General features: G+C 41.7%; 8 protein-coding genes, 1 long non-coding RNA gene and 1 other non-coding gene across 19 annotated transcripts; 6 read left to right on the forward strand and 4 right to left on the reverse strand.

Annotated features, from left to right (window-relative positions):
• Positions 1 to 2,843: 2,843 nt before the first annotated feature.
• Positions 2,844 to 3,504, reverse strand: LOC116336196 (histone H2AX). Its single transcript, XM_031759998.2, has one exon. The coding sequence runs from the start codon at positions 3,415 to 3,417 to the stop codon at positions 2,989 to 2,991; it is 429 nt and encodes a 142-aa protein (XP_031615858.1). The 5' UTR covers positions 3,418 to 3,504; the 3' UTR covers positions 2,844 to 2,988.
• A 1,669-nt stretch (positions 3,505 to 5,173) lies between these two features.
• Positions 5,174 to 5,246, forward strand: trnar-ccu. The gene has a single exon. It is a non-coding gene; the product is annotated as a tRNA-Arg (tRNA).
• Positions 5,247 to 5,998: 752 nt separating this feature from the next.
• On the reverse strand, positions 5,999 to 26,882 carry c2cd2l (c2cd2 like). Of its 2 annotated transcripts, none has more exons than XM_031760073.2 (15): positions 26,607 to 26,882; positions 25,895 to 26,333; positions 13,840 to 13,935; positions 13,624 to 13,743; positions 13,195 to 13,305; positions 12,478 to 12,585; positions 12,251 to 12,350; positions 12,030 to 12,162; positions 11,263 to 11,327; positions 10,893 to 11,014; positions 10,165 to 10,336; positions 9,956 to 10,054; positions 9,474 to 9,568; positions 8,789 to 9,002; positions 5,999 to 7,916 (listed from the first exon to the last, which is right to left on the reverse strand). In XM_031760073.2, exons 2-15 carry the CDS (start codon positions 26,246 to 26,248, stop codon positions 7,672 to 7,674), a joined length of 2,034 nt encoding a protein of 677 aa, XP_031615933.1. In that variant the 5' UTR covers positions 26,249 to 26,333; positions 26,607 to 26,882; the 3' UTR covers positions 5,999 to 7,671. The 2 variants fall into 2 exon arrangements, with proteins under 2 accessions (XP_031615933.1, XP_031615932.1); XM_031760072.2 differs by having other exon boundaries at positions 6,000 to 7,916; positions 9,474 to 9,607.
• A 4,410-nt stretch (positions 26,883 to 31,292) lies between these two features.
• dpagt1 (dolichyl-phosphate (UDP-N-acetylglucosamine) N-acetylglucosaminephosphotransferase 1 (GlcNAc-1-P transferase)) lies at positions 31,293 to 35,827 on the forward strand. Its single transcript, XM_031759997.2, has 9 exons — positions 31,293 to 31,775; positions 31,885 to 32,005; positions 32,090 to 32,303; positions 32,404 to 32,550; positions 32,644 to 32,728; positions 32,845 to 33,033; positions 33,134 to 33,221; positions 34,592 to 34,747; positions 34,839 to 35,827. Exons 1-9 carry the CDS (start codon positions 31,621 to 31,623, stop codon positions 34,902 to 34,904), a joined length of 1,221 nt encoding a protein of 406 aa, XP_031615857.1. The 5' UTR covers positions 31,293 to 31,620; the 3' UTR covers positions 34,905 to 35,827.
• A 782-nt stretch (positions 35,828 to 36,609) lies between these two features.
• Positions 36,610 to 41,497, forward strand: LOC116336243 (histone H4 transcription factor). The gene is made up of 9 exons (XM_031760077.2): positions 36,610 to 37,039; positions 37,421 to 37,647; positions 38,734 to 38,845; positions 38,977 to 39,129; positions 39,212 to 39,289; positions 39,964 to 40,084; positions 40,190 to 40,328; positions 40,417 to 40,541; positions 40,613 to 41,497. The coding sequence occupies exons 1-9, from the start codon at positions 36,883 to 36,885 to the stop codon at positions 40,977 to 40,979; spliced, it is 1,479 nt and encodes a 492-aa protein (XP_031615937.1). The 5' UTR covers positions 36,610 to 36,882; the 3' UTR covers positions 40,980 to 41,497.
• Positions 41,498 to 44,989: 3,492 nt separating this feature from the next.
• On the reverse strand, positions 44,990 to 46,219 carry tcnba (transcobalamin beta a). The gene is made up of 4 exons (XM_039618714.1): positions 46,066 to 46,219; positions 45,847 to 45,982; positions 45,551 to 45,684; positions 44,990 to 45,211 (listed from the first exon to the last, which is right to left on the reverse strand). The coding sequence occupies exons 1-4, from the start codon at positions 46,145 to 46,147 to the stop codon at positions 45,138 to 45,140; spliced, it is 426 nt and encodes a 141-aa protein (XP_039474648.1). The 5' UTR covers positions 46,148 to 46,219; the 3' UTR covers positions 44,990 to 45,137.
• Positions 46,220 to 47,892: 1,673 nt separating this feature from the next.
• abcg4a (ATP-binding cassette, sub-family G (WHITE), member 4a) lies at positions 47,893 to 66,003 on the forward strand. Its single transcript, XM_031760080.2, has 15 exons — positions 47,893 to 48,198; positions 50,453 to 50,690; positions 56,256 to 56,373; positions 56,517 to 56,649; positions 56,733 to 56,783; positions 57,934 to 58,079; positions 58,170 to 58,293; positions 58,513 to 58,627; positions 58,712 to 58,851; positions 60,172 to 60,270; positions 60,392 to 60,560; positions 60,645 to 60,745; positions 60,832 to 60,990; positions 65,258 to 65,376; positions 65,506 to 66,003. Exons 2-15 carry the CDS (start codon positions 50,462 to 50,464, stop codon positions 65,729 to 65,731), a joined length of 1,929 nt encoding a protein of 642 aa, XP_031615940.1. The 5' UTR covers positions 47,893 to 48,198; positions 50,453 to 50,461; the 3' UTR covers positions 65,732 to 66,003.
• A 3,306-nt stretch (positions 66,004 to 69,309) lies between these two features.
• On the reverse strand, positions 69,310 to 71,409 carry LOC120442292. The gene is made up of 3 exons (XR_005614645.1): positions 71,278 to 71,409; positions 69,915 to 70,048; positions 69,310 to 69,669 (listed from the first exon to the last, which is right to left on the reverse strand). It is a non-coding gene; the product is annotated as an uncharacterized LOC120442292 (long non-coding RNA).
• Positions 71,410 to 71,411: 2 nt separating this feature from the next.
• On the forward strand, positions 71,412 to 80,590 carry LOC116336187 (histone acetyltransferase KAT5). 4 transcript variants are annotated; one of them, XM_039618554.1, is made up of 15 exons: positions 71,412 to 71,485; positions 71,566 to 71,632; positions 72,342 to 72,410; positions 72,735 to 72,919; positions 73,474 to 73,548; positions 74,077 to 74,235; positions 74,326 to 74,403; positions 76,306 to 76,368; positions 76,611 to 76,859; positions 76,982 to 77,071; positions 77,168 to 77,308; positions 77,429 to 77,522; positions 77,611 to 77,770; positions 77,861 to 77,942; positions 79,082 to 80,590. In XM_039618554.1, exons 1-15 carry the CDS (start codon positions 71,456 to 71,458, stop codon positions 79,214 to 79,216), a joined length of 1,677 nt encoding a protein of 558 aa, XP_039474488.1. In that variant the 5' UTR covers positions 71,412 to 71,455; the 3' UTR covers positions 79,217 to 80,590. The 4 variants fall into 4 exon arrangements, with proteins under 4 accessions (XP_039474488.1, XP_039474489.1, XP_039474490.1 ...); XM_039618555.1 differs by having other exon boundaries at positions 74,329 to 74,403; XM_039618556.1 differs by having other exon boundaries at positions 73,474 to 73,542.
• Positions 80,591 to 81,567: 977 nt separating this feature from the next.
• On the forward strand, positions 81,568 to 121,134 carry zmp:0000001168 (signal-induced proliferation-associated 1-like protein 2). Of its 6 annotated transcripts, XM_039618316.1 has the most exons (18): positions 81,568 to 81,686; positions 81,823 to 81,932; positions 82,807 to 83,071; positions 100,985 to 102,594; positions 103,293 to 103,417; positions 103,495 to 103,683; positions 105,175 to 105,349; positions 105,672 to 105,775; positions 106,714 to 106,871; positions 107,175 to 107,781; positions 107,867 to 108,141; positions 108,600 to 108,989; positions 112,494 to 112,620; positions 112,708 to 112,840; positions 113,793 to 113,891; positions 115,739 to 115,811; positions 117,013 to 117,091; positions 118,829 to 121,134. In XM_039618316.1, exons 4-18 carry the CDS (start codon positions 101,487 to 101,489, stop codon positions 118,970 to 118,972), a joined length of 3,786 nt encoding a protein of 1,261 aa, XP_039474250.1. In that variant the 5' UTR covers positions 81,568 to 81,686; positions 81,823 to 81,932; positions 82,807 to 83,071; positions 100,985 to 101,486; the 3' UTR covers positions 118,973 to 121,134. The 6 variants fall into 6 exon arrangements, with proteins under 6 accessions (XP_039474250.1, XP_031615794.1, XP_039474252.1 ...); XM_031759934.2 differs by lacking the exons at positions 81,568 to 81,686; positions 81,823 to 81,932; positions 82,807 to 83,071 and adding an exon at positions 83,837 to 84,115; XM_039618318.1 differs by lacking the exons at positions 81,568 to 81,686; positions 81,823 to 81,932; positions 82,807 to 83,071 and adding an exon at positions 91,724 to 91,821.
• Positions 121,135 to 121,582: the final 448 nt, after the last annotated feature.

Here is a 121,582-nt window from a genome sequence, read left to right on the forward strand (position 1 = left end):
ACATCTGTCAGCGCAGACAGTCATCTGTCTTTAATAGTTATTAAATAAAAACACATATGGGCAACAATCACAGTTTATGCCACAAATCGTTTTGTGAACATTTTCAAACATCACATGGTGACCCCTGGTGGCAATATTTGTGAATTACACTCCTGTTGTCACGTTCCCATTAACTCCTTTAAAGTTTAGTGTAATTTCTGCCACATGCTTTTTTTCTTGATGGGAAATTAAAGGTATTTTGAGCATTTTGAAAAGCAGAATGAACAACTGTCTGTTAGCAGGTGTCTTGTTGTGATGGACTATTTCAGACGTCTTCAAATCGTACTTCATGTCTGCATATGCATACCTGCCTTTTCAGGTGAATGTCAGTTTCAGTCAACATATCAGTGACATGTATGTGAATAGATTTAATCAGTCCACTGATGTTTAATGGTTTTCCCTGATCTGGTGGGTCCAGTTTCCAGTTTCTGGGTGTGCACATAGACACAGACCTCCAATGGAGCTCTAACACCTCTGCGGTCTTAAAGAAGGCCCAACAGCGTCTCCACTTTCTGAGAATCCTCAGAAAAATGGACCTGAAGAAGGAGCTGCTGACCGTCTTCTACCGCTGCTCCATTGAAAGTGTGCTGACATATTGCATCGGTGTATGGTTCTCCAGCTGCACCACAGCACACAGAAAGGCACTCCAGAGGGTCATCAATATGGCCCAAAAAATCATTGGACATCCTCTTCCCTCCCTGAAGGACCTGTACAGCACTCGCTGTCTCAAGAGGGCACGCAGCATCCTACGAGACTGTACACACCCAGGACACCGGGTGTTTAAGCTGCTGCCGTCTGGCAGGAGGTTCAGGCTGCTGAGGTCCCGAACAAACAGACTCAAGGACAGCTTTTACAACAGGGCAATAGCCCTAATCAATGCAAATAGCTGACCTGATTGGCTACCTGCCTGGACTTTTTTTTAGGGGGAGGTAACAATGTTTAAAACAATAACAATAATAATATTTATATTTATAACAAGGTGCAATAATAATTAATGTGCAATAATAACAGTGTGCAATACACATAACACTTATTCTTCTTTTTTATTTCTAAGTTAATATACTGTGTTGTGTTGTTTGTGTTGCATTGTGATGTGTCATATCGTGTCGTGTTGTGTTATATGTAGTGCCGACGTAGGACAGTTTTTCCAATTTCATTGTACTACTGTACTATGTATGACTGTGCAATGACAATAAAGAATTATCTTATCTTATCTTATCTTACATCGCCCGATGGTAAATGCTAATGTAAAATCGATATTATATGCAACCAAAATAAGTGCTGGAAATTCAATCCAATACTCATAAAGGCTGATGATCCATGTCAAAGATGTCAAACTCATTTTCAAGCCCACTTTTGTTCCAATGAAGTTTTTGAGTTTAACTACACATTTAATCCCTAAGATATCTTTATATGAGGGGAAAACTGGCTGATTTCAATAGTATGACTCAGTTTTTCTACATGATAAAGAAATGCTGCTGTAGCAAGTTAATGAATTCTCCTACTTAAATTGTTAGAAATGTTAGAAAAGAAAATGTGTAAAACTGCAGGAAAAGTCCCCGACTGTCCTGTAAATACAAAACAAAAGTGTGGTTAATTCACAGAAAATGTCTCGTTTTTGTTTTTTTAACTGTGGATTGTAAAGCAGAAATTTCTATAGTAGATAGTGTAAAACGTATGAAAACACAGTTAAAAGTACTACATTTTCGCCCTTCTTCACATGTTCCAAAGCTGTCCAGAGTCGGACTGGAGTCTGCTGGGTCAATTCTGGCCCCGGGCCTTATGTCTGACACCCCTGATCTATGTGGAGATAATTGACTGCCTAACATCTAATTATTCTGTGCTTCGAAATAATTAAATAGATATCTCAAATTATTTCTCGATGGTACGGCTGCTGCACAGGAGCTGTGCATACTGGGTCAGACGTCACTGTGCCGGTAAACCGCAGCTGCCTGTTTCTTCACATGTAACAAGGAAACACCTGGAGCTTTAAGGAGAATGAGCCGTTGGCATGTTTTTCAGGCTTTAACCACACTTTGAACAAACAAACATATTATTCAGGTCGCTCATACGCGAAGATAAAGGTGGCAGTAAATACAAAACAAATGGTAAAACAACCCACCTTAACTCTAGAAATGGGTTAATAGATCTCCAGTTTATCAGGCGTATACCCAAGGAACACTAATGCAGGATAAAAAGAGCATGTATGGATGCAAATAATCCTCCCCTCCTGATGGGTGCGTTTCACTTCATAGTGACATTACTTATTACTCCAAAAATATGGTGATTGCGGTGTAGGAAACCCTTCAAAATGGATAGAAATTTAAAACTGCTCCGTGCATATGAACACTTTGAGAGCCGAAACTCAGATTAGGTTGAGTTATTTGTAGCATATTATGCTTTAGATGGCAATGTGCAATAGGCCTACATAGACCATTATTTCAGCCACAGATGCACACTAAAGAGCCATTTCTGCCAAACCAAAAGTAATTTGTAATCAGCTACCACAAAAGCTGCACAGTCATGCTACTAATAAGGTGAAATGCAACCGGTGTTGCAGGCTCTGGCCCATGTACCTGCGTTAAATGTTGATAAGTGGAGGCCATTTTTGTTTTTGTTTTTTAACCCCGATCATGAAACATTAAAGCCCTGGTAAATGACTAGTGTTGTACTACGACTCTCGGGCTCACGGTATAATCGGTTAGAGTACACCAGTCTGATAACTTCAGCTCAACCGGTCAGGCTAGCAAGTCTCAAAACTAGCAAGTAGCATCAATTAGCCTTAAATCAGCAGAATACAACAGTTCTTACAAAACAGGCTTTTTATTAAATAAAAATCATGCGAAAAGGGGATGTAAGACAGCAATAATCAGGAAAAGTTGCTCTTTCAATTAGGAGTGAGTGGCCCTTAAAAGGACCGTTGGGTGTTAAGAGTTATTAGCTAGCAAGCTAATACTCCTGTGACTGAGAGGAGGCCTTCTTTCCCGCTTTGCCGGAGCTCGGTGCAGACTGGCCGGTCTTCTTGGGCAGCAGGACGGCCTGGATGTTGGGCAGGACGCCTCCCTGTGCGATGGTCACGCCACCGAGGAGTTTGTTCAGCTCCTCGTCGTTGCGTACAGCCAGCTGGAGGTGGCGAGGGATGATACGAGTCTTCTTGTTGTCTCTGGCGGCATTGCCGGCCAACTCCAGGATCTCAGCGGTGAGGTACTCCAGGACGGCGGCCAGGTAAACTGGGGCCCCGGCGCCAACTCTCTCTGCGTAGTTTCCCTTGCGGAGAAGACGGTGGACACGGCCGACGGGGAACTGCAGACCGGCGCGAGAGCTGCGGGTCTTAGCCTTGGCACGGGCCTTTGCTCCAGTTTTACCTCTTCCAGACATTGTTGGTTACTCAAATAGCTCTTCTGAATCGAACCACTGCAGTCGCTGGTTTGCTAGTGATGAAGAAGAAATCGCTTCACAGCCTACATATAAACCTCACGCTTTGTCCCGCCCTAACTTGCCATTGGGTTTTGGAATAAAAGTACTATTGTCTGATTGGCCCTGAGAGGAACGTCGTAAGAGGAAATTAATGACTATTGGTGGATCTCTCCTGGTTTGTGAACAATCACGATGGAGGCTAAAAGGAAGAAGCACGATCGATTGGCTGTTACTGTTACTACTTTCTGTCAGTGGGTCAAAAGTAAAAAAGGAGGAGCCAGAAAGCCAATCGACTAGCTTCCCTCCAACTTTAAATTTTTTGGCGCGCAGACCAACTGCGGTAAAAGTTAAATGGAACATTTAACCCCCCTTATGTGTGTGTATTGGAAGCCAAGCTTCGTACACGCTGACCAGTGCAAAAACCTGGACGAAGTGTTGACAGCGTGGCAAATAACATCGAGGATCTGTGTGCCAAAATGATTAAACTTTACACTAAAATATAAAGCTGTTTATAACTAATAATTTAACTGAAGTTAAAAAAAAAGGAAAGAAATCCAACATTATTGTGTACAAACAGGAAATGTTTTTAGATTTACTCATTGGTCAAATGTGCCCACCCGTCCATAGATGTAATGGGCATACATACACATTTATTTCGACTAGTGTGTCTACATAAGTGAGTTTCATGTAGACCTTTTTGTATTCCAATTGTAATACCTTTTCAGAATTCCTTAAATATTTCTCCTAACAAGTATCTTATTAATAAATAAATACATCTAATACTAAACAAAAGCCAAATATTTTTAACAATAAAAACTAAAGTGAAAACCAAACTGCTTCAAAAAGAAGCTACCCTTGAAAGAAAAAAAATGCTGTAAAGGTGCTCTCATCTCATGACCATCAGTATGGAGAGGCCTGCAAGACTGTGGAAAACTACAGGACACCATCCCCCACTGCATCCAAACAAAGACCTATTGACCTGAATGCCTTCTACTGCAGGTCTGAAAGGAATTCCTTTGTGCTCTTCTCAAACTTAACAACAGCAGTCCCCATCTTTATCATCCTCAGATATTTAAACTAAGAACAAGTTTAATGGCCATACAGTATGTGAGTGCCTTACTCTGTACTATGTGTCCCGTGTATAATTTGGTTTATATGCCATGAATGTATCTGGTCTGTCCTTTTTTAGCTAATCACAGCCGGAACCACATTTCTTTTGTGCACATTTTCAAGTAAATTTGATTTTGATGAAAACATATAACTGAGAGCCAGCAAGCAGCATTAGCAGACTAAGCAATTACTTAGTGCCCCCAAGCTAGCAGACAACCCCCACCAAGACCGCATGAAATACCACACAAGACAGGTTAATCAATGTATTTTTGTGTGTGAAATATCAATAGTAATTGTACAAGTGAAAGTTATATATTGTTACTAATATATTAGCAGACTGGTGCCTTAATGCCACTGGTTTAATCATTTTCACTGTTGGAGCTGGGATCATGTTCAAAACACTGTGTTTCAAAGTAGGTCAAGGTGCCACAAAACATACTAGGTATTTATCATTAACATTCACTTACAATGACATCTTTCAGTTCACTGAAAGTGTAGCGTAGCTGTGCAGACACCACAGGCATTATTTTTGGTAACCTGCTGTTAGAAACTGACTAGGAAGATAAGTGTCATGAGGGTTATGTTCAATTCTTTCTGGTTTTGTGTAGCCCCAGTGGCCTAATGGATAAGGCACTGGCCTCCTAAGCCAGGGATTGTGGGTTTGAGTCCCATCTGGGGTGTGTATGAACAGAGTGGAGCTGTAGATTGAAACCATCCTCTGCTATGTTTTTTAGATAACTGGATCCTTTGAAATGTCATCCAAGAACAGGCTACTCCCCAAAGACGCAGAGAAGCAACCCTCTTGCCCGCCACAAAATACCCCAATGGATACAAGGACAAGCACCCCTGCTGACTGGTTCAATCCCTGGCTGCTCCAGTCTTCTTGTCAAATATCCTTGGGTAAGATACTAACTCCTAAGTTGTTCTCCGATGTATTCATATGTGTCTAAATGTTAGATAGAAAGCACTTAAGCATAGGAAAAAAAAGTAAATGGGTGAATGATGCAGGTTTAATTAAGAGCTTTGGTTGCAAAAACAGTTTTGTTTTTCTAAAAATCCACTGATTGCTGGTTTATTTGAGTTCTTTCCAGCAATCTAGTTAGCCATGACAGTGGTTTTGGTAGATGTATAATTTAAAAGCATTAGTTCAAGCACAGACAATATTTAGTTAACATTGGCGGTGCTGAGATGAGATATTGGTGATGGGTTTAGTTGGAGGTTATGGCCTCAAAATCAAATTCTGCTCAAGTTGTCCTAAAATCTTGGGCCCATTCTGGTGTTGCTAGTCAGCAAAGACAATGAAATGCAGGGAAGAGCCACAAAGAAGCAAACTTATTAGCACATGTAAGTTAACTGCAGGTACAGGAAGTTACGTTCTTTTAATGTTACACTGTAGCCCATGCGCCTTTACAGACATGCAAGTGCATCATAAAAAGGAACCTCTTATGGGTTATTGAAAATACAATGAACGGACTCAGGTACAAAGATGATGCTTAAAAAATAATTTATTTGCAATAAATTAAATATTTAAAATATAACAGAAGTCATCGATTTTGCAGCCACTTTTCGTTTCACAATACAGCCACAAATCTTTATTCATAACGTTTGCTTTATGTGCCTTTAGATGAATTGTTTTGTAAAGCCCATGCCCCTCGACAACAGAGCCTCCACCTCCACCCCTTTCAAAATCCTTTTATTAAAAAAAGAATTATAATTAAAAAAAACAACCATTTATTAAGTTTGTTTTTTCTGAAGTCTCATAGTTAATGCAGATTATTTTCATGTTTTCAGACAAGGCTCAATTGGCCCTAAAACATATGTACAACTTCACATACTGGATCTATTTGCCTTCAAAGTATGCAAACGCTTTCTTAAAACCTGTGGCTGCTAGTAGATTTCATTAAAACCCTGAGTACCGTATTTCAACTCTACCCCACACCGAGTCCTCTTGCTTTGCCTGAGCACAGCATTAGTGAACACTGAGACACACCAATCTCCTTTTTTTAAATATAAACTGCAGAAATAGTTTAGTGTGGCTTACATATATCTAAAAAATATTACATTATAATAACAATCCCAAATGTTCACACAGGAAATGCTTTACTATATTAGTTCATTATTAGGAACTAATCACATGTCAGCATTCTCTGCAAACGATTTCACCCGCAACCCTTTTGAGGCATTTAACACAACATGTCCTGCACAGTAATGATCGCTATTACAACAATGAAGTCTGTAGAAGCACGAGAAGAGGAGAGCACGCCTGATCGCGTTGCTGTTTTCCCCCCGACAGAAGACTGCGAGGCTTTCAAAAGTTTAAAAATCACCTTCTGGCTTGATAAATAAGGTGGCTGGTTAGATTTTCAAAAGCAAAGTGAAGATATGATACTCCAGAGAAAGCACCTTTGTAAAAATAAAAGTACAATATGATCTTTTCGGGTTTTTATATAAGATACAACATTTAACATTATTCTAAAGCCAATGTTGAAGCAATCATGAATGGACATTATAGCTAGATCAAGACAACTTACTTAAACTATGTGTTGAAAATTACATTTGTATAGAAAACACACCTTAATGTCTCTATATTATAGTGTAACGCAGCTATGATGACTAGTTGTAGGGGTTCAAATAAATAGCACTTGTTTAATGAGTCCAACATATTAATAAATTACACTTTAACAACCAGCACATTTTTTACATGTGCTGTTAAAAAAAATAAAAAGTCAAAAGTGCAACCAAGGGCATAGTGGCATTTTACATCATTAAAATGTTTTGGAGCGTTTTCACCACCAGTGCCAGTCCAACAATCCCAGAAGCATGGAACATTTCTTTGTAGCTATTCCCCTCTCCTCCACCGAGCAGCAGATTTCTCCTCAAATTTAACAACAATTCAGAGTCAGCGATGTGATTAAATGAGACTTCTGTCCTGAAAGTGCAATCATTTCTATCCAGAGGGGAGCCCTCCCAGAGGTATCCTCCTTTAAAGCTGTGCAGTTGACAACCCACCTGGGGCGCTCAGCCTGTCAAAGACCGTGCTGAAGTGTAGTGATAACAGAGAACGCTCTCAGGATGACTCGTGTCCATGTCTGCTGGCCTCAAGAATTAGTTATCCAGTGCGCTTGCTCCTCCGTTGGCAGCCTTGCCTTTTGATTTGCCAGAAGAGCGGAAGGAGAAGCGTTTGATGAGGCGCCGGGAGAAGCTGCCAGACTTTTTACGGCTGATGTTTGGTGCGGCGGTGAAGTTATTGCCCAAGTTGGAGATGTCTTCGTGGGACTGGCTGAGGCAGGACTCTTTCTCTCGATGTCTTCTGCGGAAAAGCAGCTTCGTCCCGCTCTGCAAAAAGCCCACTGCAGGAAACATCGCAAATGAATTCAATTATTTCACAACATACATTACAAACAATCCATGCATTTTTGCGACAGGCTGCTGATAACAAAGTGCCTGAAGACATCATCTAAAACTGGCTCTCTAAGTTCTCTGTCATGTGTAGACACAACACTGACTCATCCCTTGAGTTTGGAGCCTTTTTTTGGGTGAGCAATTCATAGGTCAGTGTAACGTAGCTTACCAAATTCTAAGAACTGGACTGAAAATGAGCGAAGAAGCAGAAAATGTCCAAAGGAAACTTTGAAAGACCTTCAGAAAGGTCGAATAACTATTGTTAAAAAGCACTTTGAAAATACAGCAAAGTCTGGCTCCTTGGAAGCAAAATATAAAGAAATTAGGGGTGGCTTACTATACTTATTACTGCTTCTCCCACTCCTCTGCATCACCATTCAAATTTAATTATACTGTATGAAAAAAATAAATTAAATTACAAACAAACACACATTAGTTTGGTTTTGTAGATGCTGCAGTATGGCCTCTAGAGGGCAGCAGCAGTAGAGGAAATGACTGTGTTAAATCTGTGAATTGAACCTGAAGTTCTGATGTTACGTAAGGCTATGAAATATTTGTTTGCATATAAAATACACTGTGCCGTTTTTGATATAAAAAAAACCAGTGAGACATGAAAATGAAATTTAAAAGCAAAACGTCTTTGAGATTGAAAAAAATGTAAAACTGCTTTTGAAATGTTTTAATGACAAAAAAGAAACATATTTGAATAATTTACAGAATATTTCAATAGCTGAATAATGTTTTTACAATTACGCTTTTCTGCGAGACGTTACTGAGAACTGGACCTCTGATTCTTTACAGCACAGACTGCCTGCGTTACCTTTATGGTCCTTGAGACTGCGGGTTTCCAAGGCACCAGTGGAGCCAGTATCTGATTCCACATCGTCCACAGAGGGACGCTCTGATACGTCAGAGGGCGTGGTTTCATCTGGGTCATGGTGACGCCCTGACCCGTAATGGTTGCCGTGCATGGCTGCGTCCATGGCTGCAGCGTAGCCACTTGATAATGCACAGTTATCTTCAGAGAGTGGAACCTGAAGCAGAGAAATGTCACTACTGAAATTACACGCTATTACCCCGTATATGATGATTAAATTCAAATATACCACAGTGTGTGTATATGTGAGTACTCTCAGAGTATCACGATTATCAGCACACTTTCATTTAGCGAGGTTGTCGAGTGCTCCTGACACGTTTTCACAGATTCTCGGGCTAAAATCAGGTCAGAAGATTCTCATTCTTCTATAAAGTGGTCCATGGGGGGGGGGCTGTGGACTAAATTTAGATCACACTCATTCTGCCTGGCTCCTCGTTGTATTTTACAGTAGATTCCCAGCAGCAGTAGCAGCAGTTATTAAGGCTTACAGCTCATTTAATATAAAGACTGAAGGTTGGACTATTTCCTGTCAATCATTATACAGGTAACTGATGACCATAAAATAGCTGAAGTTTTCAAATCAAACTCAAAGCACGTGTCTATTAAGACGCCGTTTTCACTCTCTGACCTTTGACACGCCCGAGATGATTAGCGTGCTCCTTTTCGTCGGTGTCTTCCGTGCTGCCCTGGACGCAGACTCTGTCAGCTGCCGTATGGCGGTTTCTGCAACAGGATCCAGGCCATTAGAGAGGCGGCTGCTCTCTGAGCAACAAAAAACACAAATATGTAAATCAGCACTATACTAGCAGACCACCATGTACTATTTTTTTTTATATATTGCTGAATTAACTGGTGTTGCACTACATATCAGTTTGTGCTTATCTTTTATCTGTTCTGTGTCAGCGATTAGCTTCCCGGTTCACCAAAAACAGCACGTAACTCCAACCCGTGTGCGAGTTATGTGATGCTTTTGAAAAGGATTACCTGCATGGAGCACACGATGCGTACTCAGAGTGCATTCCTCTCGACTCGTGTTACTCTGCTGCGTGTTGCTTATCCTACTTTGCATCTGTTATGTAAAACAAATCTGGTTTTCAGGGTAGAACTCACTGCTTGGGTTGGGGCTGCTGCTCCTTCTGCTATCAGGCAGGACGGTGGGTTTCTTCTCATTCACCTCCACTTTAGACGGCGAACGCAACGGGGAGTCACCTGGAAGGGAACGCTGCTATTTCATTTCTTATTATTAACACTGCTAAAAAAAACTCATCAGGCACCTGCCCTGCCTGGTTTGGTGACATGCTTTGCCTTGTCAAACGCACCTGGACTGCGATCGAGTTTAGGTCGGGATTGGACCGTCGTGACGGTGGTGACGATGGTTCCGTCTGGCATGATGGTTCGGTCCACGTCAACTTTCTTGGTGGGGGTGAGAGAGGAGCGAAGTAGCAGAGCTCTGTGGGCACTGCTAGGCTCCTCTGTTTCTTGGTACAACAGCTGGAAGAGGAAAAAAAAACAAAAACTGTATGAGCTTGGTTCTGCTGGAGGTTTCTTCCTGTTAAAAGGGAGTTTTTCCTTCCCACTGTCACCAAGTGCTTGCTCAAAGACGACTGCCTGATTGTTGGTCTTATATAAAGCACCTTAAGCCGACTGTTGCTGTGCTTTGGCTCTATATATAAATTGAAAATTAAGTTATTAAGTTATTAAGAAATGACAGCATTTGTCAAATGAAATGTTACCCCAAAGAGACAAAGCATGTTTATGCTAATTTTCTCTCTCTTTAAAGACAATGTGGACTACAAGAAAGGCAAAAAAAAAGCAACAAGTTGGCTGCTGGAAAATCTACAAGAGATCTGACACAGCGATCATAAGAATGACAATGGATTTTGTATGAGCTGTTACACAACACTGCCTCTTTTGTTGGGAATCTTTGATAAAGTCCAGATCTAGATAATAAACCGTAATGCAACTTTCGTTCTGCGTCAAAGCACAAGTAAGAATTTCAAACACTTCCCTACACTCTTACAAAAATCGAACTCGTCTGGTCACTCACCTCAGCGGTGATGACAGCGTTTGGCGTTGAGTCTTGGCCAGACCTCATGGACAATACGTGCTGCCCAGTGGGAACTTTGCCCTGGATGTCCAAGGCAATAGAGGCGTGACCCGGCAGGAATTCTAATCACATTTAAACACAAAAAGAATATAAACAATTGTACAAAAAGCAAAAAGGTCTTTCCTTTTACTGTAGTTCTGAGGCCAAAAAAAACGATCCTCCCCAGACATCACAAAATGCTAACAAAGACAGTGAGTCTGCCAGTACTGCATTTTCAGCACTGATGACTTTGCTTAAGCTGTAATATGTTCCTGCTGATCAGGTTTCTGAGAAGCAGCCAGTAGTAAATTGCTATTGAACTATGCCTTACGTTCCCGTTTGCCGCTCCGCTCCAGAAGTCTCACTCTCAGCTCTTTGGTTTCTGGGCCCAGCTCCCTTCAAACACACAGGAAACAAATGAGTTAGCATTACAGTGAAACTCCATTATCCAAGTATTATTATTTCGATTAAATAAGTTTCTTTCTATAGCCATTACTTCTCTGGAAAATTAATACTAATAAAAATATTTTAACTACTTGATTGTGACTGTGAGATTATGAGCTGAAGAAATTAATGTTGTTAAATCTTAATTGGAGCATTAAAATAAAAGATCCCCAAAACTGTTGCAACTTTAGAAGGAGTTTAGAAGAAAATATTGTGGTCTTGTAGGACTCACTCACAGCTAGAAGCTTTAATGTTGACCTATTATGCTTTCCCTTGTTTTCTGTACTATATATGCTGTCACAGAGGTGGAGGCTCATGCTAACTTGACCAAAAGTTTCATAATGAGGTCTAGTCTTCAGATCAGGCTTTAACACCCAGTTTCAGACATTTCTTTCTACTCTTGGATTTGTGAGGGAGAGCTCTGGCTGCGAGCACAGCAGCTCCACCACCTGCTGTTCAGACCTTCTGGTTGTAAGGGGCAGCCAATCAGAAGAAACGAGGATTATTTTAAACTGTGAATCATGCAAAGCTCCTCTAGCAAAGTGCAGGAATAAAATGGGGGCTGCAAATGAGGCCAATAGGTCGCCTGCAAATGCATCACAATCATTATACCCTGAATCTAACATGAATCTGGTTTCTAACATGGCAGCTTACAGAGTAATATCTTCACTCCATTCGAGTGCAGCATTGGCACTGCTGGGCACAGGCAGGAAGCGGGTTGTTCTCTCTGTAGACGGTTGGTCCAGGCTCAGGACACAACACAGCTCCCCTGATTTAGACCACTGACCTGCAAAACACACGATGACGCAATGAGACTTCGGTAATCAGCAGGAAGCTGTGCAGAAATGATCTGACGCTGGGGGAAAATATCTGACCTTTACTTAAGGTCGCCCTGAGCTGCCGGAGGAGTAGTCGTCTCACCAAGACACTCTGGGATACAGAGTTTAATCCCACTGAGAGACTGTCCATGGGGGCCTGGGAGTGTGCAGGAAGGGGGGTGGAGAGCTCAACAGTGAAACAGCTTTAAGCACATCATCTTTTTTATTATATAATATATACACCTTTTAGTTATTTGTCTCATTAAAGGCAGTAAATTTCTCACCAAAGGACTGGACGTCCTGAGATTGAGGACCATGGCTGGCTGAGTGCTGAACAGAGTATCTTCTATCAGACCCTTAATTGTGTCTATGTCTGCTTCACCTTCAGTGCCCTGTGAAGAAAAAAATACACTTATTACTCAGTAATGGTTAACCAACACCCGCTGAACCAAACTAACTACAGCCACAAATTGAGGGTTTATTTATTTCATCTCAATTCTAACAGGATCCCAAAGGAAAAAAATACTGTAGCTTTAATCTGAAAGCATTTTCACCTCTGTGGGGCTGAACCAGCCTTGATACTTCACTCACACTGGGCTTGCTACATTGTATAAAACATAGGCTTTTTATATTCCTGTACGGTGGACGTCATTAGTCAACACAATGTCTTATGCTAAGTATTTGTTTCCTTTTTATTTTATTAACGTTGTTACTTCCTCAGACAAATGGCATTTAATGGCATGCCCATTTATATAACAATATTAAACAACGGCACTTCCTTCGTGACTCATCATGGGTTTAATGGGATGGAAAGTCACTTGCATGCAAAACAGCGCATGCTGATTTACGAAGACAAATTAGCTACGGGAAATTTTTTAATGTGCGTTTCCTTTTTTTTTTTTCTTTTGTTAATAACACATGCATGCTTTTAATTTGAAAAATGTGACAGTCACTGACAGCAGTGACATCAAATTAGTGCCATTAGTGGTAAGCGTTCCCACCCGTCTCTGCAGCTTGCATGGAGAGACGGTCAGAGAAAACGACGGCTGCTTGGAAAGACTCCAGGATATCAGCAGCCCCTCATCCTCCACCTCCTCCAAGCACGCCACAACCTGATGGAGGTAGACGGAGCAGGGGGGCAGGGACGGATAGAAAATAGTAACAGGCAGTTATAACATAACACATAATCTCTGTGCAGCGAATTATCATTAATAAATAATAGTCTTACTTTACAATGCATCAGGTAACAGGTAGCAGAAAAACATTTCACATTTAATGACCACTGCAATGAGGGCACAGATGACATGCGACTGTCTGTGTAAATTTTCACATTTGAATAACAATGCAAATCATGCTCTAACATTTGTTTTTTTAGAGGTCTGGTCTCCCGTGTACAAATAGCTAAAATCCAGGTGCAGTGCTTCAGGTACCTTTGCCACCACAGGTGCTATAGTGATCTGATAGGTGTCCATGGAAATGGCAGCTGGCGACTGCTGGGTGACCGTCACGGGTAACATGACCCTGTCTACTGAACAATTACAGTGCAAAATCTGCAAAATAAAAAGAGAGGAGGACAAATACTCATGCACACATACACTCAAAATGCACTGCTCCAGATGTCACAGGTATAAGCAAAGATTACTAACCATTCGGTTTGCTGACTGGTCAGTGCAGCTCACGCTTTCTATTGCAGAGGCAGCACTTATCTGGAGGCTGCTGTCAAAAGTGATCTGAATGGAGCTCTGGCAGAGACAGAGGAAAAGAAAAATGTCCCAAACATTACACACGAGAAAGAGAAAAGAGACTTGGAGATGACAAAAGATGTAACAGTGCAGGGATACAGCCTTTAATGCAGCTGACTAGCAGCTGGGTATGTGGAACTTGCTTTATGGATCTTTGATCATATCATAAAGTAAAATGCTAATTAATCCTGATATTTAATGCATTTAAACAGTACCTGCTCACATAGCTCTTCCTAGATAGACACTCACATAAGACAGTGACTGTGTCGTTCACATGTTGCTCATATAATGCAGTCTTTAAAAAGTAAGAACTACTGTTTGTTCCTGTTTGTACACTTCCCTGTTAAAGCAACCACACTGTCTTTGCAGAAGCCAAAATGTTCCTTATAGCTGTAGTAACCACAACACACAAGTTACTTAAGTTACAAGGTGCAAGTGAAAAGACTGATAGTAGAATTCACATATATCTATAGTCACTCTTGTAAGTGCTATACGGCTATAAAAAGGCCGTGCTGAACAAATGCATGCAAATGCATTATTGAATTTACACTTCATGGCTGACCACAATTGTGATTTAAGCCCAGGCAGCTGCATGGATTAGTGGGCTCAAATGAAAAATGTCCGAAAATACTAGCAAAAAACCCAAGACATGTAGTGGTAATTGTGTTAATAATAAATTATTATAAGGTTTTATATAATCCTTTTTTTGTAATCCTTCAGAAGTTGGGAGATTTAATGCTCCTGGCTGCTGAGAAAACCCCATGTCTCCGACCTCGTAGCAGCATCTATTTATCAAGTCGGTGCTTACTCGAGCTTACAGCCGGGCACGTTTTCCTGTGTGGAGGACAGCCCTAACAAGAGGAAGAAGCAACTCGGTTTTAAGAAAAGATTCAGCACAATCGCACGGGCACAGCGGTGACCTACTATCACTATGTGTGCGTGTGTGCCAGAAGATCTGTTTTACTGGACAGCTTTAACTGAGACATGCGAGAAAACAAAATCCCCTATTGTCATAGCATATGTTCCACTAGGTCCAAGTCCAATCTGTATCAAACACAACAGCGGAGGCGGGGCAGAGGTGGGAGGATGATATAACAAAGTTTGTGGTGTGCGTGCGAGTGTGTGTCTGTGTGTGTGTCACTTATTGCAGCCAGAAGGGCAGGAAGCCAAGTGCAATGCCGCAAGCTTACGTAGGTTCCCCTGGACTAACACTGCAGTCACATGACCGCAGCGTACAACCGGCTGTGTTTACTTCGGTTGGCTGGAGCCTCTAAAACTGCTCAGTCACCCAACTGTTCATTTGGTTTAAAGTGCAGAGCAAATATGATATATCAGATTGAGAAATACAGCTTAAACCCTGTCTGTGTCGCTGCAGGCAGACACATTAGCATCTTTGCCATGGAACTAAATGGAGTCATCCAGCAGAAATTATTACGAGGAAGGCACAGCAAAGTCCATTTTTTTAAACTGCTTTTACAACATTTTGCCTGTATTAGATGGCTTCTAGTGTAATTATAGAGTAAATATGAGAAGACAGGCAACAAAGCCGCCTGGAGTGAAATGAGGACATCACACTTTGATCGCCACCAGAAAACAAAAAAACACCCTCGAATCCAGAGTCAGATTTCTGGCGAGTCAAACTGCACTTACAGCACAGATTCGTGTTTGTGTGCATCAAACTTGCTAATTTGTGTTGAAAGGAAACTGACAAATTTCCTTTTTTTTCTTTTGCAAATGACTTCAGTAAACATGGCAGCAAAATATTGCCAGCATGTGTCAATCACTCATCATTCATAGGGAAAAGAAGGCTGGCTCGCTCCAGCTTTGTTCATGATTTCGGTTAAAAATCATTTTCTATTCTTATCTTTTTTCCAGCACTATCCGTTTTTGGGTTTGTTGTAAGATGTGCCTGAAAAATTATTATGGGAAAATATTCAGCCATTATCGTTTACTGTATTTTAGCAAGTTAATAGAATATCTAATTAGTGGTAGGTTTATGGTTTCTCTTCCTTCCAGGGAGTTTACACTCATTGGCTTTATAGGGAGCCATCTGCTGCACTGTGGTGTTTTGTATCCTCCTTGGCAAAGGCTACAGACCTCATTTTGTCATGGAGAGGGCAGTGCTAGTAGCATGGCCACTGATTTGTCCTTGTGATCCACCGCTGCTCAACAGAGTGTATGTGAGGGGTATTTCTGGGTAGAGACAGTTCCTGAGGACATCCATAGTGTCACTTCAGGTTTGTCAGCATCCCCCCCTTTGGGTCTAACTGGCTGAACGCCTCTGAAAAGCATGTGGGTCAACCAGAAATACACTCCCCCACGGCTTCTGATGACCCTCATTTTCCTTCCCTATATTTTACATTATCTGAGCTTCCTGCTACAACAATGTTCGTGCACAGGAATTAGTTAAAAGAAAAAACATACATGAAAATTATTATTGATGTAATTACTCGAAATGGCAAAATAACAGACAGCGTCTGTGTGAGGGCAATGTCAACAAACTGAATGCGTGCATGCTGCCATACTAAAAACAGCCAGAGGGGTACACCTTGGACAGCTCTCCGTGCAGCCCTATGATGGACCATGATGGACACGGAGAAACAGACAAGTGTTAGCTCTACAAATGGAACTATATATACTGTCTCCACTTTTTCTATCAATAATGCAACAAAAATTTGCATTTTTTGTATAGACTGTATAAAAGATGGATGGAGCCACTGTGACTTTACCCACTGCTTGCTATGAAGCCTCGATCTGGGTAGTTTTTACTATCACCATCTGAAATTGGATGTGACAGGTTAGGGGTGTATCTGACTGAGAAACAAAGGAAACTGTAAGCCCATTAGCTAATTAGTTGAAGCTGATCCTAGATAATTGTCTTTCTAAATGTTAGAATTGAACAGAATTTACAAAATGGACTTCATGTTCTATTTAACATACCTGACACTAGCCACTAAGCTGAGATTTTTACTGACATCATAGAGCAAGCAGGCACACCTAGAAGTCTTTTTGCAACCAGAGGAGTCGCTCCCTGTTGCCCATTAAAAAGACCATCATTTTTTTATATTGTCTACTATTTTTTTCTACAGCTTTATTGCTTCATTATCTCACAAGCTATAAATCTGGAAGTGAGAGTACAAAGAGAGGGAGTTCGTGAGGTTTCTCCTAAAACCAAATGGCTAACATGTGAGATCAACATGCTGTTGTCAGTACTTTTTTTTACTCTTTTATGAAAGCCATAGTTTTTTAGTCTGTTTTACAGTATACTGTTGTGCCAAAAGAATTTGCTACACTAGCTGCTCTACTTACAATAAAATGTCCAAATATATCAAACCTGTCCTTTTTACTAACCATTACCTATTCAATTACATGTTTTTTAAAAATATTTTTTAACTAATTCACTAGTTCGACATATACCAAATATCCATCCATCCATTTTCTTACACTCGCTTTTACGCTTAGCCCTCGCTTCACCACGACAGACCAGTACAGTGTTAACATCACTGCAGCCGCAGCACCAATTTGTCTGTCGACCTGCCGCTCCCCTCTCCCCTCACTCGTGAACGAGACCCAGAGATACTTAAATTCCTCCACTTGGGGCAGTAACACATCCCTGAGCAGGAGGGGATACTCCACCCTTTTCCGGCTGAGGACCATGGTCTCGGACCATGGTGCTGATTCTCATTCCTGCCTCTTCACAGTAGGCCAGTGTGAGCTAGATGCCACCACCTGATGAAGCCATTATTACTACTAAAAGACTGATAGTACAATTCACATATATCTTTACTTACTCTTGTAAGTGCTATATGGCTATAAAGAGGCAGTGCTGAACAAATGCATGCAAATGCATTATTGAATTTACAGTTCATGGCTAACCACAATTGTGATTTAAGCCCAGGCAGCTCTGTGGATTAGTGCAGCGGTCCCCAACCCCCGAGCCATATAAAAATTATGAACAGAATCAGTCACAAAGGGCAGCCCTGGTGGAGTGTCCGAAAATACTGGCAAAAAAGCCCAACACCCACCATGTGAAAGCTTTCACAGGTTTCACAGTAGTCCTGTGAAAAACTTAAGAGGAATTAAGAAAGGAACTAGCAGCCAGGTGCTGCTGATCAAATGCACTTTGCTAATCAAATACACTTTGCTGGTATGTCCACTCCTGTGGACATACCAGCATTTTCACCCCAAGGTCAGAGCATGCAATGCTCAGACTAGGGCTGGGCGATATGGCCTAAAATTCATATCGCGATATAATTTGAAGCATGTGTGATAACGATATATATCACGATATAATCTTTTCTTCTGTATAACGTATTTTCCACACTATAAAGCACACTTAAAATCCTTTAATTTTCTCAAAAATCGAGAGTGTGCCTTATGTATGAATTCTGGTTGTGCTCACTGACCTTGAACCGATTTTGGCGTGTAGAAATCTGTTAAAAAATGTTTTAGTACAACTTTGGTAAGCCTGCTGATGGACTGCTTGATGGATTGTCAGAGCATTACGGCTGCCGTAGTGAGGAGTAATCTGGGTCCAAAACTCTGTCCCCTTCAGGTCCCAAAGTCAAACGAACACTGAGAGTTAAAAACAGTCTAAATTCTTTCATCTTTAATTAAATCATCAGCGTTGCTGCTTTATCGGGTGTAACAATTAAGTTTAACATCCATGCATCCATGAAAACAGAATTTATTAAATTTAACGGAGTTAGAAGTTAACAGGAAGTTAGCTCGCTAGTTTACACCTAAACATTTCATACCATGTTCTGACAGAGATTTTTGAAACTAATTAAAACATACAGCTCTGCTACCACTTCCAACATAAGTGAAGACAGAAACACTAAACAGCAGTGGCGTTTGCAGGGTTACCGAAGTTGGACTACCTGGTATATAATGTTGTGCTACGTGATTGCTAGCGACACAGCTATGTTAGCATAACACTAGCACAGTGAAGCTGGAGGATGAACGTCAACTTTTTTTCCACTCGATAAAAGTTAATGTGAGGGATTCTGGTGGTCAGGGACAAATGCAATTGCATAGCAGGATGCTATACACGGGCCAAACTTCAGTTAGAAGAACATAATTTACTGATGATAATGGTTGTAGCCGCTGTGATACTTTCTACCAAAACAGGCGCAGCTTGATGACATCATCAACATGCGCTATCGCGATATAGTCAAAATCTCTATCGTTGGCCAAATCTATATCGTTTCTATCGTATATCGTTTATATCGCCCACCCCTAGCTCAGACTATGCAAACCCAAGAACTACATCTCAGACTCTACAGGCATCAGGTAGCATGTTAAATGTTAAAAGTTCATGACAGTACAGCTAGAAAAAGACTGAACCAGTGTAGCTTGTTTGGAAGGGTTGCCAGGAGAAAGTCTCTCCTATTTAAAAAGAACATGGCAGCTTAGCTTTGCAAAGCTGCATCTGAACAAACCACAAGATTTCAGAAACAGTGCCCTTTGGACAGATGAGACGTTTGCTCAAAATGCACCGCCACATTTGGAAAACACCTAACACAGCATATCAGCACAAACTCCTCATACCAACTGCCGAGCACGGTGACGGAGGGGTAATGATATGGGCTTCCTGTGTTTTGCACCCCCAACGTATGGGTACCCCGTAGTCTTTCAGTTCATAGTGAACTCCTCTGTATACCAAAGTATTCAAAACTTGGCTGAAATGTATCATGCAACAGATTTCAATCATAGCAGAATATCAACAAGAAAATTGGCTGAAAAAAAGAAAATTACCAAGGTTTTCCAACAGCCCAGTCGAAGTCCAGACCTCAAATCAATTCAATCTGAAGAAAGCTGTGCATAAACAAATGCCTGGAAACCTTGATGGACTGAAGCAGTTGTACAAAGTCAGCCTAAATTCCTCAAGAGTGATGTGAGAGAGTGATAATGATAAAAAAAAACGAGTGCTGCAAGTTATTACTTCTATAGACTCTTTTAGAAACTACTGAATCAGGGAGTGTTCTTAGCTTTTGATGGGACTGCACCGAGTCCCATTAAAACTTTTTTTCTACAATATACCTAAGGATTGTAAAAAGTTGCAGTGAATCTGGAAAGACAGTAGTACTTTGAGTATCCAGTAATCCATCTTCACTTCAGAATTTGTTCAGGTACTATTAAATTTACATGTTGGATATTAGCTGTGCCTATTTAAATGCTGAGTCATAGCAGCCTCAGAAAGAAGTTGGCATAATAGTAGATTTTGGCTGTTCAAATAAAACTGGCTGGTGAAGATGGAGCTCATCATTAGCTCTGACTAAAGGATAAAAAGGTTGGTTTCCTGCACTATGGTATCAAATCAGTGCTGAGTGTTTAATGTCCCCTGTTGTTAAGAAGGAACCTACTTGAGAATAATCATAGGGCATTAATCATCTACCAGCAGCTCTCAGAGGGAGAAGAAGCGAACTGTGTCCTCAAGCTATTCACCAGACTCTTTATAATTGCAGATTGTGAATATACAGGGAGCTTCCTTCCCTGCAGATGTACGCTCGTTTTGTCCTCCCCTACCACTCAGTAATGATGGCTTGACAGCATGTGTCAGCTGCACACACAGGCTGCTGATGCCTTATGATCTGCACGTCTGGGGCGGCCAACCAGTCCAGTCCTTCAAGACTCCTCTACAAACTAATCCGGCCAGAGACATCTGAGTAGCTCCATGTCAAGTCATTTCTTCTGAGGCAAGATTATATCCAGAGGCTCACGCTGTAAATACCTCAACAGACAGGACATTTTTGCTGGGTAAACAACTGAGAACTGCATCATGGGATTACGCCCCAAAGCTACAGGAAGAGACCAAAAACACAGACATGCTGCTGCCGATGTTTAAATTAAACCATGCTACGCAGTTCATGTCAGATCAGACGTAGTTATAGTCGGTGTTAGACGCAAGCGTTCGAGATTAATGTGCAGAATGTAAAAATCACTAGAATCTGACGCAGGAAGACATCAGAGATGACATCCTTTTGTTAACATCGCAGCAATGAGCTGTAATGAAGCCTTGGGGCCCTCGCTGGACTACAAGGACAGACGAAGCGTGAGAAGGGGGTGGGGTGGAGCTGGTGGTAACAAGTATTAGTTACTGAGACAAGAGGTAGACTCGGTGTGTCTTTTAAAACTGTGAAGAAGAATGAAGCACGGCTGGTGCTCCACCTGTTTATCCTGGGTTTGCAATCGTCTTCTCTAATCTATATCAGATACTGCGTGTCGGACACAGAAAATCAAACCTGATGGCTTTAAGTATCTGCAAAGAAAAAGCCAGACGGAGCAGGATACTAGCTTCTTTCTCTCCTCACACAACAGTCTATTTGGGTAGTATAAGCATTCTGAGCTGTGCCGTTCTGCAGCACAAATGTACTTTCAAATCATATTACATTTAAATAAGTTGCCCTCATTAGCTGCCTCAACATCCTGCAATCTCACTACAAAAGGATGAGGCATTAGTATGAGGCATTTGTTGCCGTTTATGTAACAAGCCCAAACCCCGGTGTCAGTACTCAGCCTTCTGAATCTTTTTTTCTGTGTGTGTGTCTCATCTTGTTGTTTCAAATGCTGGACATCAGGGTCAGGGTTGGGTCTGCCCTCTGGAATGTTTTGCTACAAGGACAGAGCACTGTGACAACACTGAAAATGAGCAAAACAGCAAGAGGATTCCTGGCCTTACATCACTCCCCGCTGCAGTCAACAAAATATCGACAAGCACGCCCGAGTCAGCCTTCCGGGATGAGGGATGTTCAAAACTGCACAGTCACGTCACTGACACGTAGGAAGATATCAGGAAAAAAAAAGACCCGAAGGCACTTTTTGTTTCGCTGATCTCTTTTCAATGTGGCAACAAGTGCCAAAATTTAAGAGTGCGTCAAACCAAAAACCTGCATTTTAAAATGTCAACTTTCACAATCAAGAGCAGCAAAGTCTTAAAAACTTTATGTGGTAAGGTCACAATAGCAGGCTAGATCACACTGCCTGTCATTTCAACTATTTTACTTCATAATCTGAGTATAAAACCAGTTTTCCCTGTATTAAGCTGAGGCACATTCTCAAACTCAGGTGACATTTTAAGAATTTGTTGTTTCCCGACTTCAAATGAGCCACCAGCTCATAGCTGTGTAGTTAGTGGCAAACAGGGGTTTAGTCCTGGCTAGGTAATGTCAATAAAATTCATACACTGCATGAAAGAACATTAATGTAACCACCAGGTCTGAAAATAAAGCTGTGGAAATGACTTAACCTTTGATTCTTTCTGATGAACAGCACGAGCAGCTCCTTTGACTGTCAAAAAGACTTTCAGCCGTATAGAAGCTATAAGACAGTGACCTTATTCCTCACTTACTTTATTTTACTAATAACTTTATGAGGTCGTTTCTTCATAGCCTATAATCAGACTCCAAAGAAACAACATGATGACATCCAAATGCCAATTTATGTATGATGGTCCACCTGTTTTATACACTTCGTGATAAAATACAACAGGAAGGAAGTTTTATGACAAATGAAAGAAATATTGTTAATCTGATCATTTTTAACAGATGAAATGGGACCATTAGTGCTAACTGGGGCTTATCTCCACAGGAATTTTCGGGGACTGTTAGTATGTATAGATTAAAATAATTATTGGGAAAGAATAAATCAGTAAAAATACAACTTGCTGACTGGCAGGAGGTTTGATGAACCCTTTCTGTTGCTCCAACTTGACCTTGCATGCTCAGTCAGCTTGCCTTTATTTGGATACATTTCAGCATAGTAATTATTTAAAGACCTCTGTCACCATCAATCTTAAGTGCCGGAAAAGTACTTAGGTTAATGCTATAAAGGATTTGCGTACTAATCCCCACGATGACACTGAAGCACCACTTCCCCGGTGCTGTGTTCCTCCGGGGAAGCTCATGTTTTGCCCGATGTAGAAACACAATCATGCAAGTCAGAGGAGAATATGAGTCTTTGGGACCATAATATATGTTCCCGTGTCTGTTTTCAGAGCGGCCACAGAAACCTGCCTGGCAGGTGGCAGAGCCTCGCTGTATGCGAGAAGCAAAGAATGCGAGGCGACAAGTTTCTTGCCACTTAATGCTTGCCGTATCTCCACAGCTCCTTACAGCAGGTTTTTCCAGTCTGGTTTTTACGTGGGAGGTGAACATAATACAGCTAAGACGCAGTTAACTGGCTAATAGAACACGACACTACTTAATAATGAACAACTGAATAGTGTCACATCCAACGCACCTGTTGTGGATGTTAAAAAGGACACTATGGAGACCGAAGCATGTGCCCTTTAAGCTTCAAGACAAAGACTGTTTCTTAAATTACATCCTGTGGGTGTATCTTTGAAACAAGGCACACTGGTGGTGTGGTACTTAAGAGTAATGCTCAAAGGTTCATTAAGAAACTCACATTGATTTGCATACGGCTCAGACACATTTAGAACAACAGCTTGCTGTGTTTGCAGACAGTATGACTAGCAGATATTTTATTGTGATGAATGAACTCGGGAAGCTCTGGTTCACACACTCGGCTCACAAACTAAACACCCCATGAACAAACACACACAGCCAGCTCGTCTCCGTGTCCTCCAACACCGACTTGCTTGCCCAGTGTTATAAAATCACCTCCCAGTGAACTTCAGACACTTTAATCACCCTTTTTCTGCACCTTTCTAACTGTCTAACTGAAAGTCCCTTCACTATGGTCTGAAAGCATTTCATAAGTTGGTACAGGGGTCACAGACCGCACTCACACAGTTCATGTGACTATAAATGAGCTATGAGCATGATGTTATTTATCTTTGAATTATTGTAAAATCATAAAACTTTTTATGAAGGTAAATACAGCACGCTCGGCACCTGGAAAGTCTATTGAAGAAACTGCCACTAAAGGCTCACCCAAGGTTCACTCCAGCGTTTGAGTGTCTTAGTAAATGAGAGTGTCAAAGGTCAAAGCAGATCAGCCAGCTGAGGTCATAGTAAGATAACTCGGCTGACAGCAATATAGTGAACAAAAAAGATCCAATAACCACAGGGACCTCTGACTACCAGCACAAAATGGGGTTATATGAAAGCAGGTATCGAAAACTCAACAGACTTACTCTTGCATACAAAGTGCAGGGAATGTACACTTATCTGCCACTTTATTAAGTACACCTTTTGCCTTTAGAGCTGCCCAAATTCTCTATAGCATGGATTCCACAAGTGGCTGGAAACATTCCTCAGAGATTTTGGACCATGTTGACATGATAGCAGTTGATGCAGATTTATCAGCTGCTCATCCATGATGTGACTCTCCCATCCAACCGCATCTCAAAGGCACTCTGTTGGGTTGAGATCTGGTGACTATGGAGGTCATTTGAGTACAGTGTGGTGTTGTGGTGTTCAAGAGATCCGATTGAGATGTTCTGAGTTTTGTGACATAGTGAATTATCCTGGAAGTAACCATCATCAACAATACTTAAATGGGCTGTGGCATTTAAATGATGTTCAGCTGTTACTAAGGGGCTCAAAGTGTGCCAATTGAGACTCATCAGACCAGAGCCTATATAATCTGTAGCCTCAGATTCCTGTTCTTAGCTGCCAGGAGAGGCTTGGTGTGGTCTTCTGCTGCTGTGGCCCGGAGATGCTCTTCTGCACACCTTGGTTGTAAGGAGTTGCTATTTGCATTATTGCTACCCCTCTATCAGCTTGAAGCAGTCTGACCATTTTCCTCTGACCTCTGGCATCAAAAAGGCATTTTTACCCGTCTGCCTTCAGCAACCACTCAGTTCGTTCAGTTTGAACTTCAACAGGCTGCCTTTACCATGACTGCATGCCAAAATGCTGCCATTTAATTGGCTAACAGGATGATAAGATATAGCTGAGCAGGTGTACCTAATAAAGTGACTGTGATTGTACCTCCAATTTAAAGAAACGCAAGGCAAGCAGTGTTCAAAGCTCTGTGCTCTCATTTAGATGTTTAGATTCTTATCTGTCACATAAAGCCATTAATGACCTGAAACAGATGGTGAGGCCCTGATCCTGACTCATGGGGTCAGTCTGGGGTCACAAGGAAAGACAGAAAGGGAATCAGATGCCTGAAATACTCGGTTATGAAAACAGGTGATCTTTTAAAGAAAACCAAATACTTGCATTGCAATAATGTTAATCATATTATTTCTGAATAAATCCTCTCCTATGGAAGATGTTTACTCTGGACATCTGCAGATGAGCTCTCAATCAACAAAGGTTAGGTGACCCTCACGAATCAGAAAACAAGTGCTGTTTGTTGTAGATGTTCAATGCATGTGATTGATGTTGTCTGACCCCTTTAAACTCCCCGCCAACTCATCTCTCGATAAACACACATGGATTTAAAAGTGGGGGGTGTAGAGGAGCCACCTCCGTCTGACTTTGATTCACACAGATGAAAGAACGACTTAAAGGGAGAAAGACCTTTAGGAACACTGGACACAAAGTGGCAGGCTGTCTCCAGTGCAGAACCCACTGAATCAAACATTGATGCGTTAGGCTGCGTGATAACTGATGGCCAAGGTTATGAGCTGAAGGGAGGGTGACACAGCCATTCTTTTCATTCTGCCTCTTTCCCGATGTGATCAAACACACATCTACTTCTTCCCATGAGGGTATAAGACTATTTTTATGAGGTGTGGGTGTTACTGTGGCTGTGCTGACTGCTCTTGCGTCTCCACTCTTTTGTGCATTAAATCAGAGCTGTTACGCAAGGCTCTGCCCCCCCATCCTCTTACCGATTAGACACTCCAACTCCCACACCTCCACCTCCTCTGCCTACACACACACTTCCAGCTGCACATGGGCACACTGACTGTAACAGCTCCTGCTTAACTATTTATGCCTCCACTTAATGGAGTAACCTCTTGTGCACACACACTGGCATGATGTTTAATCGTCTCTCTTGTTAAATATGATGTATTAAAAGCTTAAAGATTTCAACTCACCCCATGCCTGCAAGCTTGCTCGTTCAGAGCCTTCACCCAGGTCCTCTGAAACAGCTCCCTGAAGGACTTGAAGGAGAACAGAGAGGTCAACAAGCCTTTAACCCCGGCCTCAGATGTGGGTCGTCCATCCCGGCCGGAGCGGAGCTTCAGCAGGAAGCCCCACAAAGCTCCGGCCAAGCTCTTATTGGGATGCTGCCTCCAGGCTGGGTCTCGGCTGTGTCGCTTTGCTGCCTTCCTGGCTCTCCACAGCCGCAGCACAGTCAGCGAGTACTGGAACAACCATCCCAGCACGATGACCAAAGAGGCGAGGAAGAGACCCACCAAGCACAGCCAGCTCAACTCCTGGAGCTCCATCACCGCCTCCAGCAGCCTCTCATATCATCAGCTCCAGATGGAAATAGCAGGACTGTGAGTGGTGAGCAGATCAGCTGCTTTCAGCCTGCGAGTGGCAGCAAACAGACGGTCGCGTTGATTAATGGAGAATTTACGCATTATAACTGAGGTATTTCCCCAGAACGCGAGGACACCGTGGTTATAACGACAAGAACCAATTTTCTTATTTTAGGTCAAAATAAAAACGTGTATTAAATTAAAATAAAGATGAGGCAGTATATTAAAAAACACTGCGTTTGCGCCATGCAGGTATATAAAACATGTATATGATATCTAATAATAATAATGTAAAGAAAAGTCACATAACGTAGCTTCATACCAAGCTGAAGTTTAAGCGGTCCGAGCTGCAGGCTGCAGGTAATCGAAAACAAATGAAGCCGTGTTCATGGCGATATGGAGCGCTTCCAACAACAACTGTGTCTGTCCCATCTTCGAGCGCTCAGCGGTGCTTCAGTCTGTTTGTTGTCATCTGTCGATCCCAACACAAGCCTCCCGCTCTCCGCCTGTGCGCTACGGGCTCCGGCGCATTTAAAATCTCCGCTGGTCTCAGCTCCTTCCTCCGCAACCCCTCCGCGGCGATGATTTAACAAACAACAGCATCGGCAGACAGGTGGCGCTGCGGGGGACGGACTCAGCAACAAAACGGAAGCTGATTGGACCTTTCAAAATAAAAGGAGGAAACAAAACCGCGTTTGTGTGTGAAGGTTTTTTTTTTTTTTTAAATGAAATAAAATTTAATGTTGAAAGCACGAATACAAATATGGTAATTACTGTCAAAAGACAAAATCAATTGCCAGAGAGAACTGTCATTACAATAACAATGTAAACATGCAAAACACAGACTGCTACACAGATGCAAGCACATGAACAGTATGTGATATTAAATTAAATGTCACACTGAGAAGAGAGAAAAAACAAGGGGAGATACGTTTAATCTCAGATATCCAAATCAGTGGGAAGGTGCTTTAAAATATCACACAGTTTTGTGGTTTATTACCTTAAAGTAATTTTAAAGGTTTAATATATCATTTCAGTTCATGTAAGAAAATAACAATTTTGGTAATTTTGTAATCCTACTTTTGTGAATGAAAACTTTGGCTATGTACAAAATAACGTTGCAACACAGTTTGTCATTCTTATTTTGTCAAATCAAACCAAATGCTATACTGTGGGGATTGAGGAAATCTTTGGTTTCATCAATTTCTCAACATTAAGCAAGAATTTCTGTTTGTGCAAAATGAGCACATGTTCTCATTAATACTGAATCATACTCTAAGTAATTCTTTATAAGGATAAATGTCATACATTATCTTAAAATGTGATGTTGGTTCAATGTAGAACTGTGCCATACTTATTTACTTGGCATCGATCTGATACCAAGTAAACACAGGGCCAGTCTCGCTGGTATAGTATTGATACCAATACTAATACTTTTAACCTATAAAGGGAGATTAGGGAGAGTAGTGTGTCATGACTTATGGTGTGAATCAGCATTGATTTGCAAATTTTGAACCCATTGTAATTAGCAGTAAATCACTGTCATTATTTACTTTCCACAATTAGTTAATACAACAAAACACACCTTTCAAATTTTTATCTACTGTTTGTTTTTGGAGACCAGGAATATAAATGTGCCTGTCGCTTTAAAGGACTTTGGGTCAGCCTTTGTTCTGTAAATGTGCTATAGGCAATAAATAAAATAGATGTGACAGTCAACACAAAAAATGTTCAGACATTTTTCATAGTGCATGTTTGCTTTTTGTGACTTTCATCAGCTAAATACAAAATCAGGTTCTGTGTTTCTAAATAATCAGTTACCATGTCATTGAAGGGCAAAATGTCTTTGTGTTTACTGTATACTGTTCTCACATGGCAAAGACTCATATGCACCATATGTCAGTCTACGTCCCTACCCTTACCTATGGCCTATGGTGAACCTTATCCACTCCAGGGGCCCTGCCACCAGGAAGTTATTTAACTGCCTCAGTTACCTTGCTCCATAGATGGACGAGTCGTCCCGCTCATCCCCAGACTTTGCTTCCTCTACTGAAGAAGTGTCAGTGGGATTAAGGAGCTCCTCAAGTATTCCTTCCACCACCAAATAATATTCTCAGTTGAAGTCAAGCGCTCCACCAGCACTATACACGGTGCAGCTAGAGCACTGCTTTTCCCTTCGGAGTCGCCTGACGGTTCGCCAGAATCTCTTCGAGGCAGTCCGAAAGTCTTTTTCCATGGCCTCCCTGAACTCCTCCCAAACCCGAGTTTTTGCTTCAGCCACTGCCCAAGTCGCATTCTGCAGACACAGTCAGCTGCCTCCGAAGTCCCACAGGCTAACCAAGCCAGATAGACTCCTTCTTAGGCCTGATGGTTCCCTTCACCTCCAGTGTCCACCATCTGGTTCAGGGGTTACCACCACGACAAGCACCAACCACCTTGCGGCCAGAGCTCAGTGCACGACTTTCACCAATGGAGGTGCTGAACATGATCCATTCAGACTCAATGTCCCCAGTCTCTCTCGGAAAGTTGTCAGAGCTCTGCTGGGACCTCTGCCAGGTGTTGGCAGTGCACCCACACTATATGTTTTGGCACCCCGGGTCTGTCTGGCATCCTCCCCCGCCACCTGATCCAACTCATAACCAAGTGGTGATCAGTTGCCAACTCACACCTCCCTTCACCTGAGTGTCCAGAACATATGACCGCAGATCTGATGATACAATTACAAAATTGAGCATTGACCTGCAGCTTCGGGTGTCCTGGTGCCATGTGCACTTATGGACAACTTTATGTTCGAACATGGTGTTTGTTATGGACAAACTGCGGTTTGCACAGAAGTCCAGTAACAGAACAGGGCTTCAGATCTGGCAGGCTGTTACATCCAATTATGCCCCGCCAGGTCTCACTGTCATTGCCCACATGACCCTTGTCTCCCACTAAGAGGACGGAGTGCACAGGTGGAGCATTCTCTAGCACACCACCCATGTACACCAAGAAAGCTGGGTACTCTAAACTGTCATTCGGCACAAAAGCGCAGATGACAGTCAGGACCTGTTCCCTGATCTGAAGGTGCAGTGAACAAACACTCTCATCCACCAGGAAAAAGCTCCAATATACAGGCAGCAAGCCAAGTGGATACTAGTAATGACTATGTGTTGTTTCTATATATACTTCATTACTAAAGACATTTTGTATTGTGTCGAATCTCATCTGAATCTCACAGTTCATCAGAACAGTTTTTAGCTCTTTTGTCATTCAGAGCTACAGATCTCTCATTTCCCTTAATGCTACTTTATCTCAATGGTTTTGGTGCAGTTCTCACATCAGGAAAGTCATTCTTACACCTCTTAATGCAGTTCTCAAATCAGTAACAAATTTACCCTAACCACATTACTCCTTTCTCATTGTTTTTGCACACACTGCTATGCCTACACATACTTCACTGCTAAAGATATTTTTACTGTGTTGATGCACTTCTCACTTGAATCTCACAACTCATCAAAACAGTTTGTACTGTTTTCTGGCTCTGACATTTTCCTTAATACTGTTCAGCATTGCAGTGGTGTTTTTACTGTAATCAGATCACTTAAAACATTTTTCAAATTGTAACAATAATTAACCCTTCAGAACTGCTTTAATTCTTCGTGATGTGGGTTTAACAAGGTGCTGGAAACATTTCTCCGAGATTTTGCTTCATATTGAAATAATAGCATCCACACAGTTGCTGTGGATTTGTCATTTGCTCCAGATTTCCCGTAAAATGTCCTTTACTGGATTGAAATCCAGACTGTGAAGACCAGCCCATCTGGTACCAACAACCACTTTCAATGTCCTTTCTTCCCCTAGTCTAATGCTCGGTCTGAACTTCAATAGGCTGTCTTGGTGATGTCTCTCCACCATTTGACCTTAGAACTAAAGAAGCTTCTTGGTTGAGAAGCAAAACATCTTCAAGCAACTTAAAGTCCAGACACTTTTCTTTTCAAGCTCCTTAGACTACAATGTCTGAGAACCTTCACAGACATCTACATATTTAAATGCTTTGAGTTGCTGACACGTGATTGGATAATTAGATGTTTGGATTAACAAGCACTTGTACATGCATACATAAAAAGTGGCTGCTGCTGAAGGTATGTAGCATGACTTTACTGGAGTGTGTACAGTAGTTGGTTCTATGTTCTCAGATTTTCTTTGTCTCTTTTCTGATTCATCAGAAGAGAGACTGTATCAATTTGCTTTTCTCAATTTCAGCCATTTAAAGTTTCAAATAAATTCTTCACTTTTTTTTATTTTGGGGTCTGAACTCTGAACACTTTTCACTCTACATTAGGCTTTAATTTTGGCCGTACTCTTTCTGAGGTTTCAATAAGCAAAAAATCTTTTGGTGTTTTGTAACAGCAGGTGAGTTTTTGTTATACACACACACAAACACACACACATATATATATTCAGTAAGTATAATATATATATAAAATCAATTTTCAGTACTGATTAAAGATATAATATGATGAGATAAGTCCCACACTTGGGAAAGTTTTACTATTATAATATCAAAATGAATAGAAAAGAAATAAATCTATGAAACATAACCTATAGCCTACAACAATATTACTAAACAGCAACAGAAGAAAAATGTACATTATACAAAAGAGAGGAAGAGAGAACGCATTTGTTTTGTCAACAGGTGGCAGAATATTATCATCCAAATGATGTATGTGCGAAAAAAATATGTACCGAAGAAGAAGATTTCACTTCCGCGTCAATACAGATGTCGGAAGTCAACGTTAGTATTTGTTTGTAGTAATGTAGTGCAAACAATAAAAGTATACACAAATCTCTCAAAAACTTATCAAATTTTCAGAAATTCTGTAAATAATGCAAAGATTGAAACTTACACACAATAGCTATTTTTATCTATTGAGCGCTCCTTTTAGCGTTAAAAACGGGTTCGAGAAATAGACGTCATGGGCCAATAACTTTTTATTTTGAAAACCCCAATCGGAAGTCCCATCTTGTTGTAAGTGGTGTGACTTAACGGTTAAACTAATGTCAGACGTGGAGTTTAGACAGCCAGGCAATGCAGAGCTAATAAAATTACAAGTCGTAATGACAGATGGTATGGATTACCAGTGTGACTCGAGGACTTACAGACTTGTGGATTTTTTTTGACCGTGGAATTACAGAGACGCGTTTTGTTCTGAAATGATGGCTTGATATGTTTCTCGTACCTCGGTGATCACAGTCAGAGCCAGTCCGTCGACCGCCCGCAGGGAAGCGGCGTCACAATAGCTACAAACGCGATTTTGATCTGACAGAAACCAATTCGCCAAAAGCCCGAAATAATGTCACCCATACCCGTCTTTCCCCTGGTCATCAACTGTTTCCTGTCTGTGCTCGGCTGCTTGGCCACACTGAAACTCATTCCGGCTTTCAAAGATCATTTCATATCAGCCAGATTGTACGGAGTGGATCTAAACAAAACATCCAAAAAGCAAGTGTAAGTCGTCTCCCTGTCTGTCCTTTTAGCTATACGGTTTTCAGCTTAATGACATATTCAGTAAAATATGATAATCAATTGTTTTCCTTTTCACTCCCTTTCTTTACAGTCCAGAGTCTCAAGGAGTCATCAGTGGGACTGTCTTCCTCATCATCCTTTTCTGCTTCATCCCAGTGCCTTTCCTCAGCTGCTTCGTTGGAGATCAGTGCATGGGCTTCCCACATGATGAGGTGAGTACACTGATGTGCAATGACCCCGTGTTTCTCTCCAGTCTGAACCTCACGTCTGACCTTTGTGTGTGTTGCTTTTGCCAGTTTGTACAGCTCATCGGTGCACTTCTGGCCATCTGTTGCATGATCTTCCTTGGCTTTGCCGATGATGTGCTGAATCTCCGGTGGAGACACAAGCTCTTGCTTCCCACCATGGCTTCCTTGCCGCTGCTCATGGTCTATTTTACCAACTTTGGCAACACTGTCATAGTGGTGCCCAAGCCCTTCAGAGCACTGCTCGGACTACACTTGGATTTGGGTGAGTTGTGTGGTTGTTTGCAAATCCATCCACTGTTCTTTGTCTGGATTCACTGCTTTGAAGTCTTCCTTTAAATGGTGTTTCGTCGTTTCTTTTGCAGGCATCCTGTACTATGTCTACATGGGAATGCTTGCTGTATTCTGCACAAACGCCATCAACATCCTAGCAGGCATCAACGGGATCGAATCAGGCCAAGCACTGTTTATCTCAGGCTCCATCATCTTATTTAACCTGCTGGAGCTCAGCGGTATGTGTTTTCGTTTCCCGTCACACGTGTGCAGAAGCTGGACATATTTTGTGTAACATGTGGTTCTTTGTGCTTTCTTGTTATTATTATTAGGAGATTACCGCGATGACCACGTTTTCTCCCTCTACTTCATGATACCGTTCTTCTTCACCACATTAGCGCTTTTGTACCACAACTGGTAAGATAAGTCTACCGAACTCGGGAAAGTTAACATATATTTTCTGCAATCAAAAACAAAGAGCTATATGTGCAAGTCCCCCTCTAGCGTGGTGATTGTAATCTGTTTTGTCACAGGTACCCTTCATCTGTGTTTGTGGGAGATACTTTCTGCTACTTTGCTGGGATGACCTTTGCTGTAGTCGGCATCCTGGGACACTTCAGCAAAACAATGCTGCTGTTCTTCATTCCTCAAGTGGTTAACTTTGTCTACTCCGTACCACAGCTGTTTCACGTAATCCCCTGTCCCAGGCACCGGCTCCCGAGGTGACTGTCTGATTATGAACATCATTTATATACGATTATACCCTGTTGTCGTGTGTATTGCTCAACTTTTTCTTTCTTCCAATGCTCCTTCTAACTAAAGGTTGAATCCAGAAACTGGCAAGCTGGGGATGAGCTACTCTAAATTCAAAACAAAGGATCTCTCTAAGTTAGGCCACCTCATTTTGACGGTAAAGCTTTTCTTTTGCGTATTCTCTGTTTGAGTATACCCATGTTTTAATAGAAATTCTCCTAAACTAAGCTGTAAATCATGTCAGCTGCTGGTCTTGTCCCATCAGCTGTTCACAACTCAAAGAGGAAAGCACCAAATCCAGACTTTTGATAAGATGAAATGAGGAAATCTTTATGAATATAATTTGCTAATTGCTTTGGGCAATGAAGCTGATTGTTTCTGCTCCAATTGCCTCGCGCTGTCAGTGTCCGTTATTAAAACCCAGACACATTATTTGGTTGTGATGCCGAACACATTTTCTCATACACTGTATGACGGAGTCCCGTAAAATACTCACTGCACTGGCTGCTTCCATAAAAAAAATAACAGGGTAAATAGCAGCCAGGTGCTGCTGATCAAATGCGCTTGATTAATTGTTCATCATCAAGTGTGAGCGCCTCTATAAAAGCAGACGTGTTGGCAGTTTGCTTGTGTGAAGCATTCAGGTGCTTGTTAACAAAACGCCCAATGAGAGAGAGATATAAGCATTAATTGCAGAGAAGCAATTGTTGCTGCCCATCAGTCTAAGATGGGTTATAAAGTCATTTCCAAACAATTGAAGTCCATCATTCTACAGTTACAGTCTTCCTACGAGTTCCAACAGATTCAATCCGTGATCACATAATACAGTTTTCAGAGAAATTAAAAAAGCAAACAGCAATATGGCCAAATATGGCTGTGCATGATGCCCCTCCAAGTGTCATGCACGGTAATGGTGAAGTTGAGATTTGTGCTCCCTTTGCAGCCACAGGTTATGGATAACTTGCAGTCATTCGGTCAGCCGTGAACGCCTTTGTATACCAAAGTATTCTAGAGCCAAATGTGAGGCCACATTTAGCTGTCTGTTCTGTTGAATGGCCCAAGTGATCCCAAGCACAGCAGCAAATCTACACTAGAAAAAAAAAAGATAAAGCAACAAGCAATAAGAGTGGGCCAGAATTCTTCTACAATGATGTGACAGACTGATAAAGCCATACAGAAAACAATTAAAGGTGGTTCTGCGATCTAATGAATCACAGGGAGCAGTTTTTCGCAGCACTGCATACAGGTTGTACTGCACATCGCAGCACACAATAATTGTGCCCATGGGTGAGGTTACATGCAACATAAAAAAAATGACAATGAACCGTATGTATCAACCTGAAAATCAAATTAATTAATTCAATACATTAATTTGATTAATTTAAAATATTGGAGAAATTGATAATAACTCACAAGTTTGGATGTCATGTATGAATGCACACACACATGTATGAATGCAACACAGCCCTAGCATGCGCCGGGCTGTGTTTACTGGCTGATAACAATAATACCTTTAATCCTCAACAGGTGGCAGAGTTATTAAAGCTGCTCGAGGTGCGCAGAGGCCATGAGGGGGATGGTGATTTTATTGAGTGCAACAACATGACTTTAATAAACCTGGTACTGAAAGTACTCGGACCCGTCCACGAGAGAACTCTCACAGTCATCATGCTCATCATACAGGTATAACAGAGCACCTGCAGTATCCACATATGCCTGAATATTGTCAGCCATATAATGTTTGACTCGCCTCTCATTTCTACGTCTCACTCAGGTGATGGGCAGCGCAGTGGCTTTTGGGATCCGTTATCATCTCGTCCGTCTCTTCTATGATGTCTAGATTACCGGGACTGAGGACAGAGTGCTGACTGAGCAAAATATGATACTGCTGTGGAACTATTTTACAGGCTCACTGTTCATTTGCCTTTTAATAGATTCCACTACCTCACTGACATTTTTCATATTCAGACTCTTTCTACAGTAAAGACCCAGAGCAAGGCTTAAAGATTTATTTAACTTCACCACAGCATTTTCATATATATGTACAAGCAGAACGGCTAATGGTTTGATGCCAACAGTAGCACTCTCCTGGGATTCAGTCATTACAGTCAGGGAAATGTAACCGGGTCTTAATCTCCCCACGTGTTCACCCTGAAAGTATATTTTTATACTTGGTTTTTAAAAAGAAAGTCTGTCAAGTGTGGTCAACTTTTGATCTTCAGTGTAGCAGACATCACTGACTTGCAAACGTAGAAACCCTCTAAAAACTGCTCAAATATTCACATATTCACACACTGCTTGAATCTGCTGCTGAGGGAAAATGTGCCTACTTACGCTGTATGCAGTATGGGTGGGAATATTAAACTCATTTAGTGCTTCTTGATTGTTTCTTTTCCCTCTGAACAAAAGTCACAACAACAACATGATTGTTGTGAAGAACAGCAGTGAAATATCAAAGGAGTGTAGTCATCAATAAAGTGTGAGGAGATGATTAAATAGAGGTCATGAAGTGGCATGACTACGTCCTGATTGCGGAAAAAGCACATCCCGATTAAAGAGAACTGATCGTCTTTGCTTTTCTTTCATCAAATACATAACTGTGTTGTTTAGGACTGAGCATCATCCCCACGGTTTCAGAAAGAACATCAATGTGAAGTCAACTGGCACTGGACTTTTTTTTATTTAGGAATGTAACTACAAGTGCAAAACTGTTTACTGAGATTGAAGGCACAGATTATCAAATAAAAACTGGAAAAATTATGATTTAAGATTGTGTTGTATTAATACTTGGGAGAAAGTGTGCTAAATTATAGTGCTTAAAGTGCTTCAGAAAAGCCCCCGCCCCCAATATTTGGGACAAAGTCGCAGTCTTTGTGGTTTTACCGCTCTCATGCTGGATTTTAACACAAGCAATCAATATACAACTGAAGTGCAGACATTTTACCAAAAATTTTGCATTACCTGTTTACCCATTGTATACAAATAGCTGAAAGGGAGGACATGCAGAGGGTTGGTGAAACAGAAGAGAGTGATAGGGTTAGAGTGAGGCAGGTGATCCGCTGTGGCGACCCCTAACGGGAACAGGTTGTGGGTTGTTTGACATGGAGGACCAGAAGAGTCACTCACCTCAAATAGAACATTTTGTGCTTTATTAATGAATTGTGCAATGAAATGTGCGCTAGTAAAATTGTTTACCAAATACTTTTTCATAATCTTTAGTTAGACATCACTAAACTTATGATTAAAGCACAAAATACTTTAATGTTGATGTGTGTAACTCTTCTGGTCTTCCATAATTATAAGCGTGTAGTAAGGTGGTATTTTTGCCTTTAAAATGTATACAGTGCCCAGTAGCATAAAATCAAAATGATTGGAGCATAAATGCCCCAAATTTATACTTAAGTAAAATATTTGAATAAATGTCAATAAAAATGAAGATTTATTGTAAATATTTTCCAAAAACCGTTTGAAGTGTTAACTGTAAATACAATAGGGACTTTGCGGAGGAACTATTTAACTAAACTTTGTTTCAAGGGGAACGTCGGTGTTGTTGCACAGCCCGCGTTTGTGGACGGACTCTGAAAAATAACACGTCCAATGTATGCGAGCTCTCTTTTAACGCTGTCGTGAAGCTTATAACAATTGATTCTTTTTTTATTCGTTTCGCTTATTAAACAGTTCTCTGCTGGTGTGTCCGCAGCACTGTGGAGACTGTTTAATGTAAGCTAGCAGCTTAGTTGGTGGGCGGTCAAACAGCGTTTGCGACTTCGGTCCTGGAGTGAAACGTCTGACATTTAGTCCAGTTGTGACTCGGAGAGATGCCTCCTAACAAGCGCATGCAGAAGAAAGCACTCAAGCTGGAGTGTGAGTGGGGTTCATGCCAGGAATCATTTAATCGGATGGAAAACTTTTGCAAGCATGTGGAGGGTCATCTAAGTGCTTTGGAAGAGGAGGAGGAGGAAGAAGAAACAGAGGGTGAGGTGAAACGCAGCTTCGTGTACGTGTGGCACGTCCATAGCTGAGGTGTTTGTTTTGGAGATGTAGCGTGAGGAGCTGGACACCAACGTGTTTTAATGATTTGGTTCAATGGGCCTGAACCAAGGCAGCCTCACTTACTGCATGTCTAGACCACTATTAGAAGTGACGAGAGCTTTTACCCATCTGCTGCTTATTTATAACAAAGATTTGGCCACTAGATATTGAATTGGATTAATTTACTTAACTTCGCTGACATCCAAAGTCCTGTCTTGCTTTTGAATGATAATAAACAAGGCATTCAAATCAATAAGTCATATTGATCCTTTGCCCAAAATGATGATTCCTCCTAATCGTGTCTCTCTTGCTTTTTGTGCAAAGGAGAGAGAAGCTGTCTGTGGAGAGACTGTGGTTTCTGCTCCGTGGAGGGATCTGAAGAGTTGCGGCGACACGTGTTTTTTCACTGTTATCACACTAAACTAAAGCAGCTGGGTCAGCAGGTTCTCAGTGCCCATCCAGAAATCGGCAACTGCTCCATCGCCTACCACAATCGCAACATCATCCCTGAAATCCCAGATAATTTTGTCTGCCTTTGGGAGGAATGTGAAGTAAGTTTGCTGTGTCTGCTGCTGCTGGTGAAAGACGAGAGTTTTTACACTCTATGAAAAGCCGCCTGTTCAGTCTATTTTTGGAGGAATGACACCAGCTTTCCATTCTGTAGTTACAATACCAGTTCTAAAGAAGTGGGAAGGCTGTGTGAATTGTAAATAAAAACAGAATGCAATGATTTGCAAATCTCATAAACCCATATTTTATTCACCACAGAACATAGAAAAAATACCAAATATTTAAACTGAGAAAATGTAATACTGAATTTGATGGCAGGAACGCATCTCAAAAGGTTGGTATAAAGCCATGTTTACCACCGTGCAGTTTTTCCCCTTCTTCAACTAACGTCCAGTAAACGTGTGGAAACTGAAACCAGCTGCTGTCTTGTCTGATGAATGATTCTAAGTGCTCTGGTTCTCTTTGTCTTATGTTTTTGGCTCATGATGCCTTGGATGTTTTCAGTTTATGAAAGGTCTGGACTACAGGCAGGCCAGTTCAGCACCCGGACTCTTCTACTACACAACTATGCTGTTGAATAGCTGCAGTATGTGCTTTAGCATTGTTTTACTGAAATATGCAAGGCCTTCCCTGCATGGGAGATTATTTAGCTTTAAAACTTGTATCTACCTTTGAGCATTGATGGAGCTTTCCCAAATCTTATGCTGCCAGTTCTATAGACACTAATGCTGCTTCATAACGTGAGAGGTCTAGGGTTTTGAACTGAAGCCTGAAAACAAGCTGGCTAGTCTCTCCACTGTTCACTCCAGAGAACATGACATCAATGTTTCCCAAAAAGAATTGCAAATTTTAATTCGTCTGACATCAGAAAAGGTCTCCTCTCTGCTTCAGTCAATTATAAATGAGGTTTGGCCCAGAGGAGACGGCAGTGTTTTGGATTATGTTCATAAATGGCTTTTTCTTTGCATGACAAAGCTTTAACCTGCTTTTGTGGATGCCACTTCAGACCGTGATCTCTGTTAGTGTTCCTGAACCCGGTATTTCTGAGTTTTTAAATGATCTGTGTAGTAGAATTAAACTAATAATACATGTGGTTCTGTTTCTCTCTTAATGCACATCTGTTAAAGCAACCACCATATGAAAACCCTGAGTGGTTTTATCGCCATGTGGAAATGCACAGCCTGTGCATAGAGATACCTACAGGAGACTGTGAAATCCCGATACGCTGTGGATGGAAAGGTACGCTTACAGTGTTTGTTTTTTTTAAACTGTAAATGTTAGTTAAGTGAAGATTGTACAGCTGTACATTTTCAGTGTTGAGCTGAGGATTTCAGATTTTTGAATCCAGGCTTTGTGCCTGTCATTTTCAGACTGTGAAGCTACTGCTAAAGGCCGTCCTAAGCTGCGAGAGCACCTGCGCAGCCACACTCAGGAAAAGGTGGTGGCATGTCCCGGCTGTGGGGGGATGTATGCCAACAATACAAAGCTGTTTGACCACATCATACGACAGAGCGCCATGGAAGGTAGATTCTGTCAAATTTATGAAATGAAGCTTAGTAATGTTAAAAAAACCCCTGTAATAATCTAATATGTTTTGTCATGTAGGTCAGAGGTTCCAGTGCTCACACTGCTCCAAACGTTTTGCAACAGAAAGACTTCTGAGAGACCACATGAGGACCCACGGTCAGTTATGGCTTCATTGTGCTTCTTTTTTTTTTTTTTTTAAATTCAATTGAGCTGTGACTCAGTTGTGTTGTTGCTTATCCAGTGCCCACCTGAAACATTTTTTAGATCATCCAGTTGAAGGACGGCTTGAGCTGATGCCATGATGAGGTGTCCATCTATACACAATTCACAAAAATTGATACTCCTGGAGTATGAAGCAAATCTGTTCCATACTTTAGGAGGTGAAACTTTCACACTTTATTCATCTACCAGGTCTTCACTCAGATTGTGTTTAAGGTCACAACTGTCGTTCTCAGCTCATTTAAATTCTCTTTAGTTTAACCAGTGCTGCCAACCAATGACAAGAAAACCTAAGACTTTATTTCTGCATGTCACACATTACAATAACCCGGGAATTGTGATGGACTGTGAGCCAGATGAGTTAATCACCATCTTTCTGGATCTTTTCTGCTTCATAGTGAGAGCATCCAGTTTTAAAATGAAGCATTTCACAAGTATTTCTTGGTTTGACGCAACCCAAAATAAAAATAGTCCTTCACAGTGTCTATTTTTGATCTGCTGAGCATGTGATGCACTTTGTTGTGAGTGAGTGAAGAAGTCCTGTTCCCAACAAACAACTCTGTAGTCTTAATATAGACAAATTTAATTTCCCCACTGCTTTATTGGGACAGTGAGCCACTACAAATGCCCATTATGTGACATGACGTGCCCGTCGCCCTCTTCACTGCGCAACCATATCAAGTTCCGGCACAGCAATGAGAAGCCATACAGCTGTGACTACTGCGAGTACAGGTACCCGAACCCCTGAAACTTCACCAATTTAAGTCAGGATTAAGTTATTAAACAGACAATGACATTTGCTTCCCCCCCCCCACCTTTTTTTTTTCTAACTCACAGCTGTAAGAATCTGGTCGACTTGCGCAAGCATCTGGACACCCACAGCAGCGAGTCAGCCTTCCACTGTGACGTCCCTGGCTGTGGCTTTACATCTCGAGCCGCTTGCACCATGAAGATTCACCACAAAAGAGAGCACGAGGTGATCTTTGAAGTGTTTGTTTAAACTTGCGTTCAAGTAGGGATTTTTGATGTCTTCATTGATGATTGTGTTTTCTTTCCATAACCAGGGGAGTTTTGTAGCTCGCTACAAGTGCCATGTGTGCGGCCAGTGTTTCACCAGGGGCAACAACCTGACTGTCCATCTGCACAAAAAGCACCAATTTAAGTGGCCGTCCGGACACCCCAGGTTCAGGTGAGTGTTGCAGTGAAGCAGCTGCAGTAATAGCTATTGCAACGCTTGAAGTCTTTATTCGCTCTTGACAGGTACAAGGAACACGAGGATGGTTTCTTGCGTTTGCAGCTGATTCGCTACGAGAGCGTGGAGCTGACTGAGCAGTTGATGCGAGAAAGACAAAGCAGGCAAGCGGAGGAGGACGGCGACAGTGAGCCGACGGAAGGTCAGGAGCTGCAGGAAGGAGCAGCTCCTGCAGAGGTGCAGGTGGAATTGAAAGGGGTGCTGCTGGAAGAGCAGAGGATCGACGAGCCAGGCTCGACTGTCGGCGCTGAGGAAGGCGGACAGGAAGAGGGCATGCTGTATGTCCTCACTGGAGGATTGTCACAGGCAGGAGAGGAGTCGGTAATGCTGCAGCTCCAGGATGCTGCTCAGCAACAGGAGATGGAGGTGCTTTGACTTGATGCACATTCTGAGCGAGCACAAAGTACACAGTCACACTCTTCTTGGAATTCATGAACTTCTACAAAGACCTGGCTTGGATTTGAACAGAAAGCGAACTGCTTTACTTAAATTAAAACATCTGAATTAAGGAACACGTACTGTTATGATTCATGTTGAATATAAGCCTATATTAGGCAAGTAAACTGGGGTTTTTTATGTTTATTTGCTAATGTGTAGCATCTTAATTTTAAACTGTTTTCAGTTAGAAGATGTTCGTGTCTCGTGCTGTAAAATCTGTCGAGACAGTTGAAGGCTAATGTTGCACTGCCTGCTGGGTTCTCAGTCAATCAAATTCAGAGATACATCAGCTGAAACCTTTAAAGGTTAAGAACATGAGTCACGGGACGTCGTGTTGTCATTAATATTCACCAGAATCTGTGGATTAAAGCAAAGAGGGCTCACCTTATCATCTCGCAGAGTGTGTACCTTTCCCAGTTAAACTTGAATAAACAAGTGAAACCTTTTTGTCTATTTTTTATGTTTTGTAATATTTTTTTAAGAGTGAACTTTATTTATTACATACATTCATCATCTGTTTTGGCTCCCCCTGCTAACTCTAACTGCACTCCTGCAGCTCTGTTACTGATATACACGGCTGTATAATTGACATCTCAATCATCTAAAATGTCTTGACTGAACTTAGCATAGCTGTAAATCTAAACGTTGTCTCTGTAGTATTGTTAACATCCACATTCACCACCCACATCATTAGTTACACCTTGTTAGTACCAGGTTGGACCCCCTTCTGCCTGCACAGCTGCCGTAATTCTTTGTGGCTTAGATTCCACAAGGTGCTTGTAACATCTGAGATTTTGACATGATAGCATCACACAGTCATTGCACATATTGTTCACTGGATATTTTCTCTTTCAAACCATTTTCTGTAAACGCTAGAGAGGGTTAAACTCATACCAGCCCGTCTGGCACCAACAACCATGCTATGTTCAAAGTCACTTAAATCATCTTTCTTTCCTTTGTTTGAACTTCAGCAGGTTGTTTTCAAGCAACAAGGCCAACATTAGGTTTGTTTTCTGCTTTTTTCATACAAGAGAGACAACAAAAACCCAGAAAACAATTACAATTTTTCATGCTGACCGAAACAAAGTTCTACATTTCTCTCAATATATTCTATATAATTATATATATTTAATATATTTTAGTTAGTTCACCTAATGTGAATGTTGTGCATTGGATAAAGTGTCTGTGTTTAAGGTAGAAGTACCTCTGTTATCCATCGCCCTTCTCATAAATTTGGAGACGGTAGTTTTTTCATCCCTCTTCTGCTTCAAACTTAATAAAAACCTTTGATCAGGTGTCAAAATCGTGACACAGCTTTGCCCAAGTGGAGTCCCAGGATGATAAACAGCGCACAGCATTAGCTGTTTGTACAAGATTAGCCAGCACACACAGCTTAGTTCAAGCATTACTTAAACTCTCTCTTGCTGCTTCCTCTTCCTGCAGTCAGTGAACTCAGTTCTCCTGGGACTGATTCTAATGGCTTCATGTCTAGTGATGGCGTAGTATAATGCTGCTAGTTGGTTCCTGGGTGCACCTAAAACATTTTTTTTTAGAAAAACTACTTCATCAGGAGATGGGAACTTTGAGATTTTACATACTGCTGCTCCCATTGTTGTTTGGGTCCATCCACAGAGGGATATCTCAGTTTCCTGAGTGGAATAGAGAGCTGGAAGGTAGTGGTAAGATCTCCTTTTCTGATACTGTAATGCTGTAATTGGTTATGGGGACACAAAACAAAGATTCTTCAATAACTTTCTGGTTCCTAAGTCATGGCAAATATGAATGTTTGTCCAATCCTTGTGTATTAAGAAGCCAATGATTTAGTATTTTTCTTCTTCAGGTGAGATAATATTGATTTCCCAGCCGAATTTCATAGATGACACATACTGGTCTGGGTCAGCCCCGCTTTGTTTAGGAGGTTGTAAGGCGCGGCACCGGGAGCTGAGGAGAGATCGCTGTGGAGACTCTAGCTGCTGCTGGCTCGGCTACAAATCCTTGTGCAGAGGTAAGACTCAGAATCAGAGCGAAGAAACAAAAGGTCACTGTTGTTTAAAATACCTTCGTCTTGTGCTTTGTATTTCCTGCATTTCCTTTTCTCTGTGTGTCAGTGAACTGTGGAAGGCCAGATGTGGACTACAATGGAGTAGTGTATGGTAATGACTGGTGGGTGGGATCTGTGGTGAGGTACACCTGCCGCTCAGGATTCAGGCTTATTGGAAACTCTACCAGATCGTGTCAGCCTAATGGCCTCTGGACTCCGAAACCTATCTGCCTACGTGAGTCCACACAAACCGCAACAAAACAACAACAACAACAAAAGGTTTTCTGACCCAGTATCAACATTTACGCTCTTTGACTTGCCTTTTAGGAATGTGTAAGCAGGGGCAGATTGAAATCAGCGAGAGTGAACTGAGTGGGACATGCAACTCCACCTGCGTGGGTAAGAGCTACTTCGGCCCACCCAAACGAGGCTGCACTCAGCTAGACAACTGCAGGAAGAAGGAGACCGGCTGGAAACGGTTCTTTGCACAATGTGTCCCTTGCATTTGTGACTGCGCTTTCTCGTGTGGTGAGTGGCTTCCACCTCCACATTGTCAGGACAAATGCAAAGCAGAATGAGCATGCTGCGGTGCTGTCTGTGTACAAATACATTTGAATATTGCTCTACACATGAATTTGCCATCCTTCTTTCAGGAATAATATCTGCTTTGTTTTTTTTGTTTTGTTTTTTTCAAGTGTCTGCAGGCTAAAACACAGAGAACGCATGCTTACAGTGCAACAAGGCTGCAGACAAAGAGGAGACACAGACCGGCTGTAGAGCAAAGAGTCACGCTGCATTTCTGCTGCTTCATCCAATTTTAAGAACAAATCTGGGTGTTTAAGGACAATAATTTAATCTCTCTGGCACACACTCCAACCCTGGCTGCCTGCTTTCTGTATGTAAAGGATTACATGGCAAGAACAAATCCTTCTGGCACGCCAGTGTTAAGTCACTCTTTAGGATGCAAAGCGGCAAGAGGGTCAGAAAACAAAAGGGAGGACAAATTTAGTGAAAGGCGCCTGAGAGGTTTAGATTAAAGTTCAGCAATTATTTGAAATAGAAAGCGACTTTGGCTGATTTTAAACCCCATTTTTGGGCTTTTCAACATCATTTCCTGTCCAGATATATATCACATACTATGTTTAGCTTGGATGTCTGCAAACACGTGCGCATCTTTACTTTCCTCAGATAAGGAAGGGAATCAGAGAAACAAGGAAAGAGGGAAGTGAAGCCAAAGAGATTGGCATCTTGCGTCTCCTCTCAGCCCATCTGTCGTGGAAGGAGCTGAGACCTTAATCTTGTTATAAGATGTTTGTTCAGGGGTCAGAGTTAACAGAGAGAGTGATGTAGAACTTATCTGTTAACAGCATTTATACTTTAGGTGTCATGCTGTGTGTACTTTTATTTTCAAGTTATTTATTGAGTAATGTATATCACAAGCCAATTGTATGAATGTGAAATTAATTAAAAACTACTCATGTCTTTGAAATCAAAGGTTTAACATTTAAAGCGTAACTCAGATCACTTCTGAGCCACGCAGACCTGAAGCAGAGCTTTACAGATGGCACTAATAATATTCTGATTATATTATCAGTCATCTCCCGTGTCCATTAACCCGTCGCTCCTCACAAAACAACTACTGAGCAACACGCTTCCAGGCAGGCCTGTGACACTTGATATAGTTCTAAATTAAAAAATGGTAAGGAGTAGTGTGGAGAAAGCAAGTCGCTAATCAAAGATTTTCAAAAGATATATGACAAAATATTTAATATTTAAATATTTAAATTTTGACCTCTGCTCCCATTTAATGGCTTATACTTAGACTTCAGAACTTTTTTCCTCTGTCTTTTCTTTTTACTCAACTAAAATGGATTTCATTTTGAAAACGAAAAACAGACTCAAAATGTGTTTTTTTCTGTCATTGCCTTTAATAAACGACATTACAGGTTAAACCACTAGATGTCGCTGTTTTGTCACAAAGTGCATCACCAGTGTGAGATTTAGGACTGATTCCCTTCCACATGTGATCCTGAGGAGTTACTGCTCAGCATGCATCACTGTTGAGGACTCCAGGTGGTGTACCTCAAGACGATGTGTTCATCCGCTTTGGGCATGTAGCAGCCGATCCCTGTACGACGTTTAGATGACAAATACTGATATTTACACACATACAGCCTGACACAGCATTATAACAGAAACAGCAGCTAATTGAAATAACAATGGGCGTAGCATCCTTCCTTTAAAAGAAAAAAAAAGTTGCTTTAATAGATAAATCACTGTTAATGTGTAGTACCACTGCCTTCTCCTTCTATAAAAGATAAACATGCACAAATGTTTTCATAGCAGATAATTTTACAATAGCTGTAGGAGGCAGTAATTGAAAAAGACAGCCCAATCTCCTGTCTCATTACGGCTCATTAAGTCGTCCTCAGATATGTTGAAGTGAAGCTCTGGGGATGACACTCACCCACATCCAGTCTGTTGAATTCTCCGGAGCTTTCAGACAGGATCTCCCAGTATGTCTTCTCATCCTTATTTCCAGCCACTCCATTCACACTCTCCAAGAACAGGCCAAAGTTTGGGTCCTCCTTCACTGTGAACCTGGCAACACAAACAGTCAGGGCATCTCTCTACCAGAGTTTCTTTAAGAGCAGAACTGGGTCACCATCAGCTTAAATATGTAGGAGAATCAGCCAGGGCTCCTTTTTAGGAATAAAGGAAGATAGACAGTTATATTAAAGGGGATGTCATGGGTGGACTCACTTAAAGTCGTGCTGTGCATCGTGCAGTCTCCTCAGAGCTCCCAGCAGCACACCTCCCTTTACCACACTGCTGGAGTAGGACTTGAGAGGCTCGTTAGACTGCTCGTTCTCCACAGACAGTTTGATAGAGAGGGATCCTGATCGTGCACGCAAAGCATCTCACATGTGATACAATTTATGATGCATTTCTGCAAAAGATCAAAGCTTCTGTAAAATTTACCTTCATCTGTGTCTGTAAGAGCGCCACATGTCAGCAGGAGGAAAAAGCCCACAGAGAGCAGAGCTGATGTCCTTAGTGCCATGTCGAGCAATCTTCTTTCTCAGATGTGTGTCTAACACCACATCACCTCACTACTTATAGCATGCCTAACCCACATTTGTAAGCAAACTCCAGTCCCAGAAAGTCACGGGGCACTCTCAGATACCTTTGTTGAGGTTAAACATTCACATTCACATCCTGAAACTTAAAACTAACACAGAAGTGCTTTTATGTGACAATCAATGATGGTTAATGTGTGCTTTATGAATACAGAAACACTGTTATCTCGGAGGTTACACTAGATGATTCATGATCTGTCCTGTGGCTGTGGGTTTTTCTTTCAGATGGCAGGGTGGGAGAATTTCTTTTTTCCCTAAAGACAAATATTATGTTACGCAAACAAGTTTTTCTTTCTTTCTTTTCTTTTTTATCTTGACAGTAGAATAATAAATGTAGGTGACACTAAATGTGACCCAAGTCTTATCAGACGAACCTGGTTATGGGGACACAAAACATCAATATAGAACTAAAAACGGCAGGTTCATCTTTATTTTGTCAACTGACTTATCCCCCATTACACCAAGGATGATCTACAGAGAATTCAATTAAAAGAACCAAAGTTAAAACCTGCTGATTTAAGTCTAAACCTTACCGTCTGACAAAAAAAATATGGTCCCTCCTCTTAGCAAAATGAGTCTGGCAGAGAAAGACTGAAATGGGCTGGTTTGCTGAAATTGTTCGTCTGGCCACCAGAGAGTGAGAGCTCGTTTTAAGTTAGTCTGATTAAGAGGCAGGTGCGATTGGCTAAAAATGGTTTTGATTTCCTCTCAGGGGTGATGTAAGGCATGTAGGGCCCGCTTGAACGCGAGTAACCCCGTCTGTTTTACCGAAAATAACCCGGGCACTGCAGCATCAGCACCAGGCAGCTGCGCAGGTGCGGCCTTTAAAGAGACAGAGGGGCCTGAAGTCCTCATGTTTACTCCAAGTGTACAGCGATGGAGCCAGACTTTATCATATGTATTAGCATTGGATGTATACACTTATTACATCTATGCATATACAGGCTGTATATTGTACGTTACCCCAGCAAGAGATAGCCCAAAAATAACCACAGAACAAAAATCAGTACAAAAAAACATGTTTAAATTGCGGTCAGAGAGGCCAATTTAATCAAGAAGGCTCTAGCAGTCACAGCGATATGAACACATTCAATTAACTGTTTATGAGTTCCCAGTTTAAGTTCAGTGTCCCAGCTTTAAATCCCCACAGTATTCTTAAAATGTTTCGGAAATGTGCTTATTATCGATCAGCCCTGCTGTAGATTATTGTTCACGCAGTTTTATTTCCATTTCATTAAAAAACACCAGGTCGGGATGACGATTTGATCTGTCAAAAACCCAAAACACTGTTTCCTCCACTAGCATCTTGCCAGCAACGCCCTGCATCCCAGACCGGCGTGCGCACCACACAGACGCACTAACCGGCGAGAGGATAACGGCGGCTGCTCTGTCGGGCTGCAGCTCATGCTGCTGAAGCATCTGCAGCGCTGTTTGCTTGGTTTAGTGTGTGTGTCTGTGTGTGTGATTCCAGATGTCACCGACTGAGGATTGGCGTCCACACCGCTGCGGGAGATGTGTGTGAGTACAGGCCGTTTGGATGCGAGTTCGGGACGGACGGATTTCATGAAAGGAACAATCTCTGCGAGGGAAAACATGAGAGGCTTCCCGCTCCCCTGACGATTCTCCGGGATGCAGTCATAGTCTGAGGCCGGACATGATCTTAATCTCAGGGGTTGCTGTAGTTGATGCGGGATGATGTGCGCCGCACCCCGAGTGATATTGATAAGGGGAACACAGCTCGGTCCTTCATTGCCCCGCTGATTTTTGCTGGACTGTGGCGCGCGGTGATTATCTTCATTTATTTATTTTTATTATTTATTTTTTATTTTTTGAATTTTTTTGCTGGGCTGGGACTGTTTGGGAGACCTGATGTGGAAGGACTGGGCTGTTTTGCCTGAAGGGATCAATTGAGCACTGTTGCTCTCACCCGGAGGGAAACCAGGGCTGAGCTGCTCACCTGGTCATTTCAACACAAGTATGTGAAATGTTTTGCGTGTATGTGCGTGCATGTGCAATGAAACACACTGCATATTTAGGACTGACTGGTGAAGCCACTTTTACTGCAAGGATGTCCTCAGATCATACTAATGTATGACTCATCTACTTAAAAAAGTCACTTCTGCTAAATATCTGGCTTTCACCCTTTTACTGTTAACAGGTGCTTTTTGGAGAGCTGTGAGCATCCCTCACCACCAATGGCAAGTCTCTGCAGAGCGCAGAATCAATGCATATTGCACTGCTATACATTATAGTGATAACCATATTTCATCCCCCTGTATAGGAGACTTCTTCTATGGCTGCCCGAGCTCACGTGTCCTGTCTTTAGGGCTGCACATGGTAAAACACTGAGGCCTTCCTCTGACTGAGAGGCCATTAAAGTCTGTCAGGGTTTTACAACACTTATATGCAGGCTTGTAATGGAAAGTCACTAATGGCAGGATGATCAATAGAAGCCTTGGTCAATCTTCATCACTGGCCCTATTCTATCTGAGGATATTTTATTACACATACAGTAGGTCATCGGTGGCAGACACTGACTCAGAGTACTACTGCAAGCACTGCAAGGCTTGCATGACAGCAGCAGACGTTTGTAGCCTTTACAGTAATTGCTTAAACAGTTTGGATTTGGGTAGTTATTCAAATACGTGTCCCACAAATGTTTTCTGATATAGTTTTACATCCATCCCAAATTTCAGTAGTATATGTGATCTGATTGGTGTCATGTAATAATCGTTGGTGGTCTATGAGCATTGATGTACCTGTAATGATCACACCTTGGACGTGGCTAAGTGGATGATCTGGCGTGGTTTGTGTATGTGTATATTGCATGCATTGCAATGTCCTGTTTATTTGTATCTGTCCACAATGGCTAAAACTGTCCTAAAGACACATTAGTAGTAGTAGTAGTAGTATGGCCATTTCAGACTTGCATAACTAGGTTTTTCTTTTTCAAAATTATTTGGATATAATTTTGAAATTTTATGCATTAGTTTTGTTCTTTTAAAATTAGATACATACAAGACTTTTATATTATAAAGAAAGATGATTATATATAAATAGTATGAGCTTGTTAAATATACATACCGACCCACTAAGTCAGAGCAATCTGTGAACATACAGACATCAGTCTCCACATTACTATGAAGGACATGCCAGTAAGCAAGTAATCCACAATTTTGGACAATATCACACAAAATTTGATACAAGCCTGCTGCTTAAACACAAACATTACTGATCAAATGTATCTATACAATTTTTTCAACAATGCACCGATATGTTTGGTGTAAAATGAATCAAGTAAATTTCATTTGCCCAGATTCGAATTTAAGTTTTACATTGCACTTATGTAATATCATTACATGTAATCAAGTTACTTAGAGTCAGGACTTTGGGCATACATCATTCACTCACACAGTAGTACTTTAATATGTTTAAGTTGATGTGTAACATCCACGTAGTTCATTTAAAGGTTCTTAATAACAAACTAGTGCTGGTCAAAACCAGGCCACTCAATTAATTCCTTAAGCTGTCTGAATTAGGCCCGTTATCCCTCGAGTTAATTCAACTTAGTTCTAATAGTAATTTATGTGTGTCAAAAACTATTGACTTTTATTAATGATTAATGAAATAACTGTGTTATAATTTTGTTTACACTTCCAACAGGCTCCTCAACTCGGGGTGAATTTGTGTGAATCAGCAGAACTGCAAGTGTGCTGCAGGACTGAAACCAGATCCCAGCTCCTCACGCTCTGAATCTCATTCCCTTAAAACAGCCAGTCCATAGAATAAACTGTAATCAGATCATGTCCAGCACCTAGTTTTAGGATGATGTCTGCAGTTAAACTAAAATCATTCCTGGAACACACCCTCATGCACTCACCTCTGCTGAGGCTACAAAAGTCGGTTTGTTCACTACGTCGAAAATACTTCAAATGAATCAGAGCTGCTGCGTGAATAGTGCCGTTTACCGGCTAAAGTTTGCCTTAATCTGGTTTATTATGGTGTCTTTTATTTCTAACTACATCTAGCATGTGACATAAAAACTATCTCTGTCATTCATGTCTCATTTAAAAAAAAATCATGATGTTTTTCATATGAAATCTTTAACCATGCTTTGGTTCATTTATCAGGGGAGCTACACTTCATAACCTGTATAAAACCTCAGAGATAGACATGCCATTGCTTTTGAAGCAGAGGCTGACACGTCTCCCTCTCTCCCTCTCCTGCAGCTTTTCAGCATGGCTGAGAAGACGATCGAGCAGGGCTCGGTCAGCATCCCCATGGAGGAGACCAAACTTCATGGCGGAGCGCCTCAGGAGGCGCCGCTGCTCACCCACCTGAAGAAAGTAGAGAACCACATCACTGAGGCCCAGCGCTTCTCCCACCTCCCACGCCGCTCCGCTGTGGACCTGGAGTTCAATGAGCTTTCATACACCATCCGGGAGGGTCCGTGGTGGAGGAGGAGAGGTACGGGCAATGCTTAATTCACACAGTAACCATGATGGATGAGCAAGCAAACATCACCAATGGCGATCAATACGAGGAGCTCGGAAATTTCAAGGGAGGCCTTTAAAAGCCTTTGTGACATTTAAGAAAAACAATTTTTTCTTGTTGTTGTTATTTTCTGTTACCCTTCTCCATTATTCTGCCACATGAATCCCAGCCCACTACACACACACACTCACAGACCTCCACCATGTTGTAGCAGCCAGTGTGCCTGCAAGCTTTGCTGCGCTCAGCACAGTTTAGACATAGTAAATAATTTACACTTGCAGGTTGGCACACTGCTTGCGTCTCTTTTGTGGTGATGGCGAGTCAAGCCCATGATTGAGCTGCTCGTGAAATACAAACAGCGCTTAAACTCAACGCCCTGGTTGCTGATGAGCCTCCGCCCTTCAGTCAACTCGTCAAATAAACCACCCTCCGCAAACTGTTCGGTTTAGCTGCTTTTTTTAATGCTCTATATGCTCAAAAGGATGGGGGAATGTGAGGATAAAGGGTGCTTCAGAGGAATCCTTTATTTACATTAGGCACATGTTACCCTAGGAAAGCCTCTACATGATGCATTGCAGGTTGTGCTATTTTCAGTCTTGTGTAATATTGATGCGCATTATGAAAGCCTGGCAGAGGAGTATTGTGAAACCTGAATTCGTGGAGAGTATCAATAAGGAGTGAAGAGGAACAGCAAGGGTCCCTCTAGCTTGGATCAATAATCCAGCGTTGCTTTGTGCATTGAAGCACATGGTTTTTTGGAGGCAAGTCTTATTAAAATCAGCCCCTGGTTTGCTTCTGTTGTCTCATCGGGGTGCCTGCCTCAGCTCATCAGCCTGATGATGTGTGAACAGAAAGTGTCTCTCCATCAGCTTTTGCAAATGAAGTGGCTCCATTCATAAAGAGGTTCTCCTTGTCATTTTACCCTCTGTCCAAACTCGCTGAACCTCCGATCACGCCTCATACCGGACCCATTCTGCCTTTTCATTTGTTTTAACCACAAGCAAGCCACACCTAACTTTCCGATCTTTTAATATTTCACCTGCGCTGGAGTTTATTCTGAGGGGCTGGTCTGTGTTTGTGCCTCATTTACCCAGCTAAGCTCAGAGCTGCTCCTCTCTGATCAAAGCTGCAAAGAAGGTGTAACAGCACAGAGCTTAGAACTGCTGATCTGCTGTGTGCGTTTATATCAAGTGATTATTTCCCCTCTGAAAAACACACATTTTTATATAATTCCCTCTGAATTACACATTGTAGGACAGCAAAGAGCAGAGGAGAAGGGGCGATGTGCACGAGCCGTGAGCAAGTGATGTCATTTGTGTTTAATGTGTTTAAGTCTTTTGGTTAGTGACACACTGCTTATGAGTCATCTCTGAAAATCTCTGTGATGAGCAGGAAGCAGACGAACTTGTAATGCAGTAAACGTAGTTTCTGTTTACTGTAAGTCAGTGGAGGAAGGTAATGCATGAGCCGTCCTCTGTCTGTGTTATTGTTATTGTGGGCCCTTTTGTCGTGAGGCCAGTTATTTATCGCTGCTAGGATGAAGCTACTGTGACCCGCTTTCATGTTGAGGATATTTTCCTCCTGTGGGGAATAACTGGTGAAACACTAGCTCATACTTAAAAGGGGAGGGAGGGAGGAAGGGAGAGTGGGAAATGTTTACATGCCCCCAGGCGATTTACTGTGAGTTGCTCATTGCACCTGCACTGATCATCTGGTTAGTAGACAAAGGAGGGTTGCTTTTATTTTTTTGTTATATTTGCAGCTTATTCACTGAATGCTGCACTTCCCGTACCATTATCCTTTTAGGGCTAATCTCTAATCTGTAAAAGGAGTGGTTCGTGCTCAAAATGGAGCATAGATGCTCAGTTCTGAGACTCTGTGATGTAAATCGCGCATCCTGCTTGATCGCTGACATTGTCTTGCAGAAAGGTTATGGATATTTTTCATTAGTGTTGATCAAATATGAAAACGAAATCTCTACATGACGTCTGTGTGATCAAATGAAGGTAAATTGGGAGCCACGTCGTCACTCTGTTTGTTTGCCATACGGCTGGCTATTATCTATTAAATATTCTGATTCCAGTCCTCTTTGTTTTGTTTGCATTGCACAGCCTGGACAGTTCAGAATGATTCCCTTCAGTTTAACAGAGCTGTTTCTTCCATTAAACAGCCAGGCTGAAAATGAGGCTGTGAAGTGAGAAAGAGCTTACGCTTCTATCACTCGCTCTTCATCTCTTATTGAGGCCCGTGGCTCCATGATGCATTAGCTCTCACCAGTAGCCTATAGCACACCCACGTCTCTGACTGAAGTGTCAGCTGTGTGGTGGACAGCCTAGATATCAGGTTTTGACAGAGAAGAGGGATGCATGCAATAAAAGGGTTGTGTTTCTAGTTTTGCTGCTTTTTTAAAGAAATCATTTTTGTGCATCATATGTATAAAAATGTTATAGACGTGCAAAGCGGTGAAGTGTTCTTTCTTTTTTCAGTCTGTTGTGATGGATTGCGTTTTCTCCCCCCAAACCAGGCAGCGTTTGAGCAGACACTTCCTTTAAGGATAGAATGAAATTAGATAATATAGATACCAGTGAACAAACAGTGAACTCCAAGTGTGAGGGGAAAAAAAGAAGGTTTGTTGGGAAAGATCTAATAATGTTCTTTCACTTTAGACATGTGATGGCCACACCTGATGCTATTCCCCTTCTTTGACTTTGTCTATGAGATCAGGCTTTAGTCACTCACTGAATATAGCAGTGAACAGTGAGGTGAGCCACATAATCTATGGCTCTCATGGCACTGGGTTATGTCCCTGCAGACGCACACAGATAAGGCCATTATCATCCACGGCTTGTAGCATCAGGTTAGATCATCAGTATGCACCACATGCCATGGCATCACTGCTTCTGTGGCAGCAAGCAGCTCTGCTGTCTGAGTGGAGGCTGTCTGATGTTATAGCACTGAAAGGAGGAGGGGGCACTACTTTTAGGCTGTTTCACTCAGAAGGCTGGCAGCTGTGCTGCTGAGACCCTAATTACACAGCTCAAGACAGGAAAATGTGTCCGTACGGACACTGGAGAAATGGGTAAGGCGAGGCAGACGTGTCAAAAGCCAGGGTACTTAAAGCTCTTTTTGACATTCGATTTCAAAAAGATTTCAGGTTTTCTGTCAGCTACAAGCTGGTTGTTTTTGCTGTTCCCATTGTGCCTCAAGAACTGCAAAGGTTAGAGAAGTTCATCATTAAAACCTGAGTCATCTTCATTTGCAAGCCACACCAAAGCAACCGTTTGTTAAAACCGCTGCATGGGAGTAATGACTGTGGTTCTTCTGTTGGTGCTAGCGAGGGCATCATCATCTTAGATTTTTCCATAGTACTGCTTTAATGTGCACACTCCAAACGTGGTGAAACGTTGTTGTCTTTTTTGCCAGTATGCTACCCCCTGCAGGTCTCAGAGACTCTGAGAGCTTGGATATGTCTGAACTATAGTGTTTTTTAAAACTAAGCTAAAGTTCTTTTTCTTTCCCACTTAAAAGTAATATTTATGAGTTTTCACTTTTCTGTATTTTTTAAATTTTGTGCTTAATCTTTTGGAACGTTTTGTTTTCATATCTTTTGCATTTAAAGGTTTTCTTTTCTTGAATTAGCCTTTTATTGTTCATCTTTTTTTTAAGCATTTTAACGCATTACACAGAGCAGTTGAAGCTGTCTTTGTGCTAAACAAATAAACTTGGTTTCCTTTGTCTCACACCTGAACCCTAGCCCCCTCTAACTGCAGTTCAAGCTTCATTCTGTATGCACACTTCACTTAAGAAGTCACTTCTAACAGCAAGTGCATCTTTAACTTACAATAAGACTCCCTTTGCTGGGTGGTAGGGATGCCATGGCCAATACCTCTGCGCTGTGACTGACAGGACTCTTAGTTCTGCTTAAAGGTGGTATTTATCGTCTGGGACTTTAAGTGGTGGAGTGAAAATAGGCTTGCTACCTGCATAACCGTCTGTTGAAGCTCTTCTAAAATCAGTGAGCTGAGTCCATTCCAGCTGGAGACACAAAACTGCCTGTTTCACTGTTACACTGTCGGGAGGCTGAAAAGGTCTTTTTTAACAAGTAGTTTAAAAATGACCAAGCAGATGGGTCATAGCACTTTACTTTCCAACACAGGATATAAGAGTTCATTTCATGCTTTTGTCTCTTGTAAAGCCTGAGGGTGGTAACACACACATTCAACAAGAGGAGCGCAGACCTCCACCAAGCCAGCTATAGGGGAATAATGTTACATTTTTATATTTCGGAAATCTTTTTGTTTTGTGTAGTGCCTTAAACTAAGTGGAAAGTGTCCTGTTGAAACTACTTGATATAATTCTGAGTTATTTTTATTTTTGTGGATATAGTAAATGTGAACATGCATTCCAAGTGAAATACTACTAAATAAAGTTATTTAGTTATTTAGTTATAAAGTTATTTGTCAATAACTGGACATGAATAACTTGAGCTGATTATATATTATATGGCTAATGAACTAAGCAGGTCATCCTCTGTCTCTTAACACTTTCTTTAAAGATATAATGTATTTTGGAGTCAGTTTGAAAGAAAGGCAGATGTGACACGTAAATGTGAGGTCAGAGGTCAAATGTGACATGATATTTGGATGCAAACTATAATGCGATATTTAAAATTCCCATATATCGGTGTCATTTCCTAATTATTGCCAATACAAATAAAGGCAGCAGAAATTTAAGTGTAGTTTTAAAGATGAAGACATTTTATGAAAGTTTGACCTTATTTGACTTTGAAAAGGTCAGAGGTCGAAAGTAACATGATAGCTAGAATCCTAATGCATTATTCCATATATGCCTATATGTTGTCAGTACAAATAATGTCAGGAAGAAACATATACAGCTATATATAACAATATAGCATTATTATCACTTTGACCTTCAGATCAATCTATTGAGGTCAGAGGTCAAATGTGACATATTTAAAACTTTTTAGGCTACTTTCAAAAGTTTTTTTGACCAATAAATCTGTAAGTTGACCTTGAAGACTTGGTGGATGTAAGCCAGTTTTTAATGGGCTGTTAACATCACCCTACTCTGCACTCCTACAAAGTTTTATCAGAATTTAATCAAAACTTTGTTTACAGACAAACTGACACGTGAATGCTGTGAAAAACACACCCTCGTTGGCAAAGGTAATAAAGTGCAGTACTCCCGCTCTAAACACTTTAAACGAGCTGTTTATCAGATCAGGAGCATTCAGTTTTATTTTTCCATCGTTACTCTTTTTTTTCACACAGTTCTTGTACTTCTCGTTCTCATCGTCTTTCCGTATCATTTCAGGGCCACACTAAAAACAAATAAATAAAAGATTAAATGAATAAGTAAAAGAGTTCAATTTGAATCCAAAGGAAGAAATGCTCACATTAGACCTTCTAACATTTGGCCTAAAACCGTGAGTGTTAACTTTGAAGTAGTGCTGCTTATAAGAATAACTGGTGAAATTAATCACATGATTATAAATAACTCAGCTTTTTTTGTTGTCAGGTTATAAAGCCCTCCTGAAGTGTCTGTCAGGAAGATTTAACAGCAGAGAGCTGATTGGCATCATGGGGCCTTCTGGAGCTGGAAAGTCCACACTGATGAATATTTTGGCGGGGTACAGGTGAGCCCTGCACTTGGAGTGTTTGCAGACGTGGAAATGGAAGATCTTCTCCTTCATAGTCTAAAACTTTTTTTTAAATTGAATGATATGAACATGTAGAGGTGTCTGTCATGCTCAGAAGCTGGTACTGTGTTTAAAAACAGGGAGACCGGCATGAAAGGTACAATCCTGGTGAACGGCCGACCGAGGGATTTGAGGACTTTCAGGAAAATGTCCTGCTACATCATGCAAGATGATATGCTGCTGCCACACCTCACTGCGAGGGAGGCCATGATGGTGAGGTCATTAAAAAAGTAAAATCTTAACTTCTCATTAAATCCTAGTTCAGTAATGAGAGCTGAGCTCTGTCTGTCTTTCAGGTTTCCGCCAATCTGAAACTGAATGAGAGCGTCCAGGTCAAAAAGGAGCTTGTAAGTCTGAACTTACTGATGGTATTTCTGCATCACGTGGAGAAGCGCTTGCTGGTGTTAGGGGTGTGGAAATGAATAGAAATGTGTCTAGCTGCAGAGATTTTCCTTGCCATTAATACAAATGTTTCTGAGGTAATTTGGGGTAAAACTGCAAAAAAATGAGGAGGACACTTTTTGATCATTTTAATTTTTTGGGACTTTTAAGTCACCACTTTAACCTGAAACAGTTCTCTAATGAGAATTTATATTGTGCTATTTAGAGAAGCAGGGCACAGACAAGACAGAGGAGGTCAACCTAATAGTTGCCTGATATAATGGAAATCAATGACCTATAGCAGGGGTGCCAAAGGTAAGGTCCAGGGGCCAGAATCAGCCAAACAAAAACTCCAGTCCGGCCCGCTGGACTGCTTTGGAAAATGTTTAGGAAGTCATATATTTTGGACTTTTAATTGTATTTCCATAAGTTTGACAGCTTTTCTTGCAAATAATGACTTCCCACCCTTGTTCATATTACAAATAATTAAGTAATAGATAAACAGTTACCTACTATAGAAATTTTTTTTTTCAGTAAAATATTTAATAAATGAAAATTTCTGCTAATCAACTAAAACATTCAGTTTGTAAAAACTACGGGACACTCTGGCCAACGAGCTACCGGACGATTTTGTAATTTTACAAATTTATTTCTTACAATTTAAGACAAAGACTCACTGACACATTTCTTTCATTTACCACAACAGCATTTCTCTATCAACATATTGCTGTAATTGCGCTTCATTTTCTCATATTAAGATATCTCTGGGATTAAATATGTGATTAAACTTCTGTACAGTGACAGAAAGGTGGGTTTAACTGTTCTGGCCAAAGTAACATTAAAGCGGGCTGTGGCCCAGGATGCAAAATAGGTTCGACATCCCTGCCTTATATTATCACAGCTAAACCAAGCTACATTTTCACATTGGAGCCAGAATACTTGTCTGATCCACACCAAACAGCACTGAAGGCAGCAAAACGCTGTATACTGATGTGCAGCTGCGGTTGATGACCACTGTCTTGTCTGCAGTGAAATCCTTCATATTGCACACCTCTATTTTTAGCTTTGAGTAAGCGTGCCGTGGTGTTCCAACACTTCTCTTTGTTTGGGTTTAAGGTGGATGAGATCCTGACCGCTCTGGGCCTTCAGGAGTGTGCTCAGACACGTACCATCTCTCTCTCTGGGGGCCAGTGTAAAAGACTGGCCATTGCCCTGGAGCTGGTTAACAATCCACCTGTCATGTTCTTTGATGAGCCCACCAGGTAGGACAACAATTATCTGGATTAACTCTGTATGATTTCAGTTTAAACGCAGACTAAATAGTCCATCTTTCTTTGCGTGTCCCATCCAAGTGGTCTGGACAGCGCGTCCTGCTTCCAGGTCGTTTCCCTCATGAAGTCCTTGGCTCAGGGAGGACGGACAATCATCTGTACCATTCATCAGCCCAGTGCCAAGCTCTTTGAGATGTTTGATAAGGTAACTTGAGTGCTCTTTCTCCCGGGCATGCCTCACCACCCATTAGCTGCAGCTCAGACCTAGACACTACATGCTTGCAGGGTTTGTTTTATGCGGCTGAAGCTGTGCATCAGTCGATACCCGGCGCTGTTGTTTTGTCACTTGTTGATGCATTATTCACGGAGCCATTGTGTTCAAAACTATGTTGATTACTCTGTACGTGTGTTCCCTATTCACCAGCTGTACATCCTCAGTCAGGGTCAGTGCATATACAAGGGCACAGTCCCTTACCTCATCCCTTATCTGAAGAACCTGGGTCTCCACTGCCCGACATATCATAATCCAGCGGATTTCAGTGAGTTGATTACAAGATTATGTCCATGCATAACTTTTTATATGTTATGCATTGTTCTCATTAGCTTGTCCTCTCTATTCCCAGTCATTGAGGTGGCATCGGGGGAGTACGGAGACCTGAACCCAGTGCTGTTTGAGGCAGTCCAGGGCGGACTGTGCTCAGAGGAGGGCAAGAAGAACTCCAGGGACAAAACTGACTCCTCCTGTCCCTCACAGTGTCACAGTGTAAGTGATATCAGCGCTTTAACACAGCACACACACTCTGTGTGTCTTGTATTTAACATTATTAAACCCCTGAAAGTACCAGACTTTACTCATTTTAAAGAACTGTTCAATTATTAGGAAAATTGATCAAATCTTGCTTTTTGTTGTCTCTGGTTTTCCTGGAATAAACCACGTTCATTATTGTTGTCTACCTCTATTAACAATTAGATGCAGGCAACATATTTCTAAACTACAAAGCCACCGTATAATAGAAATGATAAACGATACCTTCATAAAAAGTAGTAGTGCTGTACTTCCTGGGTCGTATTTCAACCCAGATACTCAAATTGCTCACAGCTGAATGGGAACCTTAAAAATGCTGCTATGACAGCCAATAAAAAATATATTCAGTAGCTAAAAATTGAGGCAAAAAAATAAAAAAAATAGACATTTCCTATTTCCTATTCACAGTAATACCTTTTAAATGGTACAAATTTTTCATCCCTACTCCACTCCATTGATCTGTCTCATTAGTCTCTATAAGCTGTCTTCTCACTTTGTCTTTCTCAGCCTTATAATATAATAACTTAATAAGAGCATCAGCAAAAATGCTAGAACCGTGACTGTAAACCACCCACAGCTTTCTGCTTTACGGTTACTCCTGTTTAATGCATACTGCAGTTGTGCCCTGCTGCTTCCTTTAAGCGCAGTGAGGTCATTGATTTTCTCTGTTATTCTTGGTTATGCACTTATTACCCTTCTGATTCTGAAGACGAAAACCACTGTTGTATCTGTCCTTTAAATAAAACTACAGCTAGTGTGGATTTAGCTTAGATCTGCACAGGAAATGGAGTTCTGAGTTTGAACCTGGTCCATGTGGAGTTTGCGATCACTCCTCATGCTTCCAGCTTACTCTGGTTTCTTCATGAAAACACACTGGGTTAATTCTGCCGTCACTGTGCCCTTGACCAAAGCAGTGGCTTACACGAAGAGCTGGCCCCGGGGTGCTGCTGCATCCTGATCGTTGCTCCTAGTAATAATAATTAGAGAGAACGTGTTTCCCTGTGGAGATGAATAGAGATATCCTTATCCTCATAGTTTTCACTTTCATTTTTGTAAAACAAAACAAGTTATAGACATTTATTAGCTGTGACCTAATGTTCAACATACACACACAGAGGCATCATCTTCATATTCTAATTATTTGACAAAAGTAAGCTGCGAGTGTCTCTGCCACTAGACAGGAAGACTCTAAATCTTGTTTAAAATACACCAGAAATTAATGCAACATGTTATCATTTTAACTGATGTGAGTACTCTATAATTTCTATTTTTTCACAGGACACAGGAACGCTTGAGAAGCATAGCTTCGCCACCAGTACATTCACACAGTTTTGCATCCTCTTCAAAAGAACCTTCATTACGATATGCAGAGATACGGTATAGTATTTACTCTATAAATATCTCCAGATTTTATCAATTAAAATTTACTTAAACTTTGTTTTTATTCTTGTCATGAGTTACAGACTTTTGAGTTGTATTTCTTTTTTCTTTTCTCAAGGTGCTGACCCACCTTAGGGTGATGTCCCATCTGTCCATTGGAGTACTCATTGGCCTGCTCTATCTCAAAATTGGAAATGATGCCAGCAAGGTTTTCAACAACACTGGCTTCCTCTTCTTCTCTATGCTTTTCCTCATGTTTGCTGCCCTGATGCCCACAGTGCTAACCTGTAAGACTTGTCTTCTATGCAGAGAGTGGAAGTTGTTTGTCTGTTACAAGTGGAAAGTCTTTTAATGCCGCTGTTGTTCCACAGTTCCTCTAGAGATGTCTGTGTTTATGAGAGAACATCTTAACTACTGGTACAGCCTGAAGGCCTATTACTTGGCCAAAACCATGGCTGACATACCGTTCCAGGTAGTGTTTTGCTTTTTGAACACTTTATATTTTGTGCATGCGTGGAGTACAGTTTAAACTAATTGCATTAACAATCTGCTTCACAGGTGATTTGTCCAATTATGTACTGTAGTATAGTGTACTGGATGACAGAACAACCTGCAGAGGTGGGTCGCTACCTGCTCTTTATGGCCTTGTCTACATCCACAGCGCTGGTGGCGCAATCGCTGGGTCTGCTTATAGGAGCTGCATCAACGTCTCTGCAGGTAAGTAATGGAGTGTTCCCTCCCACCAACTTACAAGAAAAAATAAATGCACCCATGTGGTTTTATAATGATAGAGGCAAAGTTAAGCTACTTCATAATAAGTAGCTTGGTGCACCCCAAAAAGTACATATACAAAAGTACATAAGTACATGTACTATTTAAGATGGGGAAATATTGCTTGTTTTTTTGCAAAATTACCAATAAATTACACAATATTTAAAGTTGCTTACAGTGTAAGTTGTGTCTCCTTTTCTGTAAAATAACCCAAACTTATTCACAACTTAAAATGACTTAAAATGTAGTTATTTGTTCTTTCCTGTATGGTACCTGAAGTTATGCAGTACTTAAACCTACTGATACACAATCTAAAATTACTTACAGTGTAATTATTTTTTTTGTTTCCTGTAAAAACCTGAGTTGTTACCTCCTTATTCTAGTGTCCCTGCCTAAGTATTTGTAGGTAAATGTAATACATTGAAATTTCAAAGAAAATACAATGAAATTACATTTAATTACCGGGGAATTACACCCTTAGTTATGGGCTATATTATAAATGCTTGTATATGTAAATATGGACCTGTAGTGCACTCACTGATTTTCAGTAAAGTAAAATATGTTTGTGTGTCAGATTTTGCTTGTTTCGCTGCTGGACTGTCTCTACTGTTTGAAATAAATCGAATGGGCTCACACGGCAGAGTCGTTACTACAGTAGTGGGTGGTTTTAGTCATACATTTACTCTGAACAATGCTGTGAACATCTTGGCATTAAATTGCCATTTTTCACATGTAGCACACAACGAGAGATTGTGTGTGTCAGATGAGGTGTTGTAATCATTTATTGTTTAACGTAGGTGGAGATGGTCACCCTTTATCAAAATGAAAAAAAAAGTATCCCTGCAATCCAAAATTTTTATTAACAAAATTTTCTGTGTTCTTGGTAAACTAGCTTTGTTTATTCTGGCAAGTCTATATTTAGGAATATAGCTTTCTTTAAAAGTGGAAAGTGTGAGGGTGGGCTTTTTAGAATAGAATAGAATAGCCCTTTATTGTCATTGTACATGTACAATGAAATTGTAGGTGCTCCACTCCACTCCACTCACTAAATAGTAGACAATAGGAATAAACTGCAAACAGGAGAAATATATACAGTCAAGACAGATATATACAAAATAAGAGAAAGGCACACACTGGAAAACAAAATAGTTGCAAAGTGCTCGGAGGTAGTGCAAAGTAAAGACTTGCTCTGAATAGGGCAAGTGGCCTGTCTGAGTGGCCTGAGTGATGAAGGTTACTCAGACCATTGCTCAGATTGGTGGGTAGGTGTGCAGGGATGAGCTCGGGGGGATAGTCATTGTTGACAGTCCGAATGGCCCAGTGGAAGAAGCTGTTAGTGAGTCTGGAGGTGTTGGACCTAATTGACCTGAGGCGCCAACCAGAGGGCAGCGGGTCAAACAGGTGGTGGGTGAGGTGCAAGGGGTCACCTGTGATGGCTCTGGTTCCTGAGACAGGAGGATCTGGCGATGATCTCCAGAATGGGAAAAGGGCAGCCAATGATTTTTTGGGCGGTGTTAATTACCCTCTGCACAGCCTTCCTGTTCTCAGTTGTGGCCCCTAAGGACCAAACACCCAGGCTGTAGGAGAGCACGCTCTCCACTGAGGAGCGGTAGAAGGCCAGCAGCAGCTTCTGGTCCAGGTTATTCTTCCTCAGAATTTTGCGGGGGTTGGGTGGTCTCAAGCTGAGCAAAGAAGGTGTTGTGCTCCCCTGTGAGTTTGAGGCTGCTGTCGGGGGTTGTGGGGCTCTGTCCTTTGTAGTTACTGAGAGTTCGGATACCTCTCCAAACCTGGCGGGGGTTGCTATTGGTGAAGAAGCCTCTATCCTCCTCCTGCAGGCCTCCTTGGCCTATTTGATGCCCCTCCTCAGGTTGGCGGTGGCTGAGGACAGGGAAATGTCCCTCAGCATGAAGGCTGATTTATGAGTCATGAACAGAGCCTGTACTTCACTCATCATCTAAGGTTTTCAGTTAGGAAAAACCTGGTTGTCCCATTCTCTACACAGCACTTGATGTAGAAAAGGACAGACTGAGTGGAGGTTTCCAGGTCCTGCTGTTCAAAGATTGACCAGTCTTTCAGATCAAACCAGTCCTCTGCTGGAGGAGAGCGTCATCTGGCCATGTTTTAATGACCTGGGTGCTTCGAGGGGTTTGTTTCCTGAGGGGAATGTAGGCAGGGATGAGGAGCAGATAGAGGTGGTCAGATTGTCCTAGGTGGGGGAGGGGTGTCGCTCTGTAGGCATGCTTGATGTCACTGTAACCTTCTGTGAAGGCTTCTGTTGTTGGTGAGGCAAAGTTACACTGGATGCATGGTTAAAAAATTTCTGCAGATAGTTGGTTTCAGTTTTAATTTTGGCATTTGTTCAATAAAAACACGTAATATGTATGCAACATGTAAATAAAGAGAATGGTAAAAGGACTGGATCTTATATAACGCTTTTCTACTCTGCCTGAGACACTCAGCGCTTTATACAACTCGCCTCATTCACACAAGCACTTTTTAAAAATACTTTTTCTACAAAAGTGCTTTCTGTCAAACATTCACAGTCCAATGGATGCAGCAGAGAGCAACTTGTGATTAGTATCTTGCCGAAGGATATTTGGCATGCGTACTGGAGCGGCCAGTGATTGAACCACCAACCTTACGATTAGTAGATGACCTGCTCTACCTGCTGACCTACAGCCATCCCAGAATGGTGGATACTGTGTGTATTTATATAAAGGTGTCTTGACAGAGTTTGATAAGGTGTCTAGCTGATGTTTTAAAGTTATGCAATTACTTGGTTATTATATTTTTTTAAATAACTTGTTATCCAGCACTGACATAGATGCTGACAAGTATCCCAGACTTCGCAGTGGCATAGTGTCTTCTTACCACTTGTAGTTTGCCACAATGAATGATAAGGTCCTCAAAAATCTGTAATGCAATGCAATGGGGAAAAAAGCACCATTTATAATTACAGTTCCACAATGTAACAGAACAAATTCTAAATTGCAGAAAGGTGATTCAGTTCATCTGGACGTTGTGTTATCTTCAGTCTCAGCTGACTGCAGATCTCCCAGCCTTATAAACAAGACAGCTGCACAACAATCACAACGAGCAGCATCGCCAAACAATGAGCCATGAGCTCAGTTTGTGGTCATTAATATGCACATTACATTCAGAGAGCGTCGTGGCATGGTGGTTTGCAGCAACAAGGTCCTGGGTTTGAATCTCCTTTCTGTGTGGTCTTTGTATGTTCTCCCCAAGTCTGCGCGGCTTCTCTCCGGGTACTCCAGCTTCCTCCCACAGTCCAAAGACATGTAGTTGGTGAGGTTAGGTTAACTTGCAATTTTAAATTGACTGTAGGTTTAAATGTGAGTGTGAATGGTCTGTGTGTCAGCCCTGCAACAGACTAGCCTGTCCACGGTGTACCCCACCTCTTGGCTTCAGATGCTCCCTTCTTCCCAAGAAAAAAGGAAAAAGAACATGGATGGATAATATGCATATTAAAATGACAGTTAATCAGCTATGTGAAGATACTCTTAGGTACCCTCCTTGGTCTAGACATGGTTGCGTTCCTTTTATACATATGGCCGTTTGCTCGAACCAGCTCTCCTCCATGTCTAGGCTGATCCTCATCCTCGTCACTGAAAGAGTGCCCCCTAACCTGTAGGTATAGCTGAACTGCAACATCCCACCTTTGATGTGGCTTCCCAGCCATTCCCCAAGTCTCTGTAAATAGCACATATGGCCACTGAGCAAGGGTTATGATAATTTGCATATTAACAATCATGAAGCTGATTTTGTCGCTCGTTGTTAGGCAATGGTGCTGGTTCTGATTGTTGTGCAGCTGTACTGTTAATATGGAGAAACGTGCACTCAGCTGAGATGGAAGAAATCACTTGGATGAGTTATAAATGTTCTTCTAACAGAAAAATGCTGTCTCCAGATGAACTGAATCAATGTTCCTTACCTGCATCATCGAGGATGCACCAAGCCCACATTTTATAGAAAAAGTGACCAGTGTGAGCAAACAGCAGAAAATGATAATACAAGCTTTTTATTATAACTAAGTCTTTGAAACTGCATTTTCTGTTCATGAATGAGTGAAACAGGCCAGTTCTGATTTATTTTCTTAAATATAAAATGCTATACTACAGTACTTTCTTTTGTCTGCTTACAAAGTATCAAATTAAACTTTTCATGTGATTTTCGCTGCTAATTTATTCCACAGGTGGCAACGTTTGTGGGCCCAGTCACAGCCATACCTGTCCTCCTTTTCTCGGGCTTCTTTGTCAATTTTGACACCATTCCCAAATACCTACAGTGGAGCTCTTATGTTTCCTATGTCAGGTATGTCAGCTACTAATTAATTTCTAAGGCTGTTGAATAGAAAAATCAGGGTTTTTCTAAACTCATTATAGTCGATGGTTTGTGTGGTTTGACTGTCTACACTGACTCTCTTTAATCACCCACTTTTAGGTATGGCTTTGAGGGGGTGATACTCTCTATTTATGGGATGAACCGGTCTGAGCTCGAATGTCCAGAGCCTGTGTGTAAGTTTCAAAAGCCAGAGGAGGTCTTGCAGCTGTTGGATGTGGAGGACGCAAAGCTTTACGTGGACTTCATGGTGCTGGGGGTTTTCTTCCTGATCCTCAGACTCGCCACTTACCTGGTTCTGCGCTACAAAGTCAAGTCAGAGCGTTAAGACATCCAGAGGCACATTGCTAATGGATATGGATGCTCGTGAATATCCCAGAAGTGTGAGATAGTAAGAAAACCTATCGTCTCTCTTTTTCGGTTTCCACATTACAAAATCAATCGAGTATGTGCTGCACCATTACTCAAACTGTACAGTAGGGCACAGATTGAAAAAGTTTACTGATAAGAAAATGAAAAGTTTCAACTGTGAATTGTTGTTCCCTGCACACCGTTACTGTATGCCAGGTAATGGTCACCATCACCTTTCATAAATACAATAAAAATATTGTTCAGTGGCACCATGAGTGGACAGAACGCCCCCCAAAAAAGCAGATCGCATGTTTCATTAAACTGAGAATTTTAAAAATGTACTTTTTTTGGTGACTCCAGGAAAGTGTTTGTAACTTGGAGCTTCTTAATCCAGTGCCTAAAAGGTATTTCAAGGCCCACATCAGAATCTGCTTAATTGACACAAAGAACAGCAGCCATCAAGATGACCCTGATTTCAAGTCAGATCCTCCGTTATAGCCAACAGAAAAGTGGAAGCCTTTTTTGGGGCTCATCTCTCTCTCCTGTAGGATAATCTTGTCAGGTATCCTTACCAAAATGCACGGCGTGGCGACTTGTCTTTATGGAACAGAAATCGACTGCCAGTGGATGACTCTCCTCGCTGTCTGTCTCCAGCGAGGATCATTTTCGCAGGCCTTCTGCCCCAACGCTCACAGTGATGGGACACTTTGCCTCGGATGAAGAGCTTGTGAATATGTTAAGCAATGTGTCTTACACAAAGACTGACATGGATTCGCCCCGCATCCGGCCCTAACGACTCCTTACTTGCTCCTGCACGTGTTTGCTTCTGCCACAACTCGGGAAGCATTGAGTGAATTGGGAGCGACACGTGAAAGCGAGTAAGCTGTTTGCAGCCTGATGCAGCGGGCCGTCTTCATCGCAGACAGAATAGCATTTTGGTTGAAGTGCAATAGCATATATTATGGCTAAAAAAATAGCAAAAAAAAAAAAAAGAAGAAGAAGAAGAAGAAGAAGAAAAGTGTTGTTTGTCTAATCAGTGTCGCTCTTTTGACACAGTTCTTTGAAATGCTTGTTTCCACTCGTATGACTCTTTAGCTGCCTCCTCCCTGAGCTGAAAAAAAGTCCCCTCCTCCTTTCCTCCTCTTTCTCTCTGCTTTGCTGATGTCTGACAGATGCGTGTTGTTCAAAACAATGTTAGATACTTGAAATGCTGGCTGGGCGGTTTTTGTGCCTCTGAACTAGAATGATTTGAGTTTTCTCTGCTTCCTTGTTTGCACATACACTACACCTTATATCTACATACATACTGGCTCTCTATTTCTCTCTCTTACACACACACACACACACACACACATGGAGGTACATTACACACATATACACACACACACATCACCATGGCAATGTTTAGAAGAGCCTCTCCTAGTCACAGGGCAATGCAAATATTTTCCAATAGACTTGCTATGAAATATTTCTTACTCCAACTATGCTACTTAGTAATCCTTATTATAATACTTCAAATAATGTGAGTATATAATCAATGATTGTACAGTGAGTATGTCATGCTGTAAACAAATGTACATTTGCACTTTTCAGTGTATCTTTATTGTTTTTTCTTATTTATTTGTATTTAGTTTTATTTTTTTAAACCTACAAGACGAGTGCTGCTTGAAAGCGCAACGGGGGAAAGAAAACGGCACTTGGATGTTGCATGATCATCTTAGGAGTGAAATTTATGAGATATTAAATTTCAGAGTATGGGACAGTGGTTTGATTTCCTCATCCAAACATATCTGTCCCGCCACGTTTGAGGAGATGCAAATCCTCCGCTCTCCAGTGAGCATTTCTTTTAGAACATCTGGAGTCACGTGTGCGTCACTAGTGCGGCTTAAAGATGACACGATCAGGAGTGAAAAGAGGTGACTGTACGAGACGTCTTGGATGGAAGAAGGCAGGGATACTGAACAGAGAGCCAAATATGTCATTATGTAGCTAAAGAGGTTCGCAGTCTCTTTGGGAAGCAGCTGGATTGGAGAGCGGATCACTAATCACTGATCTGCTTCGCTGTTCAGCACACGCACAGAGATGGCTGTCATTAATAGCAATAGTTCACATCGTGATGTTTACGAAACCTCCTGCAGTTTATAAGGTTTATGTTCTTCTTACCGGTTCTATTATGTGCAATAACCACACAAAGGCAACTCTGTGAGACCAATTACATGAAATGTGATGCTGAAATCAGAGCTTTTTTTGTCGTTGTTGTACTTTCGTTGCTTGTGTTCAGTGACAAAAGCTAATGTAGGGAAATGGATTGTCAGACTGATTTAACCTGAAGGACCAAAGCGGGATCATAAAATTTATTCTAATATCAGGATAATTATAGAAAAATGCATGGAATGAAAAAAAGGTGTTTAAACTCAATTTTCCTACAAAAACAGATGATATGTGTTTTAAGTTTCTCTAAACTGGAAGCAGAAACTTAACTGCAACTCCAACGACAACCAACGAACAGTCATCAAGTCATTGAACAGTCTGGGGGAGTTTGGGGCTTAGATGTTAAGGCCCGCGGTACCAAAGACGAAAACAAGTCTCCCTTCTTCTCCCCCAGAATGTACATGCAGTGTCCAATGTTCCCGTTAATTTTCTAACCAAAATAAGTCCTCTGAGGACACATTAACGAAGTCTGTAGTACAGTCAGTTTGTCTGGTAGCATCCCTGATTAGCTGATTATAAATGAGGTATGGGAAGATGTGAGATATGTGTAAGCGTTATGAAGTAGCTATGGAAGTGAATTTGCAGGATGCAAGGTCACTTGAGCGCATGTTGACGTCACACTGTTTGCTCTTTATCACTTTGTTAAATCATTTTACAGCTTCATCCGTTTGCTCATAAGAAGCCACCAGGCTTATTGTGCACTCGCATGGTAAAGAGTAATACGCAGGCTATCCCCACAGAAAGCTTGGACTGTCTGATTAAAAATGTGTGATGGGATTAGAAGTAGTTGTTTTATCTGATTTATGGCTTAGAGTTTAATTTCTGATTTTAAAAAAATGCAAGTTCTGTATACTGAACGCTGTTCCGAGGATTATAATAAAGATCATTTATAACCTTTACCCTTTCTTTGTGAGATGATTTGATCAGACACTGATCACTTTTTCCATAACCATATTTATACACTGATGAGTAGCTAACACTTAATTATTTGTGATTCTTTCCAGTGCTCAGAAGTACACTCATCATGAGCATTTTCACAATACTCTCTTAGCTTTAAATTTACATTAGAGGCATTTAGGTAACCCAGTAGTAGCTTGGCTGCTGTTTCGTGCCATGTATTGATACGAAAACCTCTTGAAACAGCTTTTTCAAATACACTCTAGCTGGGGCTACTAGCCCTGGTAAGAATGGCAGGTGTGCTTTAAAACATAAATCATAAAGCTGAGGGGCGTGTAGGACACATCAGGAAGAACCAGAAAATGATTTCCACATTTTATTGCACATTTTATAGCTCCGAAGCTCCCCAGTCCTGTTGACTCGGAGGGCAGTAATTGCAGACGGGCACAATGTAGCAGGATGAGAGGGACTGAAGTGTTTCCACAGATGTACATAATGGGTTTATCCAGAGTGGTGAAGCGGTTCAGTCATAAATTACATTCCTCATCTCAGCAGAAGGTGACAAAAGAAAAGCAGCTTCAACGTAAACGCTCTTTTTCCACATTCACTGGGAAAATATTTAGTTGGGGCTGAATAGGAAGCTAGATTTCAGACTTAATCGACTCTTATTTTTTAAAAATAGGGAAAAAATGCATGAATAAGCATGAAGAGAGAAGATATTCCTTCATTTTCTTTTGCTTATCCAGTTCAGAGTTGTAGCGGGGCTGGATCCTGTCCCAGCTTTGACCGGGTGAGAGGGAGGTTACACTGAAAACATAAAGAGTGGTTTTAACCATCCAAGTTCTTTGAGAGTGTTGCACAGCCTTAGAACGGACTTTAATAACTTGAAGATGATAAGGCTCTGCGTTAGCACCTTGAGACAAATCAGCGCACTCGCTGGCCAACAAGGCAGCACTATAGCTAGTAAAGGAGCTGCCTGCCTGCCACTTTGCTCACCTAAAATCCAGCAAACTGAACAAGCAAGGCAAGTTAGACTTCACGACTGTACTCACAATAATGGGGTCATTGAAGGTAAATGCTAGTGTGAAATTCTAATGTGTTTCACTGTTTGATAAACTGGTCAGAGATGAAACTCATTAGGTAGGCTTGGCGATCCCAGCAGGCCCGATATCCCATGACCTCTTACCTGCAATGATATATAAATAAAACACATAAAAGTGGTAGAGGCACAGCATTAATATTCTTCAACTCCCACTGAAGCTTTATTTAATGAACTACACGGCCTTGAAAGATAAAGACGGAGAATGATAACACAGCTCTCTGCTGTTAGAGCTCTGTAAAGTGCAGCTGGTGTTTCAATGCTTGGAGGGCTCTCTGAGTATTCCCTATCACCACACAGTGAAGATGATGTTCAAAAACACCTCATGATAAACTCTTACACAGCTACCTGCAGATCTGTAGGCCCTGATTAAGGATACAGTCATTTGTAGCATTTAATGAAATGCAGATGTGGCTCTAGAAGTTCATTAGAAAAGAATGGTGGAGGTTGCATTAGCTTCACTGGACTGTGCCTTACCAGGCAGTAAGTGCAAAGATGTGCCTCAGGTTGCTAATGTGGACCTCCACAAAGCTGACTGCATAACTGACCATGCCACGCAAGGTTACTTTATGATGAGAGACCGTAGTTTTCAGTAGATGGTAAAACTTCTAATTACAGGGACGAGATATTAGTAATCAAAAAAGGGGTCACTTCTTTTTTGACAAAGTAATGCTATATAAACAAATCATACTTAGTTAACAAGAATTTCACTCACATGTGCTGTACCAGTGTACCAGAACATGTGATGTGACAATAAAAGTGATTTGATTTGATTGAATGAATTCAAAACAGTACAAACAGCAGTTGAATAAAATAAATAAAAATAATAATAAAAATTAAATAATCAAGGAAGCTGAACACGTTATTGTTTTCAGTTCAGTTTAGTTTAAGTTAGATTCCACAGTTTGCATACTACTGTTTTAATTAGTACCTGCATGATTATTTAAGATCAGTACAATGTTCTGATACAGACATGTGGCTTCCAGTCATAATGATACCCCAGTATCAGTAGACATACTGGTTCATGCCAGTTTTGTTGACAAAATGTAATCAAATTGACAAAAACTAACTACTAAAAAATTGTGTTTTTTTTGGTTAGCTTTTTGGTAGATGCTATGATTCTTATAGTAGCTTTCTTTTTCCACTTATAAAGAAATAAATAGCCGTCCATTAGTCCAAATTATAGGTTATCATCTCAAAACTTTGACTCACAAACTTCTGAGAAAATAACTCAGAAATGAGGGGGAGAAAACTTCCCAATTGTTTTCAGTTACTTTACAAAAAATAAAGTTTTTTTTAAAAAAAATTCATTTTACCTTTAGTTTTTCACACTTTTATGCCAAGGGAATCGACACAGAAACATAAGCAAAATCCCCCCCGCTTAGCTTCCGGGTTGGTTTTCTGCGGCTCCTTCTGGAAGTTTCATCTTGCCGTATATTTCATCTTTGTTGTAGACCGGCATTTTCCCACAACACCCCGCTCCTGCTCGCACAGATGACGAAAATGGCGGACAACTCATCGTCGGTAGGCTTAAGAAAGATATAATGTTAATATAGGCACATTGACCGGTTTCAGAGTATAAATTAACGTGTTGTTATTTACAGGTCGAGATTGTGGAGGGCTGTCGCCTCCCGGTTCTTCGTAAAAACCAAGAACACGAAGACGAATGGCGTAAGTATTGTCCGTTTTTCTTTCAATGCTAAGCTAATGCTAAGGAGCTCAGCTCAGCTGTTGTTACCAGAAGCCACGGCCTCCAGTTAAAGCGCTGTAAACACCATGGCCACAGATGGTGCATGCAGCTGTAAAGTGTGAATGAATTAAATTTGAAGACTTAAGAAAACTGCTGCCACTCTCTCGGAAATTAAATTGCCAACTCTTAATTTGACTTAGTTTCACGTTTTGTAAAAAAAAAAAAAAAAAAGTACTAAATGCAGGTGGCATCAGTGATGTTTACAAATTTGAGAGCGAATTTATCAGGTTATCTCTCTTACTCTCTTGACAGTCAGTTTGGTCCATAGTAATCTAACACTCCTTTTTAACACATTTAGGCAAAAATAAATAAATAAATAAAAGAAATTAAAGCACAAATGGTATTTAAACCAAATTTAATTGGGCATCGCACTTAGACTTTATAATCCTGATACCTCAGCATAAATAATTACATTTTAGGACATTTAAAATCTCCCATTAAAGTAGATTTTATGCACCTTTGGTTTATTTTTAGCATTGAAATCTAAACAGTAACTTTTATCACATATCACATGCCTGTGTATTTAATGTTAAGTGTGTTAAAGCTCCAGTGTTTCATAGAAAAGCATCACAACGATTGTCTTCATTTGAGTACAGTTCAGATAAAATGTGACATCTCTGCTTTGTACAGCACTGGCTGAAATCCTGAGTGTGAAGGAAGTTTCTGGGAGAAAGCTCTACTATGTTCACTACATTGACTGTGAGTATTTTGTGTCAGTCGTCTTGGTTTTTCTCAAGATTTGATTCACAGCCCCAGTTTAGTAAACATACATCAAAGCTAATTACACCTTTTAAGGTTTGTTTGTTATTGGTTATTATCTAAAATTGCAAAGCAGATTTTTATTTATCTAGTAGTTCATTGATTTTTTTTTTTGTGTCATATTTGGATCAATTCAGAATTATAGCTTTGTACCACATAGCTTTTGATTTATTTATTTTTTCACCCACCGTTTCCTGTCATGCTATAAGCTAAATAACTTCACACATCAAATCACCACTCTCTCTCTTTGTCTGTGTATTTAAGTCAACAAACGTCTGGATGAGTGGGTCACAACAGAAAGACTGGACATGAAGAAGCTTCAGTTCCCCAAGAAAGATGCTAAAACACCAACCAAGAATGGTCTTTCAGGTTCCCGTCCTAGTTCTCCGGAGGGAGGGAGAGAGAGAGAGAGAGAAAGAGAGAGAGAGAGAGAGAGAGAGAGAGAAGTGGTAAGGAGTCCACGTGTGATTTAAAGCAATGTAATTATGATTCTCACAGTATTAAGAAATGACATCAGTCTTAATTTCTGTGTTGTGTGGTTTTTATTCATTTTATAGAAAAACCTGCATGATGGTAAATTTCATATTTGTTGCTGTTCACTTCCATTGATGCATGGTATAAGCGCTGCTTTCCATGGTCACTTTAATAAGCTGCAGTGTGCTTTATGCTGCTTGAGCAGTGGTTTGTAACAGTCTACCCACAGGAAATGCAGCCATAATAACAATAAAAATATAGATAAATAAAAGGGCATCATGTTATAGAGGACCCTGTTTTTAACAAAATATCAATATCCTCTTTTTTCAGTCTTACATTTCTGTGTTAATACTTCTTTGTGTCTAATTTTAAATCAAACACATGCCACTGAAATGGTGAAACGCTCTTTTTATGACTAAACCTTTAGTTCGATTTTGTGTGAATTGAATTCCTCAGAATTAACCTGAGGGTTAACATGAATTATGCCAGTGTTAACCCGCTTCCTTCTCTTCCTTTCCGTTCAATTCAGAGGAAGAGTCTAGATCTCAACGTACAAACTGCCACAGCTCCTTCCAGAGGCAAAACCCTCCCCACGCCGGTACAAGTAGAATTCACCCACTCCACAAATTACTGAGACCTTTTTAAACCTGGTGTCAATGTGATTCTTGTGTGATGGCCCCACTGTTAATGTTGCCCTGCATGGGAATATAAAGCTATGCAGAGCTATAAGGTAAAGTAAGTCACATCTGAAAGACGTTTAATATAGAGTGTATCCAAATGAAGATTTATAATAGGAAGTGAAGCCCATCTGTTGCCATCACATTTAATACCAGGTTTAATGGGGTGTATTTACATTGGTTAACCTGCAAATTATCTGAGATTTGGAGAAATAAATTGATTTGCTGTGGCTATTAAAGATGCACAGTCTTAGTTCTGTCTGCATACAAACTGCTGAAAAAGCATCTTGATATCAAGATGTCACTCTTCATTGAATACAAATGGAGTCCCCGGCTTTTAATCAAGCCTCTGATCAAGTTGACATGAAAAAAAAAATCCCATCAAATTCGCCTTTGTTTGGTTTGTTTGTATTCGATCTTAAAGCTGAATGTCTAACACTGTTTGTTTGCTGCAGAAGAGGAAAGTAGAGCCTGCCCCTGTGGCTCCTCAGGTACCCCCGGTCACCCCTGTGCCCTCCCTCCCAAGTTCAGCTGAAGCCACTCAGGCAGCTGTTTTTCCTGCCGTGAGAGAGACGCCCACCTTTAAGTCCCGTGAAGACCATGAGCTCACAACGGTAAAGAAAATCCTCTTAAATTCTCTCTCTGTGTTTTTTTTCTCTTTTCTCCTATTTGCTAATGAATATCTTTTAATGTCCTACTCACAGCAGAATGGCAACGCCCGACGACTCATCCCTGCTCCACCTGGGAGGAAAAGGAAAGCTAATTGTGGGGGAACTGACGAGGTACGTTACCTTGATTTACTGCATGTTTGTGGTCGTGTTATTCGCTTTGTTTTTTAAATTTGTTAAGAGTCTGTCTGTGTTGCGTTTTGTGGAGTTGTATTAGAATGCATTTTGCAAAGCCAAAATGCATGTGCAGAGTGTCACAGTCCGCTTACTGGAGCATTCTCCGGTGCAGCTGGTGACATTCATTAAGACTGGTGCACGGTTCTTGCACAAGATCTATACTGTTGTAATAGGACATATTTGTTTTATTATGGGGACCTATTGTGCTTATTTCCAGCACCATATTTTAATTCTTGGACTTTATTAAAGTAGCTTTGCATGATTCACAGTTCAAAATAATGCTTACTTATCCTGTATGGGGCCCTGGTGCAGCCCCTGAGTTCATCATCTGTCTGGAATGAGAATTATTAGCCTTGTTTCTCCTCCATTTAAGTCCGCTTTCTTTTGATTGGCTGCTCCTTGCCAAAAAAATGTTTGAGCAGCAGGTGGACGAGGTCTCCATGACAACTAGCTCATGGATATCCTTAGCAATGCCGCTGTCATCACGCGGATTTAAGAGTAGAAAAACTGTCTGAAACAGCGTGTGAGCTTTTGCCTTACAGCAATTATTTGTACATATGTTGACCTTTTGAACTCTGGCCAAATTTATTCTGACCATCCACATCTGTAAAGGTGTGCATATACGACAGAAAATAAGGAAAAGAATAATCGCTATCCCCCCCAAAAAACTTTGTCTGTACCCATATAAAATGTCAACATCACTGCACAGGATTCAAATGTGATAAATTATTGTTCTCATGTATTTGTTTATAAACCCCACGTGCAATCATAATGATGAAAATGTTTTGTTTTTTTTAAAGATTGCTTTGTCATTCTTTAACTTCCCCCTTTCTTTACCCTTTATATATATGTGTGTGTGTTTCCCTTTTCATTTCTCACCCACTGTTTCCCTTCTGACCACCACAAAACAATTCATTAGTGTGTTTTTATGCATTGATGTGTTCTTAGCTCGTTTTTATTGTGGTGTTTAAATCAGGGAATTACATTTGCAGCTATTTGGTTATGGCTTGTTAGCTTAACGACCCTCCTGAAAAAGAACTTGCTCTTTATTTATTTATATTTAGGTTGTTTGATTACTTTGTCATACATTTCATTCTAGCTAATGGGCACAGTAACATATATGCTGGCAAATATTGAGGACTGTATGTTGTGCTTTCATATATTTTTATTTTTCAGCATCAGGTCTGGTTAAATTCTGCAGCTTTTTAAAATATTCAATGAGCATTTCATTCATTCTCCTGTGTGGGTCTATGTATTTGAGTTGATGTGTGACTCTTTAAAAACAAAAAAAGAAAGAAACTATCCTATTTAAATGAATCTGACCAAGATCTTGACACCACATTTTACCAGGAGCCTGTAATTGTAATTTTATGTCTCAAAAATGTAGTTTGACAAAACATTTTCAGCGTTTGCTGCTTTTGAGGGTTTAGTGTAACCTGCAATGTTCTGTTTTCTCCATCAAGCTACATGTACGCTGCTGTACTCTCATGTTTTATGCCAACCTGCAGCGCTCTCACATCAGCGGTGATGACAGTGGCCATTGGGTTCTTCATAAACATTAACAAATCTGTCAAATCCACATGAGATGAATGTTTGTGTTTGCTCTTTTCCGCACTCTTCATTCACTGTCTAACATGTCTGTCTCTGTGATTATGATCACCAGTCAAAGCTGACGGGCTCCTCATGCAGCCAACCTGGATTTTACTAGAAGTCAAAACAATATACTGAAGATCATTACTGCTTTCAGTCTGGCCCTTAACCTGTTCAGTGTCAATAAGAATCATTTTATTCCCCTTTTTAGTTTCCCAAAGCCCGTGTTTTTGTGTCTTTTTCTGCTAGATGATAAAGGTTTTGCAGTATAACAAGCCTCAAAGTGCCAGTGTCTTTCTACCACCACCAGAGGTCTGTTTAATTTCCTATTATTGCCCGTTGATTGTGTGTTGCTTTCCAAATTCAACTGTGCCTTAGTGGGTCCAATAAATCAGAGGTGCTGCTTACCTCAGACCCAAGTTTAGTCTTTTTTTTTTTTTTTTTTAAAGAAATCTGTGATCAATCAGCTTTTTGTTCAAACACATTTGAAGCACTTGAGAATAACTGCTGCATAAGTGTGTCATCTGTGTAATGTTCACATTTTGCACCACCAGGATTCCCAGGACAGCTCAGATGGCATTCCCTCTGCACCCCGCATGACAGGCAGTTTAGTGTCCGATCGCAGCCATGACGACATCGTCACCCGGATGAAGAACATTGAGTGTATAGAGCTGGGACGGCACAGACTGAAGCCCTGGTACTTCTCTCCATACCCACAGGAACTCACCTCGCTGCCCATCCTCTACCTCTGTGAATTCTGTCTCAAGTACCTCAAAAGCCTCAAGTGTCTTCAGAGGCATTTGGTAAGACTTTTGTTCTTTAAACCTTGGTTATGTTAACAGCTTACACCTGAAATCTGTGCTTCTTGGATTGTTTAACATTGCTTGTGTTGTTAGGTTTATTTTTTATTTATTTCTTTTTTCAGACCAAATGTAATCTAAGGCATCCTCCAGGCAATGAGATCTACCGCAAAGGCACCATCTCATTCTTTGAGATCGACGGCAGGAAAAACAAAGTTAGTGATGTGATGCTTCTTTTCTTTCTTTTTTTTATTTACCAGATGTTTATTGTTATTTATTTGTGGTTAATACATATTTTTATATTTTTCCAGAACTATTCCCAGAACCTGTGTTTACTCGCAAAGTGTTTCCTCGACCACAAGACGTTGTATTACGACACAGACCCTTTCCTCTTCTACGTAATGACAGAGTACGACTCCAAAGGCTTCCATATAGTGGGCTACTTCTCTAAGGTGCACAGATAAGGCAGAGAATTTTTTCCACACTGTGATAGTGCACTCATAACAGGAAATATGCCTCTATGTAAGCAGGAGTTTCCAAAGCTTATCATTATTTTTCTTCCTTTTGTGCAGGAAAAGGAATCAACTGAAGATTACAATGTTGCCTGCATCCTCACCTTGCCTCCCTACCAGCGAAGAGGTTACGGCAAACTGCTCATTGAGTTCAGTAAGTGTCGTATCATCAGCCAGTTTTTGAGTTATGAACATTTCTGTCTTTATGTCACCTCTTGTAAACATCTGTTTGTGTCTGCCAGGTTATGAGCTGTCCAAAGTAGAAGGGAAGACGGGAACCCCCGAAAAGCCGCTTTCTGATCTCGGTCTCTTGTCCTATCGCTCTTACTGGTCCCAGACCATCTTGGAAATCCTTATGGACCTTAAACCAGACAATGGCGAAAGACCACAGATCACCATCAAGTAAGCAAATATTCTGGATCTTATATGAGCTATAAAAAATGTTTATAGATGCATGTTTGGAGCTGAAATTTGTCTTCTTTGTACTCACAGTGAGATCAGTGAGATCACAAGTGTAAAGAAAGAAGATGTTATTTCAACACTTCAGTACCTCAACCTAATCAACTATTACAAGGTGAGAGATGAGCACCAACCATAAATTAACTGTTTACACTTTGCTTGAAAATACACATTTAATTAGATTTGAAATGCTAAAGACCCAATCTCTGAACCTAGCCTTGAATTTTTAATTTGAATAACGCATAGATGGGAAATGTTTTTTCTAGAGGTAAGCAGAATTCTAGCACCCGTTCAGTTGGGTACACTGCTGCTCATTGATTCGTCACTTAGAAGTCTTTTTTTCTCCTTAACCAAATGAAAGAGGTTGAATGTTCGTTCTGCGAGCTTTGAAGATTAAAAAAATACTAGAAACTGAACGGCGAGCTGTGACTTCATGCATATATGGGTTTAATCAACACTGGATCACAGGGAAGTAGGCGGGACCACAGATGATTTTTCTCAACTTCCCATGAAGCGACTGAAGCGACTACCAGTGAGATTGAACAATACTGTCGATTCATGGATGACCTGGCAATAAAAACATTAGAGCGTTACCTAGGCCTTGAATGTGAGACCATTCGTCAGCTGCAAAGCGATGCGTCGCTTCCTAAAACTGCACAATCATTAGCCAAACCACTAACGATGTTGATTATTTGGAGTTAAGAAGCTAAACGGTTAACACTACATCAATCATATATTTAAAGTAATGATAATCTCAAGATCTCAAGATTTTGTTTTGATGATGAGAGCCAGACGTCTTATCAACAGCACAAAAAGACTGCACACTCCAAAGATTCTCCATAGGGTTAAAGCCTGGACTTTCTAGTGGCCATTACAGTGTAAAAACGCTGTTGTTTTTGTAAACAATGATTTTAAATCCAGGTGGTGACTTTGTCTCAGCTCAGCTTGAGTATACCACATGCCAGTCTCTCGAAGCAGTAATCATTACTCATGGGTTCGCCTCATTGTAGCATTTTTTTGTTTTTTAATACTCCTTTTGTGGCTTTCAAAGTGCAAAAACCCTAATTTAATGGCTTTGTGGGGTAAAGCAGTAACGCTCATAGAGCAGGAGGTGTTGCTACGACACTGCAGACACACCTTAAATATTTAAGGCTCTGTTTAGTGAGTTGAAGAAGTTGAAAGCAGTGGAGCATCAGCACCTTTTCAAATGAGCTGATAAAATGATGTGTACTGACTTTGGTTTCTTGAATGCAGGGTCAGTACATTCTGACTCTGTCAGAGGACATTGTGGAGGGACACGAGAGAGCCATGCAGAAGCGGCACCTGCGCATAGATCCTAAATGCCTTCACTTCACTCCAAAGGACTGGAGCAAAAGGGGGAAGTGGTAGAGTTGGTTGCTGAATGAAGCCAGAACCAGGACAGCAGACACCCGACGCAAACGGTGGATCAGATCAAGGTTTTCCCTCGGCTTTCTCATCAAGAACCCAGGACTTCTCTTCGATAAACAGTGAACATGAATTGTTTTGTTAAATGTTCATTATATATCGTGAATCTAAAAGGCCGTCAAACCTGGGCAGAGGGAGAGACTGGTTAACAGTAACACCGCCAAAAACACAACACACCTTCTACTGTGTAAAAGATCCTGTTTATGATCAAAACAGTGCATTAAAAATGACAGAAAGGTGACTGTCTATTAGTGTAAAATGACAAACGCACAAACCACCGAAAGGTTGTTTTTATACACGTGATTTTAGATCCTATAGAACTGCTTCATCTGTTAGTCCACATTTTGTAAAACTCACCAAGTACATTTATTTGCTCTTCTTGTTGTTGTTGCTGTTGCCCTGACTACCACTGTGGCCACACCCTCTCATCTGCCATGTTAAAATGTTGTCATTAGGATCATTCGTATTCCAAAAAAGTTCACTAAAGTCATAATTAAGAAACAAAACTAATGCCTGAACAACACTCCAAAATGTACTTTTTCTACTTTGAAGTTTTTCTTCTTCTTCTGTTTTTTTAATACTCAAGGCTTCAGAACCTCTAAAGCCTCTTCCTGGGTATAAAAGATTGAATAGTTGTTATTAGAAACTAAAATCAGACTGTGGATACTTTTATACTCTCTCTGTGACTAAGGCAGATGTTTATTTTGAGAGTTTAAAGAGGGGAATTGTACAATAAGACTTTTTGGGGGAGTTAAGTTTTCTTTCGAGTGCCTGAATATTAATGTTTCTTAGCTAATAATAATTATAATGCATCAGGCTGTTTTTAGTGTCACTTTATTAGGCTCACTTATAAATGGGAACAGCCCAAAACTTTTGCATTATTTATTACATAAAACTCCGAACTAGGCATCAGTTATGTTACACGTTTGTGCAGTTATGTATGTTCTTGGGTTGTGATCATTCAGGCCAATGTTTCTTTCTTTTTTTTCATCGGTCATGCATATCGTCCCCCTGTTGAGTTAAACATATATTCGCCGTGTCTGTACATACTGATGACAGAAGCCATGTTGAACTTTAAGGAATGTAAATTTCATGTACAGTCGTCTTTCTTTTTTACTCAATGTTATCTAACAAGCTGCACAATGTTAAAAAAAAAAAAGACCTAAAATTGATATCTTACCTTCAGTTTGTGTTTTATGTTTACATGTCAGAAAAGGATGTTGAAATGATTTAGTATATCTTTATGTGGAACACTTCAGAGTGTTTGAACGTTTGATATAAAAAGAAAAGAAAAGCTGGTTGAATTGATAAAAACAATTTGTCTTTATTGTGTTTATTCTGGTCTGAGAGCCACTTTCAGCTGTGTGCACAGGTTAAGCAGTGTTAAGCTGCAAGTGAAAATGAATGGATATAATAAATTCCCAGTGAACACAGTGCGTAAAGAGGGTGTTCAAAATTGAGTTAGTTTGTATGTAAAATTAAATTACATAATTTTTTACATAAAATGAATGCAGTTCATGTCAAAATATGCAGTCTGGCCAAAAATTAATACTGCACCAGAAATGTGAAACAGCTCCGGTTGTCAAAAGGTGCCATAAAGCCCAATAGATGCTTTACAGAGGGTGAAGAAATTGCAGTAATTGCTATTAATTATCAATTAGTCCAGTTTAATGCAGTTGTTTTAACAGGTTGGCTCTGTCATCAAAAGGGGTGCAGGTGGTCCTTGAACCATATACAAGCCCGATTTGTGGCCAGTGCCAAAAAGTGATTTCAAGTATGTGCCAAAAAACAAATGCAGGAATTTAAACTGTTATTATAGGCCAACAAGTCCTTTATATGTCAAAAACTATCTCTCATGAATGGAATCCAGTCTTTTTGAGCCAGAATGAACATTCCAGTCACAAGATAGAAGCTCCAGTCAGTTTTTCACAAAGTGACTTTTATATACTCATTTATAAAAAATGTCTTTTTCAATGGAGATCTAGCCAAGAGGGCAACAAAAATGGTAACAAATATAACATAAGCATGCTTAATGTGACCAAAGAAAGAAGACGACTGATTATAGTGCAGGTGCAAAACAGATCATTTTAGATTTTATACATAACCGCTGCACAAATCATGTTCACTACAGTCAATTTATCAATGTAATTTTTTTAAGTGTAGACAGACATTAAAAAACGGTTTAGAATATTTTCACGGAGTTTCAGTATGAAGCTTCATCGCCAGGGGGCAGTATTGTCAACCCCTCACCTGTGCGACATTTGCATTGAAGTTGAAACCACAGGAGGGTCGAGCGGACCTGTAATTACGACCTGACCGCTGTAATTGTGTTTGAGCGGCGGAGGAACTGAGTTAGACAACAAGTGGAACAAATTTGGTAACAACCTGCATGAAGAGCAGCACTCTAGCATGTGTGAGATAATTATATGTTGTTTGTTTTTTTTTTAGACTGCACGGTGCATGTTGCTAACGCACACTTTCCCGGCACTGCAGTTTACTGTCTGGGTGTGTAAAATGTGTAACAGTGGATTACACCTCCGTGTCTGCAGGAGGCCTCGTTTATTGAGCACGTTTCCTCAGCTGACCGATCAATGGATCTGCTTAAAAGCGCGTGTTGGCGGCGCTCAGGCTTGATGGCGTTTTAATTTCTGCAAGTCAGGTTTGAGTTATCAGCATCCAGCATCAGCATCACATCACACCAATTTTTCTTTCCGCACCTCACAGAGCCACACCAGTCCCCAGGATGACAGAGGAATTTCACACTAATCTAATATCCTCTTCCTGACATCTAGATTTCCTCACCCTGAGTCTGAGTGCTGGCACATTTTTTGTGCTTTATGGGCCAAAAGTTTATTTTGGGCCTTGGTTATTTTTACTCAGATACACAGCTGGATCATTAGAGCTGCCAGTTTGGAGTAGTTTGGGCTTTACTTTAACAAGCTTGAATTTTAAGAGTCATTATTATGCAGAAGGATGAGGAGAGCCCATCATTTGTAATGGTTTCAAACTGCTTGATTATACCAAGCGATGCCTCATAAAATGGACTATCCCACTAAGCATAACAACAGATTTCCACATGGTGTCACTGCTGCACTGAGAGTTGTAGGGTTGTTTGGTTTCTTGAAAAAAATCATGCTCCATCAATGCAAACTAAATATTTAAAGATGTATGTTTACCTGGAATTCAAGTGTAGATTGGATGAGAATTGGATGTAATCCAGGATGTTGGACCCATCTGACAAAAGGATATTTATAGCTTGAATTGACTTTAATCTTTCCGTTTCGCGCTGATTGTTCCATTGTTAGACATTTGTGAAATTTGGTGTCACGCTCCGACACTTGCTGCCGATGCTTTCACTGGCTTGTTGTGCTCGTGTCCCTGCTTCAAACAGAAAGCAAAGGGAAGCAGGCACCTCCGCAAAAACACCTCCTGACCCCTTATGAGGACACAAAGAGGTATGAATGTTTGCCACAAAAGCTGTTTTCTCTCCTCTCAACTCCTGCCTCTGTTTTTATTTTTCTTATCTCCTCAAGACACACTCTACCAACAACGCAGGCCTCTCCTCTCCTCTGCACTCCTCCCCGCCCCTGCCCCCAACCCCAGACCAGAGCCGCTGACCTCGCAGGACACGCACACAAACACACACACGCTGCAACATATGGTACGGCCGGGACAAAACTCCACGCAGTAATTAGGGGGATGGTGCCGGACACTTGGCTCTGCTGCGGTGCAGGTTAAGCAGCGTGATGCATCATCTCCTCTCACGAGCACCATGCAAGGGTTTACCCAAATTGACAGGTATGTGCTTTTAAAGACGCTGCAGTGGCTGATGAGGGAGGACGGCCAAAGCTGTGTTGTTTTGTATCCTGTGCTCTCATTGTTCTTAAGGAGGTTGATTGTTTGTTGTGGTCTTCCAGCACACTGAGCATGTTTGGAGAGTACACAGAGGTCCTCTGCACATAAACACTCTGTCACACACACACACACACACACTTGAGCACACACAACTGCCATTTTCACCTTTGCTTCTGAGGTTGTGTGCACTTTATCTCTCTCGTGCAGAAATTTCAGCGCTGGCGGGGGGAGAGTGACACTTTAAATGAACGTGTTTGATGTCACGAGTGTCGCTTTCCATCAATAAATTAGTCAAAGAGAGGTGGAGAAATCCTGGGAGGCGAAAGTCTTGGTACAACGTTGCATCAGCATCGGGTCTGCCACACTGCTGCTTGTGTGTGTGTCACACACCATTATATACGAGCGTCTCGGGCATTTGAATCAGCAAAAAAAAATGTTTTTAACCACAGTCATGGCCCAGGGAGGGCTTTTGAATTCCAGCGTAAGAAACGCAGAGCTCTCCGCTTGGACGCCGCTGTCCGTCCGCCACTGCCTCAACCTCTCTCTGACAAGGAGAGGAGGAGGAGGGGGGCCGAGAGAGAGAGAGGCCAGGCGAAGCTGTGTGTGCACGAGAGAGTGCGAGAGAGGGGAGGAGGAGAAAGAGGGGGTTGGCTTTTAGTGTGATGTGAATGGAATAGAATCAGCGCGAGAGGAAGAAAGAGGGAGGAGGACAGCGCAAATCAACCTGCCCCTTGACTTTAACAACAGAATAGAGCCGGCAGACACAGAGATCGGGAAGTGTGCGTGCGTGCGCTGCTGTTTTATTTTATTTTTGGAGAGAGGAAGAGAAGATCAGACAGGAGGAACTGAGGGAGGAGGAGGAGGAGAAGGAGCCTCACCGTGGAGATAGATAGCAGAAAAATGCTGTCACGGGGAGAGAAGGGGAGGGAGTCGGCAGAGAGGAACAGGATGAAACAAGGCAGGGTTGAGCAGAACTGAAATGTGGAGGTAAGCCTTTTCTTTCCGTATTAAGATTTTACATTCACACTGCTGCCCCCCCCCCCACCACCACCGTCGCTAACACCCACCCTGTGTCCTCGTCCAGAAGAAGATAATGAATTCAGATTGATGGATCTGCACACCCTCTGTGTGCCACATACCTCTGTGTCGGCATGCATATTGCTCTGATAGTCAAGCCATCCGGCCAACAGACAATGTATGAGAGCAGCAGAGATGTAAAATGATGGGGTTGGCATCATGATATCTTGCAGCTTGTCCTCTCTCTTCCTCTCTGCCCTTTGTGCCATTGCCCCCCCCCACCCCTTTTTTTTTTTTTAATAAATGGATTTTATTCAGCCAGCTAATGTCTGCTGTATCTACCATTTACACATTACATTGTAGGTTTGAATCCAGCTCACAACCTTTGTCGCATTTCATCCCGGGCCTGCCCTCCCCTCCTCCTCCCCCTCCTCATTCTCCTCCTCCTCCTCGTCTCCCAACACTAACCCCCTCCTCATCATCTATCCTGTGTCTCTCCATTGTGCGATCTCTTAACGAGGCCGGCTTGTCTCAAAAAAACAGCGCTGTGACATTGTCGGGGCGGCACTGCGAAACCTTCGCCGTTAAGCGCTCCTGGCCGCGAGGGCAAGGTGGAGGGAGGAAAGAGAGGGAGACAGAGAGACGGGGGGGATTGATGGAGGGACACTCGCGCAGAATGAAAGAGAGTCAGAAAGAAAGAAGATGCAGGAACAAAAAAAAAAAAAAAAAGAGGATCAGGATTTGCTCCAGATACATATTTTCAAAGACCGAAAAGCCGTCGGTCTGCAGTGGGCTGGGATTTGTGTGGATAAAGAGGATTGTGCACAGACAATGATGGAATGGAGAAGCACAACCGGGATTGGGGTGTTGTTTTCAAGGTGGCAGAGAAAATGAGGGATGCAGGAGTCAGTCCCCCCCCAACCCCCCACCTTCACCACACACACATACACACACACACACCATCCCCATCCTCTCCTTGCCCTCCGCACCACCCTACCCACCGCACTCTCTAATTTAAGATGGGGCCGTGTGTTTACGAGACGCCAGGGTTTCAGGGGCTGGATGGGCTGCTGTAGGGAGAGAAAAGCAGGGATGAAGAGCCGATCGAGAGGGAAGACGAGCAGCAGCAGCAGCTTACATAAGCCAGTGCACTCAAAGGACGGACCATTTAATTTACATTGAGCTGCCTGGCTGCTCATCCACTGTGGTGTTCACTGTGGTTCACATTGGCTTTTTCTTTTTTTTTAAATGATAAAATGCAGCTTGACCTGACTGGATGAAAAGGAAGGATGTGCAATGACCTTAAAGCGTTGTGTCGGTGTTCCCGGACAGGAGGGTGTGATATTTTTCTACAATCTCAACTTTCTTGCTGGACAGTTCAGTAGAGTGAGACCCCAACCTTGCAGGTATTTATCGCGGCGAACGATTAGGATGTCTGCATGAAGTGCACCGGCATAATGGTGCTCACAGCGTGCAGCCCGCTCATCCAACTCAGCTGCAGATGACTTTTTGTTCTGCTGCCATCCACTGCGTCGCACTTACGGCATATCGAGGCAGCGCAGTCCTCGGTGTGGGCCATGCCCAAAGGATAGGAGTGAAAAAGGCCCCTGTCTATAAAAAAAAGAAATCTGAATGCGTGTGTGTATTTTAGAAGAGCAGTTGCGCGGAAGTAAAATGCCATTTCAGAGGATGGCAGCCCTAATGTAACCGGGACCCTTTGTGTCTCCTCGTGGTCTGTAGTTTGCTTTCTGCTTGGCCAAATAAAGCAACTGCTGCGTTTACTGCCTCCTTTGCAGAAAGCGTGTTTTCTGATGTGAAACTCACTCTGTTGGTAAAGTAGTGGAGCAGTTAGCATCAGTCGCTTTTCATTAAGCAGATCACCTCAAATAACAATAAGTCTACCTGCTGCAACTTTGGAGTTAGTCTTGTATGTGAGTGAAGGTGGACGATCTTTTGAGAATTCATTTATTTTTGATGCTAGGAAACAGTGCAGATGTATTTAAACCCCCCACACACGCATGCCATAAATTTTCTAGCCCTTAAAAAAAGAAAATTGTTACATCATGGCATTACTTTATGATTAATCAGCCCTCACATCTGCTGCAGTTGATTGGCTAATTATCTGACTCAGCTCCAGTTCTGTATATGATGACATCCAGAATATGAGCACATTATGGAGTCTGTTTTAGCCTGGGCCCACCTGCTAGTCTGCCTTTATGAAGTTTGTATATGAATTATGTTGGTTATTTTACACATTTGATATAAATTCTCAAATGCTAAAAGTGACCTTTAACCTGACACTTTGTTCTTCGATGCCCTCATATATAGGAAATGAAATATACACAACCAAAAGCATACAGCGAGCAGGCTTTCAGCAGCCCTGACACTGTGTGTGTGTGTGTTTTAATGCAGCACCCTATGTGTCCTTTCCCATGAGAGGCTTCCTCAGTGGGACTCATTCTATACCTGGTTGAGTAGTAGGGGAGCAGAGTCGCAGGAGACTCTTGACTCGATCGGCCCGTTTTCATTTCCTGAACCAAACAAGAACCAAGAGAGCTGGGCTCTGTACATGCGAGCGTCATGTGGATGCAGAGCTGTGAGCTTCTATTGCTCCTTATTGGCGACGCCATAAATTTGTCCTGCTCTCCTTCAGCTGCTGTTTATACCGTCTCCTCTGATAACAGAAACAGTATAGCCCATAGTTTCAGGTTTGCTTCATACTGTGTTCCTGCTCAGAATTAAACCACGACGCCTGAAGTGACTCTCTTGTCCACAGAGCAAATAGATGACAGTCCTCACCTGACAGCATGCAGGCTGCCAAAGTGTTACTTTGAATTCGCTCCGCACCACAAAGCACCCCCGTTTGATCAAAGTGATTTTTATCTGGTTTTGCACTCAGTTAGTGAGAATCAGATAAACATATCGCGAGGTTACTGGGCAGATTTTGTCCTGGTCTTACTCAGCATTATGTCACTCCGCTCGTTTTGGAGCCATTTTGCATGGCTACACCCCAGCAGGCTCCCTGTGGGTGCTCAGTTAGGAAGGGCTGTCGGAGGTGGAGACTTCCTCACATCAGATGGCAGGATGCCGGCAGCATTAGCCACAAGGTAGATCCTCTTAGCTCGTGCTCTCTGCTGTCACCTGCTTACTGCTGACCAGTGATCTTCCTGCAAGATCAGGCCTCTTTGGGGGGTTTTTTCCCTAATTTTTTTTTTTGTCAAGGCTTTTGCCCTTCTCCACCTATTCAGCTGCACAAATAGAAAGCGGCATGAAAAATGTTGGAGAATGACTCATGATTCACAGCGTCAGCTAAAGTAGGACTGCACAATTGAGATAAATCAGCATGACAAATATTCAGGGAGAGTTTTATCGTCTGGGGAGTCAGTCCTCACGGGCTATTGTCTTTTGGAAAATAAGCATCGAAATACTTAAACTATTAAAACGGTCCCCCCCTGTGATTTCTGCTGCACGCACTCGCATGTGCATGGGACAATTTTGTTAGATTTTCATAAATTACACGAGGAAAATTTCAAGCACTTTCAAAACCCTTCACAAAACCCATCAGCTTTTTGAGTGTGAAATCAAGGACGAACTGAGAAATTGGCCCTTCGTGTACAAAAGGACGTAATCGCTGGCGGTGAATCACGCTTTAGACCTATTTAAATAAATGATGTTGTAATTGTTCTGATGGGTATCATGTCTTCTGTGCAGAGAGAGGGAAACAGAGCTAGGCATGTCCAACAACACACCCCTGATGTAATAGTCCTAAAATATGTGGAAGCTGCTATCTTCATGAGACATATTTATATAAGCATCTGCTGTTAACACAGCCCACATAAATACAATCCCACTTTTTACTCCGTGTTGTGAAATGCCCCCTTCCAGAAATATATATTCAAGCTCATTGTACCAAATCGCAAAGTACCTCTCTCAGTTATGTCATACATACATTAAACCATTAAGCGGTGCAGTGGCTCCTTCTCATTGTTCTCATTGCTATTACAGGAGAGAAGTGCACTCTGGGGTATTCAGAGCCACTGAAAGCAGACCAGGAGCAACCATTCATGCTCGTGCCACGTCACTTTCACCGCCGCATTCGGTCGATAGAGATCAAAAAGAGCAGAAAACATTTTTAGGCTCTAATAGGAGTTTAAAAATACCCTCATAAGGTTTTCTATTTTGGGGATAATACTTGACGTATTAGAGATTGCCTCTGTGTTTGTTTCAGGCTGAAGAGGCTCTTTGCGCCGTCACAAATTTGAGAAGGAAGTTGCATTCTCGACCGTTTCATTTGCATGTTAAAGGCAAATAAAGAAGTAACTAGCAGTTTGAGCAGATACCTTAGAGCTCCACATCGTCTCTCTGTGGGGCCCAGCAGCGACCGCACGCAGGAAACTGAGAGATGTGACCTTAGAGGCGTAGAGGAGAGGTTTTTTTGTGTTTAGCTCCTGCCACATTTCCCCTCATTCTAGGTAAAAAAAATTTTTAAATTAATGTGACACAACAATATCCCTTGCAGTAAAAAAGGAAAGAATTAGTGGAGAAAATACACTCTACATACTTTAGATTTAAGCAGGTTCAGTCTGTGGCCCGGTGAATCATCTGTCACCATTACTGCACACTTCCCAGAATGCACAGCGTGCATTTTCATTCACAAGTGGAAAGCCACAGATGTACGGAACATGTTCCCTGTTTTGACTGTACCCTGCGCACATCGCATCACATAAAAACCCTTCAGTAAACGAGGCGCTGTTTGCGTCATCGTACTTAACATATTGGTGCATGAGCTAGTCTTTGCTTCCTTTTTTTTTTCTATCTAGGTCAGAAGGTGCCGTGTCGCTGGTGCAAATAAACCAAGTGCCACCAGGCAGTAGATTGGCTGCAAAGTGCAGCAAGGTAGCTGCAGTGTTCACATGTGCAAAATAATAGTTTGTCAGCAGGGTTTGGCTTCATATTTTCACACATATGGTTTTTTTTTTTTTCAGACTTAGTCTTCTTTGTAAGTAGCTGCATTAACATCAGGGCGAAACTTTGCTTTAGAATATTTGCTCTAGAGGTGCTGGTTGAAGGGAATCTAGCACTGCACTACAGCTGTGAGATTTACATATAATGATTCTCATAGCTGTGGATTTCTTACAATATTGAAATATTTTAACTCAAAAGACAAATCGTATTATCGAGGGGGAAATGGAAACCACAACTCCCTTGTGTTTTTTTTGTGTTTTTTTCAGTACTTCGGTCGAGCTTGATTTCCACATCGAAGGCGTCGCTACACAAGCAGGGAGAATGGCTTGATGTGAGGCTTTACAGATGCCCGCGCATCTGTGAGAGACATTAGTCTATTTCTCCAAATAATGATAGCAATTTGTGTCCTCTGAGCTCATAATGAGCGTAGATGGAACCAGTGTAGCTTGTAAGCGTGATGGCAGCCATTTAGACGTGGCCTTTCCTCACTCCTGTACCCCGAAGTCATAAGCAACACTTATTTAGAGTGAGTGAAGACGGCTTTTGGTTCGATTCGCTCCAGTAAACAAAGATGTTGAGCTTAAAACGTGTGATGAATTCAGGGCATCGGCATTGCAGCTATTTTATGTCTCTTTACAACAGGGACAGTGAGGAAGCAGAGGAGGTCGGAGTCTCTTCCTCTGGAAGTAGACAATGTACAGTTACTCTTCAGCGTGCCTTTAAAGCAATATTGAGCAATCTCGTTTCCTCTGCCTCAGAGCTGGTTGCACAGATGACGGAGGGGTAACAGTGAACCGTTGAGCCTCAGTATAATAGATACAGTCATGAAGCTGAGGGTCAGTTCCTTTCTCTGTCACACAAACCCACGCACACAGAAACGGGGCATTTGCAGAGGGACAGCTGCTCTTCCTGTCTCTGTGTGGACAGCGTGCCACATCTATAAGAACACTGTTTTATAGAGTCAGCAGAGGCACACAAAGACACACATGCTCTCAAAGTACCTCTCGCATCTGTGCCTTAAACCTCTCTGCCTTCGTCTCTCTCGTGGTGTGCCACAAGGTGTATTTTCAGATTTACAGGAAGTGGCAGTGCTCTGCCAGCGCGCAGAGTTGATGTCATGGCAAATAACATGTCAAACAATAGCATGAGTTAAGTATCTTTATTTAACTGTGGACAAACAGCACCACAGTTGTGATAGAAAGAAAATTTCTGCATGAGAGTGCGTGAGTCGTGCATTGCGCTGTTTAAAACGAGAGGAAGTTCCTGTAGGTTCTAATACTATAGAAAAGGCTTTTCGGAGCATACTTCCTCTTTGCATTTAGGCGGGCAATTAAAATAATGCAAGATGATCACCAAATGCAGTTATTAGTGAAACTTTCGGATTTGTACTTTCTGCTCTGACAGCCTCTTCTTCCATTTTAGCAGCTTGTCTCTCAGCTTACAAAAAGACGGCCAAAAAAGAACTGAAACTGGACGAGACACCACTGGAGTCACACGTTAGATGACCTTAACCATACTTCCTTACTGTAAGAGACGAGGCATGTGTACAGAGAGAGAAGAGGGGCGCAGTCTTAGATTAAAAAAATAAAAAAATTATAACAAATAAAGCTCCAGTGATCGCTGTGTGTGTGCCTGGATGTGGATGGACAAGGGAGCAACCAAACAATGAATAATTAACATGGTAAACCCTCGCCCCTTTTTACCCCGTCCTATTAATAATGTAATAGACTCATTTTCTGTCTTTGAGGGAGGACAGCTCTCCTTGAAGTATGAAATCTGTTAAATTGTGTTGAGTGGCCTCTCTATCTATAGAGTTTAGAGGAAATCTGTGCCTCTATATATAGTCATAACAAACAGTGCAGTACAGCAGAGCTGATGCAAACACAAACGACACTTCACTCTTTTTAGTTATTGGTCATTTTGCAGGGGAGTACATTTAAATTCCCACTGAAATAAGTACACCCGACAGAACAATAAAGCAAGCAGACAGTCTTGATGTCATAGACTGTAGGTAAAAGATGGATGTAGTGATTATGACCTCATCTATTGATTTCGTGAGCCTCGATTTCAGTATTCTGGCTGTCGTCATGTTGGCTTCTTACAGCAATATGTTGAAGAAAGAGTGGTGAGCTGAATTATCAGCTCACGCTAGCAGGTTCGTTTAGCAAGCCACATACATAGGTTCTATGGGCACAACGCACAGACACTTACTTGCACAGCAAGTCATATTATTGTTTAGTTAGCTAAATTAACATTTTTTTAAAAAGGCACCACCACTGCAACCACAATTATGAGATCAAGTTTTATGTCCTTTTTAGCTCAAGAGACCCAAGTCATCTCTTGTGCCAGGCAGTAAACTTGTTTGACTTTTATCTCGTCTCCCTCCTCTCACCCCCAGCTGGTTGCAGCCCCTCACTGAGCCTTGTTTTTGGTTTTTTTCCTGTTAAAAGGGAGGTTTTACTTCCCACTGTCGCCGTGCTTGCTCACAGGGGCTTGTTTGATTGTTTTTTTTTAGTTTTTTCTCTATTGTACGGTGGCCCCTAGAGACAAAGCATGTACAAACTCCAAAACACAACGGAAGTGCTCCAGGACGCTAGGGGCAGTGTTGAGCTCGATTTGCAAAATAAACAGCAAGTTTGTTGCAAACACATGGAGTTGGATACCGGCGGAAAACACCTGCAAGGATAGAACAACCACACTTTATAAGAAAGGTAATGTGCAAACTGTTGTTTGTTTGATTTGTTTTTAATTACTATGAACGTTTGGTTTATGGTGGAGTCAAATCTGACGTTAGCTAACAGTCAGTGTGCTTTGCTCAGAGAGAAGCTCAACACTGCCCCTAGCGTCCTGGAGCACTTCCGTTGTGTTTTGGAATTTGTTCGTGCTTCGGAGTTTGTACGTGTTTTGGAGTTTGTATGTGCTTTGTTTCAATGGGCCACCGTACCCAACAGTTGACGCTATATAAATACAAGCAAACAGAATCAAATTGAATTTATTTCTACTGAATTTTTTAACATTTTAACATGAAAGTCCATTGGAGTTTACTGGCTCGTTAAACCAGCCTTTAGCGGCCAGTTGCAGAACTGCATTTTTCATACTTTGTCACTCATGCTTCAAAATACCAGATGCAGTCATTGCTTTCTTGTTGAGCCGTGACACTTCGATTGTAATGAAGAAAATAATTGCCGACAACAACTCTGACTAACCACTCTCCTGTCAGCATCACCTTGAAGTTCTGCAAAAACATAATAAAAGCAAGACGAAAAACAATTCTTTCATTCCATTAGTGATGATGGATGTATAATATCAAAGGCAGAACTGCACAGAAATTTTATGACAGGCTCCGACAGGTCATACTTGTTGGCTTGAGTACCTGTGTCACTGCAAAATATTGCTCACAGTAATGGCAGATGTATTTCTTTTGAGATTCTTCAAAAACCTGCTGTTTTTCTTGTCACCTTGATAGCTATCCTCTTTGTTAAAATCGGCCCACTGAGCACCAGGTGCCAGCAGGAATGGAGGCTTATGTGTCTTTGGGGACCAATAGCTGAGACGGGCATTTGCAAAACTGTTTGAATTAAAAAGAAGAATAAAACACATCACAAAAGAACGAGAGTGCATCATCTACTTAGAAGCATCTGGACTTGGCCCAGTTCACTGTTTGCAGTGTGGTAGTGGGTCCGTGAGGAAGATTGAGGAAGCCGGAGCAAGTGTTGGGCATTAGAATGAACTCATTTTCTGAATCAGGTCCAGCCACATTAATACACATTTACTCTCTTGAAAGCACTGCAGCTGCTCCGGCTCGATGTCACATATTCGGAGGCAGGGCAGGAATGCAACCTGATCTCAAATGTAGCAGGACTGCGAACGATCAATAATGAGAGTGAGACTGAGCCTGGCTTTAAATTTCCCCAAATCAATCACTGTTAGGAGTTGATTTAGACCTTGTGGTTAAGAATCGGCAAGACAGCTTTTAACTATAAGGATAGACAGTGGCGTTAGAGGAGCTGTCCTGAAAAGCTGGACACTTTCTAATAGCTGCCTGAGTCAAACTGTGTGTGTCACTTTATGGTCACATGTCAAAACAGTGCCTTTTGAAAGACTTGCATGCATCTGTGGCGACAAGTGTGGTGTTTCACAACTTCAGCTTCGTCTTTGAAAGATGCCAAGCACAGAATGAAGTTAGGTCGAAATGACCGCCGCAACCTGACGTGATGGAGTTGATAAGCCTGCAGTAACTTTTGCCACTGATCAGATCTAATTGCTGCTAAGCTGTTAAGCTGATTGCTGCAGCTTCACCCAAAGGGAAACCAGATCAAATCTCTATCGTCTTGATCGGGAGGCTATCTTTTCCTTTCACGGTCAAACACTTGAAATGGCCGCGCCATCGGCGGCAATTACGATAAAAGCACATGAGCTGAAGGTTGAGTCACTTTCACAAAGTGAAAAAAAATGTGCTCATTCACTCTGCAGTGTTGCAGCCAGTCTCCCATAAGTGTGGTGTACAAATGATGACGACACACATCCTCTCGGAGTTCAAAAGTCACTCGTCTCTTCCTGTTTCACAGGACGTAGACTCGCATGAGCCGGTGCAAAATAAGTCAAGCGGCATGACTTCCCCAAAACTGTGCATGTTTAATTTGACTCTCCTCTGACTTCCGCATGTGTCCTAACGTTGTACACAAGAGGCGCATTAACCTTGTCCTGGACTTAACACGGACGTGGTGCTCACCTACTGTCATCAGTTAAGCCAGCCAAGCCCAGAGCAGTAATGGTCCTTCAAAGCCCATCTGGTGCACTATGCAAAGACATATAATACTTAAAGATTTTCACCCGGTCAGGTATGTTTAAAGAATAATTCTCTTTGAAGCATGATTGTCTAATGAAAGTTACAAACTGGAGTATATGTTTCTTCTTTTTGTTAAAACAAAAAATCAGTTTTTCACTTTGAATGTTTAAACTTTAGATATGATGAAGGGGTCCAGCCTCAGTGTTTGTGCCTCAGGTTTCCACTTCCCACTTGTAAGATGAGTGATGCACCGGGGCTCGCTTCTTTGTGATGCGAGTGAAGGCCTCAAACTCAGATTGAGATGAACACAGTTAAATGCTCCACTCTTCAGTATAACAATGTTGCAGCATGAAAATTAGAATCTGTACTAGTATGTGCAATAAAGCTCAAGCGTGAAAGATAAGTTATGTTTACAGAAGCTTATTTTATGACAGGAAGTCTGTTCACGTTCCCCTTTCGCTTAAAAGTTTCAGGTTTTAGTTTTTGTGACGAAATCAAGAGCCATATATTGTCATGACTTCTGATGGGTGGAAGCAGTACTTGGCGTTGAAATAAACTGTTTTAGCATGCGAGCGTAACACGGAGATCATTAGCGTCCAAAGGCTGAGTTCTGAGACGCAGTATTAAACACTGCTGTCTGCATGTATTATTAAGTTTCTCAGGGTTAGAGACTGGCTCTTGCATCATAGGAGTATCTGCAGGAAAAAACAGGCAGCAGCCTCCCAGTGATCTTAGCAGATGCAATGGAGCTTTAAAAAAAATCTTGGAGAGCATGAGTTGCATGCCTGGGTTATACAACTGAATATATAACTAAATAGAAAAACAAAGAAACTGTTTTATTTTGACTGTAAAGGACAATCATTTTTATATATTATTTATATAGGACCAGTTCCAACCTGCAGTTTTGGATGATAGGCAGGAGAATGAAGCTGCTGTTTTCCCTAATTTGGGATGACAGAGATCACGTGTGGGGAAAAGTCAGTTTAAATGGCAACGCAACCAGATCACGAAGGTGTAAATCATGACCAAATCACATTCTGTGCTCTTTATTGATGCCATTTAATTCAAACAGTTGAAGTGGTTTGCGCTAGCCAGCCCAGACAGTTACGGGTCAAGTTTCTGGTAATGTGGTGGTCGAACTGTGGCTTGGAGAGCATCGGGGGAGGTCAAGCATAGTTTCCAGCAACTCCTGCTTCATCTGACGTAGATTAATCTGTGGATCTAGGCGCGTTTGTGCGTATTTGTAGTAGATGATGTGTCATGCTACATGCTATATCTGGAAAAGAAAGTCGAGCAGCATCTCCACAGACAGCGACCTGCTGTTTATCCTTATTGTGTTAGAATATGAACAACATCACAATGATGGCATCAGCTTTAGCCTTTTTCTAGTAGCAACAGCAATGTTATGATATTGGATCCTCTACTGCTAATAGATTTTAAACCAGCGAGATACAGAATCATCACATGTACATTTACAGTCAATGTACAATCAGCTGTACTGAAAGCTTTTGAGAAAAGAGCTTCCCGTTACTGTTTATTGTCTCAAGCCTAATATCTAATAAGTTATTTTTTATTGCACCCTCAGTCAGTCCTATTATGAGATGATCCACTTATGGTCATATTAGCGTTTGGTTTAAGCCAGACTGATATTTGCTCATAGAATTGCTCAGCTTGGTATATCCTGGGAAAACATTAAGCTGGTTATCAATGATTTGTGCCATAGCAGTTTATGTGCATGTAGCAAAAAAACCCATTAAAAATGCAAATAATGGCTTCCTAAATATATTAAACAGAAACCTGAGGGGGCTGGGACAAAAACACCAGTTCCTCTTTGCTTTGTACTTTTTCACAAGGTATATGACGCACTTCTCTGTCGTGGTAACACACAGGACAGTTTCTGTGTGTTACCAGTTCAGTTCAGTGACTTCAGAGAGAATATGTATTTTTGACACCAGTGTGGCTCTGTTGAAGATCTTGTTGAAGACGTTTTGTGTTCAAAGGTAAGAAAGGGACTGATTTACTTTCAAACAGAAAAAAAAGAAGAAAAATCGTGAGATTTTAAAATAGTGTTTTACGGGTTTGGAAAAATTGGGGGGGAAATATAAACCTAGAAATTATTGGAAGAGTAACGCAGGTCAAGTTGATGAATAGCGACATAACCGAGTGTGCAGAGCAGTTAAGAGCTGCTGGAAAAAAAAAATTATATTGGTACGTCTGAGGAGACTCACCGGGTCAATCAATGTTGATGCCTTTTGTCCGAACATCAGAACATCAGACTCCGTTGAAGCTGTTGCTCTTATTGGGATCTAACATCTGGCTTCATGTGGAACGCGTGTAAGGCATGGCTTGAGAAAGACCAGGACCTGGACTCAGGATGGATGAATCATCCGCTGTGTAGTAAAACACTTAGCAAAGAATTTGAGAGGCAGCTAAAAGGGCCAAGCCACAGAAATAATGCCTCTACTCCATCTCCCGTGGTCAGTGCTACCCTTTCACCCAGTGTCAAACTAGAGACCATTTTGGGTGCTGTGTCTATAAATTGCAGTTGCAGAGTTACTGTGGCTAATTATTTCTTTGACACATGTGAAGTCACCCTCACTGCCTGGTGGTGGCTAAAACCCACAATGAATCTACTGCTTCTTCAGGATTTAGACTTTGATTAGAGTTAGGTTCAGGCTTGGTTCACTACATCCAGAGAGTCTGTCAAACAGACAGATTCATTACCCTTCTGGTATCTGGACTAATAGTGCTTCCATGCATAGTCACCCCTAGAGGCTCATTCTGAACTGTAAAAGAAAAAAACCTCTAGCTAAACACACCCATCATGCCTAGTAAGCACTCGGGGTCAGGACAGTGTTAACAGGTGACACAGCTTTTATTATCTCATTGCAACATGGGCTCTGAAGCTCGTTAATCATTATTACAGGGTATTTCAATTGACAAAAATGAGATTTTTTACAATTTAAGATGCACTGTATTGACATGGATTTTTAACCTTGTGTATTCATGCATGGCCAGTTGTTTTGGCAAATGTATTGCCGTGGAAAAGGCAGGCATTTTTTTTAGTAAAAGTGTAAAAGTTCTCTTTTGCATGAAAGAAACTCTGTACATTTCCCTCAGCTGTAGCAAATACGCCCATGTGAACATGCAAATCAATCCAATTGACCAAGTTCGGTGCCGTTTCTTTTTAAAGATGCTTCCAGTTCACTTCTCTCTGATTATGATGGCAAAACACTGCAAAAGCAGAACACATAGGTCTATGCTTATGATCAGTTTCAGGTACTCAGGAACAATGGGAACCTATGAGGAACTACAGTAATCATTTGGAGAAGTACCTATAGATATCATAAAGATGAGCTTTGGGAACGTCCATTTAATATTTCTGGTTTCATGCAAAAAAAATATGAGAACTAATTTGTGGTAAATGAGTTGTGACATGTATTTGGTACAGAAGTGCACTGCATATGTGTAAAGTAAGTTATTGTAATCCTAATAATCATTTAACAGTAATTTAACAAGGTCACCACTGCGTGCGTGTGTTCGTATTTATAGCAGATGTTAAGCAGCTGGCGCACTGTGGAAAACAGTCACACGTTGTGATGTGTTTGCAGATTGAGTGCTACCGTAATATTTTGTAATGTTAGATTTTGTCAAAGCTGGAGGATCGAGACAAATTGTGGGATGCGCAGATGCGTTTTGTTGCTGTGCAAACTTTCACTTTTGCTATCCTGCGGCCATCACTCTGATACACATCTATGTATGCGACACCTACTGTATATAATGTCTGTTACTAACTTTCATTCTTAAAAACTGAGAAATATGAATCCCATCAGTCACAAATATGTTTTGATTCTATGAAAGGAAGTCGCAGCATGACAGCGTCCACCTTTTTTTCCTCGTTGTCTTGTTCTTGTAGTTTGCCGTAGATTATGAACAAGGCGCTGACATGAGCGTCACCAGTCGCGGGCTTGTTTGACAAAAGTGGAGCTATTTCGGTAAACAGGGTTGTTCTAAAGCTTCGGTGGGCTACATGCCACATAGAGAGGGTGGCACCAGGCAGGTTGCCATGGAAACAAGGACTGATTCATGGTTCGAGGTCCCGAGAAGCTCAGGAACATGTGATTTTTTATAAAAGGCCGACTGATAAGTGTCCAAGTTCACCCAGCACTGTGTGTTGGTGGAGAGAAGGAGTGCTTCTGGTGGACCTCAGGCGTTCAGATTGTTGTTGGAACAACATGAAAGCAATCTGCGATTTTTTTTAAATCTTTTTTTTTTTTCCAAAAACAACCTGCTGCCAATAATCTACACCCCCACTCTGAGACAGTGGAGAGAATTGATTGCTCACACTTTTTCAAAGCATTGTGAAACATGCAGATGACGCTGCATGTAATGATTGCAGATAGACATAGACACAGATCATTTGTGCTCACATGGGTGTTGAACATCTGAAAGTTTCCAGGAGGGAACATGAGCAGGTTTGTAATGTCAGAAGCTGCAGCACTCCACACACACAGAGGCAAGCAAAGCGGTTAACTGGTGCTCATTTGTCAGATCAGGAGTCACACATGAAAGAGAGGAGTCTGGGAGCTTACTGGGGGCCTAATTACAACAATACTATAATACTAAAATACATCGCAAGCAATATCCACCTTTCACAATTTCAAAATAGAAAGTAAAACAGCAGATTTACATAGACTGAATAAGCTCTGCGGTAGATGAAATTCAAATGGAGCAAAAACCCCTTATGTAATGCAGCTACACTAAAACATCAACAGGCACATTTGATGTAAGTTCAAAATTAAAACATGAGGGCAGCTCGTGGCTCTTGTTTTCCAAAGGAACAATGCGCTAAACAGAGAACGATATTGAGTGAACAGCACTTTTGAAAATTCAGGAATTGCATTTTAATTTTTCAGTATTAGATTAAGATTGTCGCGTTAATTAAGTCCGCTCTGGGCTTCCACGTGAAACCCCGACTCAATCACAGGTGCTAAAAATGAGAAGACTAGTTCAGTACTTCAGCGTGCTTTCTCTTTCCCGTTCCAGGCATGCAAAATAAGCGTCTTCACTCTAGTTCAGACAGATATGAAAGTAATGTTATATTTACACATAGTTACACATATTACTCATTTACACTGAACCACAGTGTATCTGTAACACTGTTACAGATAGTAGCCAGCCATAAGGATAAACATTTACGTACACGCAGAGCCTCGAGGTATCACGGAGAACGCTGAGGTCACGTCCTTGGCTTTGTTTCTACAAAGTTTGGGGATTAAATAACCTAAGGAGAAATTTACACTTAGAGTGTTTACAGATGGTGATTACTTTTAGGCTGGATTAGAAACTTGAGGATATTCCAACTAAATATACTTAAGTTAATGCCGAAAACACAGCATGTTTGTCTGAAGTAGTCATCGAGAGGTTTGCACATCATGCAGATTGAATTTTTATCAGTGAGAAATCACAAAACAGCTTCTGAAAATCTATGGCAGCTTATATTATTAGTATATTATTAGTTTATAACACAGTTCAGATCAATTATAACATGTCTATAAACGCATATTGTCACAATAATGGAAAAATAGGCACTGAAGACAATGTTGAATGTGTTCCAATGAATGATTTGTTAGAATAAACAATAATAGAGAAGTCTAATAATCATTGTTTCCCCTTTTTCAAACCTAGAGGCAATCTCCTTTAGTGAGAACTTCCTGCTCACAGTGTTCATATCGATGATATAACATGACCTTCACGTTCATTAGCATATCCTGACACGCGAGCAAATGAACAAATTTGATCCTTATTCAACGTTTGCTTTTCTTTAAAATACGTTTTTTAGCGGCAAAGTTGAAACTGCACGTTGATATATTCTCTTTGTTTAAAAAAAAAAATGAAGCGAACGTGAGCAGCAGCAAGAAGGGGAAACCAAGATTTCTTGTGACTTCCTCACCATTTGGCATATTTTTGTGTTGTGTGTGTTTGTGTGTACTTGTATTGCGCATGTTGTGGGGACCTAAAATAGTTTACACAATCACGCTGTGGGGACTTGACACCTTTTCGGGGACAAAATAAAAACCTCTAGACAGAGAGGGGGGGGGGTTTAATGCAAGTAGCGGTTAGCGTTGGGAGAAGGAAATGAATGTAAGTCAGTGTGATGTGAATGTGTGTGCGCTCTGCACCGCTGCACCTGCTCTTTAGGCTGCAAGCTCGATAGAGGAGATGGGTGCTTAAAAAAAAAAAAACTAGACAGGAAGAAGCTTCATACCTTATTGAGAGCGACAAAAAGGTTTCAGCTTGAGTTGATTGACGTCAGTTTAGTCCAAAACAGGGTGCAAGCAACAAACGATGACACAAACAGGCTGATCTGTACCTAGGACAGAATCCACTTTGACGGTAAGTCGGCTTTGTTGAAACAAAAAAAAAGATGAATTCTTTTAGGGCTTAAAAACAGGGAAGCACTCTGCTTCGTTGTCGTTTTCTCAAACCCTCTTGACTTTCATGACTCTCAAAATAGTGAAAATAATATCTGTCCCAAAACACGGCATTTGCAGTTATTTAAAGTGCTTTTTGTTGTCGATACTGGCGTATTTGTTTGAATGCTGGCGCGGGAGTGAACTACAAAACTGTTTGGTGGTGTGTGAACGCACAGTGTCGGGGTGGAGGGGAGGTAAGAGACACAGCGTACACTTATTTCGCTTGTATGCTGGCACATTGTCAGTAAGCCAGGAAGGACCCTCCCCTGTGTTAATACTGTCTATTGTGAGCGTGTGCAGGGTGGATGTGGTGAGTATTAAGTTTGCTATGGAACTATTTAGGGAAACTTTGGAACGGAAAGTGTCTAAAGGAAAGAATAATAATGAGGGAAAACAGAAAACAGAGGTACAAGGCATTACTCAACAATAAAACACACGTCAGACCTGCTTACTGCCTTATTGTTGCAATTCAATACTTGTTTATCAAATCTTTTTCTGGCGAGCTGCTACAGGCTGAATATAAAGCTGTTGATTAAGATTATATCAGTGTGGGTAAAATGTGACGGTGGGGTCCAAACTTATATTTTTCTTCCTCTTTTTTCTGTACAGGTTGCCGGTGGATAAGACCGAAAGAGAGGCCGCAGGCACTGAAAGCGTGCATACGGAAGGACACTGTGTTGATATATAAGGAGCCTCTCTTACTCAGAGGACACAGAGTCAGGCTCCAGTGATGATCCTCACATCCTTTACAGGAAGGAGCACCCCGCAACTGGAGTACCACCTAAACACACATCTGCACACCTGGATGGACCGCTGCAGAAAGCAGGAGCACTTTTTCGCGTGTCTTCATCTTCCACACTTGGGAACGTATTGACAGAGCGCAGTGTCTCACACAGCATCTGTGAGAGCCTGAGGGTGGAGAAGAAGGTCAGCCTTCGTAAGTGGTGTGAATGAGGACTAAGTTTGCTGCTTTCGCTCAGTGTTCCCATTTCACACCAGCGCCATAGAGACCGGGACAACAATTTAACTGAGGGGGTGGGGTTAGCGGGAAGCCCTGGAGCAGAGTGGAGAAAAGACCGCTGGACTGGAGTTGGTTTGTCAGGTGGACACCATGCAGTCGGACGACCTCTTCATTCGCAAGTTTCGCCGTCAGAATCAGCGGCCGCCTATCGCAGCAGTCAACTTTGACCCCAAGAGGGAAACTGGTGTAGTGGAGTGGCCGCCAAGAAGGGACGGCGATGGGGCCGAAGCGGACAGCCTCACCCCGAGCCGCGCCGGGTTGACCCTGCGGTCCATGGGCCGGGGGCACATCATGCAGAGAAGTAACAGCGACGTCACACTTGGGGACTTGGACTCCTCTGGGAAGGCGGGGGGAAAAACAGCGCGAGCGGTCGGTGAAAAGGTGGATGCTGGGGTTCAGGGAGACACAGGTGTGCTGTTACACAGGGAGTACGGCAGCCTGTCATCCCTCGAGAGACAGACTCAAGCCCAGGAGCCAAGAGCAGACGACCAGGGACCCCTGAGTCCAAGTGCCCTCCGCTTCAAAGACCCTTTCCTGCTTTTAGGGCTGCAGGGACACCCTCCAGAACCCGATGGATACTTTCGAGGTGTTTGCACGGTGGATGGCCCAAAACCCGTTAAGCCACCAAAGCCTGAAGGTCTTAGCAAAAAGTCTAAACCCGCGACCTCTCAGGTCCCTCAACCAGTCCCATATGACAACATCGTGGGCGGAGCCTGGGTGAGGAGCTTTGCTCACTATGACGTGCAGAGCATCCTGTTTGACCTAACCGAGGTAGCCACAAACAGAGACAGCATTGGACGGAAAAAGAATATCACCTCAGGGGCTTCAGCTGCCTCCCAGCCCCGTCCCCTCTCCCTGTCCACCCCATCCTCACCTGCGCAGGGCGGGGGTGGCAACACAGGGAACGCAGAAGACAACGAACAGTCAATGATGCTAGACGAAGGTGATGGCAACGATAACGAGCTCCTCCTCAGCTGCCCCCACTTCCGCAACGAGACTGGAGGAGAGGAGCAGGCGGGCCTGGGTCGATCCCAGGGAAGGAAGGGACTCTGGTCTAGCCTTCGCATCCCCAACGATGCAGTTTCGGTCCTGGAAGAGCCCAGAGAGAGCAATGTGCAGCAGCAGGGCAAGAGCAACTACTTCATAGAGCATGCTGATCTGGGAGCCCATTACTATCGCAAGTATTTCTACATGAAAGGTACGTGTCACAGTGTCAAAGGATTACCATCAATTACTTTTCAGCTGTTCCCTGTTAAGTGTAACACTCGCCGAGATTTAGGAATTTTCCCATCCTTTAAAGGCCATGTGAAAATCATTCAGTCACTTTTTTATGCTTTTTATTTTACTTTAACCTTTCCTTGTGAGTGTTTATTTATATGAGTGTTTACTGTGTGTGTTATGAGTAATAAAGGGTCGAGAGCCCTCAGTTTCCCTTCAGTGCAGTAGGTAGGAGTAATTGCACCTGAATCACTGATCAGATGGCTATAATAACAATTTTATAAACGCTTTATAGATTTTTTAAATTTTATTTTGGCTTTATTTTCAGCAATTGTTGAGTTCACCATCATATTGCCTTGATAAGAAGAGGTAGAGTCTTCTGCTTAGAGAGGTGGTTTAAAGTAAATATCAGTAACTTTGAGATTGTTTTTTTAAATAGATGAAATAGATGAAAATGAAAATGTTAAATAGAGTTAGGGTTTCGAACCGCTTTCTTTTACATTTTACATTATGTTGCCATTTTTGGTCCTCCATATAAATCCCCCTCACCTCCCCTCTGTTATAATTTTTGTACAGGTCCCTTATAAGCCTTATAGGTGCTCTGATAGTTGTTTGACCTACTGTGGGTCTTCCGGTCTCGTTCCTCTCAGTATTTATTTGTCTGTCCTGCCGTCGCAGAACATCAGAATTTTTTTGGAATTGACGAGCGCCTCGGGCCGGTGGCCATCAGCTTCCGCCGAGAGGAGAAAGAAGGATCCAGCGGCGCTCAGAACAACTGTAGAATCATATTTCGCACCACAGAGGTAAAGCAGCACGCTTCTCCCGTCCCGTGTGTAAAATTGATTCGACCGGATGTGTTGAGTGTGAATCCCGTCCGCAGCTGAAGACTCTGCGAGGTTCCATCCTGGAGGAGTCGGTGCCCTCTGCAGCTCGACACACGACCCCCAGAGGCTTGACTCCCAAGAGGCTGTTGGAGTTCATCATGCCTGAGCTGAACCAGCACTGCCTTCGCTTGGCCTCAAACTCCCCGAAGGTGCGGGACACCCTGCTCAAACTGGATGAACAGGGGGTGAGTAATGCAACACCGGTGATACTGAAGACTGCTGCATGTGTCGGGCAGAAAACTGAATTGTGTCAAACGGCATCAGATAGGGTTTGTGTATTTTTCTCCACTTTATGTTAAAAGCCTACAACTGCTGTCCAAGAGGTCATTTAACACAGTTATTACATTTGCTTCCATTCCATTAGAACTGGAGCTATAAGCTAATTGTTTTCAAGTTGTTTATGTACTGCAGAAAGAGTAAAAAGCAAAAAGCTCTCACTTTATTGTCTTTCTACTGTATTGTTTGACGTGGAGCCGTTGCTTTTTCCTCTGTATTTATCGCAAATATTATTCACTGAGTAAGATTCATTCAAATTTCAATTTGTTTTTAATTAACACTTCATATTTTGTCGTGATTAGAAATTTTAACATTTGTTTGTCGCGCATCCTGAGCCCAAAACATTTAGTGTTCCAATTTGTTTGAAAAACACTCAAAAGAAACAAATTATGGGTTTTAAATAATGAAATCAAAAGGTACTAATAAATATAAAAATGTACCAAACATTTAATTAGTGAGATACAAAATATTTTTTGCTAATTACCCAACATTGAAGTAGTTTTTTAAAAACCCATATTTCCTTATTTCTTTTGACTTTTTTGACATTGCAGAACCTGCCAAATACTGAAGCTCATTCATTATCCTGTAGGCGCTCTCTAGCCCACATCTGAAGTTTTATATTCAATTTAATTCAATTTTATGTTATTTTATTTATATGCCGTCAAATCACCACAACACTTGTCCCCTCACGATGCTTTATACTGTAAGGGATAAGCATCGGCGTAACTTTGTGCTGAACATTGGGTGGGGGGGCAAGATCTCTGTCTAAATAAATAAATAAATCTGGGTAAATTCCAAGATGACTAAACATGCAGCTATTTTGCTGGTAATACCTGAAATGAGTAATAAAAATCAACAGCCTATTTATGCAAGATAATTCATAATTTTATTGGGGGGGTCATATTGGTTGGGTCTGATTATTGGGGGGGTCATAACCCCTGTAACCCCCCTGGAAATTACGCCCCTGGGTATAAGGCTCTTTAACAGTAGAGATAAAAAACACATTTAGACGAACCCCTATAACCAAATATTTTTGTGACAGTGGGAAGGAAAACTTCCAGTACATCAGGGCAGCCATTAGCTGCGACCAGTTGGAGGTGATGGGAGGAAGAAAGGACATGCTGTGGAAGAGCGAGTTTAATAAAAACTAATGATTAAATGCAGATTGGCATGTAAACACAAAGTGATCTGGGTGGAAAGTATAAAACTGTAAGAAATGACCGGTTAAAAAAGTCTTGTGCGCTGTGATGAGTTTGATTATGTTTACATTCAGTAATACCCAACTCCCTCGCCTTTTCCTGTAAAGTAAAATATCAAATAAAGGCTAGAAATTAGAGTCCTCACTCTAACTCTGTATATTTTTCAGTGCTCAATAACTTTTGTGCCTCTCTATCTTCCAGCTGAATTTTCAGCGAAAGGTTGGGATAATGTACTGCCGGGCCGGGCAGAGCTCAGAGGAAGACATGTACAACAACGAGAGCTCCGGGCCGGCATTTGAGGAGTTTCTGGATCTGCTCGGGGAACGGGTGCGACTGAAGGGCTGGGAAAAATACCGAGCTCAGCTGGACAACAAAAGTGAGCTACAGACACTTACACTCAGATCTATTGGCTACATCTCACCTTGTCGCAGTACGATTATCTGAAGGGCATCAGTGCACCACAGAAATCCGAAGATAACTCCTATCTAGCCACATGTAATCTGAGTAATGCCTGCAAAATAGCATAGTCACTGCTGATTATCTCTGAGCTGTTTTCCCTTGAGTGAGCAGCGGAGAACAGCGAACGGGACACATTTCATCCTGGCTGTGACAGCCTGAGTTTAGTGTTTCCTTCAGAGACGTTGACTGATTCTGCTAAATCTCTACCTGTCTGTCTCTTTCTCTGTGTACCTGTGCAGCCGACTCAACTGGGACACATTCGCTCTACACGCGCTACCAGGACTACGAGATTATGTTTCATGTGTCCACCATGCTGCCCTACACAGCCAACAACACACAGCAGGTAACAGCAGCCACAACCTAACAGGCTCGTGACACATGATTTCCTTTTCCTGCTCTTTGTGTATCACAACACAATTCCATAGAATCCCAGTCTTCCTTCAGCCTTTGTTCAGTATTCTTCAAAAGACTGAATGAGCCACGATTTTCATTGCCCAGCTCTCTTCATACCGTCGTGCTTTGGTAAAAGCGCAGAAAAAGCCTCTGCGCTCCACAACAAGCATGACATAAAAATCCTGCCCCCCAGTGTTCACTCCCACCATGAAGGTATTCACTGATGCCTCGCAGGCCGTCTTCTGCGTGTTCATCCGGCTGTCGTGTTTTAACGTGCCGTCTAGGGTTTAAGCCTGTTTGATGTCATTTGCAAAGAAACTGGACATTGCATGTTAATATAGATTAAAGATTTTACATGGCAGTGATGAGACCCTGCAGTGCCTCTTTAATCTGCAGCCTCTGCAGCAGCAGCGGTTTAGGCTGCGGTAGCTTTGGTGAAATAATCTACAGCCAAGCCTGCGTTTGTATCTTGGGTTTTTGTAATCATATTTTTATATGTTTGTCTATGAAGAAAAGTCATTTAAATCATAACAAATCTCCCAAAGTATGATTAATGAAGTTCAGATGAAAAGACGCAGGAGTATTTACAGCTGCTTATTTAGTTTATTTATTCTAATAAACATGATTAATCGTCATTGTTTTGTTCACGTTTATTGCGTCATGTACAGAGCATTAAAACGGAAGAAGTCATGAGTAAATGGGCCGTTTGGTAAAACACGATCATTATTATGATGAACTCGCTTATTTAATTTGTAGGCCTGTCTTAAAGCATTATCTGTCTGCTCTTCCCTTAAATGTTTTTGTTTGGTAGGTAACTGTTCTCAGGTTTAATTAGCTGCAATGGCCTCTGGTTTAATTAATGTCTGTGTTTCTGTTTGGTCTCATCAGTTGCTGCGGAAGCGCCACATTGGTAACGACATTGTGACGATCGTGTTCCAGGAGCCGGGCGCTATGCCCTTTACTCCAAAGTCTATCCGCTCCCATTTCCAGCACGTCTTCATCATCGTGCAAGTTCACGAGCCCTGCACCGAGAACACCTACTACAGGTCTGACTCCATCATTCTCAGGGGTTTAATAAGAATTTGTACATTTTTTTCAGCAGCTAAAATAAAAAGAGCACTTAGGAAAAGAAATCAGGGCTTTGGGTTTTTTGTGTGAGAAGTAGCAGATTTAAGTAAGCTATAAGGATTTTTAGTCAATCTAAAAAAAATTTAAAAAACTGTGGGTGTTAGAGTCACATCCTGGTATTTGCGTGTGCCCCGGGGCAACAACACTCCAAAACAAAACAAGACATAGATTGAATGTTCCTGCTGCACCCTCTCCTCACTCCTCATTTCTCTTCCTCTCAGGGTGGCTGTGACACGCTCTAAAGACATCCCATTATTCGGGCCTCTGTTCCCCAAAGGTGCCCGATTCCCTCGCTCGGCCGCCTTCAGAGACTTCCTCCTGGCGAAGGCGGTCAACGCTGAAAATGCTGCAGAGAAGTCAGAGAAGTTCCGCTCCATGGCCACCCGCACGCGTCAGGAATACCTGAAGGACCTGGCAGAAAACTACGTGACCACCACGCCCATAGACTCCTCCACTAAGTTCCCCCTGCTCTCCCTGGGCGGAAAGCGCAAAGACAAGATGAAGGGCGCCAAAGGGGCCGAGCTGCACAGCAATGGGGCCCTTGTGTGGGCGGTGATGGTGAACAGCATCGATGAATGGGAGGCCGGAGAGCACAAGCTCCCCTGTTTGCTCGGCGTGTCGGCCGAGTCGGTGGTGCTCATCGAGAGGTACTCGCGCAAGGTGGTGTTCAACTGCTCCTGTCGCGATGTCATTGGCTGGAAGGCAGTGACAGAGCCCAAAGACGGGGGGCCCTGCTTAGATATCTTCTACGAGCGCGGGGAGTCGGTGTCGATCAGCATGATGGAGAACCAGGCAGAAGACATACGAGAGGTGGTGCAGAGGCTTGAGGTGGGTGACTGTGACCCGAATTGAAATTTCTGCGTGCCTATTTTACGTCTTTTTCATTCCTTCACCCGGATCTGCTCTTCTGCAGCTGGTTACGAGGGGCTGCGAGGCGCTGGAGGTCACACCCCTGCGCGACGGAGTGGGGCAGCCCGGTTTCCTGATGAACGAGGAGGGCTTTGTGACGGAGCTGCAGCGGTTTTGCTACGCTGAGAGTGGAGGCCTGCAGCTGTGGGCTCGCGTGGTGCGGCTATGCGGGCACTCGCTGGTTCACCTGAGCCTCGACGAGAGGACCAGGCTGCTCCGCACCGCCCACAAGATCCACATCACCGTCATCCCACCGGACGAGAATGGCAAGCCTCGCAGGTGGGGACGAGAAGGGAGTCATGGGTATTGAACAGGGTTTGTGGGACAGGTCAAATCGGAACAACACAAGTGCTACTCACCTCTCACTCTTTAGTGGGTTACAGCCTGCAGTCAGTGTCACACCAGCTGACTAGAAGCAAGTCAATCCCTCTAATGATCTTTAATCACACTGTCACATGCTGCACTGCTGCTACCACCACCTTTCCATTCAGCTCAGATCAGACGCAGGACAGAAGCAGCTGTGGAGGGGACTGTTTAGATAAATATAACCAATGTTTAACCGAATGCCTTTGCACATTTATTTATATTTCCACCTCAAAATTCTTCTTCTGTTACAACAAAGCGCAAATTCTCACAAAGATGTCAAAGATATTTTTCCTCCCATCTCATCTTAGTTTCAGCTTATTTTTTTTTATTAATTTGTGTCTGTGATGTTTTTTTCCCTCCATGTTCTGCAGGAGTTTCTCTGAGCTGTATCTGAAAGCCATCAAGGATGCAGAATGCAAGCCCGGTGAGAATCAGTCAGGAGAGGCCTGGGTGCTGGACGAAAGAGAGGAAGAGGAGGAGGCGAAAAAAGAGGATGATGATGTGAAGGCGGGCGGGGTCGAGGAGCCGGACACAAAGGAGGCGCAGGTGGAGACCGACGAGGGCGAAGAGCAGCTCTGCGATAAAGTGGAGAGCGAGAGCAATCCGTACTCGCTCCTCACAATGCCCAGCTTACCTTTGTTACGAGCCACATCTCTGCAGGACCAGCCGGCCAATCAGGGCCAGGAGGGCAGCGCCTCGCAGCTCCCGCGCAGCTACTCTCTGGAAAAACAGCTGTCCTACAGCGACACTTGCGACGCCGGGTGAGTGTGACTAAAACTTATAGAGGTGTTCTTTGAAGTGTTATGGCGGCGTCATAAAGAAACACAAGAAATGAAAATCAAAGAAAAACGAGAAGCTAGATTTCATATAGGCTATTTAAATGCATCTGCTGATGATGCAATATCTCTGTCACTTTGTTTTTATGTCACTTTTCTGGTTCAGAAGTTGAGGCACGGACTGATTTTATCTTCAGTGAATTTAGCGCCTCCATTTTTAAATGTTTGACATTGTATACTCACTTTGATGTTCCTGTTCAAATTCCTTTTTTAACTTTATTTTTTCTCAAGTAGAAAGTGTAGTGTACAGGGAGTGCAGAATTATTAGGCAAGTTGTATTTTTGAGGAATAATTTTATTATTGAACAACAACCATGTTCTCAATGAACCCAAAAAACTCATTAATATCAAAGCTGAATGTTTTTGGAAGTAGTTTTAGTTTGTTTTTAGTTTTAGCTATTTTAGGGGATATCTGTGTGTGCAGGTGACTATTACTGTGCATAATTATTAGGCAACTTAACAAAAAACAAATATATACCCATTTCAATTATTTATTTTTACCAGTGAAACCAATATAACATCTCCACATTCACAAATATACATTTCTGACATTCAAAAACAAAACAAAAACAAATCAGCGACCAATATAGCCACCTTTCTTTGCAAGGACACTCAGAAGCCTGCCATCCATGGATTCTGTCAGTGTTTTGATCTGTTCACCATCAACATTGCGTGCAGCAGCAACCACAGCCTCCCAGACACTGTTCAGAGAGGTGTACTGTTTTCCCTCCTTGTAAATCTCACATTTGATGATGGACCACAGGTTCTCAATGGGGTTCAGATCAGGTGAACAAGGAGGCCATGTCATTAGTTTTTCTTCTTTTATACCCTTTCTTGCCAGCCACGCTGTGGAGTACTTGGACGCGTGTGATGGAGCATTGTTCTGCATGAAAATCATGTTATTCTTGAAGGATGCAGACTTCTTCCTGTACCACTGCTTGAAGAAGGTGTCTTCCAGAAACTGGCAGTAGGACTGGGAGTTGAGCTTGACTCCATCCTCAACCCGAAAAGGCCCCACAAGCTCATCTTTGATGATACCAGCCCAAACCAGTACTCCACCTCCACCATGCTGGCGTCTGAGTCGGACTGGAGCTCTCTGCCCTTTACCAATCCAGCCACGGGCCCATCCATCTGGCCCATCAAGACTCACTCTCATTTCATCAGTCCATAAAACCTTAGAAAAATCAGTCTTGAGATATTTCTTGGCCCAGTCTTGACGTTTGCGCCTTGGTTTTTCCACACGCTTCTTGCGACCCTGTTGACTATTTTGAATGAAACGCTCGATTGTTCGATGATCACGCTTCAGAAGCTTTGCAATTTTAAGGCTGCTGCATCCCTCTGCAAGATATCTCACTATTTTTGACTTTTCTGAGCCTGTCAAGTCCTTCTTTTGACCCATTTTGCCAAAGGAAAGGAAGTTGCCTAATAATTATGCACACCTGATATAGGGTGTTGATGTCATTAGACCACACCCCTTCTCATTACAGAGATGCACATCACCTAATATGCTTAATTGGTAGTAGGCTTTCGAGCCTATACAGCTTGGAGTAAGACAACATGCATGAAGAGGATGATGTGGACAAAATACTCATTTGCCTAATAATTCTGCACTCCCTGTAGTAAACTGACACTGAGATATAATACTCAAAAAAATGAACGCAAATCACACATTGGATCTTGATGAATGAAAAGGACGTAACAGCAGTCAGCAGAAATCAATATCGTGCTTCAAAATTCAAATTGTTCAAGAGCTCCCTTCAATTTTGAGCGATATATTTTAGTCTTCATTTATGTTTCACTTCTACTTGACTACATTTCAGAGGAAAACACTGTACTTCAGTCCCAGTGTCAGCTGGGATAAGCTCACTCCCACTGTTATTCTTTATGGCAGATGGATGCTGTGGTGCTCGTGCTTGTTCTTTTATCTGTTATTATAGTTACTATAGTTTCTTTCTGAACAAATGAAACATTGTTAAAAAATATTAATAACAAACAGTTTAAGTTTAAATAAGTTATTAGTCATTCATGAGAAAAGAAGAGCGAGGGCAGCTGTGCCAAATGTGAAGATTCATCTTCTCGGCTGTCCTGAAGCTGAAGAAGGATTTCTGATCTTCTCAGGCTGAACAGAAGTTTGGCGATATCAGTCGGAGATCTCTAACTAGGAACAATATTTTCAAAATATTCTTTTTTCACAAATAAACGATTAAGGGAGTTGATAACAGAAGGGTTTCATCAGCATATATCATGGTAAAAACTACTCAAGCAATGACTGCTGATGATAGTATAGCACATTTAACATCCCCACAGTCATAGAGCTCACTTTTGATAATATGATCAGGGGTGCACATAAGTGGTCCGCAGGTGCGCATGCGCTGTCAAAATAAAAAACGCGCACCAGATAAGAAGTTGCAACGCGCGTTTGCGTACATAAGATTTTCTGGAGGAGGACAGACATTTGTTTAGAACTCTTAAAGATGTTGAAGAAGCAAGCTCCTTTAAGCAATTACTTTGGTGTTCCTCCACCTCCAAAGAAATGTCAGAAGGAGTCCGAACCGCAAAAGAAGCGCGTATTCTCGGAAAACGGGTTGCAGGAGGTGAGCTGGCTTCAAACAAATGATGAAGGCACAGAGATGTGGTGCAGAATATGCCGTGAAAATCCCACTCTAGCGGACAAAAACAGTGCTATGTGCGCAAACGCGCGTTGCAACTTCTTATCTGGTGCGCGTCTTTTATTTTGACAGCGCATGCGCACTTGCGGACCACTTATGTGCACCTCTGAATATAATCCCTTTTTCCTGATTTAACACAAACTGCCCTTTTCTTCAGAAAATGAAATTGAAGACTTCTTCCACCGCTTGCTTTCTAATTCTCATGAAGCAGGTTGGCTAGCCGAGCAGTTCATCTCCTGCTAGTGATTTTTCTTAATAAAAAGCAAAACAAAAACATCTTCAAGGACCATAATAGCAGACAAGTCAAGAATGATAGCCATGAAGCAAGCTTGCTTTCTGCACTGTGCACTCTTTCCTCATTTTCTTGCGTATCAAAGGCCCTCTGCGTCTGTCTCGGGTAAATCCCTTTAACCACACTGGTCAGCTTGAGGAAAACATTGTGCATAAAGGAAATATTCATGAGGATAATATTAAATTCTGCTGCTCGCTAAATCGAATTTGACTTCTTTTTATCGTCACACAAAGTAGTCCTGAGAAATTAGACTGGACGGCATCACATGATATATTTGACAGATAATTCAGTGAGTGCACCACAGTAAATGTGAATCAGGCTCAAATCTGAGCCATCCTGGAGATTACTTCTCTGGTTTCTGTTTTGACCTTTAGATTGGTTTTTAAAAAATGAAGCCTCAACATCCAATTTTCGTTGGGTTTTTTGGGGTTTTTTTCAACACCCTCTTTCCCTCCCCCCCGGTGTGCAGGCACGTGTATGACAACGTGGGGTTGAAGGTTGAACACCACATCTATGAGAACATCGGGGAGCTGAGGGATGCCACACCTGATCTGATCCTGGAAGTCAAACCGAAGGTTCCCCTCGATGACGAGCAGGTGAAAAACCAGCGCGCCGCAGCACCTCTCCATCTCCTTTCCGACACCGTTGTCTCTCCTTCATCTCAAACTCTGTCTTGTCTTCAGTTCACGGGGGCCGAGTTTGGCGATGACAAAGCCTCGGCGAGTGACTCCTCTCTCTCGTCTTCGCGGCTGTCAAGTGTGGACCGAGCTGAAAGAAATTCACGAGCCCTGAGTCTTCATAACTCCATCACCAAGAGTAAGTGCTTGCTTATTTAGAGTCTCATTGTATGTGCATAACAAAATCTAAAAGGAAAAATCTCATTCAGACATAACAGCAGACACAGCCGCAGCTTAAATGAAGCCGAAATGCAACAATTACACATGTTTGCAAATCATCTCTGCCTGATTTAACCTCAAATTCCTTTTTCCAGATTTCCTCTGCCTTAAAATCCTCTCTTCATTATCCTCCCTTTAGTCCCCACTGCATCCCCTTTGTTCCTCCTCTTTCATCCACGCTGCCCCCTATTCCGCTAATCTAATATCATCCCTGCTCTGCTGCCACCCCCTGCCAAGGCTGGGATAAAAGGGGGACAGATGGGTAGTGGGAGGGGTGGAGTTTTAGGCAGCCCCAAATCAAGGAACCCCTCTTACACCATCTGCTCTGCCTCCACTGAGACTATGAGGCTCATCATTTAACTGCCGTAAGAGCACACTTGCTCATCCTCTCATCATCAGAGTCTTCTGATATTTTTTTTCGGGGGTGGAAAGCAGGGTCTGATTGGCTCACAGTATGTTCTCTCATTTCTAAAGCATCTTAATAATGAAATTTAGCTTCTTAATATGTCTTAAACCAGTACATTTCACTACCTTGAATGTCATTAAAACTCAGTTCTCACAATAATTCACCAAAACTCAGAGGATATTAAAGCTCCCTGTCTTGCACCGTAACTCTCATGTACTATATTTTGATCGCATGCTTCTATAAATTTCATCTAAGTTGGTCTGACATGGCCAGGCCGGCAGCCGATAACACATCAGTTCATCTGTGCTCTAAAATCTGACCAGCAGTAACACAGCAGCACCCCCAGGTGGGGACTCTTTGCTATTGCAGAACCAGAAGGAATCAGCTGCTTCACAGATCCCAGTCCTCTTGTGCTGTTACCTATAATCTGAGGCATGTTTAGTGAACTTTTTCCTCTATGTTACAGTTCTCTCGGAGACAACAGATTCGACTGAGGAGGAGTGGCAGTCGATTTCTGACCTGGCCACAGCCTGCCGCAACATCCTGGAGGCTTTGTCACGAGAGGGTGAGGAACTGTTTATATATGCTTGATAAATGTGGATTAGACTGTAAATAATGCATCAAGCTCCTAAAATGTTCTGCACAATCACAGTAAAATAGACTCACTTTACTGTAAGTAAATAACTGTAACATTGAATTAATTAGCTACCCATTATGCGCTATAACTAAAAGCATGCTGGATGGATGTCGCTTGGCCTGCACCTCCACCCTATCAAACACCTTTGAGACCACTTAGAAAGACTAAACTGTAAGCCCAGCCCAACATCGACATCTGGCCTCGCTAATACTGAATAGAAGCAAATCACTGCAGCCAGAATTAAGATGCTGGAAATTCTTTTTAGAGGAGCAAGAGCTCCTATAAGAAACAGATTGTCCGGAATAGATGTTTAAATGAGAGATCTAGTTGTTTGTCCTTTGGCCACGTAGCGTAAGGGTTCCCAGTTTGTGTGCTCAGGTGCACTGTTGTTGCACCACCTTAACGAAAAGAATAAAAAATAACTGGCAGTAAACAGTATTGCAAATGCTACCTGTCTGCCGGACATGTCAACAGCCCTCAGCCCGAGGGCATCATTTGTTGGGAACAGTTAGCTAATGCGAGCATGGTGCCAAGCAAGCAATGCATCAAATGAGCAGTCACAACAGTTTTCGCTTGTCAGTGTAATCAAAAGAAAAACTCGTAGCATGTCAGAAATGTTGGTATGTTTTTTGGTGTGTTTGGGCACAAAAAGTTGCATGTTGTATAAAAGTGTTGTAAAAAGGGGGGCATGCAGTCCTGTGAAAAACTAAGAACATCCCTGATTCTGTAGCTTTTAGATCCACGATTAGCAGCAATAACTTGAAGTAATTGGTTTCTGATGGCCTCACATTTGACTCTAGAAATGTGATGAGTGCAAAGTCCTGTGGCTGCAAAACAAGCCCAAACCATCAGCCCTCCACCACTGTGCTTGACAGCTGGCATGAGGCGATTTGGCCAAATATGCCATCAGGCATTAATGCCAAACATCTAGTCCAAAGGACATTGTTCCACAAATCTTTGTGGAAGAGGTTTTCTCCTGGCAAACCTTTCAAATAAGTCGTACTTTTTTAGTCTTTTTCTAACCATACATGACCTTTAACACATGATCTCCTACCCCCATGTTGGTGTCGCGCCTACTTCATCATTATTGTTGGTCCAGGATTAACATCCCAATTGACCAGTGAGGCTATCTGAGATTTTATTTAGCATTAGCCAAGCAGTTAGCAAACACTTTTCTGAAAACCAACATGAGTAACGTTAAACAGCAAACCTAAATTGATAATATAGTTGTTATTAATATATTGTATGAATTAATAGAGAATGCTAGAAGAAGAATGAAGAAGGCTTGAAATGTTTACCATTTATTCCAGATGAGAGTTTTATATAAAAACAAATGTGTGTTTTTTTTCTTTTTTCCTGATATTCCAAAGCTAATGACATCACAACTACCTGGTTGCAATCTTAACATTATTATGATGGTGCAGGATTAGCACCTACACCAACTTTAACATTTAAGTTGCTAACTGAGTCGTGTAGGTGCAGGTGTAGGTGCAGGTGTAGGTGCAGCAAACTACTAAAACTTATGCTTTTATAGAGGTGATCACACCTGCTGATGGACAATTAATCAATTGCAACTGATTAGCAGGATCTGACTCCTACTTACCCTCTTAATTCTTATAAAAGCAGTGAGATCTTGTCACAGGAGTTCATAGAGTCAAAACATCTTTATTGACTTCATCAACTTTTACATCTTTGTCTCCATCACATTTTATTTAATTTACTGTATATATCACTTATGATCATTATAATAATGTGAATAATGTTCCTTATCGCAGACCGCAAAGCCGGAGACCCCTCCCAAGCAGGCGCTGATCAAACTGACGGCAAGCCAAAAGAATCAAAGGAAAGGTGGGTTGCTATAAAGTGCGTCTAAGCCGAAGCAGTTCAACGTCTTTGTAGTTAGCGCCTTTGTCTGAATTACTCCCTTTTCTCAATTCAATTAGAGCGGCACCTCTATTCTCACTCAGTTATTTAGACTACATCCAGCTGTTTGAGTCAATGTGATGGCTTCTCGCCGCCATAAAGAGAAGCCCCTTGCTGACTCGGTGATGCAGTTCTGTGTGTGACTCACTGCTGTGGCTTTTTTTTTTTTCTCTAAAACTGTAGCTCCATTTTTACTTTTCTGCAGTGGCCTTGTTCGCCTCCTCCATGCTGAGACTGAACACACAAAGTCCTGCAGAACTGCTGGAGACAAAACAAAGACAGAAACAAATGTCAACAGTAGATAAGCAAAAACAAAGGTGTGAATATTTCTTTGAGTTTTTTTTAAAGTTCACATCAAAAACGCAACGATAACATTTTCAAGTTATGCATACATTATAGTTAACAATTGGAGTGACGTTGACAGCAGTTAGAGCGCATTTTTCCACCTTTGTGTTATTAAACACGCAAATTGATAAATATATGGGGGAGGGTTTCGGTTCAAAATTTTCCTCAGCTTTTACGTTCCCAGTTGTCAGATCGTATTTGGCGATCGTGATGAAAACCAAATCAAGTTTCTTTAAAGATCAAACACGCAGCCACAGCACGAAACTTTAAGCTACACTGCAATTTCTGCCCTTTTCCCTCGTTTAAACCTATCACACTTTACATTCACTGCTGGGAGGCCACTTTCGCTTCGCTCCGTGGGGTGTACTTATTATGCACAGCCGCAGTCAGACGAAATGCATCGTGGGATGACTGCACTCGCTCTGCTCGTCGGATGTAGCAATTACTGTAAATTGATGTGTGAGTATTACAAGTTTCATTAAAAGGCAGGAGGGACAAAGCGTCGAGCTCCGAGGCTGTCAGAGTGACAGATGGCGTCTCGAGCAATCAAGCAAATTGAAAAGTTCACACACTTTGTTCGAGAGGAAGGGAAAACTTTTTCTTTCCACTGCAGGCTTTTGTTGATTTGATGGCTGGGAAGCTGAAACACCCTGACGCTTTGTGTTATGTTCATGCATTTATTTTTCCAAGATATTCTGTTATTTGTTCGGATTAGAAACGGGGAAATCATGAAGTCATGTGATCGCTTTTGACAAAGTGTCACTGCCGCTCTCTGTTGCAGTGACTCTCCAGGCCACCTGGAGGAGAAGGTGTCGCAGCTGGAGGCCATGCTGAAGAAGCTGCAGGATGACCTGCAAAAGGTGCTTTGACTTCCATGAATGTTTTTCTCTGTGGGTAACATTTTTCAGGGATCCCCAGCTCAAGCAGAAAAATCAGCAGGTAGAAGAAACTATCACTTAAATCGCTAAGCTTCTGTCACTACGGAGAGATGATTTCCATTTGCCAGTGCAGCCTTTTGTTTACTCATGTCGAATCACAGCTATACAGATGCATTAAATACACACGAAAAACAAACAAACAAAAAGAAAAACACTATAAAAAATCATTATTTATTTATAATTTCGTGTACAGAAATTATTATCAGATTTCTTTTGAAATTCCAGTATTATACATTTTTACATGTATTTATGACAACTCCTTCAGTGCTTTGATAATGTGATGATGTGCTCTGTTTGTTGGTTTGTTTTGTTTTTGTTTTTATTTTCATGTCGATACCTCTGAATGCTGTGTAGCCATTTTCACACATGAACTCCAGACGATGTTGATGAGTCACATCAGGACTTTTGTGTACAGTTCCCCTTTTTTTGTCGTATTTAACTCACGTCAGAAGTGTTCTTACTAACGGAAATGCTCAAAGCGGTGCAGAAAGGGGTGCTTCCTGTGTAGAGCGAGCGGGAGGCCCGCCTTGTGACGCGCACTCGCTGTGAACTGAGCTACCTGCACGATTCTCATCACTCGTTCTTGTGCACTTTATACCGCTCGAGCACGCAACCCCGTCGGGTGATTTATAGAAAAGATCGGCGGTGCAGAGCATGTGTGAAAACGGCACGTGTCAGGAACTCAAAGGCCACTTTACGCAACGTTTCCGGAGCCTTTAACCACATCTGATGGCTACTACAGACAAGTGGGCATTGTGTTGCGATTTTTTTTTTATTTTTAATTATTATTATTTTTGCCAAACACTGTATATGTCCTGTACTGTATATGTACAAAGCAAACATATGGCAGTTTTTCTATTTGAAGTCCTTGTTTAGGACTGCAACTATACCTATTTTCAGCATTGAGAGATCTAATGGATATTTTTCTAATCATTCACCTCCGAATTTCCAATGCTGTAAGAACAAGACAAACAAAAAACAAAACATTTGGTGCCGAAACAATTAGTTGATTGAGAGAAAGTGAATGCTTCTTTGTGCCGTAGCCTCTCAGATATGAGGATTTGCTGCTTTTCTCTGTTTTACTTTAAAACCAAGCAATATTAAAAAACATTAAGTTGGACTTTTGCGAGCTTGATGTGATTGTTTTCCATAGTTTCTGGCATGTGATCGATCGGTGAAAGTGTTCAATGAAAAATAATCATCAGACTTTTCAATCACGAAAATAACCCCTAGTTGCAGCCCTACACCCCACTGTAAGACGCCCTTAAAGCACTGATTTTAATAAATGATATGCAACAGTGAAAAGTCAGCAAATGTTTGGTTGTGTTTACCTGATAAATGTCTAAAACAGCAACAACAACAAGAAAAAATCTTTTCTTTCAAACAAATGATTGACTAATTGTTTCTGCGCTGTTTCGGGATGCGAGTTCATTCTTGCTCACACCACATTGTGTTGTTTTTATCTCATCACTCTGTGTGTTTATTTGTACCATAGACTGTATATAAAGACCGCATACAGAGACTGTTATATACAGTCTATGACTTGTACCCACAAGTTGCTTAAAGCCACCGGTGCACCTGCCGCTCTCCTCCCATTCCTGCCACAGCCATCTGAGCAACAGCTTTTTTTTTGTTCTGTTGTGTGCCGATGTCTTACAGGAGAAGGAGGACAAGGCGGTGCTGCAGGCCGAGGTGCAGAGCCTCAGGCAGAACAACCAGCGGCTGCAGGAGGAGTCACAGAGCACGGTGGCCCGTCTCATCAAAGTCACCGAGCTGCTGTGCAACGTCAACAAGCCCTGTTAGCTTCACCGCCGCACGTGCGTGCACGCACGGAAATCAGCGGAGTGATGCAAATCGTACAGTGCGTTTTTTTTTTTTACGCTCGACACATTTACTTTGTTCTGACATATTTGAAAACACACACACATACCTATCCTCTTTAATCTCACAGTCTCTTGTCCTGAATCCTGGTCTTGCCTGCTGGTGAGGGAGTATGCAAATCAATTTTTAGGGAAAAAAAAAAAGACATTTAACACCCTGTGATGACCTTTGCAGGCTGACCGGCACAGGCTGCTGTGTTGATGTGCTATGCCAGAGTGCTTCTAGTAGTGTGTGTGTATGTATGATTCGGTGTGTGTGTGTGGATGTGTGTGCGTCTATATTGCTTCAAATACTTGACGAGCTGGGCTGAATAGCACTTGCTTAAAAAGACTGAGAGACGCTGAATAGCATGTTTGGTGGTGTTTTAGCCAAAATGACCAAAAGTGTATATATATAGTTTATGTATGTAAATATATATACACACACAAAGTGTATATATATATATATATATATATATATATATATATATATATATATATATATATATATATATATATCACCAGTAATATATGTGAATTGTAGTACTGCTATCCTCTCTGCCAGACATGTAGTTGCAATGTCTGAGTGTGGTTCTGGCTGATAGTGTGGAAGGCCTTGATGTAAAACACAAGAAGGAGGGAGAAAAAAGGAGGGAGACATGAGAATTACAAGCCTGTAGGCAGCCTTCTACTTCAAAAGATGTAATGACTGTAACTGACTCGCTTCAGAGTCCATTACGTAAGGACATCACACTCCCTGCCCTCTTCACTTCTCAGTAGTACTGTATTTAAGAAATTCTCTTTTTTAGGGAGAAACTATTAAAAAAACGAAAGAAAGAAAGAAAAAGCCGTAAACTGGAAAAGCTTAAAAAAAATGAACTGAGCATGCTTGTCTGTCTGAAGTACGTGTGGGGAAAAAAAGAGTGTTAAAGGGACGCTGAATAAGGGTTATACCTCTCCTGAAGACACAGACTGCGGCAGGAAAGAACTGCTCCGGCTTCCTTCCATGATTGCCTGTAGCTGTTATCTTCTAACCTCACTATTGTAGCAGCCATACTGTAGAAGATCTCCTCCTGCTGGCCTGAACCACTGAATGCCAAAAGGCAGCTTTTTATTTCAGCTGGCAAAATAGCTTTAGGTGTCCGAATAAAAGCACCTTTGAACTGATAGTGAAATACAGAATATTGTATTTAAATATGTTTTGTGTTTGGCGGGTGTCTACCGTGACTATTTTTGGGGTAATTGTTTACTACTGCTCATGAGTGGTGGCAGTAAGGACGATAGGTGAAGTCTTACCTTTCCACCCTGGTGTGTGTTTGTGTGTGTGTGTGTGTTTCTGTGTCATTCTTGCACTTTTTTCCCTTTTTTTTTGTTTTTGTAAAAATTAAACCCACGGTGGGGCACATACTGTACTTTATTTAGGCTGCCCAGGTAACGTCTTGTTCAACATAAGAAGGTGGTGAGATCTCATCCCCCTGATGCCACCTTACCTCACCTTTCTGTGTCCACTGCTGACGAACAAAGTGCGTTCAGAGGAGTTTTGGACTGCTTCTCCTCAGTGCCAACGAAAAGCCCAGGCAGCTCTCCCAAAACCCCACACAAACTAATCTCCAAACTCTGAACTCTGAACTCCAAGGGAAAAAAAAAATGGGAATGCCAAACGTTCGCTGGACGCCCAGAATCCGTTGTTTCTTGTACAAACTTCCTCTTGTAATTTTATTTTAGAGTCACTGTGAATACCTGGTACCAGCATATTAAGATACGGTATATACAGATTAAATTATGAATCGAAAACTTTATCAGTATGCGAAGATACTGTATGTACAACTGAACTGCTCCATGTTAGTGCATTGGGTTGTGTATGCCTTCCGTTTTGCAGGACGATGACCAATAACCAATGCAGACGAGTATTAATCGTGGCCGGCGGGCTCCTGTTTGATCTCCTCTTCATGCTGAAGCCTCGAGGGCTCCGAGAAGACCCGTTTTACTGTATCTTGTATAGTTATTTAGATTGTAGGAGAGGTTGGTGAAGCATGAGAATGTGCCAAGCACCTTCTGAGCTCCCCTCCATATGTGTGTATCTATAAAATGTAACTTATTAATCATTGCAAATGTGGATTTTCTTGTAGCTGTTTTAACTGGAGGAAAGTCGTGAGGATGAAAATGTGAAACGAGGCAGAAAGGAAGTGGGCTTGCTTCTCAGTTTGACTTTCTTTTGTAGACAACCAGCAACTATGATATAAGATGACAAAATGCTATCTGAAACTCTTTAATGTAACTATGGGTCTTGTTATTGTTCGAGCTTTTTCAGCTATAGCTCTTTCATATTTGATAAGGTCTTAAAAATAACACCATTAGGTACGCCTTAATGTGTAAATCAGAAAGGATGCTCCAACTGGTCATACTGGTGTTAATGTGAAGGCTTATTTCTCTGACTTTGTGCCTACCTTAAAAAAAAAAAAGTAATGTATGCTAACCCAGCTTAGAGTTTTCATTTCTTTGACTTTGGTTGCACTTTTGCTTTATTTCCATTTTATTTTATTTTTATTTTTTT

This window comes from Oreochromis aureus, linkage group 10 (assembly GCF_013358895.1).
Source record: "Oreochromis aureus strain Israel breed Guangdong linkage group 10, ZZ_aureus, whole genome shotgun sequence".
NCBI lineage: Eukaryota > Metazoa > Chordata > Actinopteri > Cichliformes > Cichlidae > Oreochromis > Oreochromis aureus.

Excerpts from the sequence above, each read along its gene's own strand:
- dpagt1 (XM_031759997.2), top strand. The coding sequence starts at position 31,621 with ATGTCACCCATACCCGTCTTTCCCCTGGTCATCAACTGTTTCCTGTCT. Across the intron at positions 32,551-32,643 it reads TAACCTGCTGGAGCTCAGCG|GAGATTACCGCGATGACCAC; the intron begins GTATGTGTTTTC and ends TATTATTATTAG. Across the intron at positions 34,748-34,838 it reads TCATCATGCTCATCATACAG|GTGATGGGCAGCGCAGTGGC; the intron begins GTATAACAGAGC and ends CGTCTCACTCAG.
- c2cd2l (XM_031760072.2), bottom strand. The coding sequence starts at position 26,248 with ATGGAGCTCCAGGAGTTGAGCTGGCTGTGCTTGGTGGGTCTCTTCCTC. Across the intron at positions 13,306-13,623 it reads TAGCACCTGTGGTGGCAAAG|GTTGTGGCGTGCTTGGAGGA; the intron begins GTACCTGAAGCA and ends TACCTCCATCAG. Across the intron at positions 10,055-10,164 it reads TAAACTCGATCGCAGTCCAG|GTGACTCCCCGTTGCGTTCG; the intron begins GTGCGTTTGACA and ends GTTCCCTTCCAG.
- LOC116336243 (XM_031760077.2), top strand. The coding sequence starts at position 36,883 with ATGCCTCCTAACAAGCGCATGCAGAAGAAAGCACTCAAGCTGGAGTGT. Across the intron at positions 39,290-39,963 it reads AGACCACATGAGGACCCACG|TGAGCCACTACAAATGCCCA; the intron begins GTCAGTTATGGC and ends TTATTGGGACAG. Across the intron at positions 40,329-40,416 it reads ACCACAAAAGAGAGCACGAG|GGGAGTTTTGTAGCTCGCTA; the intron begins GTGATCTTTGAA and ends TTCCATAACCAG.
- abcg4a (XM_031760080.2), top strand. The coding sequence starts at position 50,462 with ATGGCTGAGAAGACGATCGAGCAGGGCTCGGTCAGCATCCCCATGGAG. Across the intron at positions 56,784-57,933 it reads TCCAGGTCAAAAAGGAGCTT|GTGGATGAGATCCTGACCGC; the intron begins GTAAGTCTGAAC and ends TTTGGGTTTAAG. Across the intron at positions 65,377-65,505 it reads TCTTATGTTTCCTATGTCAG|GTATGGCTTTGAGGGGGTGA; the intron begins GTATGTCAGCTA and ends ACCCACTTTTAG.
- LOC116336187 (XM_039618554.1), top strand. The coding sequence starts at position 71,456 with ATGACGAAAATGGCGGACAACTCATCGTCG. Across the intron at positions 72,411-72,734 it reads CTATGTTCACTACATTGACT|TCAACAAACGTCTGGATGAG; the intron begins GTGAGTATTTTG and ends TGTGTATTTAAG. Across the intron at positions 77,523-77,610 it reads CAAACTGCTCATTGAGTTCA|GTTATGAGCTGTCCAAAGTA; the intron begins GTAAGTGTCGTA and ends TGTGTCTGCCAG.
- zmp:0000001168 (XM_039618316.1), top strand. The coding sequence starts at position 101,487 with ATGCAGTCGGACGACCTCTTCATTCGCAAGTTTCGCCGTCAGAATCAG. Across the intron at positions 102,595-103,292 it reads CAAGTATTTCTACATGAAAG|AACATCAGAATTTTTTTGGA; the intron begins GTACGTGTCACA and ends CTGCCGTCGCAG. Across the intron at positions 115,812-117,012 it reads CCAAAAGAATCAAAGGAAAG|TGACTCTCCAGGCCACCTGG; the intron begins GTGGGTTGCTAT and ends TCTCTGTTGCAG.
- LOC116336196 (XM_031759998.2), bottom strand. The coding sequence starts at position 3,417 with ATGTCTGGAAGAGGTAAAACTGGAGCAAAGGCCCGTGCCAAGGCTAAG.
- tcnba (XM_039618714.1), bottom strand. The coding sequence starts at position 46,147 with ATGGCACTAAGGACATCAGCTCTGCTCTCTGTGGGCTTTTTCCTCCTG. Across the intron at positions 45,685-45,846 it reads GATGCACAGCACGACTTTAA|GTTCACAGTGAAGGAGGACC; the intron begins GTGAGTCCACCC and ends TTGTGTTGCCAG. Across the intron at positions 45,212-45,550 it reads ATTCAACAGACTGGATGTGG|GGATCGGCTGCTACATGCCC; the intron begins GTGAGTGTCATC and ends AACGTCGTACAG.